The sequence below is a fragment of the Anser cygnoides genome, chromosome 24 (assembly GCF_040182565.1).
Source record: "Anser cygnoides isolate HZ-2024a breed goose chromosome 24, Taihu_goose_T2T_genome, whole genome shotgun sequence".
Classification (NCBI taxonomy): Eukaryota; Metazoa; Chordata; class Aves; order Anseriformes; family Anatidae; genus Anser; species Anser cygnoides.
Genome location: NC_089896.1, coordinates 3,276,302 through 3,389,879, shown reverse-complemented (window position 1 = coordinate 3,389,879; position 113,578 = coordinate 3,276,302). Strand labels below are relative to the sequence as shown.

Genomic DNA, 113,578 nt, shown 5'->3' with positions numbered 1-113,578 from the left:
TCTGGGGGGGTGTTTTTATATTAAACGCCTGGCAGCATCGCTAGCCCCGGGGTTGCAGCCCTGGGGTGCCCGGGCGCAACTCAGCCTCTGGTCCCTCATGTCCCGAGCTTGCTGGGGGGCACAGAGGGGTTCCAGATGCAGCCCCCCGCCGTGCTGCAGGGCAAGGGGTGGATTTCAGCTCTGGGCTGATGTGCTCGGAGCAAACCAGAGCTCGTGGCCTCAGGTGGCCCCCGCTGGGCACCCGGCAGCGTCTTGGCGCTGTCCTCTCCAGCCGCAGGAGCGGGTGGTGGAGCTGGACTGGGTGCTGGGGCTCACCCGGGGATCGTTTCCTTCTGCCCCCCTCGGCCCCCGAAATGGGGCAAACCTGCGGGGGCTGTGCTGTGCGTGTGTCCACCCGAAATGACACCGCCCTGCCTCGAAGACGCCCGTGGCCACCGGGGCTGCGCTCTTGGCTCCTGCGCTCCCACCTCGGGGCCGCACACGCACCCCCTCCCCAGCTGCCATCCTGCGGATTTGGGGCTGGTAACGGGGTGGGGGCTCTGCCATGGGGGTGACCCAGGCCAGGCTCCCAGCTGACACTCACGGGGCAGTTTTGGGGGAGAAGAGGGGCTTTGGGCTATTAGTGCCCTGCTTTCCCCCAAACACCCACGGCACCAGGTGCTCATTACCAGGGTGGGGAGCGGGAGCACCCCAGGTTACATCCGGCCCCTCTGAGCCCCTGAGTGCTCGGCTCCGTGCTAATTACTGCCACGTCCCGATGCCCAGCTGCTCGGCAAGCTGTTGCTGCCGCTCCCAGCAGAGAGCTGAGCCGGGGCAGAATTCGGCCCCTGACCTCCAGCCCTGCCGCTGGGGTGGACGAACCCCAGGTGGACCTCCCTGTGAGCAGCGGGGGTAAATCGGGAACCGGTGGCTCCCCTGGGTGGATGATGAGGATTTGGGGAGCCGGGGGTTGCCCCTCCGTGGCCCTGCAGCATCCCCAGCACCCTGTGCCCCAAAAAGTGCTGCGGTTCCCCCCCGGCTGGTGGGGCAGGCTCCCCTCTGTAGCCATTTAGAGCTGGGTGAGGGGGGCTGAAATGGCAACACCGGGCCCTGGGAGGGGATTGTGGGGCCGGGTTCCACCCAGAGCAGGCACAGCCTGGGTGTTGGCTCAGGGCTCAGATCAGGCACAATTAAAAACCCAAACCCTCTCCCAAATCCCAAATCACACCAGTGCGAACCCAGAGCCAGAAGCTTTGCCCAGGAGGGTGGGCAAGAAGGAGACGACGTCCTCACCCCGAACACCGCCCAGACCCCGCAGCCCTGCTGCAGAGCCGCGCTTGCAAAACACCCCTAAAAAACAGCCGGGGGTGTCTGCGGGGCCCCGTGCCCGGGGAAGGGAGCAGCCGAGAGCTTCAAACCTCGTCCTTCTTGGGGCTGGCACGGCAGCGAGCGTGCCGTGGTGAGCGGGCTGTGGCTGCGCCAGCGGCACCGTGCCGGCGAGGCTGCGGACACGGCGGCTTCACTGGCAGCGGCGCAGAACTGAGCCGGAGGAGGCTGTTGCCAGGCAAACCCCGAGTTGTTTGTGCAGGGACTGCTGTTTGCTGGACTTTGCCATGTGCGGGCTGTCAAGCAGCACCAGATTGTTATCAGCGCCGCTGTCTGGGGCTGCTGGTGCTCGGGTTGTGTTTGGCCTTTTTTTTTTTTTTTTTGGGCTTCTTTTCCCTTCTTTTCTTGCAAGGGTTTGGTGCTGGGGTGGATGGGAGCCGGCGCTCTGCTGGGACAGGAGGCCATGCCTCGCAGGGAAAGGGAGGAAAAAGCTGCTCCCGCAGCTCCTGTTGCGTCTCTGCACCCCGTTAAATCCACCTGCCCTGTGCAGGGGCAGGGGGACGGGAGGGGGGAACCCAGGGACTGCTGGTGGTGGCACCGAGCCACGGTGGGAGGGGGGCAGCAGCTTCGGACAAACACCACTGCCCATAAACATTTTATTTTATTTTATTTTATTTTATTTTACTCTGTTTTATTTTATTTTACTCTACTTTGTTTTATTTTATATTTTCTTTTCTTTATTTTATTCTGTTTATTTATTTTATTTTACTTTATTTTACATTTCCTCCCTGGCCCCAGCACACGCCGGCTCCCAGCGCCACCCCCTTTGAGCCCCGAACCCCTTTCCCGAGCCCCTCTCCGCTCACCCCCCCCGTTAACAAAAACTACACCCCCCAGCATCCCCCGCGCGCCTCCCCTCCCTAATTGGCTGGGCGGGCGGGCGGCGGCCACACCCCCGCGATCCCATTGGCGGAGGCGAGGGGCGGGGCGGGGCCGCTTCCCACGCTCCCGGCTTTATGAACGGAGCGCCCGGGGCGCGCCCGGCTCCCGCAGCCCCCGGGGCCCGATCCTGATCCCGCAGCCCCCCGGGGCCCGATCCTGCGCCCACCTCCACCCGGGGCCCGATCCCGCAGCCATGGCAGCCGCCTAGCCCCGTGCCCTGTGCCCCCATCCCGGTGCCATGCTGGTGGCCGGCTCGCAGCGCTGCCCCTCGGGGCTGGAGGAGCGTTTGGGGTGCGGGGCGCTGCGGGGCGAGGAGGTAAGAGCCGGGCTCGCTGCCCTCGGGGATGGGGCCGGCAGGGCGAGAACGCCGCTGGGCTGTGGGGCCGTGCTGCTGCCCCGCTGCCCGCCCTGTTCGTGCGGGTGGCTGCGCTGCGGGGTCCTGCAGGGGTGGGGGTCTGGGGCCCCCCGGGTGCTTGCGCGGCTCTCGGGGGTGTTTGTGGGGTTGCTTGGCCAGGGGGGAGGAGAGGGGGGTGTGGGGAGCACCTGTGAGTGGGGTGGCTCTGCCCTGGTAGGGGGTGTTGGGGTGGCTGCGCGGGGCGGTTTCGGGGTCTCCAGCACCCTCCAGGAGCGGGTGCGCAGGGGGGTGGGCGTCCTGCCCCCAGGCCTGGGGGGGAACCAAAGGGAAACTGAGGCAGGGTGTGTGTGTGTGTGGGGGGGGACGTGCCTGCGCCTCCTGGGTGGGCAGCTGTGGGTGTTGTGGGTCTGTCCCGTTGTTCTGCCCGTGCTGCCATTCCCTGGTGGCTCTGCAGGTCGGTCTCGTAGCGTTTCGGAGCTGAATTGGGAGTTCTTGGCCCCCTTTGGTCGCTGTGCCTGCCCGGCAGCCTGTCAGGAGGGGGGGGGCAATAAATAACCCCGGTGCCTGCGCTCAGCCAGGCAGCTCGTGGGGCTGCTCCTGCTGGAGTTTGGGGCAGGAGCGGGTCTTGGAGCAGGGCTGGGAAAGAGTTTGGGACCCAGCCTGCCCCGTGCTCCCTGGTGGGTTGCACCAGCACAAAGTGCTCGGTCCCTGCCCCAGGGGTCTGGGCCACCGTGTAGATGGGGACAGCCGCGAGCAGTCTGTAGGGCAGGGCACCAACGCACCGGGTCCTGCGTGGCTGGGGACCTCTCTGAGCTCCCCGTCCACCCGGAGGCCTGGGGAAGGTCTCGCACAGCTCCGGGGCTTTTGCACTGGGAGGCCAAAACGGGAGCCCTGGGATGTCTGTGGGGCTCTGCAGCACCCCCCCCGCTGCATCTGCCAACAAGTTTGGAGTTACCCTTATTAGTAGGGTTTGTTCTGGGGTTGCGGCAGGGGCCGGTGCCGGCGGGGCAGCCGTTGCCCTTGGTGCCCGGGGGTTGCACTCGTGTGTCGGCTCCGTGCGTCAACGGGGCCGGGACCCGGCGCTGTTCTCGCCCCCCGGTACAGCCTGGGATGGCCTCGGGGCCAAGCGACGGTTTTTGGAGGAGCGAACCCGCTCTGTGGGGCGTCTGCGCTGGTGTTTGTTTAACCTCTCCTTATCGGGAACGATTTTCCAACACCTGACTAAGCACTGGCACAAGCGCCAGGGCTCTGCTTGGCACCATGTCCTCCCGCTCCCGGGGCATTAACTCCTTCCCTGGCCGCTTGCTCGGGGCCAGAGACCCTGCGGCCACCCCGTGCCCACCACCGCCCGGCAGCGGGCTGTGGGACTGCCACGGGGTCGAGCATCGGAGCCGTGCCTCAGTTTCCCCAGCGGCAGAAGCGGGCGGTGAGCTGCTGTTTCGCGGCGGCGTGGCAAGGGTTAAGCACAGTGCCCCTAAAGGATTGCTTAATGCAGCAAAACATTACAAGCCTCCGCGCAGCAATGATTAAAATGCACCTTCAAAGGTCACCCTGGGCTGTCACCAAAACACAGCGGGACGGTTTGCGCTCTCCGGCTCCCTGCTGCTTTCAGCGTTTGAAGCCTTTGGGGTCCCGCGGCTTTGTTTGTGGGGTTTTTCCTTTGCTCCCCCGTCCCGGGCAGCCTCTCGGAGCACCGAAGCAGCTCTTTCCCCGAAGGTCTGACAGCCGTGAGTCAGAGCGGCCACCTCAGCACCCGCGGCAGCGATGGCACGAGCCTGGTCCCGCCGTCACCCCGCGGTGACTCAGGGCAGGGCCATCCCGTGCGCTCAGCACCGCGGGGACGCGGGTGCCGCTGGGGTGCCCGTGGGGCCGTGCTGGTCGCAGCCCCGGCCAGGTGCAGCCGTCGGAGCCCCCGGAGCCTCGCTGCCCATCACGTGGGGAGCGCGTGGCTGCGCTGACAGCTGCTGCCTGCCCACCTCGTGCCACCCCACGCCCCGTCCCCGCTCGGCTCGGGGTGCCCCGCGGCCGCCCACCGCCTCCCTAGTGCTGTGGGGGCAGCCGGCGGGAGCGGCGCTCGTGCCCGAGCCTCTCCGCTGGGGGAGCCAGGAGGCGGCCACGGGGCTCTTCCCTTTGCTGGGCACCTCCAAGAAGAGCCCGGGGAAGCTCCTGGCCACCCACTGAGGGTGGGACGTGCTGCCCTGCCGCCAGCATCCCCGCCTGTCCCAGCACCCTCGTCGTGCCGTGCCATGTCCCGTGTCCTGCAGGTGAATCCGCTCGCACGGGGCCGCGTGGAGCTGGCTGCTGAGCGCGGGGCCGGGGGCAGAGCTGCGCTTCGAGTTTCCCTCGTGTTGGTGGGCTGCAAGGAGCGTGCCTGCCTCCCTTGGAGGCTCCTTGGCTTTGGAGGACGGTGCTGAGTGATGCGCTCGCTTTTCTTGCGCTGGTGCTGCATGTTTCCTGCCTCTCGCCCAGCCGCGGCACTGCGTTGGCCGTGCCCTGCCCACCCCGGGGAGCCTTTGAATTATCCAGGGGTGGAGGGATGCGGGGTCGGGAAGGGAGAATGGGGCGGTTGGGATGGGGAGAGGATTCCTGTGTGGTTGCAGGAGAGAGGAATGCAACACAACAAGGGCCGTGCCTTCACCCCGTGCCCAGGAGCAGCAGCAGCCGTGCCGCTGGTCCCTGCTGCAGCTCCCGGCTCAGTGCTTTTGCCCCGCAGCCCGGGGCTGCCTTGTGAGCAGAGGCAGCTCCCCGCAGCCCCGGGGCGCCTGCTTCCCTCCCGAGGAGGGTGCTGACAGCGTCCCGCTCTCCCCCCGCTCTGCGAGCCGTTTATTTTGGGCAGTGGAGGCTGGCGGGCGGCCAGGCGTGCCTTGAGGCTTTGCTCGGGCTGGGGCTGCGTTTGCCCGCAGCAGCGGTGCCCAGAGGTGCCCCTGGGGCGGGGGCACCCAGCCCCGTGCCGTGACCCCCCCCCCCTTGCTGTCACCAAAACGGGACGCGGCTATTTTGAGCACGGTGCCGCACGGGGATGGACTCCGGAGCTCGCAGGCAGGGGATGCGTGGGGTTGGCAGGAGCTGGGCCTCGGTGGCCAAGCACCGCGTGCCGTTTGCCCGGGGTGGCTGGGATGCGACGGGCGAGGGCTGGGGGCTGAGGCACCGCGGTGCTGCCCCCGGCTTTGGGCAGCAGAGCTGGGCTCCTGCTCAGAGTCCCCAGGGGAGGTGACCGGGAGCAGCCCTGCGGCCAGGAGCAGGTCCCAGCACCTCGGTGCCACCCCGGGTCCCGCTGGCTGAGGGACCCAGGGGACCGCAGAGCTGGGGGATTTCTGCAGGGAAGGGGACGTTGGCGCTTCCCTGCTGGGGCAGCGGCTGTGCCCACACGTGGGTGCCGCCAGCGCCTGCATCCGCAGCATGTGTCGGGGGAAACGCTGCTGGTGCTGATCCGCTGAGCGCCCCTTTCTGCTCTGAGCTGCTGCTGCCCTGCCCGGCCCTAACCCAAGCCGGGGCCGTTCCCCTTCCCCGCGTTGGCAGGGCAGTGCCCCCTCCCCTGCTCAGCTCTCGTGGCGCAGCAAGCAGCAAAGTGCGCTCGGGTCCAGGTGCTGCCCACCCTGTGCCTGGCCCCGTATTTCACCTTGTTTCTTCCATCCCCCTTTCTCCCAGACCTGGCTGTGGGCTTTCTGTAGTTTTTTCTTTTTTTTTTTTTGGGGGGGGTGGGGGGGGTGCTATTTTAGCGTTCTTCAAGGGATCTGTTTGGAGGGAGTTGAAATCCTGAGCGGGGAATGGGTTGGTTTAGCTCTGTGGTTTTCCTCTGCAGCTTCCTTCCCGCAGGTCCCTGGGCACATCCCATAATTTCCCGTCCTCTTCCCAAACGCAGATCCTGCAGCAGGACGAGCCCGGGGCCAGGCGCTGTGGCCCCCCCCCCCCGGGTTGTGGTTAGCACCCGTGGGTGTTGCTGTGATTGCAAGGGGGGCCCGGGGGGCACAGCCCGGTGGTGTGGGGCTGGGATGGGGGGGTCAGGCTCAGCTCCATCCCCGTCTTCCAGCTCCGGGGGTTCCAGCAGGAGGGCTGGGGGGGTCCCGGTCCTGTTGTGCAGGTGGGGTGCAGCTGGATGTGTGCATCTCCCCCCCCACCCTGCACCTAGGGACGGGCAGAGCGGGGAAAATTGGGGTTTGGGGAAAATTGGGGTTTGGGGAAAATGCGGCATGGGTGAAACGTGCTGGGGGTGCAGCCTTAAACCAGGGGGCTTTAAAAAGGAGCTGAGCTCGGGAAAGCAGCCGAGCTGGTGGCTTGCTCCTGGTTTAATGGGGGGGGGGGTGAAGGCCGTGCAGATGTTTATTGGCATTTTGTGCTGGGGGTGGGAGCGGGAACCCCCCCCGGGGGCGCTGAATTCGCGCTGCTAATTGCAAACCCCAACACCCGAGACGCGGCACTGCCGCGCTGTGCCTGGGACCCGCCGCTGCCCTGGGGGCTCTGATTTGATTTTTATGATTTATTAACGCCGGGGCGGCAGACAGAGCCGCCGGGGCGCGCACATGGGGCAGCCACGCCGCCCGCGTCCCGGTGCCGTCGCCCCGTGTCACACCTCGGGCTCCGCAGCCGTGGGGGGGTGGCAGAGCAACACCCCGGCAGGATTTCATCAGGTACCGCCGGGGACTGATGCAACAGCCCAGGGGCGATGGCTACGGGGTGCCCGGCCGGCTCGCCGTGTCCCACGGGTCTGAGTCACCCTTCCGGGGCCACCCCCGCGTCCCGCGGGGCCACTCGGCGGCACGGCGCTGATGCCACCGTTTCTTCCTCCCTAGGACAGAGGGATCAAAGTCCCCCGGCAGCTGGGGAGGGGGCCCAGCGCCTTCATCCCCGTGGAGGAGGTAAGGGGGGGCGGGGGGAACGTTGGTCGCTTTTGGGGTGTGGGGTCCCTGAGCTGGGGGGGGGGAGCAGCTGGAGGGGACGTGGTGGCAGCCCAGTGGGTTTGGGGGGGGTTAACCGGTGGTTTGCGCCCCCGGGGGGCTGGCACCCAAGGGTGGGGTGCTGGGGAGGGATTTGGGGGGGTGTGGGGGGGGGAGTGTGATGGGGAAGGGTCACCCAGTTTGGGGGCGAGGCTCTTTAGGACTGGGGGAGCAGCTCTGTTGCCTCACCCCGGTGTCTTCCTGCCCGTGCCTCAGTTTCCCCACTTGTCCAAGCGCAGCCATGTCCCCCCCACCCCGTCCAAAGGGGGCTCCACCCTCCTCCCGCCCCCCACCCGTCGGGGGGCTGTGCCCCAAACCCCCCGCTCTCCCCGCAGCCCTATCTCAGCTCCTGGGGCCGCCGTCCCAGATGGTTCCTCCTCGGGCAGAGATAACGCCGGGGTTTCGTCACCTCGAGGCGGGGGGGGGGCCGAGCCCCATCTCCTCCCCACCAAATAAACAACCCGCCGCCGCCGCGCTGCGCGGGGCCGCCATGGGGACCCCCACTCGCCACCTGCCCCGTGGGGCCGGGGGGACGGCTGTAGGGTCTGGGGGCACCCAAGGGTGCCCGTACCGGGCGGCGGGCAGGCGGCTGGGCGCAGCCGGAGGGGTGAGTGTATGTTCCTCCCCCCCCCAGGGGGCTGGGTGCTCCTCGGTGCGTGGGCACCGCCGCTGGGTGCTGCCCCGCAGGGGGTGTCGGACGTTTTGGGGTGGTGGCGGAGGGGGTCCTGTCCTCACCCCGTGCCCCCGCAGATCCTGCAGGAGGGTGTGGAGAGCAGCCGGCGGCAGCTGCTGATCGAAGCCTTCGTCTCGGCGGGGCGGGTGGACAACATCACCATGGTCATGGGGCTGCACCCCCAGTACCTCAGCAGCTTCTGGAAGACCCAGTACCTCCTGCTGCGCATGGACGGGCCCCTGCCCTACCACAAGCGCCACTACATCGCCATCATGGTGAGCACGGGGGCGGGCACGGCCTGGGGGGGGGTCCCATGGGGTCCCGGGGGTCCCAGCAGCTCTGCTGGGGTCCTGCTTGGAGGTAGGGGTGTGTGGGACCCCACGGGTGGGCACCGCTCTGGGCGGTGGTCCCAAAGGCTCGAAAGCCCCTCTTAGGGTTGGTGCTGGGGTGCACATCAAAGGGTGCCAGCACCCGTTGTCCCCAGGGCAGCTGGGGGTTGGTTTGGGGGGGGGCAGGGCCCCCTGTCCAGTCCTCATCCCCAGAGAAGCCCCCTGTGGGTGATGGTGGGGGGGGTGGGTGGCTTCTCCAAGGGCTTGTGGCGGGGTTGGGGGGGCCCTGGGCTGTACTGGGGGGGTTTGACTGCTTGGATCTCCCCGCAGGCAGCAGCCCGGCACCAGTGCTCCTACCTGGTGGGTCTGCACATGGGGGAGTTCCTGCAGGTGGGGGGCAACCCGGCGTGGCTGCAGGGGCTGCACTGCGCCCCCCAGAAGCTCAGGAACCTCAACGAGATCAACAAGCTGCTGGCGCACCGGCCCTGGCTCATCACCAAGGAGCACATCGAGGTGAGAGCGGGTGCCGAGGGCTCAACGCCCCCAAAACGCGTGGCATTTGGGGCCACGTCCCAGGGTACGGCCCTTTCAGGGCTGGGGGGGAGGGGTCCATAAGCTGGAGGGCAGGGTCTGTGCCGCGCTGGGTGGATGGGGAAGGGGTGGCTTGTCCCACCTGGCTGGGGGCTGTCCTCCTGCTGAGATCCCCTGGTTTTTGGGGGGGGCGCATCCCAAACGCCCTCCCGCCCCCCTGCTTATCCTGGCTGTGGGGTGTTGGGGGGGACCGAGCCCGACCCCGTTTGCATCCCCTCCCTGCAGGCTCTGCTGAAGACGGGGGAGCACAGCTGGTCGCTGGCGGAGTTGGTGCAAGCCCTGGTGCTCCTCACCCACTACCACTCGCTCGCCTCCTTCGTGTTCGGCTGCGGCATCAACCCCGAGGCGGAGCAGGACGGGGGGCACGGCGGCAGGCCCCCCTCGCCCCACGGCGACAGCAGCCCTGCCTCTGAGGACAGCATGGGGTGCTCGGGGGTAAGGGGGGGGGGCTTCCCTGCGTGGAGAGGGAAGGGGACAGCGTGGGGGGGGGGGCTGGAGCATGTCCCCTGCAGGGCGGTGGATGTCCCCTGGTGCCGTCACCGGAGCAGCTCCGTCTGCCCTGCGCTGTGGGGCCAGCCCTTTGCCAAGGGGGGGGGGGGGGGGGACACTGTGCTTGCAACCCCCCTGCAACCTCTCTGGGCTTCAGGCAGCATTCATTCTGCTCTTGCCCGCCCCAGGGCAAGGACGCCCTGCAGGAGGTGGAGGCGCTGATGGAGCGGATGAAGCTGCTGCAGGAGAGCCAGCAGGAGGAGGAGGGCGTCACGCAGGAGGAGATGGCCACGCGCTTCGAGCTGGAGAAGACAGAGAGCTTGCTGGTGGCTCCCTCGGGTGAGGAGGTGCAAGGGGCGTGCAGCTGGCCGGGAGCGGGGTCCCTGCGGGCTGGGGAGCTGGGGGGGAGCAGGTGCTGGGGTCCCCACGGTGGGTGCAGGATGCTGGGGGCTGGCTCCGTCCGGGTGCGCCCCGCGGCTCACGGCCGTGCCTTGCAGACCTCGCCGACCACTCGCTGCAGTCCAGCGTCCTGTGCTTCGTGGAGGACCCCGAGTTCGGCTACAAGGACTTCACGCGGCGGGGCGAGCAGGCGCCCCCCACTTTCCGTGCGCAGGTGGGTGGGCGCGGGGTGGCGGCTCCTGCTCGTCCCGTGGGGCTGCGGCGGGGTCCTGGCACCGCCGGTGCACGGGGCTGGGACCGGGCTGGAGCCACCTCAGCTCTGCAACCAGCTGCTAAGATCTGGGGGGACCCCGACAAACCGGGAGGGGATTGTGACCTGACTTTATCCCCCACGGAGCACCTCGCCCAGCATCCTTTCTCCGGCAGGATTACACCTGGGAGGACCACGGCTACTCGCTCATCAACCGCCTGTACCCCGACGTGGGGCAGCTCCTGGACGAGAAGTTCCAGGTGGTTTACAACCTCACCTACAACACCATCGCCATGCACTGCGGCGTGGACACCTCCATGCTGCGCCGGGCCATCTGGAACTACGTCCACTGCGTCTTCGGCATCCGGTAGGTCCCCGAGGAGCCCCCGGCGTGCGCTGGGCTGGGCCCCGCACCTCTCCCACCCCGTGCAGGACGAGGCTACCGAAACGCCGTGCCGGTAGGGGACGGGGGTCCGGGGAAGGTCCTGGGTGCGCAGACGGGTGGGGGCTGGGGTGACGTGCCCTCCTCTGTGTCCCCCCCCAAGCTACGATGACTACGACTACGGGGAGGTGAACCAGCTCCTGGAGCGCAGCCTCAAGATCTACATCAAGACGGTGGCCTGCTACCCGGAGAAGACGACCAAGCGGATGTACGCGCAGTTCTGGAGGCACTTCAAACACTCAGAGAAGGTGCTGCCCCGTCCCCTTCCCCTCCCGCGGGGCTGGGGGGGTGCTGAGCCCCCCCGCCCTGACCCCGCTGTCCCCGTGTCCCCCCCCCCAGGTTCACATCAACCTGCTGCTGCTGGAGGCTCGCATGCAGGCGGCTCTGCTCTACGCCCTGCGCGCCGTCACCCGCTACATGACCTGACGGCCCCCCGCTCCCTCCTCTTCCTCCTCCTGCCCCCACCGCTGGGGGGGGGACGGGGGGGAGCCGGGGCCTTAAAGACTTTGCTGCCGCATCGCCTCCTGCCTTACGGGGCGTGGAGCTGGGGAAGGAAAAAGGGGGGGACGTCCCCTTCCCCTGCCCCTTATCCCAGGACTGGGGGGGACCCCCACGAAGCTGCCGGTGCTGGGAAGAGCCCGGCCGTGCCTGTGTGCCCCCTCCCGGGGCTTGGTGGAGGTGTTTGGGGGGGTGCTCGACCACTCCGTGCCTTGCTTGGGGCGAACCCCGATGAAGCCAAACCCCGATGAAGCTGAACCGTGCTCCCTGGGGGGCTGCCTTCACCCCCCGCCCCGCCGGGCGTAGGGCCGTGCTGCTGCCGTGGGCGCTGTCCCCCTGCCAAAAGCCACCGGGGCGCACCCGGAGCAGGAAGCCCCCGGTGTTTCCCCCCTGCCTTTGGCACCCTGGGGACGTCCCCTTGGTGCCTGGGGGGGGCTCCTTCCAGGGCCCTGCCCGTGGCCCCCGAAATTTGGGGCTGGAAGTGCCTCTGAAACGTGGCCCCGTGCACGGAGCAAGGCGAGGGGTAGCAGAGCCCACGGTGCCTTTACCCCGTCCTCGTGCCCTTCTGGCACCTCTCTGCCCGCTTTGGGGTGGGGTGGGGGCTGCTGCTGGGGCTGCCCCCCCCCTGCTGCAGCAGCGTTGGGAAACTGTGAAGAAACCTCGAATGCCTCCCGTTCCCCTCCTGCTCCCTCTCTCTGCTTGCTGCCAGGGCGGAGCTGGGGCCTCGCTCCCCCTGCCCTGCGTCTCCATGCCCCCAGCACCCCCATCGCTGCGGGTCCTGTCCCTGTGTGACCCCCCCGCGCTGAGCTTTTTGGCAGGAGGCGAGCTGCATCCCCCCCCGTGACCTTGTCCTGCTCGGGGGTGAGTTGTTGGGTGTCACCCTGGGGGGTGCAAAATCCACCCTGCTGCTGCAAGGGGGGGCCGTGTCCTGCTCCCCCCCCCCCCCGGCTCGTGCACGGGGTGCCCCCAACCCCTGCTTGCTTTGGGGGGCTGCTCCCGGTGCGTGGGGCTCGCTGCCTGCGTTCCCAGCGCTGTTTCAAGGCAATAATTCCCTCTTTGGTGGAGGTGGGGGGGGGAAGCTGCTGCCACCCCCGGGTCCCTTTTGGGCAGCCTGGCTCAGAGCCACGTGTGCCCCCCCCCCCAAGGCAAGGGGCAGTGCCTGCCTGTCACTCCTGCACAGGGCATAAATCTGGGGGGGCTTTTGGGAAGAGGGAAGGGCGAGTGGGGCTGAGCTTGGGGGGGGGGGGGGAAGGTTTTGTAAAGGGTCAGGGCTGGAACACCCACCCCCCCCCATCCCCCCCATGTCCTGCAGCTCCCCCACACCCCTCTTCTTCCTCCCTCCTCCTCCAGCAGGGACCCCCAAATCCCCCCTCTCCCCTCCTGCACTTTATTGCACAGCCCCTTCCTCCGGGGGGGGGGGTTCCCTGGGGAAGGGGCTCATGCAGCTGGGGGGGGACGGTGCCTTCACCCAGATGTGCCGGGGCATTTCCCAGGGGCGCGGGTCGCCCGGGGGGTGCCGGGGGGGGGGGGGGGGGAGAGCCCCCTGCTCCCCCGTCTGCTCTCAGCATCGCCTCTTGGCTTGTCCCTGCTCCACCGTAGCTCCAGTTAAGTTATTTCTTTTTTTTTTTTTGGGTGTATTTACTCCTGACCGGGCACGGAAGTGCCACCGTGACTTTGCTACAGATCTCGTTTGAAAAATAAAATTGTTCTTTTTTTTTGTTGTTGTTTCGTGTTTTCCAACTGCCTCCGAGGGATGCTCTTGCCCTGGGGGGGTTGGGTTTAGGACCGTGCAGAGAACCAAAACGGGGAGCTGCGTTTTCCCTTTCCCCTTGCTCAGCTCCCTGGGCTGATGTGGTACGGGGTGGGGGGCTCGGAGCAGCCCTGGTTGACAAGTGGGGGGGGGGAGGAGCACCCCCTGTGCTCCAAGGGCACCCTCCTTGCACCCAAAATCCAGGCCTCGGGGTGCTGATGCTCACCCCCGTGTGGGTGTCCCGGGGTGGGGGGGCAGCACCCGGAGCACCCCAGCACGGAGCCCGGTGCTTATCAGGGTGCGGGCAGCAGCCCCTGGCAGCCACCGATAACAGCCCCGAGGGGGGGGGGGTGAATCCTGCACCTACCCCATGCCTGCAGGTCCGGGGGGCATCCTGCAGAGGGGCCTCATCCTGCCCCGGTGCTGCCCCAATGGACACGGGGGGGGCTCGGAGGGAGCCGCATCCAGCTTGGGGGAAAGGGGCGCGGGCAGAGCCCGGAGAGCAGCAGGGGAGGCACTGGGGGGGATTGGGGCCAAGGGGGGGCCACGGGGCCGTGTTTGTGCATGGAGCCAGCTGGGGCTGAGCCGTGCGGCGCTGACTCACCGCCTCCAAATTCCTCCCAGAGTTTTTCCAGCCCTGGCCGGGGCTGCGCTGGGAGGCCGAGCTGCTGACAGCTGCCCCTGGGCTGGGGACAGGAACGCAAATCCACCCCCCCAGGTGCTGTGTTTCCATCAGGGCCCCCCCCCCCCGGGATGACACGGAGCACCCTGGGGTGCTGGGACCCGTGGGGCTTGGCACCAAGTGGGGGGACCACGGCCACGTCCCCGGGGTCCCCAAGGTCCCCCTGTTGCTCTGGTTGTGGCCAGCCCAGCCTCAGCTGGGGGGGGGTGGGGGGCAGCATTTCAGCTGCAAAGAATTGGGTTTGCTCGTCGGTTTTTGAACAGAAATGAGAAAAAAAAAAATCTCTTTTCGGGAGCTGGAGCAGCTCAGGAAATCAATGGCAACCATCAGGAAAAGGTCACGCTGGGGGGGGATTCGGAGCGGGGAGCGCTCCTCCGCTCTTTGAGGGAGCCGAAGCGCTTTGTTCAAAGGGGAGAAAATCCTCCGAAAGCGCCGCTTCTGATCACGAAGGGGCCGAGCCTTTAGAGAAAGAAAAAGATAAAATTAAACCTCCTTTGCTCCAGCTTCTGGCAGAGCCAGCCGGGTGCTGCTGCCAGCGCTATCGGGTGTCCGGGACGGGAGCGAGCCCCGCGGGGCCCCGGCAGCGACGTGCCCGGCGCCGGACAGCCGAGCCGGAGCCCTGCGAGCTGAGCCCGGGCGAATTTCGGAGCCCCGGTGATATCTCAGCTATGGCAAACCCGCGGCGGCTGTAAACACGCGGCCGGTGTGCAGCCGGTGCCTATCGAGGCCGGGTGAGCAGAGGTGGCGAGCTTGGGTCGGCTCTTAAAAACACATCCTGTGCTTAATAATATGCATTATATAAAAAAAAATCTGTGTTATACATGAAGTATCTATACGCACAGGCGTATTTGGGGTGGCTGGCAGCAGCCTGAGCGCCAGCACCCCTCCGCACCACCCGGCAGCACCGAGGATTTCTCCCCGGGAGATGTTTGCAGCCTGATCCCCACGGCAAACTCCCTTGCCCATCCCACGGCAAGGAAAGGGAAAAAAACCCCTTTTGGGATGCTTTCCGTAATTTCTGCCGGTCCCTGGTGGTGCCTGCAAGCTGCTGGCTCTGGCAGAGGGACCCAGAAGGGCTGGATCGTGGTGCTGTGCCCCTCGGGCACCCCCAGTTCGCTGCCAGGCCCCGCTGCGTGGCCGGGTGTAATCAATCCCTTTTGTTCCCCCAAATCCTGCAAAACTCGGTCTCAGCACCAAGTCCTCGTTCGGGCTCTGAATCCTCCCCCCTGTTTATTTTAAACCCAGCGAGGATTTACCACAGGCTTCGCTGGCACCCAGCATTTCCCCTCCTTCTCCCCAGGGACGGCCCCGAGGGCACCTAGGAAGGATCCGGCCCCTTCCTTTATTCTTTTCCACTTTCCACCTTCAGCACCAACGAAGCCAGGGGCGAGCAGGTGCCGCGGGCATCCTTTAACTCATCGCCGGGCTCCTTGTATCGCTTTAACCACTTCCTTTATTTTTTTTTTCAGATGCTCACGATTATAAACTAATAAATTCCTCACCCGGCGCCTAACGGAGGCCTGCAATTTGTGTGCGTGCGTGCAATTTATTGGCAGCTCTCATTGTCTGCCTCGCAGGGCAGAAGGCGTGTTAATGACCTCCCTACCTGTGGCTGGCGGTCGGGATCTGAATGCGGCGCCGAAATTGCGTACGATTGCCCTCAATTTAAAGCCGCGGCATGTTAATGGTGTTTAAAACGCAGCAATGCGACGGGAAAATAATAATAATAATCGCGGGCTGTGCTGAATGAGGGGTTTCAGGCTGATGGAGCCTGAAGTGCTCTGCAAAACGCGCGTTACCGGGGGCGAGCCGTGCGCTGAGCTGCCCTCGGCACAGTCCTCCTCGTTGCTGAGCACGGCACCCGGGGGGGATCCTGAGCGGATCCCGAGCGTCCCGAGGGATTCCCCAGGCTGGGAGTGAGCCAGGAGAGGGATTCGTCCTGTGCGGGGCCGTGGGGGTGAGTGGGAACGCCTGCAGCCCTCGCGCCGTCCTGGTGAGCAGCCACCCGAAGGCGCTCCGTGGGTCGAGGTGATGAATTTGGGGCAGAAGCAAAGCGGCCGCGTGGCGGAGAGGGGGGGGAGGCAGAGCTTTGGTTTGAGCACACGGTTGGATTTTGTGGGGGGCTGGGGGCACGGCGAGGGGCAGGGGGATAGGGACTGGCCCTGGTGCTGCTTTAGCTCACGGGAACTGAACGTGTCCTGCCCCTGCGGCCCCAAATATCCCCGTGGCACCTCCCGTGCCTCGTGCCAGCCCTGCATGTCCTGCGTCATCACCTGGCCGTGCCGGCGCTGCGTGCGTCCACGAGGCCAGGCCACTGCCTTGGGACAGGGTGCGGGCATCAGGGCGCATGCGGGGCATCACTTTTCCAGCACGCTGAGCACCGCTTTTGCAGGTGGGTTTTACCCAGGAAAGCAGCTTCGTACCCAGCCTGTGCGCCAGGGGCAGCTTGGGGGGGGCACCTTTGTGCCCCCTGAGCAGCAGGAGCCGTCCCGATGGTGGGTGGGGGTCAGGGCCCCTCTGCAAGGGGGAGCAGCGGCTCCGAAACCAGCTCCACCCTTGCAGGCACGGAGGGGAAGCTTTGCAGGGTCACTCAGCGCTCAGCCCTCTGCATTTGGCAGCAGGCAACGAGCTGCTTGCCTTGGGTTTGGGGGGGTGACAAGCTGGCTGTCACCGGGAAGCCGAGGCGCTGCCCTCGCTGGGGACAAACTGGGCTAATCCCGGGGGGAACAGCGTGCTCCGGGCACCGGGAGCTGTAAATCCCGGAGAGCTGCTGGAGCATTTCAGGCGCTGACAAGCAGCCAGGGAGGATCGATGCCATGGCAGCGTGCGAGCCATCTGGGGGGCGGGGGGGGCTGTGATTGATGCGGTCTCACCGGGCTGCTGTGACCCCCACATTTCGGGTGCCCCCCACGTCCCCCAGCTCCACGCCAGCCAGGGGCGAGGCAACCCGGTGGGTGCCAGACCGTCCCCATCGCGTCCAAAGCAAACAAACAGCAGCAGGCTGGGATTTTGGCTTCAGAGGGGCTGCTGCAATCTGCGTTTCTTTGCCTGCCGTCGTGTTCGAGGCTCGAAGCACCGCCTGGCACCGCTGCTGTTGCATCAGCCGGTGCTTGGGGGTGGTGGGGGGGTGGTGGTGGGGGGGGTGTTGCTGAGCACCCCCGGGAGCTGGGGCTGCGCTGCCCGGCTGCAGCTCCCCGGCGGCTCGGGGCTTTGCTGGGTCGGCAGCGCCACTCGCTGGAGAGCTGCGGCGGGGCTGCGGGAGCGCTGCAAAGCTGCCCTGCTGCGGAGCCGGCTTCCTCGTGTCCCTGCTGCAAGGCTGCCCCGTGTCCCTGCTGCCCTGTGTCCCTGCTGCAAAGCTGCCCCGTGTCCCTGCTGCCCTGTGTCCCTGCTGCAAAGCTGCCCCGTGTCCCTGCTGCCCTGTGTCCCTGCTGCGGAGCTGTCCTGCGGTCCTGCTGCAAAGCTGCCCTGCTGTGGAGCTGTCTTGTATCCCTGCTGCAAAGCTTCCCTGTGTCCCTGCTGCAGAGCTGCCCTGCTGCAAAGCTGCCCCGTGTCCCTGCTGCCCCATGTCCCTGCTGCAAAGCTGCCCCGTGTCCCTGCTGCCCCGTGTCCCTGCTGCAAGGCTGCAAAACTGCCCCGTGTCCCTGCTGCAAAGCTGCCCCGTGTCCCTGCTGCCCCGTGTCCCTGCTGCAAAGCTGCCCCGTGTCCCTGCTGCCCTGTGTCCCTGCTGCAAAGCTCCCCTGTGTCCCTGCTGCGGAGCTGTCCTGCGGTCCTGCTGCAAAGCTGCCCTGCTGTGGAGCTGTCTTGTATCCCTGCTGCAAAGCTTCCCTGTGTCCCTGCTGCAGAGCTGCCCTGCTGCAAAGCTGCCCCGTGTCCCTGCTGCCCCATGTCCCTGCTGCAAAGCTGCCCCGTGTCCCTGCTGCCCCGTGTCCCTGCTGCCCTCTGTCCCTGCTGCAAGGCTGCAAAACTGCCCCGTGTCCCTGCTGCAAAGCTGCCCCATGTCCCTGCTGCCCCATGTCCCTGCTGCCCCGTGTCCCTGCTGCCCCGTGTCCCTGTTGCCCCGTGTCCCCGCTACAAACCCGCCCCGCACCCCCCCTGCAGACCTGCCCCGGGTTCCTGCTGCCCACCGGCCCTGCAGCAAGCTACCCCCGCACCCCCGCCACAAATCACCCCCCCGCGTCCCCGCTGCAAACCTTCCTGACCGCCAGCCTGCCTTCCTCCCTGCTGCAAGCCGGCCCCACGTCCCCGCTCCGAACTTCTCCCGCGGCCTCGCTGCCGGCCTGCCCTGGTCCCGGCTGCAGGCCTTCCCCCAGCCCCGCTGCCACCTCCGCGCCCCCGACCCGCCAGGAAAGCCCCAGGCACCCAAGCCCCCCCCCAGGACTCCCAGGTGCTGCCTGCTGCCCTCTCCCCCTCCCCGGGGTTTGGAGCCTCCCCTGGCACAAGCGGCAGGAGCTGCCCGCCCGCCTGCGGTGTGGGGGCAGTTTTTTGGGGGGGGTCCCACCCCATCCCCAGCACCGCCCCGGAGCAAAGCCGGGGTGGGCACCCGAGGCTGCTCCGAGCACGGGGGCACAAGCAAAATGTCCCATCCTGCTGGGCGCGGGGCCGGGGTGCTGCGCGGGGACACGGAGGGGCCCCGAGCCTGCGGGGGGAGCCCCCCCGCTGCAGCCCCCGCGCTCTCCGCAGCCCCTTTCCCCCCTTATTCTCTTTCCTGACACCGCAGAGAGATAGAGATGTCCGGGTGTGGGGGCTTTGGGGACAGGGTTTTTGGGGACAGGGGGCTGTGTCCAGATCGGGGCCGAGCGGCCGCACTGTCGCGGGCTCTTTTTTTTGGGGGGGGGGCAGGCTGCACCTCGCTGAAGCCACGACCCCAAATTTCAGCTCCGGATTCATGCCCGCATTTTGGGGGGGGGGGCAGCTGCAGCCCCAGGGGACCCCCTGCGGGCACCCCGAGGTGCCAGAAGGACCCAGCAGGGTCCGCAGCACCACGGGGAGCTGCCGCAGCACAGCTCCCCCCCCCCAGAAACCCCCCCCCGGAGCCTCCCAGGATTTATCTGCCGGGCGGCTCGAGGGCAGCGATTAATGGGGTCAGACGGAGGAGCCAGGGGATGCCAGTGGGGTTCGCACCTCTGAAAACTGCATTTTCCCAAAGGAAAAGCCTCACCGGTGCCCCGTGCCCCGTCCCTCCCGTGGGCAAAGCCCGACCTTCGCGTGGGGAGCGGGATGTGGTGGCGGCCGGAGCAGAAACCCCGCAGGGATTGGGGTTGGGGGGGCTCGGACATGGCAAACGGGGGCACCCACCCCCGGGCAGCAGCAGCGTCGCAGCTCAAAAGCCTCACCCCAAGCCCCCCCCCCACCCCCTGACCCCATTCCCCACCCCAACTCTCTCAGCCCCCCTTACGCACCACCCCAGCCCCCCGACCCCATCCTCCACCCCAACCCCATAGCTCCCTCAGCCCCCAACCCAGCCCCCAGCCCCCTCCAACCCAATCCGCCCCCAAGCACACAGACCCCCTCATCTACCCTCCCAGGCCCCCAAACCTCATGGACCCTTCTTACACCCCCTAGCACCCCCCAAACCCCACTGCACCCCTCATTAACCACCCCAAACCCCACAGCCCCCTCAACCCCCGGCACCTCCTGACCCAATCCCCCCAAACTCCACAGCCCCCTGATGACCCACCCCAAGCCCCCCACACCCCCCAAAACCCATCAGCCCCCCATCACCCTTTCCAAATTCCTTTAGCCCCCCAGCACCAACCCCAAACCCCCATCACCCCAAAAACCCCCATCACCCCCAAACCCCATTGCCCCCATCACCCACCCCAAACCCTCAGCACCCCAAAAACCCCCAGCACCCCAAAAACCCCACTGCCCCCCATCACCCACCCCAAACCACCAGCACCCCAAAAGCCCCCAGCACCACCCAAACCCCATTGCCCCCTTCATCACTCACTCCAAAAACCCCCATCACCCCCAAACCCCATTGCCCCATCACCCACCCCAAACCCCCAGCACCCCAAAAACCCCCGGCACCCCCCAAACCCCATTGCCATCACCCACCCCAAACCCCCAGCACCCCAAAAACCCCCAGTACCCCCCAAACCCCTTTAGCCCACCATCACCCACCCCAAACCCCCAGCACCCCACAAACACCCAGCACCCCCAAACCCCTTTAGCCCCCATCACCCACCCCAAACCCTCAGCACCCCAAAAACCCCCAGCACCCCAAAAACCCCACTGCCCCCATCACCCACCCCAAACCCCCAGCACCCCAAAAACCCCCAGCACCCCCAAACCCCTTTAGCCCCCCATCACCCACCCCAAACCCCCAGCACCCCAAAAACCCCCAGAACCCCCAAACCCCTTTAGCCCCCTATCACCCACCCCAAACCCCCAGCACCCCAAAAACCCCCAGCACCCCAAAAACCCCTTTAGCTCCCCATCACCCCCAAACCCCTTTAGCCTCCCATCACCCACCCCAAGCCCCCCCCCAGCACCCCAACCCCCCCCCCAGCACCCAAAACCCTCTATACCCCCACCTTTACCCCCCAGTCCCCTCCCACTGCCCCTCCCCCGCGGGCCGTGCCCCGTGCGGCGGGGCGGACTACAACTCCCGGCATGCTCCGCGCTCCCCCCCTTCCCCTCCCCTCCCGGCTTCCGGCGGGGCCGGCCCGGGGGAGCGGCGGCGGGCGGCAGGTGAGGGCGGGCGGGCGGCCGGGGCAAGGGGGGGGGGCGGCTGCTGCGAGCGGGGCCCTCGGGGGGGCTGTGAGGGGGGCTGTGAGGGGCTGGGGGGGTTGTGAGGGGCTGGGGGGGTGTTAGGAGCTGGGGGGGTGTTAGGAGGGGGGTTATGTAGTGGTGGGGGGAGTTATGAGGCGCTGGGGGGGTTGTGAGGGGGTTTAGGAGGGGCTGGGGGGGCTGTGAGGGGGGAGTTAGGAGAGGCTGGGGGGGATTAGGAGTGGGGTTCTGTAGGGGTGGGGGGGTTGCGAGGGTGTGAGGGGGAGTTAGAAGGGGCTGGGGGGAGTTAGGAGGGGCTGGGGGGGGGTGTGAGGGGGGTTAGGAGAGCCTGGGGGGTTTATTAGGGGGTTTCGAAGGGGGGTGAGGGGATTTAGGAGGGGCTGGGGGGGTTAGGAAGGGGGTTGTGAGGGGATGAGGGGGTTAGGAGGGAGTGGGGGTTGTGGGGGGATTATGGAGGAGTGGGGGGCTTATGAAGGGGTGAGGGGGTTTAGGAGGGGATTGACGAGGGTTAGGAGGGGCTGGGGGGGTTAGGAGGGGGGTTAGGAGGGGATGAGGGGGGTTTAGGAAGGACAACCCCTTCCCTAACCTAGGAGGGGCTGGGGGGGGGTTGTGAGGGGAGCCAGGTAGGGGTGCGGGGGTTATGACGGGGGCGAGGGGGTTTAGGAGGGGCTGGGGAGTTGTGAGGGAGGTTAGGAGGGGGTGAGGCTGGGTTATGAGGGGCTTGGGGGGGTTATGTGGGTCTGGGGGGGGTATTTTGGGGTTGAGGTGGGGGTCCTGCTCCTCCTGCGCCAGTGCTGGGCCCAATCCTGGGGTCCGTGCCCCATTGTGTGCCCGGGGGCTGTTACATCCCTGGGTCTCCTCCAGCTGGGGCCGTTCGGTGCCAAGCCCCCGGCTGTGCCGTCCCGGCGTGCTCGCAGCTTGCGCCTCGACTTCTGCCCTCTGCGGCAGCCCCGGTGCCGTTTCTTTGTTTGCTCCGTCCCGTCCCAATGGTGCGTGGAACTTGAAACGCCCCCGCTGCGCTCGTTTCATTCTTTCCTCTTGACTTATTCCCCTCTCCGTCCCGCGCCCGGCTGTGTTTGTCCAGGTGGGGGTAGGTGAGGTCTCGGTGCCCCCCCGGGCTGGCAGCAGGGCCAGGAGGTGTTAGGGCTGCAGGAGCTGCGTGCCAGGCCAAATTCAAAGCCCTCCTCCACCCTAAGTGTCGTTCCCGCAAACTAGGAGGAGAAACATGAACGCCTGCGATTGCTCCTCTGCTCCAGTGTGTAAAGAAACCTTGACTTGGGTAGGAACGACTGAGTCGTAAACTTGAAAGTTGCCTTTGGAAAACATCGGCGAGTCCCGGGCAGAGTCTCGTTGCAGGGGGAATCCTGAGGTTTTGTGCGGTGCTGCCTTGGCAGGTAACAGGATCGGTTCAGCTGAGTTAGCCTGACGTGCTAGCGCTGTAGAAGTTGCACACAAGTGTAATTAAAGTCCTCTGCCTGCTGTGATTTCAGTGTGAACGCCTGTTGCTCTTCAAACGCACTATTTAAATTAATCCAAATTACCCTTAAGAGTAGACAAGACCTAAAACTGTAATCTCACATAGCTTAAATTCCTTCTTAAATGAGAGTGGGGGGAATAAAGCCAAAAGAAGGCCAGTTATGATGGAATCTTGTTGGCACGCGGTTATGCCAATTTCAATTAATACCTTGGATGGTGACAGTAACAAATCCTTTTTCTTGTTCAGAGTTGGTTTAAACTTGTCCTTCCCGACAGCACCCCAAGTGACTGATCTGGCCTAAATTAACGTGGTTTTGAGCGTGTCTGCTTGTGCTTTCGCAGGGCTTGCTCTGCTCTCAGGTGATGCCTCGGAGGGTGCTTTCATAAGGGAATTTTCCCTCCTGGACTACCAGGAAACAGCTGGATGGCCCTAAAAGGCCCTAAAATATGGGGAGGGTCAGTCCTGCTGGGGTACGGGGCAGAGAGGCTGCCACCAACAAGGGGGATGCGATTGCTTCCTTGTTTTCGTGCCACTGGATCGGTAATCTGTGATTATACAGCCTTCTACTTCATTCAGTCGCTGGCTAATTTGATTTCCAGTTTAATTTGATGACAGTTTTGAGAGCCGAATCGCTTGTATTTAAACAAATGGCTTCTATTTTGATCAAATTTCATTGTGTTTGGCATGCGTTGGGATATCACGTGTGTCAAAAATCGCTGACACCGCAGCTCCTGTAGGTCTGTTAGCCGGTGATGAATATTCAGTTACGAGCTGTGCAAAACCTGGGTCTGGCAGGGAGCTGGGGGGGGCGGCGGGGCTTCGAGCTGTGCCACGGTAGAAGTCGCACCAATAATATATTATTTTTGTTGCTGGGCATGAAGCAAATTGGCAGATATCCCCGTGGTCACCTCGACGTGTTCATTTTTCAATTTTTTTCGGGGGGGCTGCAGGGAGCGCAAGGACGCGGTGCGGCTGGTGGGGCGATGCCGGCATCTCGCTGCTGCCGTGGGTGACGGGGGGAGTACGGCGAGCGTAGGGAGGGGATGCTCCACGTCACGGTCACTCCGATTCAGTTCTTGTTTAGGTGGGATGTCCCACGTACATGTGCTGTGTGGTTTGTTTTTTTTTTTCTTGCAAATGTGGGAAAGCTCTGCTGCCCGTGGGATGGGAGCCCGTGCAAAGCTGACGGATGCTTTGTGTCGAGGGGGGGAAAAAAAAAAGAAGTCCTTTCAGAGCTCTATTTTTGTCATTTAATTAGTGGCTCTTGCTGACTTGTCGGTGCCGTGGCGAGAGCCGTTTCCAGCTCTCCTCTGCGCGCGGGGTCACGCGTCCGTCAGCCGGCAGTCACACCTGCGGCCGGGGGGGCCCTGGGCGCCCCCCGAAGCGTGCCCCCAAAGCAAAGGGCGCATTCCTGGCGTGCCTCCCAGGTGAGGCAGCGCCACGGAGGTGGGACAGCTGGGGCACACAGCTCTTTGAGGGTCTCAGAGGGCTTTTTGTGGGCTTTCAGCATCCTTAACTTTTCTGTGCCCCGGAGGAGTTTTGTGTCTGTAAGGGGATGGGTGTGATCCACTGATGGCTGCGGGACGGGTTTGGGATCAGTGTAAAAGGCTGCAGGTTTCCTCCCGTCCCGATTTCTCGTGGTCGGAGGGTGACCACGCAAAACCTCCCAGGGTGACTCATTATCCGTTGGTGCTTCTGCTCCTCGCAAACAGGGAACCGTCTCGGCGATGCTTAAGCGATGGAGGAGGACGTCAGTCGGAAGGCGCCGCGGCGTGCGCCGCTCGGTGTGCGGCTCGTTCCGGTGCTCGCGGTGTCGGCTGGGTTCTGGTTATCAGCGGTGCTGAGATAGGGAGGTGAGAGGCAGCCTTCCTACCCAGCTCCAGCCCGGCTGGCACGCTGCTTGAATTTCTTTGTTTACCGAGGACTGTGTGCTCTTTCCACGTCGCACTAGGGCCGGGGTGGGGGAGGGAGGACTAATTATCTCCAGAGAGAGGCTTTTAATGCTATTAGCCGAAGGAACGGGCTTCGGCTCGTAGCTGAATGAATTGATTGTGTGAAGTAACATCAAGCACCAGCGGCGAAGATATGAAAATTGAGAGCGGTCCAAACGAGCGTTCTCTGCTGAACCCTGGAAATAGATTTATTTCCCGCCCCCCCCCACCAATCCGTTGGCTAGCAGCAGCCGTCGGAGGAGGAGGGAGTGGGTAAACAGATTGTTAACTTTATTCTTTTGTGTTTGTGCTTTCGGCATGCTGATTGCAAAACAGTTAGGGATGGCTCACCTGCCGGCTGCGGACCTGAGCTCCAAAGTGGAGCCGGGCGATGCATCGTCACCAAGTAATTAACCGTGTCTGCTGGATGTCACGGGGCAGGGGAGGTGCGTGCCCGACGAGGTCGGTTTGTGCAAGCCTGGCACTTCCCTACCCCCTGCGCCGAGCTCCGAGCCTGCCTGCTCCAGCTGCCTGCCTTTTGAAGCAGGTTTGGGGAAGATCGTTGGACTTTGGTGAAGCCGAACGGGATGTGAGCTAGGGGGGTCTGAACCTTCTCACCTTGCGGGCTCCAGGAGGCTGCTGCTGACAGTGTGGACCCCCTGGCAGATACGCCGGGCGCTGACAGGTTTCCCTTTAGCTAACTAATCCACGAAAGTGGCCCCCCTTCGAGATGTGCTGCCACGGACTTGTCTAAAATCGATCGAGATTAATCCCCGCCATCGATTTTAAGCTGGAAGCAGCCTCCTAAGAGGTCCGGGAGGGCTTCCTTCATTGACTGCCTGTCTGCGGGAGGGGTGCATCCTTGTGGAGGTGTCTGCTTTTCTGCCCTGCAGACAGTAAGCTTGCAAGGGCGTAAGCAAGAAAAAAAATTGGCCCAAATCCTGCCGAGAAGCCTCGATTTGTAAACTTGGCTCACGGTTTGAGAGGCATTGTCTTGTTCCGTACCGGCACAGCGTTTAGCACCAGGGTTTGCTCAGGGCTCCGCTGCCACAAACCCCATGTTGTGGGGGGGTCCCAGTGGAAAAGGAAAAAGGTTCTGGCTCTCCGCGACCCTAGGAGGTGAGGATTGCAAGCCAGCGCTCTCTGCCACTTGCTCTGCTGCCTGTGGCTTCACAGAGGCTGCTCGTGGACGTGAAGCTTCCAGAGGTGCTTATGGATGGGGGAAAAGCCGAAGGTCGTCGCCTTCGGGGAATGAGCTTTGACCAAAGCGTGCAGCTGTGTCTGAGCCAATTTTAAGGGGACTTTGGCATCTGCTGTACTCACATGCCTTTGCGACGGTTGTTCTCCTGTCTAATTCTCCCTCTCCTACTCACAAAGTCAAATCGGGAATTTTTGTGTTGCCAAGTAAAAGTCACTGATAACAGGCTGGGGGTAATCGTCTGTTGGAGCAGCGCCTGATGGAAGCCTCATTTCTATCGGTATTATTTCTGTCTCGGCAAGACCACCCTGCAGATACACAGCGGGGCTGCCGGTGGGATGTTACTGATTACTCCGATCTCCAAAGCTGCTCAAAAGTTTTTGCTGCTTTGGCGCGTTGTCAGGATCTGCGGGAGGCGGGTTTGCAGGTATCGCCAGTGAGCCTGCGCGTCCTGGCGCGGGAAACTTCAGCGGGTCTCCACGGGGACAGAGAATTTGGATTGGGCTCTGGCTGAGCTGGCTGCCTCGGGTTCTCTGGGAACCCGTTTCCAAGCTGCTCCACCGCAACGTGGGCAGCAGCAGTTGTGGGACTCGCAGAACTTCGGTTGCTGACCCGTGCACAGGAGCACCCTGGGGTGTCTTCGTCAGCTGGGACCTAGGAGAGGGTACCAAGGGGCAGGCGGGGCTATGCCAACTGATTCGTGCTGCCAGCGTTGGTCTTGTTGGGGGTGTTACGTGTAGCCTGTCTGGTGCAAACCAGGCGTAATTTACTGTTGGGTAGGAAATGGCAGAAGTGGGAAAAGTCCACTGGGGTTCGTTCCCTTGTAAAGGGCGTTTGGTGCCAAAAGAGAACAAATAATTAGAAGCAAACTCTTTCTCCCTTAGATCTTTGATTAGCAGCAGGAGAGAAAGGGGCATGTTCCCTGTAGGGTCACCGAGGCTTCATCTACCTTGTGCTGAGAGGTAAATTAGTGCTCATATCCTGCTTTAACTTGACCTGGATCCTGTTCCTCCTGGCTGTGGATCAGGCCCACAGGTGAGCAGGGTCACAGAATTTTTCATCTTGTGCTTCCAAATCAGCTTTTAACGTACAGTCCCGTAATTATTGACTAAAAAAAGCCAACGGTGAGATTGCAGGCATGTTTAAACATGATTTCTCTTGGCTCAGCTGCGCCTTTTTAGAGCAATATCAACCTTTGGGGTGGAATTGTCAAATGAGTGCTGTCGGGCTGTCTTGGCTTGTGCTGTTTTACAGCAGTTTTGAAATTAGCCGTGGCTTTAGGCCATCTGGCTTTTCTGCTGCCTGCTTGGTGCAAAGTGAAGATAGTTAAGAGGACCAGCACTGATGGAGTGGAGAAACTTGAGCAGAATTCATACCCGATTACTCAGCCTGGCACCTGATGTTAGAAGGCGTGAGTTTTGCTGCTGTTATTGTTCTGTTTCATTTGTCTCATAAATACTGGTGTGGTTGTTGGTTTTTTTTTTCTGGATTTGCAGATAAATAGGGTTTGCAGGAAGGGAAGTGCCCAGGCTGGAAAACTCTGCTCACGCGTGGGCTGCTCAGCTGCTCTGCCTGACGCCGGGATTCAGGCTGGCTCCTTCTGCACCTCGTCTCGGAATGCACCCGAGCGACAGCCTCGCCGTGTCTGCTGGGGGCGTTGGTGGAGAGAAGGTGGGAAACGTTCGAGGTGAATTCACCAAGCAGGCTTTTTGGGCTGTCTTGGCCGTGCTGCAGTGCGTTCGGAAGCCGTCCGTGAGGCAGGGAGGTCGCTGTGTGAACGCGTCAGGTTTGGAAAGCAGAGCGAGGGAGCGCTGCGAGGCTGCTGCACCTCCAGAATCAGTTTGGCACTGGTGATTACGTTAATCAGTAGTTCTCATCTGCTGTTAGCTTCAGAACGAAGCCTTCAATCTGAATCCTAATGGCTGGGTTCTGTACCCGTCAACTAGTCTCTGAGCACGGGGAAAATAAGGATGTTTGGGTGGACAGGAGGCCTCATTTAGCTCCCAGCTGTGCCGCTGCCTTGCTGTTTGATGTCAGGCAAGCCACACTTTCCTGTACCTGTTTCATCCTCCGCAAGATTAAAAGTGCTTAGCAAGGGCGTAGTCATATTCTTGTTCGTAGCTAGAGGGAAATATTAATTGCATCTCAGCCTTGAGGGCCATAATTAGCAGCCAGGTTATACTGGTCTGGGTCCCATCTCTTACGTGTTGCGCAGTGTGTAGATGCGGCCTTTAGGAAGGAGAACGTGAGTAACAGGAGGAAGCCTTTATCTGAGCGTTGCACGTCCGTGTTGGGTAAGTCCGGCAACGTGGATGGGTAACTGCTGCTGTGGTTTGGCTGAATCAGCGGCGTTCGAGCAGTTGCTTCTTCGTCTGCACCGCGTCCAAACGCGTGTTGGCCATTGGGAACGTGCTTCTAAAGGTTGAGCTCTGTGCTTTTTTTTTTTCTTTATTTGAACGCTTTGCCAGGTTTCACACTGGACTTATCTGCCCGTGGGTATTGTTTTCTGTGTTGTTTCTTTACGGGGGAGGATTTTTCTGAGCTTTGCTAGTGTAATAGGAGCGAGTTTGCCTTGATTATTCTGTAAATTATTGCTACTCGCAGAAAGTGGTATTTATAAAACTGTTGTGCTGTGTTTCAGTGTGGAAAGGGAGGTGGCGGGAGAAACTACAAGACATCTGTTTTCCTTTCCTATAAATGGTGTAGGTGATGCTCATGCATGGAGAGAGCAGCAGTCCTTGAATAAACACTGGATATGTTAACATTTCTAACTAGCAAATTTATGGGTAATCTTTTCTTTTGGAGGCTTTGTTCTGATTTGAGAGCAGCGGTCTCTGGGGAAAATGAAACCTCTCTTTAAATCCACTTCGTTCAGCACTTAGACTGGGACCTGCTGGTAAGCCAGGCCATCTTCCCCCAGCCTTCCTGTGGCCCTTAAACCAAGCAGCCCAGGAGGCGAGGAGAGTTAAAGGTTTGTGGGACCTCAGTAAAGCTGCAGGTCCACAGCTGCTGCGGTTTTGGCCCACGGTGCTGGGGGTCCCGTGGGCTGCCCCCAGCGCCTGCAACGCCGGTCTGCACCCCGCTGCTGGGCGCTTCCGTGTCGGCCGAGGCGTACCTTTGTTTCAGGTAGCTGATTCATGGCCCTGTGTGTTTAATCACGGTTTCTATAGCAGTGAAATCTTTAACGAGAGGGTGGAGTTCGCTTGCAGTTCATTGCGGGTTTTGGGTGAATATTGTGGCTGATTCGTGGAAGGTTTCTGCTGATCAGTGATTGTTATAGGACTAATGGTGTAGGATGTTCTGTGTTCGTGGTGCGTTAAGCACGAGCATTTCTTCGGTTTTCGTACTGCGCTGCCTTGCTAAGGAAATGCAGGAGGAGGATTCCTTCTGTTGGTGTGAGAAGTTTGGCTTCCCACCTTCTGATTATCAGTCAAGGTAGCAGAACCGCTGGATCACACGTGGGTGGATGGTGCCGCGTCCTTCCAGCACTCCCCACAAATTGTTCCTTCGGGCTTTGGCATTATGCAGTCCCTTCTGTTGGCTCATGCGCTGTCAGGGCACTCTTTACAACTGCTGTTTAACCCCACCTTCCTGAAAACCTCAAACTCCTAGGTGTTCCCAAGGTGACTTTGCTGCGGAGGCAATTCGAGCCTTCATTCTTAGTGCCAGGAGCAAGGATTTTGGTTTGCATAATCAAGATAACATGGAGGATAGGGTTTCTTTGTATATTTAAAACCGTGCGTCGTCTTGCTCTCGTGTCCTGGCAAAATATGGTGCGTCGTGGAGCTTATATTGCAGTGTTGGTCCGTGAGAAGTGCTTTAGCCAAATGTGTCCTCAGGAGCTGGCTGGCCGTGCTAGCAGCGAGTCGGGCTTCAACAAAAAATTGCTAATTTAAAACTTCTATGAATTCTATGAAAACCTCGTCTTGAAGCTGGCATTAGCAGTCGCTCTGGAGGAAGCCTGACAGCTTGTGCTGTTGTTTGCCTGCACCACTGTCCACTCTGTGCATCCTCGCTTCCCTTGTGAGCTTGGGTGCTGTAGAAGCAAACAAGCGGAGCCTTCTGGTCCCAGCTTCAGGTTCTGAAGTGGCATGGGACTTGCCTCTGACAGCGAGGGCAGCTGAAATGGGCATGTGTTGGGAGAGGATTTGTGTCTGCGTGAATCAGAACCGGTGGATTGTCAAGAGTCTTCTGCCAGAGACGCTGGTTAAAAATCCTGGTGCTCAACCGCGTGCAAGGTTCACCGGCGGCAGGCTGACTTTTGCCCGTGTCCCATGGGTGTATTGGGTTAAATGGCCGTTTGTAAGCGCCGGCAAAGCAGTCGGGGTATTTGGCACACGGGGAGGTGCGTGCCAGCAGGCTGCTCAGTGCTTCCCTTTGTGGAGTGGCTGTGGGCAGCCTTCCGTGCCTGTTCCTTGCGGTTTCAGGTGCAGAGAGGCTTTGCCCGCTGCTCGGAGGCGTTGCAGGTAACGCGGAGGTCCCGGTTTATTTGCCTGTTCGGATCGTGTTGAAGGGAGAAACTCACTTTGAGTTCTGCTCGTAGTAGTTGGGGCATGAGATCTTCTAAAACTGCATTTGTGGAGCTTTCTCACAGTGCAGGCTTGAATCTTAAATTCAGCATCCCCACAAGCTCTGTCTTCAAGAATAATTACTTGCTGGGAAGCCTCTAATAGGGCTGCCATGTGTAGCAATGGCCATTTGCCTGCGTTTAAAGTAGCCGGCGCGGGGTGCAATGTTTGCTGTCATTTAGGGAGCTTGGCAAACAGTTTCATTTCAATGTTCTTCTGGCTTTTAAGCAGATCGGGTAGATTTTGTGAGCCTGGGGTCGTTCAGTCAGGCGAGACACTGCTGTTTGGACGGGATGAAGTAGTAGCGATGTGTGTGATTCGTAAGAGCGAGTCTACCCTGAAGAGCACGTAGGGGGCCACAAGCAGAATGAGGAAGATTTCCCAGCCTCTGGTGCTTATTGTACTCAGTGTTTGTGGCAAAGCACACCAGGAATCTCCTCCTGCGATGACTTTTCCCCTCAGCAAAGCCAGCAGGCCCTGCCGTGAATCCCTGCAGGCCGTGGGGCCTGCGCTGGTGGCCGTGAGGGAGGCGGGAGGCCGGCCCCCACTTCAGCGTTTTATTGCCCATTCTCAGGGCTATCGCTTCCTTTGCGAAGGGGTTATTTCCTTCCTGTGCTGTGGTGTTGGATGGGAGGAGGGCACACAAAGTGACGGCCTGTGGGGGTGTTGGGGGCAGGTCGCACCTCAGCCCGACCCGGACCTGCTCCATCAGCCACAGGCCCCACACTCAGAGGGGTGTTAGGGGATGGGAGTTTAATTGCCCTGAGTGTTCGAACTGTTTTGGGGCTGGAGCACTGCTGATGTACGTCGTGGTCCCTTATCAACGTGGTTTTGTTAGGCAGGCTCTGCCGTGAGGCTGTGTGTCCCAGGCCCCTGCGGGACAAAGGCTGTGCTGGAAGCGGAGCGGGGCTCCTGCATGGTGCTGCCGGCCAGCTGGAATCTGGAAATGCCTTTAATTGTGAGGGTAGCAGGTGGCTTTTCCACCGCCATTTATTCCAGCGTAGAGTGGGGTTTTGTTGCTGGCTGCTCCGAGGAAATGGGAGCAATGAGGGGCAGAAGGAACTGGTTGAACTGGAATCCCAGTCCTGCCGGCCTTGGGCTGGGAGCTTGCTCAGGGAAGCGTTTCAAAACCTGGGGCTGGCATCGGTCGGCACCACAGGGTTTTGCTCCGCAGCACATTAGGAGGGTTTAATGGTATAGCTTTGTAGCAGGGACCTCAAATCATCTTATAAACGTGAGCAAACAAATCCTGTTTTGTCAAAATCGTGGATGCTCGGGGGTATCCAGCTTCGACAGGCATGGCTTGGTCTGAGTGGCGCAAACGGCTCGGAAAGGTAGGGCTGGCACCTTGATGCGGAAAGGGTGAATGGAGGAGCAGGCAGGATCCGATGGTTCACAGCAGGTTTTTTCGAGCCTGTTTGTGGTGCTGGGAGCCTTGCTGCCCTCCTGCCTTGGTCTTATCCCTTCTCTGGGACCGCAAGTGGCGTGCTTCAGTGCCAGACCTCTGTTTTGGGCTGCAGCTGTGTAAACACCTAAAACTGCTCCACGTAGAGAAGAAGAGGCCCTGTGTATTCACTCCTTTCCCTTATACTGGAACAAGTGTTTGTGGGCCATGTGACAAACAAATTGAGGAACTGAATTGGATTAAAACCAGCTGTTTCTTCAGCAGGCTGGTTTCGGCTGGGGTCAGCTGCTCCGTGAGCTTCCTGATGCCAGCGGAGAGGAGGGCGGGCAGAGCTGCTCCCTGCAGCCGAGTCTGACACCACGGCTCCTTCTGCATGAGGCGTTGGGGGGGGTTCAGGTGTGGTTTCTCTGGCCTGTTTTTGGCTGTGCCTGGTTGTCCTCACCTGGTGCTTGCATATTGACTCGTGCTGCTCCCTCGAAGAAGCTTTTGTGTTCAGTTGTTTCTCCAGCTTTGTTTTGAGCTCAAGCTGACCGGCAGTCCGTGATGCTGCAGGCATGGAGGAGCTGAGCTGAACTCTGTAGGGTTCAGGTGGTTGGCTATGGGGGCTCCTCGGGGCTGGTAGTTCTTGTGGGAAGCCTGTTCTTTGCTTTGGGTCACGCAGGTGAGTGCTTCCTCCTGTCAAAAAGCTTATTTTGTCCCAAATTCAGTAGTATGTTACATTATCAGAACATCAGAGAAGTTAGGGTGCTTTGGCTTTTGCTGTGGTGAGCTTTTTGCTGCAGATACAGGAATGGGACAGAAAGACCTCCTTAGTTTGTGCTGTGGCAAAAGCTGCCTGCAGCTTGACTCTGCAGCAAGATGGTTAATATCCAGAGCTAACCTGAGACCAAAGGGGAACCAACTGAAGAAACTGGCCACTCGATTCCCTTCGGTTGTTAAAATGAGGATGGAGCTGGGGAGGTGTCGCAGTCGAGCAGCCTGAGCTCATCCCTGCGGCTCCATCACCCATCCCAGGGACTGGCGAGGCCATACAGGAGCGGTTCCAGGCCCCAGCAAACGGCCCTACATCGCCCGCAGAGCGTGTGCCTGGCACCTGTCCCCACAGACCTGCGTGCTGCCCGCTGGGATGTGCAAGTGCACGCGTGTTCGCTTGGGTCGCAATGAAAGCCACGGTAGGTTTGTGTTCCTTTGGGTGTGGGTGTTTTACAGCTCACCTGATTCCGGAGTGGCTGCGCGGTGCTGTTACCCAGCTGCTGGCTGTAAGCTGTGTGTCCAAACACTGCTGTTTGTAGACACCTCTTTAAGAACCGGAGTGTTCCCCGCACGGAGCCATTTAGGAAGTGTCCATGTATAGGCAAACCCCGGAGCTGGCTGACAAGCACCCTCTGGCCTCAAGTGAATTGCATCATCTGTCCGGCTGATGTCAGAGGAAGGATACCGACCGGTCCTGAAGGCTGCTGTGAGCGTCAGTAATTGACGGAGGAGGCCTGCGAAGGAGGCTCAGGATGGATCAAGCCGCAGTTCCTTTTTACAGCGAGATAGCCAGTCCTCGATGACCTGTTCTTACTGCAGACTGAGCTTCCCTTTAACAAACCTGTAGCCGTAGGTTGGTGTAATCTGTGCAAATGCAACCGTTTCTTTGTCCGTGTCCTTTCAGCACAGCTTGGCTCTGTGTTTGGAAGCTCGGAGCGATGCGCTGGGTGTTGAAGGCAGCAAGGCTGGTGAGCTGGGAGGGCTGGGACCGAGCCGCTTATCTCACATAGCAGAGCTATGCGGCAAGGCTGCTGAATGCGTGCCCTGGTGCGTGTGCCAGGGCCGGTGTACGTGTGGGAGAGGGCTGCCGGCAGCCGGGCGCTGGGATCTGTTCCTTAGAAGGGCACGGGGCCGGGGTAGGGATGGAGAGGTGCTGAGCCCCACGTACGTCCGGCGGTGCTGCACGCGAGCAGGACACGCTGTGCTACCTCCCCGGAGCTAAGAGCATCGCCTCGGAAGCATGGGCCGTGCTGAAACATCTTTCTTCTTTTTCAAATGGGAAACTTCACCACCTGCTGCCTTCTGCTAGAACTGACCCCGAGAGGTGTGTTTTGCAGGAGTAATGTCAGCTTTCGATTAAAATGGAGCCGTTCCCCAGCTGTAGGTAAGGACGCAATCCTAACTTGATTTCAGCATCTTTTTACGTTTCTAGAAACGCTCTCAGTTTATACGTGTGACTTCCAGATATGCATGCAGCCTTCTACCTCCTGGAGCTCGCTCAGAGCTGCCTTTGAAGTCTTGAAAGCAGAGTAAAGTGGGTTTAGTTTCTCTAGTTTTATGGGTCAGCATGGATTTAGGTCCCACTAGGGTTAACATCTCTTACAAAATGCAGTATGGAAGAGGCATATTGAGTGGCCACATCCTTCGATTTCACTCCTTTTTTTACAATTTCACTCCTTTTTTACATACTGGATTGCACTGATAGACCGAGTCTCTTCCCTTCTTGATACTCGTCGGGAGCGCTGCTGGAGGCGGAGGGCTTGGGGTACTTGTGCAACCATTCCTCGTGCTGGCACCTATCAAGAGGCCGTGTTTGTTGAGCAAACCAGCAGTTTCTGGGCTGGCTGATAGCTGTGCTGGGGAGTGTGGGGGGGGTCAGCGTGTTAACGAACCTGCTCCGATGTCCAAGGACGCAGCATTCGAACAGAACAAAAAGGCTGAACCCGGCGTTTGAGAGAGGTCACCAGAAAGGCACAGCTTCCAGCTCATTTTTAAGGATTTTTCCCCGTATAGATCTGGATTTTAACTCTCGTGTGAAGCTCCTGACATGCAGTCACCGACGTTGCCTCGTGCCCACCATGAGAGGCGTACGTAATTCTCGCTCAGCTCTTGGATCTCGCCGAGGTGAGGTGAGCCAGCCGGGTGTGCGGGGCAGTCCTGTGCCTCCACCGGGCTCCTGCCTGCAGGCACCGCCTGGGATCGGCGTGGGTTTGTAGCCCTTGTTACGGTGGAAGGTCCTTTTGTGGCCAAGAAGAAGCAGTGGTTAGTTTGCTTGAGCTTTTACCACAGCTAAATGGCTGGAAATTGTCCTTTCTGAGCTGGGGTGGGTGAAGTGGCAGCAGGAGGAAGCGTTCCAGTTCACGGGGGGGTTTCAGGAGGGTGTCGCTGCTTCTGTGCATCAATTCTGCAACTGTCCCGAGCCTTGGTGAACGTATCAGGCCAAAACCTGCAGCAGGTCTGGAAGGAGAATGGCCGAGTGTGAATTAGCGGCGGGGTTGATCCCTTTCCGAGGCTGCTTGGAGGAGCGCTACAAAAGGCACCGCTCCTCCCCACGATCAGAATCAGCTCAGGGCATGTAATTAGCACAGTCCTCATGTAAATGTCATTAGTGCTTCGTAAACTTTGTGCACGGTGGTGAGAATGGCAAATGATTTTTTTTTTTTTTTAAAGGGAATGTTCCTGCTCAGAAACTTTATGGGCTTATTTTCACGATGGGATGCCTTCCTGCCCGTACTGGTGTTTTAAAGGGTTTGGCAGATGAGTAATGGGAATTCGTCTGTTTTCCCTGTTATGGTTGGGGCACCTTTTATTGGAGCTGGAGCTGAGGAACACAAGCAGAATAAATTATGTGGGGTGGGCTTCTGTAAGGAAATGTCGTCTCTTAATCAGAAATAATTAAATTCTATAATCAGATAATTAAATCAGAAACAATTGAATTGTTGTATTGAGATTGGGAAGGAAAAAGAAGGCTGCAGCTGAACTACAAACTCCACCTGAACTGTTTAAAACGCTGAACCAAAAAATGTGATTTAAGGTTGCTGCGGACGTGGTGGTGATGTGATTGCAGAGTGCCCGTGCGGAGAGCAGGGGTTCAGTCCCAAGCAGCTGAGCTGTGTCCAGGTCAGGAGCGCTGACTCGATGTTCAAATCAGTGAAGATACCGACACGGCGCAGGTTTTGGGTGCATTTTTTTTTTTTCAAGAAGTGCAAACGTTGTTGTCTTTCAGTGGGGAATTTGTTCAGAGGTGCCTCTCTTGTGTTCTTGATTGCTCACCGGTAGGAGCTCAGGGTTTCACCAGCACCCCGTGGGTTGCTTTTCCTGGAATGCAGTCGGGTGTGCGGTGGTGGTGAGGGTGCTTGCAGTGCCTCGGGGGGGATTTGGCATCAGCAAATGCCCAGCAGCAGCTCCTGACTCGAATGCTGATTTTTTTTGAAGCTCAGGTGAGCTGCTCGGGATAGGGGAGATGCTCCTCAGTGTTTAGTCTTTCTTTTCAGGTCCCAGCACTGCTCCTTCCCTGATACGATGCAGGACGCCGGCAGGGAGCATCAGGCTTCAGCTTTGGGGCTGCGTCTCTGCTTGCTGACGTTTATGTGAGAGCTTGGCAGTGGCTAAACTAATTCCAGTTGCTTCTCGGGCAAAAAGAAACACTTCGCAAGCTAGCCTTGCGATGGCTGAGCCGAAGAACAGCCTCATTTCGGGGAGGAAATGGTGGTTGCAAATGAAATCTCCTACCCAGTCATAATTACGGGGGCATTACCACAGCATTAGCTTGTGCTCAGCTATTTTGTTTTCACTGAGAGCTTGACGAAAATGGAAACCACAGAACTAAGGCAAAGGTGATTTATGTTGTATCCCAGAAGCCAGAGGTAAGTAACCCTTCATTACGTGCCTTTTGGGCGCGTGTCCTAGTGGTGTGCATGACGAGGGCAGGCCCTTGGCTGCATGCCGTGACGGGAGGCTTGCCTTGCTCCGACATCCCAACGGGCTCACTCCCGTGCTCCGTGGCCAGCAACTGCAAGCAGGGAGCTGGATTCGTGCTCTTGGTAGCGTTTGTCAGTTTAAAATGGGCTTTGTTGACTGGGTTCTTTGAGGAGGCCCTGCTGGGCTGTAAGAGCAGCTCTTGCTGCTTGGAGAGCTGCAGGCTTCCTTGGGAACAGGGAAACCTTTTTGCTGAATCCGTGCTGCATGCGGCGCCGAGCCCGAGTGGACGTGACGGGTATCGCTGCTTTGTCTTCTGCAGCAGGGGGTGAGGTTCTTCGTTGGTCCCTGTGCAGATTCAAAAAGCCAAGTGGGAGATGTTAAAAACAGGGGAAAATGGGACTTCACATACGGTTCATTCGTTAGGAGTTGGACTTGATGATCCTTGTGGGTCCCTTCCAACTCAGGGTATTCTATAATACGTTTGGGCGGCAGGTACGTTTATTTCTATCACAAAGTCGCTGTCACAAGCCTGCTTTGTGGTATTGGGTCTAGCTCCCCGTGGGCTGTCCCGGGCTTGTGGGCTGTGCAGGTTCCTCACCTCGCAGGCAGGACTCCTGTCGCTTCCAGTTGCATTTGCACTTCTCTAAGGATAACGTAGATCCGTGCTTTTTGGAGTAAATCGGCGTTCCCTGCGAGGCGAGGTACGAGAAGGAGGTGCAGCGTGAGCAGGTATGCACTGATCACGAAGGCATTTTAATTTGTTGGGCCCTGCTGTGCCGGGACGGGTTGTGGGACACAGTGGGAAGGTTCCAGCTGCGGAGCTGAACCCAGCTGCAGGACGAGCAGGGGCTGGAGCCCTCCTCCAGCCACGTCTGCACCACGTCTGCTCCCCCGAAAAGCCGGGTTGGTGGTTTGGGGAATGCAACAAGCTGGGAAAGATCTGGGAGAAAAGGAAGGCTTGTGTTGGTGGGCAGTGTTTAGGGTGGTTTAGGGCGGTCGGGCTGAAGCCTGCCTTTTGGGTGTGAAACCGAAATGCTCAACGTTTATGCTGCATGTTGGCTTATACATTTTCGGGGGGGGAAAATTCAAGACTTGGTTCTGAATATCCACAGGCCTGAGGCATAGGGACCGTGCTCCTGAATGCCTTCCCTTTACGCTGGTGTAGCCCCCTCCGAAAGATGAATGGGATGCCGGGCATTTCCCGGTCTCCCATGTGCTTCCTATTACTGCACTAATTAAATTTATACAGGCCTTGCTCTGCTGCAGAAACCGAGGCTGGTATTTTTGGAGCTATTGAGGCATGCTATGCTAGCTCAAGCAGTGATGTTATTGCTCCTGATATGGGACTGCTGTACTTGAGAATTCAGTGTGTCATCTTGCGTGTTTTGAAAAGCCGAAAGAAATAGTATGTATGGCCTAGGTTTGGGGCAAATCAGCTGTATTTGAAATATTTATTGGCTTTTGCCTGCAGCATGCTGAGGCAGGTGCTGGTGAGCGGGTTCGTTTCCTTCAGCCCCACTGCAAAAGTGAGTCGGGCAGCTGGAGAACCGGGGTCCGCTGTGGGAGCTGCTCTGAACGCCTCGGCTCTTCTCCTCCTCTCCTTTCGGGGTGCCCGGATTTGTCAGGGTGCGAGCAGAACGTGAGAATTGCCATCTTCACCGTCCAAATTTATTAACACACGTTTTGCTAATTTGTGTGTGTTGGTAGATTTTTAAGTCCTGGGTGATGGTGTTGTGGATGACCAGAACGTCTTCGATATCCTGCTTTTAATTACATCAAGCTCGGTCCCCTGGCTTTTTTCTTATAAATTTCTGCTCCGGGTTGCCTTTAGTTCCCATCTCAGGTCTCTGCAAATGGGTCATCTTGTTCGGTCTGCCATGATTGTGTGTACGTCTTCCTCTAATGTATGGAAGAGGTTTTTGCAGCAGGACTGTTCGGCGGCCGTGGGGCAGTTTCTGAGCGACGTGGTCAAGTGCTAGGTGTGCCCGCCAGCCAGAACCTTGTCTTTTAGGAAAATTCTCCAAGCTGTATTGCTAAACGTTGGACAGACAGAGGGGATGGGGCACTAAATACCAGCTGCACACAGACGTGTGGTGACCTGCAGGTGATGAGCACATCCGTCAAGGCTTCTAGGCAGACTTCCACCTCTACTCAACAGCAGAGGTAAAGCTGAAGTTTTACGGCTCGGCTGTCAGCCAGGAATCCAGAGGGGACACTCTCTTGCTCTCGGTGGCTTAGGGCTTGCGTTTTTGGGGAGGTCGATCAAGGAATAACCATGCCTTGCTGCCTCCCTTTGGATGCTCTCATTCCTCTCTCGGCTTCCCCAGTACGTATGGGCGCTCGTGCAGGAATGAGAGCATCTTCCCTCTGCGCTAATCAGCCGTTCTGCTTTAATTTTACACTGCCTTTGTCAGGGAGATAATTTTGGTCGAGGCGAGCCCTTCAGCTGCTTCAAGGACAGCGCGCGGGGAAGCTGCTCTGCTCTGTTCCTGCTGCAGGCTTTTTCCCCGAGCGCATCCACACCTCCAGGGCTGCTGATCGGCTGCCAGGAGGTCTGGAGGCGAATCGGTGTTTGCTGTTCTGCTAGCTAAATAGAAATAGCGTTTGTCACTGGGAGCTGGCTCGGAAGTAACACCGCGTTCGACTTGGTGCCATGCGTTCTTACAGGCTCCTGGCTTTTTGTTTCAGGCTTGGTAAACATGGCTTGCTCGGTGAACTGAGACGCCTGGGAGAGGCTGGAGGGGGCTTTTTTGAGAGTTTGTGAGCTGTTTCGAGTAGAACAATGGAAAAACTCGGCTGTTTGGCACGTTAGCTGAGTAGGCTGGCCAGGTGGGAGTCCTGTTTGGGAGTTTTCTTTTCTTTTTGACGTGCTTTATGATGGAAATTATGCTGTTTTGAAGAAGGGGAAACTGAGGCACAGGCAGACAAACGCCTTGTCTGAGGCCAAGCGCTGTTCTGCAGCAGAGCTGCAAGTGCTCAGTGCTCTGCACAGCGTGCCGATGAGCGTGAGGGTTCACAAAGTGAGCCGTAAAAGTGATGAAAGAGGTGAAAAAAGCCCTTGGCCGAGCACACCTTGCAGCCACAGAGGACTCAGCTCCCTTCCCTTCCAAAATCCACGCTGGTAACATTATATTACTGTGCCACCCACAGGCAGCTGCCACGCTGCGGAAAAATATTTGCTGTTTAGGTGGGGAACCCGTTATTAAATGCAGTATCTGCGATGGAAAGCTGCTGGTTTCATTTGCTGTGTCGCCTGCTCTATTTAGATTTCACAAAACTAGTTATTCGAGTATTCTATTTAAATTACATTTACAGCTGTTATACCTCCGAATTTTCCCTCTCTTCCCGTTATGCTTGTCGCTTCTTCTACAAAATCTTTTTCCTTCTGCTCAGCAGCCGCCGTGTTTCGCTTTTCAGCAAGCGGAGAGATGCACGCCGTGCTCCAGGTCGCAGGGCTGGGACCCCTGTGAAGACAGGGAAGCTGCAGGACCGCTAATTATTGGAGCAATGAACCGTGCTCGTTGACGCGTTGCCAGCTCGGGCTGTGAGAACAACTTGGCTTAATCTGTGTCACTTTATTGAGTGGGAATATTCTGATTTACCTCCGGGATGCAGGGGAGTTGACCTCCCCTCCGCTCTGTCTGTGATTTGCATGGAACAAACTGGGTCAGCGGAGGCTGCTCGGAGGATTTTGAAAGCAGCGTTTTGTAGCAAATGGTGTTGAAACGATGATAATTGAAGGACATGAGCAAAGCAGGAGGTTTTGTAGGTGGAGATAATTTGTTACTAGACGAAGTCAGAAAAATAGACGAGCGTTTTGGCTTCTCCTGACCTGCAGAAGGGCTCGTGCATCTCCTCCTGTCTGTCCTGCTTGGTCCAACAAGAGGTTGGAGCTCCCCTCACACCTTGGCTTTAATTTATAGTAGTGCACTTGGTGTGCTTGATCTGTTCTTTTTTTTTTTTTTTGCTGGCATGCAGAAACTGTGTGCCAGAAGAATTTCCCTTGTGATATTTAAACTCTTCTGCACCCGTGCTATAAGCCGCCCCTTGGGAGAGCCGCTCTGTGCAGCTGAGTTATTTTGCTTTGTAGAAAAGAATTTTAATATTGTTTACCATGCTCTTAATCTTACGGCTGGCGGATAAATTGAGTCACGTTAGCCCTTCCTCTGAGGACTTCATGGGGCTTCACGGGCAGCATACCCGTAGTATTAGGTGGAGTTATCTCAGCTTTGCAAAAATCCTCTCATCTCTCTTCCCGGAATGAGTAATTGATGGATGAGAGAATAAAATGTTGTTTCGTTCAGTGCATTTATAAAAAATGATGGGCAACCAGATCTGGTGGTGCAGTCGGTAAGGTTTTGATGTGAGCCCAGCCACAGACATTTCTGAAAGGCCGGGCTCGATGCCCTGAAAAAAGTCCTTCTGGGGGCTTGGTTTGAGTAACATTTGGTGAGCCAGGGTCTGAGGCTCAGGACCTGCCCCGACTGATGAGCAGGCTGCTCGCTGCCAGCCTCAGTCTGCCGGCCAGCGCTGTGCTTGGTGTCCCCGTGTCTGTCTGTCTGTCTGTCCGTCGGCTCCTGCGAGTCCCCTGCGGGTCTCGGCTGTCCTCGGGTCCAGGGGGGACCCGCTCTGCGGTGCGCATTTCACAGACACGGCCGCGAAGCAGGGACGGAGCTGGCGTTCTGAGTCCGGCTCGTGTTTCGTTTATTGCCTGCCTTTTTCCAGCGGCACACGGGGTCACAAGAAAGCGTCTTCTGGGAGGTCGGCGAGCGAGCTTGGGTTCACTTCGTGGGCGCTAGCTAATGGGCTGTGCTAACGCCAGACCCTGGTCCTCAGGCTAGTCGGTGCTTATTAACGCCTCCCTTTCCCTCTCCTCTGCTAATGGGGACAGCTCAGGACCGTTAGGAGAGCATCCTGTCCCTCCCCCACACCCTTTTTCTTTTTTTTTTTTCCAGGCAGCCTCCGGTTTTGTCTCATTACAGTCAGAGCCCTGTGGTAGCTGCCCAGCTGCTGTCTGGGGCTGAGGACTGGTGATTTAGAGCTGAGCCAGCACGGGAACTGGCTTCGCACGCCCAAGGCGAGCCTGCAGGGAGGCGCCGCGGAGAGGCAGCGTGCCACTTCGCGTTGGAGGAGCTGTCAGTTCTGTACTTTAGCCGGGGGGGGGGAAAGCAGCCCACGCTGGCTTGGTTTTAGACTTTTTGAAACATCCCGTCGTCGTCCGAAAGAAGGCATTTGGTGTTAGTGGAGGAGACGGGCAGCGCTAGATCAGAAAGGCCTGGGAGGGGAGCGGTGCAGCTAATGAGCTTCGCTGCGAAGGCATCCGAAAGCGCGCAGCGGCCGAGGGCTCTGGGCAAGGCTTGCTGCAAATGAGAACACAAAGTGGGTGAGCTGTGATCAGCAAAGCCGCCCTGCCTGGCTCGCCCCAGGCTGGAAAAACGCGGTGCCGCGGCGTGCAGCTTGGCAGCGACTCGGGGTCCGGAGCCGGGGCTGTCAGGGTCCGGCCCCAGCCCGTGGTGTGCTCCTGCGGGCGGTTTGGTTTGCACCCGGGGCGGCTCTGCCTGTGTGCAGGGCAGCTGGAGCAAGGAGCAGCGACGTGCACGGAGATCCGGACCCCGCACTGCTGCGGGACTGCACGCGGTGGAGCTGAGCCCAGGGGCAGAGCTGGGGCCAGCCCCGTTCCCTGCTTTTCCAAGAAGAAATGGGGCAGAGAGCGGCTCAGAAAGCGCCGCAGCACTGCTGCGAAGCCGTCCTCCTCTATTGTGTGGGGATTAGCTGCTGAGCTGGAAAAAAGCCATCACCTTGCTGTCGCGAGTTCAGAGATGGGTCAATGGAACAAGAATATGTTCTTAGGTTGGTACAAAGAGCTAAAAAAAAAAAAAAAAGGCAATGTGTTTGAACTAGCAAGCCAGACGAAGGCTGTGCTCCTGCTGGCCGGGGTGCCGAGGGGCAGGCGAAGCAGCGCGGGCATCGACAGCAGTGGTAGGAGCTGTGCTGGGAGCACATGGCTCGCTGGGGCAGGGGAGCCTCACGCAGCTGCCGAGGGAACAGCTGAGCGCTTGAGAACACGAATAATCGGTGGACCTGTACCACGGGTGGTGCTCAAAGAACTGCAAAATCCAGGTTTTCTCCTGCTTACGTACCCACTGGCTTCGGGGAGGAGGGGAACGCCTGACAGTAGGGGCTAGCAGTGGTTTTGTGTTCTGCAGGCGGGGTGTTTCAGATGCCTGTTGCAGAGCAGTTCCCAAATTGGCCTCTGCAGGTTAGCGTTGGCATCAGGGCGTGCGCTGCTCGCGCCGGGGCTCGGGTGGGCAAGCGCCCGTTCCCTGGCGAGGCAGAGCCGCGTGTCCCTGCTTTAGCAGCCTCGTGGAAACGCTGGGAGCCCTGCCGCCGCTCGCTCTAGCCTCGCACTTTGACTCTGCTGTGCCTTTTAAGCTGGTTCTGTTAACAAGCAGCTGAGTGGCCGCAGCGCTGTGCTGAGAGCATCCCTCCCGGTACGGGCGGAGGTGCTTGCAGCCGCGCCGGCAGGCGATGACGGATGTCCTTGGTGCGTACAGCCGGTGTCCGGCGGCGAGCGGGCTGCCAGCGTTAGTATTCCAGGCACAAACGTGCCCCTTGTAATATGCAAAGCTCAGCGCAGCCTGTGCAGGAATGCCCTTGAAAGGCAAATTAAAGCGATCTCCCTGGTGGCTTCGGGGCAGTAGGAGGGCTGCTGTCATCTGCGCTGAGGTTAACGTAGGCTTTGAGGTGTCTGCTTTTGTTTCTCTCCTGCTTTCCCTTCCTGACGGGGCAGGGAGGGAGACCTGGCCTGCAAACACCCCGTGCAGTGGAGCTGCTCTAAGGGGGAGGTTTGGTCTATGTGCAGGTGCCGGTTTGATATCTGCAAAAACCTTTGTGCTCTTCTGCCTTCGGTGGGGAGCCTTCGGTCTGGTTTTTGCACGTGGTGCCCTTGTTGATGCAGGCTTTGGGATAGGTTTTATCCATAACACGTGAGTTAGCCCTATTTTAATGGTGTTAATGGGTTAAGCTTTAGGGATATTCAGGGTGTTTCCCGAGGAACTTCAGCACAACCCACCTCTGAAGCGACCACATGATGCTCTTGGGTGCCCGACTCGCTGCCCCTCTCCGCACAGACAGCGCTTCTCCTTGCAAAGCCGTTCAAAAGCTGTGCTTGCCAGCGACGTTTTGAGCATTAATTAATCGATATCGAGGCGCTCTCCCCGTCGCAGAATGCTGTTCCGGCTGCAGCAGAGAAGTAGCCCGGAGCGCGGCTGCCTGATCAAAAGAAGCCTCTCGCCCACGCAGCTCAGCAGAGCGAAGCCCCAAAGCCCTGCTGGCGCCGGCTTGTTCAGAGGCACCTCCAGCAGGGCCGTGCTGGGGTTGTCTCTCCTCTGCCACCGCCGCCGTGGGAGCCAGCACGTGCTGGGAGCTCGGCTGGTTATCGGCTGGAGGTGACTCCGGCCCGTTAGCTCCAGCAGCGGGGCCGCGCCAAGGTGCTGAGCCCTCCTGGGCTTCGTGGTGAAGGGCTGGGCTGAAAGAGGCAACGGACAGAGCTCTTTCCCAAGCCCCCCGTGCTGCGCCTGCTGACGTTTCTTGGTTTTGTTGTCTTAATTTGAGCGTCAGGCTCCCCAGGACAGGAGCTCCCTCGTTCTGAAATGCTGAATGTGTTTTTATGGTGCTGCACACGTATATCAGAATCGAGATGTCTCCTGATTTCCCCAAAATTAGTTCCTCTTGCACCTCATTTCAGAAGTTTCTCCAAAGAAAAGCTGGGTTTGCTACTAACCCTGGTTCCTCCTTCTTATCCTCTTTCCGCAGTACATTCAGATCTGTCTTGACATTACATGAGCTCTGCAATACTTCCGCGCACGTGCTGTTCTGTTTTTGCTAGATAAGCATTAGCTGTTCCCTTTTACGGGAAGCACACATCCTTTCGAGGAGGCAGACGTGATTTTTTTTCCCTGGGAGGGAAGGTTTGATGCTTTGCAGATGTCACACCTTGCCTTTGTTTCACTTTTCTTTCCCATTCACTACATGCATGCTCAGAGGCTGCTGACATCTTCAGAGAGGGGTGCAGGCACCACGCTCTTGTTCCTAGTTTGCTGGGGCAGGATTTCTGCTCTGGGTTCTCTGCCTGTCAGTTACGTGTGGGCTGAGCAGAGCTGGTAGGGAAGTGAAATGAAACCCAGGCTTTGGTCACGCTTGGAAATTAAATTTGTCTCAATTTTGTTTCCTGTTTTTGCAGGAATTGCTCAGAAAGCTAGTGTGCAAGAGGAATGGAAGAGAACACCGGTGAGTACTTAGGTGTCTTACCGACAGGTCTTGTCGACCTGTTCTTTCTTCGTTTGCTAAGTACTGTAATGAACCTTGTTATTTTAAACTTCATGGCTTTAATTCAAATGTAGACGATGATTAGAAAATGAGATCGTTTGGCAGATGCATCAGTTGCAACTCTACCGCAGTAGTGGTGCGGATCAGAACCGATCAAAGCTGCGTACTGTACATCTGGAAGATCTTTTTTGAAATCTCCCATCTGTGAAAGCTGGAATACAAGTTTCTTGAATATCCCGAGCTCTTGAAAACAAATAACATCCCCTTTCTGAATAGGTAGGAGGCTAGAAGTTCTGAGTTGGCATGTGATTTGAACGAGGCACGTGGCAAGCCAGAAAGAAGGCTCAGCTCACGGTAGTTCCTGATTTCTTTCTGAATTTATTTCCCTAGGCTGCTCTGTCTTGCAGAAGATGTGAGATTTTTTAAATTAAAATTTGGCTTTAAAGCTCTTGCTTTAGGCACTGCCTACTACTTGACCTGAGGCAAGCAAACTCCTTGCTGTGAGGTTTAACTGAGGCAAGCAAGCATTTAGCTGCAACTAAAACTGGTGGAGTTTTGGCTTAAAGAATGCTTCAGTGACTTTTCCGACTGTTTGCCTAACGTGGTGGTGGAAGGCACTGGTTGTACAGCCGTTTTTTCCTCTACCATTGAAGTGGGATTTGCATGAAAGCTCTTGCCTGCCCCGTGGGAAGCCGGTCTCCATGAAGCGTGTTAACCTCGCATCTTGCGGACCGCGTTGGGGCAGTTGGTGAAACCTACCTGACTTGTGAGGAAGTGCAGCTGCGTGACCACAACTATTATTTCTAGATTACTCCTCTGCAGTCAGGTGATGCCATCCTTAAAACGTGAGAGTTGACGTACTCGTCAGCAGCGTGGGGTGCTCGGCGTGGCGGGTCTACCAGCCTGTCCGCTGAAGGCTCGGTTTTGACTCGCACAACAGCTCCGAGCCAAGCGCATGTGCATAAAAACACGTCAGGCTTATAATCCTGGTGGCAGGAATTGCTGCTGTGGCCTCTAATTGTTAGCCTGGAAGGTGCACATTCAATTTGTGGTGGTTGCTTTTCCCTTACGGTTTGCTTGTGGCAAACTGAGCCCAGCTGCTGCCTTACTGGGGGAGGCGGGTGAAGGGAGCACGGTGCTGGCAGCCGAAGCAGCGGCTGCGGAGATGACAGCTCCCCGCTCAACCCCAGGACGTGGGGTTGGAGCCTCTCGAGGTTCCTGGGAGCTCTGACTCCTGATTTGAGCAGCGCTGGTGGCCTGGGATGGGAAAGGCCTCGTGTCCTGTTCGCATCGTGCCAGCTGAAGTAGAGCTGCCTCCCCTCTCCCTCTGAATTCAGCTGTGAGGGTTGAGGATGGAGCATCTGTGCTTGGTCTTTGCATGCACAGACACCTCGCACAGCTGGCTGTGGAGCTTGGTGGTGTTAGTGCTGGGAGCTAAGAGCCCCACGTTAAAGGCAGTATAAACAGATGGGTCTCTTATTACTATTTTTTTTTAAATTACTTTGCTTTTAAGGATGCTCATTCTCCAAGTGCTGCTAAGCTCAGGACTCCTGGCTTGTTCCGGGCACTGAGGCTGGAGATGAGGTAAGGCGGAGCTGCGTGCAGGAGCTGCGCTCAAGTCCATGCCCTTTGTTCCTTCAAAGCCTGGTGCTTTTTGATGTATTGCTGTCCTTAACTGGTTGTATATTAACTGCACTCACAATGCTGCATGGCTGGCTTTTGTTTTAACTGCATTGGCGCGTGTTCAGAGCTGGTGTGCTTCGAATGGCCACTGGGACTGCACAGTCGAGCATAAATCCTTTTTAGCTGTCAGGCTTCACTAGCCATGGGTGGGTGGGGGAGCTCCTCCTTGGCTGGCTGCCCTGGCTAATTAAAAATGAAATTTGCTGTTGTCTTCAGATTTTAATTCACGCTCATCCCTGAAGACCAGTAGGAGCATGGTCTCCAGGCAGCTGCAGTGAAGTTTCGGAGCTTGTTTACACACAGTTATTTTAGAACAGGCATGCAACTTAAAAATTTGCTCTCAACCCAGCCACGGGTTACTTCTCCAAGTAGAGAGAAGAGCGTACAGAAGCTTCTTGCAAGCCTTGGGCCGTGGCCCCGAGCAGCTGCCTACAGTTTGTTACCACGTCGGTGATGTGGATGTGCATGTGTCGTGCAGCCAGGGCAGCGTCAGGTGGCTGAGTTTGTCTCTTGTGCTGGGCTAAGCAAAACGAAATTACTTCGCTGTCGGCTGCGCCTGTGTGACCGGCACCGGCTAAGCGGATGCATGAACTACGTAGGTGATCGGCCTGAGCCTCCGGCTACTGAGCAGTGCCGTGAGACCCGCTGGAGGCAGAGGAAGTGTTGGAGTGGTAGGAGCGGGGAGGTGGTGGCGGGGGGCTCGGTGGCAGCATGAAGTCGGGGCACAGCGGGGCAGCGTGCTGCCCCCAGCCCCGTGGGCGGCGGGAGGACGGAGGTCGGCGAGAGGAATAAATGAGTTGTAAATAGACGCCACATGTCGGCCGTTTCTCCTCTTTCTGAGGTCCCACCTACGCAACTGATCTGCTGAAGGGAAATATCCCTGGAACATTGCACCCCGTTCAGATCCTTCCTGTCGGAGTGGTGAGGGTGAAGGATCGTGCTCTATTTTCGGAGCGCGTTTCTGCTGCTGCACTCGCTGCCCACACTGCCCAGACCCCTCCTGGAGACTGCTCTGCTCTTAGGCCGCCCTGAACTAAGCTTCAGCCTTTTTCTTAGTGGAGGGATCATCTTCAGAGGCAGCATCCCATCTGCCTGTAGGTCGTGAGACCTTAAAAAGCAAATATATGAAGTGGAAACTTCGTGCCTGGCGGGACAAGCCTCACCTTATGCCCGTGGTTCCTCGAAAGCAGAGGTGTTGGAGCGACCTGACGAAGAAAGGGGCCTGCAGCTCACTCGTGGTGTCTGAGCTGAGCATTCCTGAGCTGCCATCGGGGAGCGCGGCGCTGCCTTTTTCCATAGCAAGCTTTTGCTCTTGGGTCCCTTTAGCTCCTGTGCTTCAGTGCTCCCTTTACAATTTCTGCTCGTGGCTGCTGACTTCATCTGCGGGTACTGGGATAAACCTTGTGGTGGGTTCCCTAAAAGGTCTGAGATCTGTGTGGGACAACTGTGAAGAGTCCTGGGAGCCAGCAGAGCAGCCTTCTGCACCCACAGGCTCCTGCCCAAAGCTGCTTCTATTATAGAACAACACTTGAGATATTAAATTTATGGATGCCTTAAGAGTCTTCTGCAGTTATTTCTTTATTCAAGGTTGACTTTCATCACCTTATCTCCTGCTGTGCTACTTTTTCCCAATTCTTTCCCTACTAAAAATAGGAAATACTCTTCAAGTCCTTAACCTCTGTGCAAACAAAGAAGTAATTTGTTTTAGCGTCTAAGCTGACTTCTGGGCTACGTGCCTCATAAGGAAACCAGTGTGACACGAATCTGCTACTTTTGGACACTCAGACTCCAAATATAGCCTGAGGAAAGGAAGGGGGGCTCGAAATGTGAATATTTCTATTGCGCTAGCTGTGCTGCTTGGTCCTGACAGAACGCGTGGCTGGCTTCCCAATTCCCATTTTTATCCCTAAAAACGAGAGCAGTGCCATGGGATACTCTGAGGTTCAAAGCCCTGGTGGAAACGAGTGCGTGATCATTGCACGTGCATAGGTAACAGGTTTTTAGATCGCTTCTGATCCAAAGCACGCCTGTGGAAGCGGTGCTTTGTAGTAGGGTACATCCATTGCTGCCAACTTTTAGCAACCCAGCTCTATCAGAAGCAGCTTGAGATCAAAACCAAGCGTCAAGCTATCCCGGGGCTGCATCGCCCGAGCGGGTTCTGGCACTGCTGCCTTCGATGCTCAGAAGGGGTGGATGCTTTGGTAAAGGCTTGCTGCTGGGAGCCTGTCCCAAGGCGCTTTAAGCACCGGCTTCCAGCAGCCTGCTGCACTGGGATCCGAAACAACCCTTCGCTTTCATACCTGGGACGTGTGGGTTCCCTCCTGCCCCGTCCCCCTGCTGCTGCTCGTCCCTGGCCCGAGGAGCTGGGCATCTCCTCCCAGTGGGGACCTGGGAGTAAGCAGAAGGCTTCGGCCTGGCAAAGTCTGCTAGGGGAAAACAACCTGCTTGGGAAAACAAAACCTGCTCGGGAAAACCAGTTTTCTGCTTCCGCGCCGAAGGTGTCCGCCAAGCGGCGTTCTCCTCGCCGTTCCTTTGTTTATGGAGCCTTTTGTTTTTAGCAGCACGGCCGAGGGAGTGGCTGCTGGGATGGAAAATGTTTTCCTTGTGGGCTCAGCTTGAATCCAGGGAGAGAGATCGTGAGCGTGAGTCCCCACCTGGCGACTCCGGCGCGGATCAGCGGCTGGCGGCGGAGGCGAGGACTTTGCCAGCTGCAGGTGGAGCTGCCTGCATGGGATGGGCCCTAAACCCGCAGCCCTGAGCGGGGCCGGGCCCTAAACCCGCAGCCCTGAGCGGGGCCGGGCCCTAAACCCGCAGCCCTGAGCGGGGTCGGCTGCCGTGGGGCTGGGGCTGAGGGAAGTGCCTGCTGCCGTCGGTGCCTTCTGTGCTGCAAGGCTTCAGAGCTCCAGGGCGCCCACTCCGGTCCCTTGGGCGCCTTTCCAGAAGGGAACAGTCCACGCGGGGGCAGGCAGGGCACTCGGTGTCCTTTGCAGCCTCTGAAGGACTCGGAGCAGGGCTGGGGAGCGGCTGGGTGGGAATCCTCTCGTGGTGGCGAAGCCTCAGCTGGAGCCGAGCTGCTTCGAGGCTGCCGCCAGGACAGGCGTTTAACTAGCTGCTTGGTAGCATTTAGGGAAAAATTTGTCAAATGTACGCTTTTGTGTTGAACTAAAGTGGTTTGGTGACGTGGTTCCTAGTTTAAACGAGGCTGCTGGAGGCAGCGTTTGGTTTTTTTCTGGTTTCGATCTGCAGAGTCGAGCACAGAGCGTTGCAGTGTTAGTGCTTCCCTGTCAGAGCTCTGAGGGCTGCCAGAGAAAACCAGTTAATGCTGACTAGCCAGTGGAAATGTCTTTGTAACGTCTGTTTCACAGCAAAAGAGCAGATTATCTTCCAGGAAGACGCATGAGCTACGATTCCCCCATGAGATCCTACAAATTATATATACGGCGACGTAACTGTCTTGTGCAGCACAGTAGAAGAGACAGCGATCAGAGCGGCTGAGATGAAACAAGATTAAACATCGAACTGCAACGGAAGGAGGCTGTGCTGCAAGCAGGGCCAGAAAGGCAGAGTCCTGCTGGTCTTTAGCCAGATTTACTGGAGGGCTGCACTGGTCTCGCTGGAGACCCCTGGACTTCTAAGCAAGGTGCAGTACAGAACACTCTCTAACCTACCCGAGAGCGTTATCCTAAGTAAGGAGGGCACTTGACACGTTAGGAAAGTCCTTTGGGACACAATCTTGACAGTCTTTTGTTCTTGAATTTGCAATGGACATTCAGGTTCTTAGTGCAAATCAGGTGCTGAGTGCTGTCAGGGTGCCTGGGGCAATTCGTGCCGTGCTGGTGCTGTTCTGCCTCCTGCGTTTGCAAGGGATTCAGATCAGCTGTCCATCTCCTGGTTGGCTTGGCACTTAAAAATTATTATTAATAATAATAATAAAAAAATATGCCCAGGAATTCCCCCTCTGAACAATCAGAGGATCCCAAACTCTTGCCTCATCTCTCTGCGACTCCAAGCCAAGAGTTTCACAGATTTTTTGCTGACCGTCCGGAGACCTGGTAACTCTGGCACCCCATTTCGAGTGGCTTCTGAAGCTGTTGTAGTAAACGGGCACGTGGCTTCTGCAGATAGCTCTGCCTGGAGGAAAGCAGCATTAATTTTGGTGGTTTTGTGGTTTGGGTCCCAAGCTGCGGATGTGCTGGGAGGGAGATCCTTTGGCTTGAGGGCTGGCTGGAGCGAGATAGGGGCGGAGGCTGGTGCTGGGTGAGAAATGCTGGACCCGCTGGAGCGCTCTGCGATGGAGCTGAGCAGTCTTACTCCTGGTATTAAGAGATAAGACCTTGTAGGGCGTGTAATCAATCCTCCGGATGATTCAGGCCGACTCGCTGTGAAATAGTGAATGTGGAGGTATTGTGGTTCAGTAAGTAGGGCACCGAGCAGAAGTGTTAGATTGCGAGAGTTTCTAGTTTTCATTTTCAGCCTGGACCTTAAATTCACCTTGCCCTCTGGAACATTGTTTTCTGTGAGTCCTCGGGGGAGACCTCAGTAGCGGGTTTTATTGGGGCTGGGGATAGGAGAAGCCTGCCTGGAACCAGAGGGAAGTGGGTTTAGTTTAAATGAAGTGATTTTTATTATGACTGTTTCTCTTGGGTCGCACAGCAGCAATGTGTCCGTGCTGAATGGCAAAGCTGGCTTGGAAAAAAACCCCAAACACCAGTGCTCAGTGGTGTCGCTGCCCTTGCGAGCTGTAAAGGGTGTTAGCTGAGCCAGGGGCTGGTCGGGTTGAACAGTCGCACGTCGTCACCGCTGCCTTATCGCTGCTTTTACCCCAGCTCTCATTTCTGAAGGTGCCTTTTGTCTCCCGAAACACTCGAATGCAACAAAAACCCCGATACCTGGCGCGGCTTCCCTGCAGGCGTGGGACCGAGCCGGCTGTGGTGCGACCAGTGACGAGCACGGCGTGGCCAGCTTGAGGAGCAATTAAGGAAAACGGTGCTTCAGCCCAGCCTGGCTTTGCCCTGCTTCAACAAGCACAGGTTTTAGGGTTTCTAAAGGCCCTAAGCAGCGGGGTTACCATGGATTTGCACTCCTGCACATTAAAAACAATATAAAAGTTACTAATTCCCCTCGAACCGTTCAGCCTGCGCTGGAACCAGAAGCAAAGTGCCCTAAGGGCCTGTAAGGAGGCCGGGACCGGTGCCCAGAGCCGGGCACAGCCCCCCCCCCGGCGCCCCCCGGCGCCCCCCGAAGCCCCCCGGCTGCTGCTGCCGGCGCCGAGCTTGGGGCGCTGCGGGGCGCGGCCGCCAGGGGGCGATCGTGACCGGGGCCGCGGAGCTCCGAGCTTTTGGGGGGGGGGGCGGCTTGGGGGGCACCCCAGGGCCCCGTGGGGCCCTCTGCTGGGGGTTTTGGGGGGCACGCCGGGGCCCCGTGGGGCTCCGAGCTAGGGGGTTGTCTTGGGGGGCATCCTGAGACTGTGGAGCTCCGCATTGGGGGGATTTGGGGAGCCCCAGGGCCCTGTGGAGCTCTGTGCTGGGGGGGGGGGGGGTTTGGGGGTGACCTGGAGCCCCGTGGAGCTCTGTGTTGGGGGTGGGGGTCCTGGGGGGCGCCCTGAAGGCTGCAGAGCTCTGTGCTGGGGGGGTTTGGGGGATGCCCCGGACCCCTCAGAGCTCTGTGCTGGGGGGGTTTGGGGGATGCCCCAGGACCCCTCAGAGCTCTGTGCTGGGGGGTTTGGGGGATGCCCCAGGACCCCTCAGAGCTCTGTGCTGGGGGGTTTGGGGGATGCCCCAGGGCCCCTCCGAGCTCTGTGCTGGGGGGAAGCAGCGGGGAGAAGCAGGCACCCGGCGGCCGTAGGGCTGGGTTCTGCTGGCGGCGAGCTGCAGGGAGCCCTGGGCGGCTCGGTGGCACGCTGAGCACTTCGGGAGAGGGACGGAAGGATAAAGGGAGGCTTAACGGGAGCAGCGTGTTGAAGTGAGCCACCCCTGTGCTGGGGAAAGGTGGGATTTCGGGGTTTTGTGCTCCACGTCCTGTAGAAAACCAAGGCCTCTCTCCCGTGGGCTAGGAGCTGCTCTGCGTGCCGTTTGCTTTGTGTTTCCCTGGGCTCCTAGGGCACGGCGTGCCTCGGACAGCTCGGCGAGGAATGCATGTCCTGCAGGCCAGGCGGTGATCCCTTTCGGGGAAGGCATCGTTCGGGGTCAGCCTCGGTGCCTGCCTGAGAGCTGGGGCACTGCAGCCAGCCCCCCCAGGGACTTGCACTGGGGTTCAGCTGCCGTGTTGGGAAAGCTGCCCCCAGCCCTCTGATTTTAGCATTAAATCTCAGAGGCCTGGGTGGTGATCAGCAAGGTAAACGCTGCTCCTTCCCATAAGAAGGCAGAATTTTGTTCTGCCCGGGCACTGTGTACTGCAGGGGTTAAGTTACGGTTGGCTTTGGGGAGGAAAGGAAAATCTCTCGAAGTAATTAACTTAAGACGCTGACGCTAATGAACGGCCTTTCAAAGCTGGGGCTGTTGGGGAGGGTTGATGGGAATCCCCTGTTGAATCAATGACATTAGGGCCTTAGGAGTGATTCTGCAATTATTAGGCTGAAATGATGTTGAACATGAAGCTAATCCTGTTATCTTGCAAATATTGAGGAAACTGCTTGCTCTGGATAACTCTGTAATGGGATTATTCTAGTGAGTCTGGCACCCTTGACATTCCCTGTCTGCTCGGGTGTTTTTTCTTATTTTCCTGCTCAGGGTACGGTATCGATCAGTCTCCCCACAGGTAGTTTTGGGGGAGATGTCTGGGGCACTGTTTTCTGGTCCTGATGGATTTTTTTTATAAAATTAGTTTGATAAAGAGCACCCCGTTGCCTTATGAAGCGATTCCTTCCTCCACGGCAAAGATCCCTCGAGTTCATCCCTAAATAAAAGTCTAGGAAAAGAGCTGAAGGGCAAGGACGAGTGTGAACTGAGCCTTCCTTCGTCACGCCGTCCTGGCATCGAGCGTCTGCAGGTCAGTGAGCTCCTGTTCTGGAGACTGTTCCCGAGCCACCGTATGCACCGAGTGCCATCAGCTCTGCTTTGAGAGCATCATCCTGCATCCCCGGTAGCCTGTAGCAATTGTTCTAGGCAAAAGTAGCCGGTGGCATCTTTCAAATGATTGTCTTGAGGGTGTTCTTCCAGCCATCGGTCTGAGAAGTTGCTGCCCAACCGATGTCAGGAGCGAGACAAGAACCGAGATGATCCGGCAGGGGGGAGAGGAGAAAAGCCCTACCGCACACCCAGTGGCTCGCTGAGGTTCATTACAGACGTGATGCTTTCCCGACAGCCCCACGGACCTCCACGTCTGGGTGGCCTGAGTTTTAGGCAGGGTTTGTTACCAGCTGGAGCAACGGGGCGGTCGCTGTCAGGTCAAGTCCGTGACTGCAGCAGGGCAAAACGCGGTGGCCTGTGGCTCTGCCTCAGTTACGGACAGGACTCGGAGTGCCGCGTGCCCTACGGGAGGTAAAGATGTGCACCCCAGCGAGGTTTAGCTCTGAGTTGAGTTTCAAAGCCAGGAAAACGTTTTTCTCTACTGTGTAGCCAGAAGCTCAATTAACAACGAAGCGAGCCTCTTTCTTTCAGCATCGCTAGAGTCGAGACGTGTTTTTGACAATACCCACTAAATGAGCAGATGTTTTTGTGCCAAACCAGGAATTTCCATAAATGTGGGAAAGTTCCATTAGTAAGGGTCAGTCACCTTTTAGTTTCCCGGGTTGATTTATTCTTGTATTTTTGTTAAAGCCGATCCGAATCTCAGTCAGAACCACAGTTTTTTTTGGAGGCCTTTTTTGTCCTCCCTTGAAAAAGGTGAGGATTTGTTCTGAGGATTGCTCTGGAAGGAGGGGTGAAAGGGCACGGAGAAAGGGTTTGATGTTCACGTTTGCACACCCAACATTTTGTGTACCCATTCAAATGTCTTCTCTAATGCGTCCTGGCTTTAAGTACTGTTTGAGCAGTGTGTTTTGTACTGGAGCCGTGGTTTGCAGCCTCATTTGCGCGCCTTTGAAGAGCTTTTGATGGGAAGTACGGATCCTCAGGATTAGTTAATTGAAACGTGCCTGCTCTCCTCGGTGGCTTCTTTTGGACCCCTTAAAGGTGATTCTCAGCGACTCTCCCCGCGAGCTGAAGCCCCTGAACCTTGCGTCTTGGTGCTGCTGGTCTCGTGCTGGGCATCTCCAGGAGGGAGCTCTTCGACGGATGCTGTGCTGGGGATTTCGTGCCGATGCTCACCCGTGGGGTCTTCCCCCCAGCCCGCAGTGCCTGCAGGGCTGCATTCTTCGATCCCAGCCCCTGTCTCGAGGTGTCTGACATAGGCGTGAGGCTTGCCAAGGGCAGGAGCCAGGTGGGCCGGCTGCGCTGCCTAGCCCGCTGACTTTTGGGGGCTGAAGGTGTGAGTACGGCTCGTGTAAGCCTGCCAGGGTTGGCTGTAGGCTTGTTGGCTTACGTACCTGAAATATTAGCCTGCTGTAGCTCTTATGCTGCAAAATTTGAGGAGGTGAGCAAATATCGGAGCAGCTGGCCCTCGCAGAGCTCGCGGGTGCTGGTGGTCCCAAAGCCAGTCCTGAAAGGCTGCGGTGGTCATGCCAGGCTGTGGTCACGGCTCTGTTACGGTTTCCATTTCGCCGTGTGTCCTTTGGGCCCTGCCTGCAGCAGTGCTCGGAGGCTGTCTGCAGCCCCACGTGCACCGTGCCAAGCATGAGCAGGCAGGAGTGCCGTCTGGTAGGCTCGGAAGGGATTTAGGGTGGCGGCTCTTTTTGGGGATGCCAGGCAGGGTCACCGTGGTGCTCTGCAAACTCAGCAAGTGGGCAGCCGGCGGGGCGAGGGATTTGGGTGAATTTCCGTGAAAGGAGGCTCCTGGCAATGAGCAAGGGGTCGTGTCTGCAACGGGGGAAACGGCCTCTGGGAGAGCCAGCTTCTTGCGAGGCTACCATGAGCTGCGCCTCCCGACCTGTCGGCGTTATCTCATCTTCTGACATTTCCTTTAATTATACGAAACGTCCTTGACACGGTAAACAATCGCCGTGGCATTGTCTGTGCTGCTCGTGAGTCAGGCGCGGCGCACAGGCGGCGTTTGGTGTGGGGATGGGTCTGGGGGCAGCGAGTGCCGTGAGCTGCCTGCTGGCCGTGGTCGCCTCTGCTCCTCGCGCCCTGCTCGGCTCCTGCCGTGGGCACCTGCCCCGTTTTGCTTTCACGGGACCTTTTTTGGGTTGGCAGAAGGGCTCTGTATGAGGGCAGGGGATGAGGTTTTGGGAGGAGAGAGCTCACATTGGGCTCCTGCTCCTCGGAGCCTTTTCACAGTTCTCTCCCAACCAAAAACGGGCTCAAAAAGGGTAAGGAAGGGGACGGTCCCCATCCCAACCCCAAGCTTTGCTTTGACCATGCCAGCAGCCATCTCTCGCTCTGCCCGTGTCAATCTCTCGCCCTGCTGCTGCCCGGGGACACCTCGGAGGTTGAGCAACAGCAAATATCAGGGGAGCAGAGGCTGCTGCTGGCTGGGTGGGACCCGTGGGCTGGACGTGCCGCTGCCCGGGGTGGTCCCCGGTGGCTCCACGAAACGTATTTGGCTAGACGAACTTCCTAAGCGTTATCTGGTTCCTTAAATAGAGAATAAAGCTTGTATCAACATGAATCACAAAGTTGATAAACTGGAATGGTTCCTCTTGGAGCTGTCTGCTCGTATTGAGCAAATATTTATTCGCATTGTTTCAAAAGGCATATTTGTGCAAGACGGAGGTCAAACCTGTAATTACCTGCTGGATTCGCGCTGCTCGAAGTGGTGCTGGAAACACTCTGCGCTTGAAGGAAGCTTTTAAACCCCGGTGTTTGTGTGCGATTCTGAAGCTGTGGTTAAAAACTGCAAACTTTCCACCAGTTCTGAAGCGCACGGGTGCAAGAAGCATTTCGTGGTGAAATTTAAGGGGCTGGAGCCAAAGCTGCCTGCCGCTCCTTTTAAACGCTGCGCCGTGGCAGGGAGCTTGGGTTTCTTTTACAACCGTATCTGCTCGAGATGATCAGGAGCTGAGATTGTGTGCCAAGCTCGCCTTGCATGTTAATGAGGAGCTTCCAGCCTAGTCAATAATTAAAGCAGAGCAGGTGCGGTGGAAGTTGGGTGTTCCCCAAAAAGCTAAACCAAGGCGCTTTTGTACGTCTCCCTGGCCAGAGCCAAGCGAGGGAGGGATGGTAGGATGCCCTGGCACTGGCCGGCTTTGTGCAGGAATTCGGAAAAAATGTAACTGGGGACTGAGGCGCTCTAGGTGTCGAAGGGCGATTCGGCTTCTCGGTGCGCTGTGCCTGCAATGGGCCCTTTGAGGTGGCGGAGGAAACACTGAAATGTGCTGCTGCGGTTTCGGGTTTTGGAATGAGGAGCACGTGCGCTCGCCGAGATTTTCGCGAAACGTTAAAAAGAGGCAACTACTTTTATAGAGCTCATGCTGCCCTTCGTCCCGGCGAGCACGTGGGCAGGGAGGCTTTCAGCTCTGGAGAGTCTGCAGTCTTGGAGGATTAGAGATAGGAAGAGAGATGTGGGACCGTGAGCTGGATGAATCAGAGCAGGGGTTGTTCTTGCTGTGAATTTGCAGCCTCCGACGCGGTGCTTTACAGAGCTGCTCCCACCATTTTACAGGTGGCACGGAAGGACAGACCTCCCTGCTAAAGGGCTCGGTTATTTCAGTCATGTCCGTGTAAAACTGCAAGGTCTTTAGGAGCAGGGCACCCAAAGGAAGGGCACCGAGTGCTTGTGCTGTGCCGGTCCTAAACCAGTGCCTGCTCGGGGCTGGAGAGGAGAGGGACGTTTGGTTGCCTTGTGCTGGGGCTCTGCTCGTCTCCTCGTTCTTTATCTCCAACATTTTGCAACCTTGGGTTACAGGTTCTCCTCTGAGTACCCCAGTTCTGTTGCTTGGGGGAGAGGGCAGTTGTAAATAGGTGAAAGCAGAGCGAAGCTAAATGTCGTGTTTGTCTCTTCCCCAAACAATGGAATAATTAATGTAATTTTCTCCGTGCTTTTTGCTTAATGTTTTCCTAATAACGGAGCTGGAAGTGACAGATGGGCATCCTGCCTCTGAGTGCCTCACTGTCGGGAATATGCTGTCGCTTTGCTGCTGCCTGATGCTCTGCTGGAATGCGGCCTGTATCTGTGCTTCCTTTGGCTTCTGACCAGCGCTGCTTTAACGCCGCTCCAAGGTGCTCCAGCAAGCAGCTTGTCGGCGCTGGAGGTTCCCTTGCCTGAAGACGGCACAGCCGTGAGTCACCGCAGCCACCGACCTAGCCAAGATGTGACCGAATCTTTAATTTTCAGGATTGCATTCCTTCGCGTTCCCTCACCTGTAAACAGGAAAATCTCCCTCCTGTGCGGCGAAGGATGACAGCAAAGGGCGAGGAGGCGCTGCAGGTGATGTGGTTTCAGCGCTGGCTGAAATGACTCCCAATGAAAGCTGCGTTTCCTCCACTGGGAAACAAAGCTGTGGGGTACCGTGGCCTCAAACCTGGCCCCAAGACCCTCTGCACGGCCTCCTTTCGCTTGGTTCTCCAATTAAGCAACCCCTTTCCTCCTGGCCACCCTCTTTGCCCATAACACTTCCCAATGGCATGTGCTCTGCTTTGCTTTTCCTTCCTTGGTGCAAGGCAGGCTGCAGAGGTTGAGCCTCATGCTCATCCTCCAGCCATGCTCGGCCCCACTCGGCACTGCGATGTCATGGCGGCCGCCGCCACCGCCTGGCTGGGCGGACTGGTGGGGACTGGAATGCTCTGGGAAATGGGAGTTTCCCGCTTGGAAATGTCACGGGAAGCACCGAGGAAATCACGCGGTTCGGGAGCGCTTACCTCACTGCGCTCTCATCCAAACCAGCGCGCTTTCATCAAAGCGCACCCGACCTAAACAATGCGGTGCCAGCTGCCTTATAAATAAACCGCTTTCCGTTTCCACGCCGGGTTTCGGGCTGGCTCGTAATACCGCGCCGGGGGAAGGAAGAGCGTCACGGTGTGTTGGCTCGCGACCTCCCAGATGGACTGCCCGGCTTCCTTGTGCTGGGCTGCTGCCGTCATGAATAACTTCCACGTGCTCCTTCCGAGCCCACAAACGGGCAGTTTTGTAGGCAGCCAGAGCTGCTGTAGGGCTTTTTTACGCTCTCCCTATTCTGTTGAAGCTGCTGAGGACTGCTGGCGAAGGAATTGTGATGGAGTCTGTCCGGATTAGTGCTGTTACCGCCTTTTTTCTCATTTCAGCCCTGGTAAAATGGTACCGTGGGCTGGTGTGTGTGTGTCAAGGGAGTGCATTTTTGTCGAGGACGGAGCCCTGGACTCCCTGGGCAGGAGAACGCCCAGTATCGCCGCTTGGGCGCAGCCCGCTCTGCGGGGAGGGGATAGCGCAGGAGTCCTGTCTCATGTCCCCGCGGCTGAATCACGGAGCACAAACGTCTGAGTCACCGCGGATGAATGCGGTGTTTCACGTCGGTGTGAGCCGAGATGCCAACAACAGTGGCTTTATTAGCGCGGCTCATGCTCATTATGGGGTTCATTAGGTTCTGAAGTGAAACAGTCCAGGAGGGCTTCCTTTTACAGTGTGTGCAAGCAGGCAGTGCCACTTGAACGCCGGGTTTTTAATGGGATGCCGGCCTGGATGGAGAGGAAATGAAACTTCAGAGGCGAGCTTTGGTGTGCGACGTGCCCCGCTGCTTGCTGCGGGCATCTGCTGCCCGTAACCGCTCCTCTCACCTCGTGTCACCCGCTGGCTCTCCCGAAACCCCAGAACATTTTCCTGCCAGTGGCGTTTCTTGGTTACTAAATTTTCAGAAGGAAACGTCAAAGGGACTATCAGCCGGTGACCCCTTTTGCTTTCCTGAAGAAAGCTATTTGCTATTTCGAGCTCTTCCTTCTCGTGGAGGCCTTTGCCTGTCCCCGAGGAGTAACGGCAGTACTCCGGTTTCTCCCGCGCGGCAATGTTAGATGGCCCTCCTGCGCTGCGCTGGGGATTTTGGGCATTTGCTGCTTGTCCTTGCTTGAAACGTGGATTTTCCTTTAGCCTAGATGTGCAGTTGGCTGGGGGCTGAGGTTTTGCCCCCTGGCTGCTGTTCGTGGAGCTGGAGCCGCCTTGGCCAGCTGCGTGCTGAGCCCCGAGCATCGGGGTGCTGTGCTCCTCGTATGCTGCTGGCCAAATGGCTTGGGTCCGTGTCTTTTTCCCATATTTCTCTCCAGCTGTGAAACAGGAGGCACTGCGGATGGAAAAGGGTCACTTTGCAGCACGGTGAGGGGCTGTCCTCGGGCTGGAGCCGAGGCAGGGACGTGCTTCGCGTTGGGTTCGCTGGTGCAGAACTTGTGCCTTTTTCTTTTTTTTTGTTGCCCCTAGAGATGGAGGTGGGATGGGCTGGCGGGTTTTTCCTCCACCTTGAAGGTAATGTCGGTGTTAATTTGGGTCTGGATTTCTGCTGTTCTCTGTGTTTTGTCGTTCCCCCTCTGGAGGGGTGTTCGTTCTCCCCCCCCCCCCCCAGCAAGAAGAGCTGCTGCTGATATTCCTAAAGAGCGCCTGAAATCCAAGCCCGGCAGCGGTGTGACGTGCAGATCCGCGGTTCTTTGCTCCTCGAGCAGCTCAGCCCGGCGTTTCGTACGCTTCTACACATTTTAACATGAGCGCCTTTGTCAAGTAGTCTTGTAGATTCCCTTCAGGAAGGTTCGTTAGCCCTAATCGGTGGTACAGAAACGTGGAAGCGCTTCATTGCAGCTTGTGATTTCGCAGCCCGGTGTGTTGCTGTGCGGCACCGGAGCCTGAGAAGCTGTCGCTGTGCATCCTTGGGGGGTGCAGCTGCTGCAAGGTGCAATGCATCGGTTTAAACCTCTCTCACTGAAACTCAGACTAATGGTTCCTCTTCCGCTAATGAAGCAATAGAGGGTCAGGCACAGGGTTGCGCCGCTGCGCTTTAACAACCTGCCATGCGTCTTCTGTCCCGCAGCACCGCTTTGTGTGCTCTTAATTCACAGCAAATGCGACGTAAATTGCAACGGCTTCAGTCTCCTGGGAAGTCAGGTAGGTACGGAGCAAGCGTGCAGCGCTCCGCAGCCCTCGGATGGTTTTTCCAGACCTCCTTCCAAGCTGGACAGCTGATGCACAGGCTTAGATAGAGGCTGGAAGTCATCTCTCCGAAGTTTGTGGGTGTCTGCCAGATGGCCGCCTATTTGAATGGCTTTAAAATGGCTTTTTCTTTTGTTTCGAAGCAAAGAGCCTGAAATGAGGTGGGGCATGCCTGTAGTCAGCGCGTTAATTGCCCACGAGGAAAATGGAAAGTGCTTCCAAGACTGCGGACTGCGGCTGAGCAGGGACCGGTGGTGGGAGGGTGAGAAGAGCAGCGCTTCCAGGGCAGCGCGTGTGTCCTGCGCGAGGGAGGAGAGCGGCATTTGCTCGTCCACCCCCTCGTGTCTGCTGATCCATGCTCCTCCACCTGCTCCTGCCGTCCGTCCGTCCGTCCGTCCCGCTGGCCGCGCCGCGCAGAGGCAGACCCGCTGCCCCCTGTGTTTTTGCAGCTGTGCTTCGGAGGCGAGGGGAGAATTTTGTGAGCTGTTTGCTGGATGTTTGGTGTGTCAGTGGAGGGACCGAGGGCATCGACACCTTCCAGGTGTCTTTGTGACTTCGGTGGAGTTTTTTTAGGCTTCACAACGGCCCCTGCCCTCTTCGGTGTGGCTGCAGAGCTGGCTCCTGCCCCCGCGTGCGGCGCTGCGTGGCGGTCTCGTTTCGGTGCCGTTCCACCGATGCGCAGCGTGCATTGCTCCCAGCTGGACCAGCCCCAGTTGATAATCTTGGATTTTGTTGTTTCCCAGAATAGAAGCTTTTTTTTTTTTTGTCTGTGTGTTTCGCTACTGGGACCGCTGCAGCAGCGAGCTCGTCTTGAGCTCGTCCTGGCTGATGTTCAGACACTGAAGCAGCGCGGCTGCTGGCCTGGCAGAAGCAGGGACCTCGAGGGCTGCAGCAAACCCTGGTGTTTGAAACCGTTTCCAGGAGAAACCTGGATGTGTCAGATGGGTTCGGATTTCAGATTAGTCACTTCTGCGAATTCCTGTGTGTTTTTGAAAATGTTCTGTTTCCTCTGGGCTAAGATGAAGCTGCTGAAGGCTTCAGCATTGCCCCATCCCGCTGCGGTTCGCTCTGTAGGACACCGAAGCCCTAACGCAAACTTTGGTGGAAAAGAACAGAATCCAAGTGGGAGTATTTAAATTCTGTTGTGATGCAAATGCTGAGAGGGACGTTTGTAACCACAGCCATCGAGATGAGATGCGTGTATCAAAAATAAACTTTGATTTCCCTTATCGAAGCCCCTTTGTTTAATTTAAAGGGGAAGACACTCTCCCTGCCCCTCCTATCCTCCCGGTAACTTTAGCGGAGGGGGGAATTGTTGTTAAATTGTACTTCTGTCGTGCACCTGGCCCGGTGCACAGCAGCCGGGGCGCTCTTTGCGATTCCCTTTAACCTCGGGGCCGCGTTGCAGCACGGGGCTTCCTCACCCCCATCGGTGCCGTGGCTCAGGTAGGCTCTCACCGCCCCTCCGCTCTCCCTCCTGGCTCCCAGCTTTTTCTGGGCTGGGTGCGAGGCAGGACCGAGGGGTGTTGATGATTTTGGGTTGTGCAGCTCAGTGGCTGGAGCGTTGGCTGTCTCCTCCCCTTCCTGAGCTTCAGCCCCAGCCAGCGCGGCTCTGGAATGACAGGCATTCCTGCGCCAGGGGAGCTGGCATGGGCGCCTATTTATGAGAATCAAGTGCCTGGGCTCCGGGGGACAGGACCCGCACCGCGCACCCTGCCACCGCCTCGCCTCCCGCAGCCACCGCGCTCGCCCGGCGCTGGAGCCTTGCCCGGCCGCGGGCGTGGATTTACCATTTCCGAGGGCTCCGGAGCTCTCCCGGGGTCCCGGCTGGTTTTTCTCTCCCTTCCCGCTGCCTCCCGGAGAGCCGCTCGGGAAGGAGTCTGATGGGGCAGCCGCACTTCTCCAGACCGGTCAGTCCGGCTGCTTTCGGTGAGTAATGGAGGGCAAGGGAGAGACGGCCGGGGGAGATGGCGGGGCAGGACCGCAGGTGAAACGGAGGAGTCGGGAGGGGAGGAATGCAACGCGGGGCTTGTGTAACCTGCGCCCGGCACGGAGCCGGGAGGAGAAACCGGAGGAATAACTCCATTTCCTTCCTTTTCTCCTACGTCCCGCGCGGTGCCGCGTTCTGCTGGTCCGCGGGCGGGCTCCGAGCCGAGGTTTTTAGGGGTGGCTGTAGGGGCACGAGCTTCAGAAATAAAACCGCCCTGCCTGGGCTGGGAGTCAGCCCCGCGGGCTGCCCGGAGCTGCCGCCTTGTGTGCACAGCACCCCGCTTCTGGGGCTTGGCAGTCGCCTGTCTGCTTGTTTTCTCTCTCCCCTGCCAGGTAGCTCTAGGTCTGAGTTTTAGCTGATGGGATTTGGTGGACAGGGAGAGCCGATCCTCCCTTGTTTGAGGCTCTGGGGGCAGTGCTGCTTCCCAAACGCCGCTCGGTGCCGTGCCCGGGACTGGGATGCACTGGAAACAAGGAGGCTTCGCGCGTGCCCCGCTTCTGCTATCGCGTCCCGACGGCTGGCAGACGCCTGGCTCAAGCTGCCCGCTCCGTGCACCAAATTAGCTGATTTTTACAGAAACACTTGACACCGCGCACAGCAAGCTCCCCGAGGGACAGATGATTTTCTCATTCTTTTTCGCTTTTATGACTTTGAACCCACCGAGCGTTTTTAGGGCTCAGCTTAAACCAGTGACTTTGCTCCCCACCCCCAGTTCGCTCTGGCTGGTCTTGTTCAAGAGCTGCTAAAAATAAGTGGTATTGAGAGAGGGTGGAAGGAAGAAGAAAACTTCGTCCTTCCTCGCGCTGTCAGTAGCGATGGGCAGCATCTCCTTGGGTCTAGGGGCTGGTAGAAGACGGATCCGTCCCGTCTCAGCCTCATCTCTCACCGGGCACCAGAGATGTGGGCAACTTCGAGAGGAGTGGGGTCACCGGCACGATGATGCTGCGCCGTGCCCGAGGCTGGAGGCCAGCAGCCCGGGGGTTCCTGCGGCTGGTCTCGGGTCTTTGCTCGTGGTACTGCTTACGTAGCTCCTCCTGAACAAATTGGGACTTTGGAGGGGTGGCTCGTGCGTTAATTTTGGCAGGATGCTGCTGGAAAGGAAGGTCTGGAGAAGGTTATGGTGATCAACAATGTACAAAAGCTGGGGGCTGGGACTCTTTGAGGCTGCTTTGTGATCGCAGCCTTCTCTTGCTTTAAGGTCAGGATTTGTGTCTTCCCTGGACCGTTCAGGAAGCGTGCGTGAAGTTTCTGAAGCTGCTATAGGAAGCTAGAAACATTTACTTACAGCGCTTTTCTGATGCTCTAACCTGAACAGCATTTCCATCAAAAGGGTCTTTGTTTGCTTGTTGGGTCGTAGCTGTTTGCTTGAAAGCTTTTTGCATTCTGAGCTGCTCAGCCTGGCACAACGAAGCCGAGTTATTCTGCAGCCCGTGCACCGGCGCTGTTTTGGCAACGGGAGCGTTTGTTGCAGTGCCACGGCGTGAGCGCACGGGCTGGGCTTTGCAAGGCGCTCTCGCTGTCGCCTTAGGTCCAGGGTCTTCTGCAAAACGCGCTCCCGAGGTGCGGTAACGTCGGGGTTATAATGAGCAGCCGCGCTCAGCAAAAAGCTCCCGATGCACCTGCAGGCCTGGGGACGGCACAACTGCCGGCGTGCTCGGGAAACGGAGGTGATCGAGGTGCTGGGAGCTGCTGCTGTGGTGTCGAGTGCCTCATTTGTCCCGGTGACATCTGGCTTTCGGCGAAGTGCTCACGCCGTAGCACGGCCTCGTGCACTGACGGACCTACGGCAGCGAGCCTGGAGGACACGGCTGAGGCTGAAGTGCCCGGTGAGCTCCTCGTGAACAGAAATCCTGGAACTCGTGCTAATTACCGGTTACCACTCCTGTGCTACCAGTCACTGCCGCAGTAGGAGATGGGTTCTGGGTGGAATGTGGTTTGTCGACGGTAGCAATCTGGCTCCGGAGCTCACGATTTACACACAGTGAGTCCTCTACAGAAGGAAATGAGAAAGCATCAGCGTGTTCTTTGTGAGGCTCTCTGTCCATAAGGATGGAATTAAAGAGCTCTCCCACCTCCGGACGGGGACAGAGAGCCTGCTGTACCGCGGGGGAGATGTGTCTGCTGGGGCTCAGGGCGGCTCTGCCAGCCCTCGGGTGTCTGCAGAGAGATCTGGGGGAGAAAAGCAGCAAGTTCTCGTCTTTTCCTAACAGCTTTTGTCCCGTCCTGGGGCTCGCTGACCCCTTCCTCCTTAAAGGAGGGTTGTGCCACTCTGTTCATGAGCACTGGAAATTAGTAGTTTCCCTCCCAGGCATTTAGGAATAGAATATGAATTGTCAGCATCTGGGAGCCGCTGCTTTGATTTCTTCACATCCTTCTTGCTTTGTTAGGGTCCCTAACTTGGGCCTTGAAGTGATTTTCAGTTTATGTAATGGTGTGTCAGTCCCAAACAAAATAAACTTCTCCATAGCCCTGCTGGCTTTTGATGGTGTGTGGCCTGAGTTTAAATGGTTTCAAAGTTCACCAGGACCAATTCTGCAGTGACCTGCACTCGATGCAGCTTGGCTCTGATTTTAATTCTTGAATACTTTGCCCCAGAGGTGCAGCTGTCTCATGTTCGGTTGCAGGTATCTGCCCTAGGAGAGATGGCCCGTAATGAAGTAAAGGATTTTTGTTCGTGTTGGTGCCTGAAACCTCTGCGGTGCCTTTTCCTTGGCTGGTAACGCACTGCACAGAAGGATTTTTGGGGGGTTGAAGGGTGAGGATCGACTGTATTTGCTCTCGTGACAGCTTCTCCTGCCTAGGACCGCAGTGGGGCCATTAGACCAATATATTTATGCGCTGGACGTTCCTGCAGGCCGGCTAGATAGCTGCTTGCTGTTGCGTCCCATGAGAACAAGCGTGGCGTTCCTCTGCCCCCGCAGATCCCGGCTCTGCCGGTCTGACCCTGGAGAGCCGAGGGGAGCAGTGAGAGCTCTGCCACCTTTAACAGGAACGGCTGCCCCGGGCCTGGCGGAAGCTTTGGGAGCAGATGACACATGCCGTGCCGCAGCCACTTGCTGAGGGTGACGAGTTTGGGAACCAACTGCGCGTCTCCAGCCTCTCCCACCTTCTCTGGGATAACATCGCGGCAGCGGCCGCACGCCCCCCGTGCCCTTGCTTACAGGGTGCAGTGGGAGAAGAGCTTTGTTTCTGCCTAGATTTCAGTGGTGAGATGGGAGCGTAAACGCGTAGCAGCCTGCAGAAGGAGGGTTTGGAAGACCAGCTGGCCGGGCGGCTCTTGGACTCGCTGCGTGCCGACGGAGAGCTGCGTCCCTCACTGCTGGCACCGCCCCAGCTTTCTGCCTCCTCGCGTCTCCAGGCTGTGCCAATTGTGTGACGCTTCCCGAGACTGCTGCAGCCTAAACATTTTGGGTTAACGCGGATCTGCTGCTTAAACAGCTCAAATTCACCTCCTTGTTTTGGTGGAGCGGGATCAGGGCACGCGTTGAGCGTTTCGGAGAGATCTGCGGCAGCTTCGGGTAGGGAAGCCGGGAGGCAGCAGCCAGGGTACGGCTCCGTCCCCAGATCCACGGGGTCTGTCCGAGGCATGGCAGCAATGCACTGAAGTCTCAGCAGGTGTTTTATCACGGAGTTTTCCTCGACCAGGGCTCTGCAGCGGGGCTGGGTGAGGGCTGTGGGTGTCGGGGTGCGCTCTGACATCTCCCCCTGCTCCAGGGCCACTTGGCTGCGACGGGCGCTTCGCGTGGCTTTGGTGGAAGGGCTGAGCAGCTCGTTCTCTGGCACGGGGACACACTGAGACCTGCTTACTGGAAAGCTCTTGACCTTCTCATGACTCCCCTGGCTTCACCCAGGCCCGCGCGACCTCGTTCAACCTTTCCCCATAAATTTAAAATGTGTTTTCCAGCCCGGGACCGCAGCGCGGGTGAGGCTGGCTCCCTGGGCGCAGACTTGCCACGCAGGTCAGCAGCCTGGGTGCTGAGCAGGGTGAGGGCATCAGCTCCCGATGCTTCTCGCCCTTCCCTCCGGGTCTGGTTCCTCTCTCGGCCCCGCTGCCTTCCCCGAGCATCCCCGGTGCTTCCTCTGCAGCTGCCCCGGGTGCGAGCCCCAGCCTCGGACCCTCCTGCACCTCGTAGAGCACAGCAAGGAGAGGCACGGAGAAATTTGCCTTGCCAGGGCTCCTTTCAGAGTGAGGTGCCCTCTCTGAGCCTTACTTTGTGGAAATTCGAGGTGGAAACGGGCTGTGGTCGGAGGAAAGTTCCTTTTCCAGGGGTGCGTGAGCACCATCCAACGTGAGCAGTCACCGCACAAGGAGGGTGTTGGAGGTACAGCTCCCTAAGAGCACACCTACAGATGCCGAGCCGCCTGCTAATTAGCAGTAAAGGCAATTCGTAATTGCATCAGAGCAGGCTATTTTAAATGTCTGTGTCCACGCGGTAATTACGGGGTGGAAAGGGGAAGAGTGTCACGGCAGGGATCGGGGCACCCCGGGCCCTCCTGCGAGCAGCCTGCCCTGCGGAGCTGGAGCCCCTGGGTGTGCGGGGTGGGGAACTGCTCTCGTGGCATCAACACGTGGGTTTTGTTCTGCCGGGAGCATGGGGTGGTGAAAACGACTTGGATTGGGGCTGGGTGCTAGGGGAGGGTGCGTAGTGTGCCTGCCCCCCCACTTGCACGGCTGTTTTTGGACAGAACTGATTACAAAACACCAAAACCGGGCGTTTAAAACACCAAAACCGGGCGTTTAAAACACCAAAACCAACAGTTTTCATGTTGGTCCAGACCTGGTTCACGGCACAAGGCTACGAGCAGCTGCTAGCACCGCTGCTGGGGCGGCGTGGCAGAGGAGCCGTCACCGAGTTATTAGATATCGATGGCGAATGTCATGACGAAACCAAGCTTTTGTATTAACCTGCCTGCTTGCAGGTAAGGGCAGCCAGGCACCTGGTGCGAAACTCCACCCCGAGATGGTATTCGGTTCGACAGCCAGACCCGGGCTGCAGGAGCTGGTGGAACAGATCCTTCCCCGTGGGATAAAGCTCGCACGTGGGCTTTCCCCCACCCTGCTGCTTCCAGCTGCGCCTGGTGTGGGGACGTCGCGTGTCCCCGACGGTCCCGGCTCGTCCTTCCGTGTCCGTCCCTTCTCCCCGGCTGCTCGGAGGTGGCCGGCGGGGGAGTGCTCGTCCTTCTCCCTCTAATTGGAAACGGAGACACCGCAGCTCGCCGAGGTCTCCCTTCATTAATCCGCGGACCTGACCGTTGAGTTTTCTTTTAATAACTCGTTCTGCTTAGCGCAGCACTCCCGACAGCTCGGGTGGCAGGCGGCACATAGGTTACATTCCTAAGAGCAATTCAAAGAAGGGACGCACACATATATGTGAAAGAAGCTCGGTACGGCCGTCTTCGGTGCTGATGCTGCTCTTCGGAGAGGCGAGGGGCACCGAACGTAGGCTCAGAAGTGCCGTGCGTGGCCCTTGGGATCCAAATTCAGCACACAGCTTGTGCCTGGCGAGCAGTGTCGCCTGCCTGGCAAGCTTTGGGAACGCTCTGCTGAGCAAAGTGAATGCTGCTTTTTCAAATTGCGTGTACGACTCGGGGGCTAATGTGCCGCTCTCTGAAGAAAGTGCCTCTGAGCATCCAGACAACTCAGCTCGGGTTTCTGGGAGCTCAAAATGCCATTTTTGTGTGTCCCTGCTTCCTCCCACCCTCCCTCCCAGCAGAAAATCACAGAATAGAGCCGCAGAAGATCACGGGTCGGTGCTGACATCTCGGATGCTGCGTTCCACCCAGATGCTCTCCTGTTACGAAGCCAGCTTTTTAAAGAAGCAGCTCAGACGCTGAATTATCATCCTTTTTTTCAAATAAACGTGGACTGGCATCAGTTTTTCACTGGCTCTGAGTGAGCTTTCTGTTAGGGGAGCTGATTTTATGTTAAAAAAAATAAAAAATACATCCACTCCGATCCTCTCAGCCATCACTGCATGAAATCTGGAGACCAGTGAGCGGGAGGAGAGAAACCTGTGCAGCACTGGAAGGATCGTGCGTTTTAGGGGAAGTCTGAAATGGCCATAATCAGCTCTGCAAATAGGTTTTTTCCCTGCTAGCTAGCACAGCAGCAGGTCACTTCCCTGCCACTCCAACCCCTTGCAAACCTGTGTGCTGGGCTGGTTTTCCTCTTGCTCCATCGCTGCTTAAAGACCACACTTCTCCAACGGGATCTGGATCCTCTTCCTGGAATATTCTCCATTTTTCCTTGTGCTGTGAGCGCTCTTCTCTTTCCTGCTGTGCACTGGTCTTCGTTTTGCTTGTGCTGAGAGCAAGAAGCTGGGATCCTGCTGTGCCGTGACCCCTGGTGCTCACCCAGCTTCCCCAAGCCTCCCGGGGCTCCGACATCCCACACCAGGCAGCACTGCACGTAGAGCTCCACCAAAAGTCAGCAGCTGGGGTTTTCTTGGTTTATTTCCCATCCTCTGCTCTTGCCCACGTTGACAGGAGTCCGCTTTTATGCGTCTGAGTCTGCTAACTTCGGTGGGTGTTTGTGTGATCTAACAGGTATGTTGTTAGCTCTTTGTCCTATGTGCAAAATGGCTTTCCCCTAAAATTCCTTTCCCAATCTCTTCCCCCCAGGAGATTGGCTGAACTCACCGCCTGGCCCAGGGGGTATTGTCTTTTCTGCAGGCGCGTCATACAGGCTTGCCTGACTAAAAGGCCTCTTGGGATCCCAGGAGGCTTGCAGACTCCACAACACTTGACTTAAAGGCTCAAAAATGAGGTGCACAAGTGCGATGTGTAAGGCAGCCCGGCACGTGGTGTTGGGCAGGACCTTTGTAGGACCGGAGGAAGTCTCTAGGCTGTTGCCCATGGTTTGTGTTCTCATGGGGCTGGGGTGCTCCCGTCTTACCCCGTGCCAAAGCCAAGGATTCGCAGCCTGCAGGCGAAGACCACGAACAGCCCCCCAGCTGCCTTCACTTAGGTTGTGCGCACTCGGATTTTTTTTTCCTGCATGCTCTGCTGGATTCTGCTGACTGTAAGTGTTCCCTTATAAGCGTTCCCTTATGTTTCTTGTGTTTCCTCCCATACCCAGGAACCGGCAACGCCAGGCAGGCCAGAACTGAAAGTCACCAGCGTAGGGTTTTGTGCTCTGGTTGTGCTTCCCAAGTTGTTCCTTTATGAACTTTGTTGCGCTAAGTCTGGCTCTTTTTTTTTTGCGCGTCCCTTCCCGCCTCCGTGTCCTTCTTGTGTTGTTCTCCAGAGACCTGGCGTGCAGTAGGTGGAGCGCGGGCCCGTATTGTGTTGCTTTCCTGTGTGGTTGTTGCTCTTGGCTGGCGATGCCGGCCTTATTTATAGAGGAAAAATCAGCGAGACTGAGCTCTAGCACGGGTCTGGTAATTGTGCCGTGTGTAGACGGTCATGAAAAGGGGCTCTGCAGGCTGGGAGGGCTGCGTGTCCGTGTCGGTACGTGGGTCTGGCACCAGTCGCTTCCAGCTGCGGATGAGCAAACTGCAGCGGTGATTCGTGTTCCTTGGGTGAAGCTGTGGCCCTGCAAACTCCAACTAATCCTCGGTTCATCAGGAAGCCTCTTAGCGGTTACCCTTTGCACTGTTAACTTTGGAACCCCCCTCCCCTCGTCTCTCCGAGCGAAATGCCGGCGGGTTACGTGAAGGCGTGGAGTCTTGCTGCCTCCTTTGCATGAGCGTGTGCCGCCGTTTCGCAGGGTGCGAGGGGCTGGCTGGCGGGAGATGGCAGCTGTCCTCTGCAGCACGAAAGTAAAACTCCCTCTGTGTTCTTTCCCGTGCAGCTGAAGAGGTGGATCACCCCCCGAGCGATGCCGGCATGGGGGTAGATGTCCTGGAATCGGGCGACACCACGCCTCCCACCAAGAGAAAAAGCAAGTTCTCAAGCTTCGGCAAGATCTTCAAGCCCTGGAAGTGGAGGAAAAAGAAAAGCAGTGACAAATTTAAGGAGACTTCGGAAGGTAAGGGGGGCAGGGTGGGAATCCCTCCCTCCAGCTGGGAAAGCTGCGCTGAGCCCGCTGGCTGGTGAGGGCGGCTCGCGGCCACGAGCCCAAGCGCCGGCACGCGTGAGAGCCAAAGCGTGACTTGGGCGAAGGGCTGGCACCTGCGAGCTCTCCAGAAACACCTTGCCGTGGAGCAGTGCTCACAGACAAGCAAATTCCTTCTTGGAAGGAAGCTCCCGGGGCAGCCGCGGGGAGGGAGGGTTTGCTCCGCGATCACCAATCTAGCGTGAGGCGCATGCCTGGGCGTGCAGCCCCCCCGCCCTCTTATTAATCCATGCAATGCAGTGAAATTCGAAGCCCTTTTACTTCTTCCAGGGGACTTTAAAAAAAACCAAAAGTATCGTCTTGAACTTCTAGCTTACCCTGTTTTCTGAGTGCTTTTTTTTTTTTTTTCAATTTAATTATCAGTTTTAGAACGAAAGATTTCTATGCGAAAGCCAAGAGAGGAGCTGGTAAAAAGAGGGGTTCTGTTGGAAGACCCTGAGCAGGGTGAGTCCGCACCTGAGCTTCTCCTCCGCCTGTCTGTGTTCTGTGTAGCCGACCTTCCTCATGCAACACCCCCCCTTGCAGCCGTTCTCCTCGGGGAGGCAAATTTAAGGGCTCTTACTTGCTGATGCGGTTCTTGTCTGTTTGTCTTGCCCTCCTCGCTGTGCTCTCCTGCCTGACTTTCGCACCTGGCAGGGAAGGCAGCCCGCCCGCGCGGTTAGGAAGATGTCCCAAAGAAAGAGCAGCGCCTGGCTTGGACATCTTCCTGCCTGCTGCCAGCGGGCATCCTGCGTGTCACCCCCCACCCTGTCCCTCGTGTGCGTGTCCTGGTCCAGCCACCCTGTCTTGTCCTGTCAAGCTCCTCTGGCACGCTTCGGCTCAGCACCTCTGGTTTGTTCCCATCGCGCTCTGACCATCGCGGGAGAGGCGCTGACCTTGGAGTTCAGGTTTGAAGGCTTTAGGCGTGGAAAAAGGAGACAAGTGACGACTTTGAGCTGCCCTGGGGTAGGGGGATTTCCTCGAGGAGTTAGAGATGGGTTGCCTCATGTTATGGCATTATATTTGGCCATATTGTGGCTTATTGAAGCTTTTTTTTGGGGTGGCCCTTTGGGGACCCAGGAGTTGCACTCAGTGATCTTTGTGGGTTGCTTCCAACTCGGATATTCCGTGATTCTCCTACTTTGTCATCCCTGCTGTCTGAGTTGGGGTCAACCTGCCAAAATAACCCTTTGGCCAGCTCAGTTCACCCTTGGATGTAAAAGGGAGAGGGCAGGAGCGGCGGCAGAGCAGCCCACCCGCTTGGGCGGCAGCTAAAGCTTAGCTTTGGCTAAGCCCACGCTGGTTCTTCTGAGGGTGGGTGGTTCTTCTTAGGGTTCTTCTAAGAAAGGTACCAAGTGGAAAAGTGGAGGTAAAAAAATAAAAAATAAAGTGGTTTTCAGAGCCAACCACTGAAAGCTAAGCTGCGAAGTAAAAGCTAACAGGGTTGTTTGCAGCTGCCCTGTAATAAAAGCCGCTTACAACCACCTGAGGGGGTGAGTGCTGGGCTGGAGGAAGAATTCGCCGTGGTACACAAGTGTAGGAGGTCACAGGATGAAACTGTGGAGGAGATCAAAGGCTTCATGTAGCAAACTTCCCCCTGGAGATGACAGAGGAGAGAGGTCTTCCAAACGGTAAGGCTGGACCAGAAGCGTGGCTGAGAGGTGGAATTATTTTCTGCTTTAAGTCATCTGATCTGGCTTAAGGAGCAGGAGATGGTTATAACCTGGGCAAAGTGCAAGCTCAAGGGACGAGGGAGCAATCGGTATTGTCAGGAGGGATAGATTGGAAAGCACATTATCTAAATCCCTTGCTTCTCTGATTTTTAAGGCACTGGAAGGGTCATGAGATGGTGGTGGTAGGTTTCTGTATTTCCTTGCATTTTTAAGACCTGCTCTTACAGGGTCAGCTAATTTTCTTAGGCAAGTCCGTAGCAAAAAAAAATAAATGAATAAATCTGGAAACCCCTGAGCGAGCAAGGAGGTAGGGAAGAGGAATAGCAGAGGCTTTTTGAACCCCATGCAGCTGGCAGGGGACGAGGCCCTGCTGCTCCCTGGGGAGGCCGGGTGGTCGTGCTGCTGGCCTTGACCTTGGAGGAGGCCGCGGGAGCTGGAGGTCGGAGCAGCAAGGAACCGGCAGCAGTGTGCTGCAGCTCCCTGCCAGAGAAGGGCACGCCAGGTGTGAATGACTAAGGAAAAGCAAGATCGTACTGTTCCTGCCTCCCTGGCTGAAAACTCCAGCTAGCCAGAGGCGATTGCTGCTATAAAAAGCTCCCAGCTCATCTCTTGAGTTTCAGCCCTGGCTGGGGAGGAAACTCCCTCTTGCTGCTGTCTGCACTTCCTGCATTTCAGGGAAGGGCAGAGCTGTTTTCCATCTCCCTGCAGGAACCAAGGCTGATTTTATTTTGCAGAAAAGAAAGCCTGGGGAGATTTCAGCTTGGCACCTTTGCTTTCAGCTTCTGCGTGACACCAGGGCACTTCTGCATAAGGCTGTGTTCCCCTAGGGGAGGGGAGAGAGCATCTCGGGGTGGGGAGAAGAGGGCAGTGGGTTAAGTCACCAAACATTGGAGCAGCAGAACGTGCTAGAACGCCTGGCAGGCTCGTGATGCTGTACATGAATTGCCTGAGAGATGCTAGGCTGAAGATGGTGAGGACTGTGAATAAAAGGGGTGATGTACATGCTCAAGTTTTCTTGAGATGGAAAGCAGTCAGAACAGGCACTGCCCCTTAAAAGGGATGTGAAGCCTGAATCTGGGAATAATAATATTGAGAGGTTGTCCTGTCAAGGCAGTTCAGGAGGCAGAGAATGGTTGAGGATTTCAGCCATTGGTAGAGCTTTAAGGGCTCTCAAAAGCACCAGGATCAAGCAGGGCTGAAAAGATTTAATTTATTTATTTACCCCAGAAGAGGTCTTGCTTCTCACATTTGGGAGGCTCCATGCTGGCATCTACAAAAGCAGAGATTGTCAGGCTGATGAAGATGCATTGTTACCTCTGATTAACACAAAGGTGAAAAGTGAGAAAAGCTGCACTGCGGGCACAGCAGTCATCTTTCTGCCCAATTCAGGGTAGAAACACAAGGAAAACAGAGGTGCTCCAGCTCATTTTAAGGAGTTATCAAAATATATCATTTCATGTCCAGTAGAAGACTTGGCTAGTGCTGGATTTTGTGTTGCAGCAGAAAATGTGATTACTCTGTAGTGATGAGGGGATGTGGAAGCTGCTGGAGGCTAACTGACCGCAGCTTCGTTGGGCACGCCAGTCTTACGTTTTTAAACGTGGCAGCATTCTTTCTAAATAAGGTGGTAGATCAAGAGGCTGCTGAAGAAGAAAAACACTTGATGGGATCCAGTGCTGTAGTATTTGCTTGTTGATAATGAAATCGAGAGCTCTCAGCCCGAGCTAGAGTTGGTTTTGCTGTGCTCTCCTCTGCAGGAGGGAGGCAGAAGATCAGCTCCTTTGGAAGCCAGAGAGAAATCGGTGCAGATCGATGGCAGCTCAGCCACGTCTCTTCTCTCTCGTGCTTTCTGAGTGTTTTCTGTTGTTTCTCTCCTCCCATCCCCGTGCAGATGGTGAGGAACCAGAGAAGCTGAACCCGCCGGCACTGAAGAATGGCCACACGGTCCCCATCGGTGGTCCCGGGGCCGGTAACCCGGCCAGCCAGGAGGAAGAGGCCCCAAAGTCATCCAGCCTTAGGAAGCCTGTTCCAGCTGAGGAACCAAAGAAAAGACAAGGTAAGAAACCAGAGTGTGCAGAATTGGTTGCTTCAGATTCTGATGGGAGTAGCTTTGAATTCTCATCTGATTCTTCCTCCCCCCTCTGGGCCTTCCAGCCTCTTAAACGGAGCTGTCTCACCTTGCAGGCTCGTCCAGCAGCCAACCTGGTCCCGAATCGGAGCCACCGCAGGAGCCCCACGTTCCCAGGCAGCCTCTTCTTCCTCCAAAAAGACCTCCCTCCACGTCCCAGGAGGCAAACGAGGTGCAAGCAAAGGATCCTGCACCTGCCAGCAGCGCTGCAAAACCCGCACCCACCACCCCAGCCCCTGTCGCAGCAAAGACAGCCAGCTCCACAGCTGCCCCCTCCCCAGCCCCCAGGACTCTGCCCCCTGCTCTTGCCAGTGCCAACACTACTGCTCCCGTGAGCACGACCAGCACAGCTCCTGCCAAGCAGCCTCCCGTCCCGCCGCCCAAGCCTGTCAACAGAAACAGCAACTCGGTGATAGGTGAGTGCCTCTGCAAGCTGCCTTGGTGGGTGTCCTGGAGCCCTCGCTCTGCTATTCCCTTACAAAGGAGAGAGGATGTGTTTTAGTATGATTTAGAGAATATTGTGTCGCAAACGTTTGACAGTTTTTGCTGAAAACAGCCCAGTTTGGGCTTAAAGGATCTGCCGGTGTTTAGCCAGGGCATCCGTGTAATTCCTGGGGTGCTCTGCCCTAAGTCACCCCCTCTGTCGGACGGGCACGTTTCCTGCCTGCTTCTGGCAGGGGTGGGAGTGGTGCAGGGAGAGGGGAAGGCAGTTCTGTGTCAGCTGCATGGCTGTCTGAATGTCGATGCTTCGCCGGGAGCTGGGATTCAGCCACGGACACCTGGGATCGTGGATGGTGGATGAGACTTGGTTATACCCGGGCACCTTCTCCAAGGTCTGAGGCCAGGATGTTGCTGTGTTAGTCTTGTGTCCGTATGTCTTGTCCCGTGGACGAGTACTCTGGTGTAATTTGAGCTGAATCTTCACACTTAGGGAAAGAATTAAGTGTCTTAGCTCTGTTTCTAAGCAGATGATCTGGGAAAAGAGTTTCTTAAAGCTGAGATCCCGCCCTGTTCAGGACTTTTAGAAGCAGTGCTGGGGAAAATGAGACCACTTCAGTCCCTCGCCTGTTCGTATTTCTCAGGTCACCTGCTAATCTTTGCACTGGGCCGGCAGAGGCTGGTACAGGTCAGGAGGGAGGTTCCTGGGAAGATTGATGGGACAGGTCTGTGTTGGTATCTCAACGCGGAGGCGTTGCGCAGGTGTGGTTTGGGAGGCAGCGGTAGAAGCCGAGATTGTGTGCAAGTTACCATCTGAACTAGCCCGGGCCACTGCTTTCAGTGCAGGCTGCATCCCTCTGCTCGGTTTGGGGCTTCTCCTTGCCCTAGCAGGTTTTGCAAGTGACCTTGAGATGGTATTAAACACTCCTGTATGCCAGACCAGCTTGATTAGTCCGACCATGCCTGAGCACCCGATGAAATACTTTCTTGTTTTCTTTAAGCTGCTTGCACACGTCGCAGATGGTATTTGAAATGCCCCAACACTAATTGCAGGAGGTACTTGTGGAACAAAAAATGGGGCTGAAGACAGTCTGTCCAACGTGTGTTTGGACCCAGCCTCCCCAAAATCCGGGGCTGGGTGCACCTGTGGCTGCGGGGGTGTGGAGGAGAAGGGAGGAGAGCTGCCAGCCCCTCGTTTTCTGGAGGAGAGAGCAGAGGCACGACGGAGCTGTGCGCGCCGTCACTGCTGCGCGAGCCTCGTTTTGCTGCTGTGGATAAACAGCAGCAGTGGAACTGGCTTCATGAGGTCTCTGGTGCGTGCTCTGACTCGGGGCATGTTTTAGCTGTTGTGCTGCTGCTGTCGTAACGCAGGCAGGGAGAGCTGTCAGCGTGCAGACCGCCCGTTTGTTCCCTCGTGAAGCCGGTCATTGTGCTCGTTCTGCGAGCAGTCCCGCCATCTGAGGCAGCAGCTGAAAATAAGGCTGAGGAAATGCTTGCTCTTGGGGGCAGAGATTTTAATCAGCATCAGCTTGGAAAAGAAAGCAGGGCACGCGGTGCCCTCCGGATGGCTGGGAGCTCGGCGCGGCCCCGGTGCATGGTGCTGGGGGGGTTCAGGAGCAGCAGCTGAGATCTGGTCGGGGCTGGAGCAGTGGATCCGGCCGCGGTGGCACTCGCTGGCTTCCCTCCTTATCGCGCTGAAGTGCTGGCTGGCTCAGGAGGATGCTTTAAGTGGTGCCCAGCCCTCTTCTGTCTCCTCTTTCTCCTGCCAACTACTCGGTCCCTTTCAAAATCCGTCTGCTGTTACCCAAAGGTGACCCGAGCCTGGTCCCGCCAGGCTTCGAGCGCCGCTGAGGGGACACTGCAACCCCTCCAGGCCGGCGCTGATGGGAGCTGAGGGCACTCGGTGTTTTCCACAATCTGGCTCTTAATCTACGAGGGGAAAGTCTAAAAATGCTAAACATCCCAGAAATGTGCCCACCTCTCTGCAGTTATGCGCCCTTATCTCGGCGGGGCGCTCCCTGCTCGCAGCACCCTCTTGTGGTGCGCGACTCCTCCAGCTCCCTGGTGGGGCCCAGCTGCGTGACCGTCTTCTGCTCCGCTTCCAGCAGGTGGGCGAAACCTCTCCAAGCCCCACAAGTCGTCAGAGTATGGATGCTGAAGGTTACAGGCTCCTACAGCAAGAGCAGAGCGGTCTTCACGGGTGCAACTTCTTCCCTAGGGCCTACAGGGTGTTCTAGGAACCTAAAGAGATTTCCTCCTGCAGCTGTTCTCCTTAATGCGATGTGATTCCAGTTTCTTCCCGTCTCCTCCATCACCCAGACACATCCGATGAAGATTCAAGGCTATTAGGAAGTTTTGGAAGCGTTAGTAGGTTTTTTGGAGCAGAGCAAAAGCTCGTCCTCAGGCAGGAGCTGCCAGCAGCAAGGTGTCCTTGGGCCGGGCTGCCAGGGGAAGGGGAAGGCACGCTGCTGCCTGCAGCTCTGCTGCCTTTTGCCTCCAAATGAGACTACCCCCAATTTATTTCTTTTTTTAACGTGCAAGGGAACCGTCAACGCAACCGGAGTCTGGGGTGCCCTGCATGTCTCGGATTCCTTTGCGAAGGGATGCTGTAAATACAGCCGTGAAGTGCCCTACATCCCTGCCTTCCTTGGCTGCGTGCTGGCTCTGGGTGAGCTCCATCTGCTGCCATCTGAGGGCCGGGGCTGTGTCCCCCCGCAGCAGCAGGGCGCGCAGACCTCTCCCAGCCCGCGTGCGTCTGGCTGCGCTCCCAGCTCCTACCTTTGCTGCAGGAAGGGCGCACTGGAGGCTTGCAAGCTGCTTTTTGCTGGCACCTCGTAGCAGAAGAGCAGTTGAGGCGGTTTGGGCCGAGGTTCTGAGTCCTTCGCTGCCTATTCCACGCTGGTGAAGGGCACCCGGCAAACGCCCCGTTAACTCTTGTGTTCCTTTGGTTTCCAGCTGAACTTTCTCAAGCGATGAACAGTGGAACGGGCTTGTCCAAGCCTTCCCCTCCTCTCCCGCCGAAGAGAGGCCTCCTGCCTAGCGCCACGTCAGAGGCAGCTCTCGCTTCCAAGCCCCCGAGCGACAGGACGGTGACGGCAAGCCGCCCCGTGCTGATACCCATGCACATGGCCCCCGCGTACCCGCCGCCCTCGCCATCGCCGCCGCTGCCCACGCACGTACCGCCGGAGCCTCCCCGCGTGCCCTTGCCCACCTCCACCCCCGTCCCAGACCCTCCGCGCTCCCTGGACCTTCCCAAAGAGCCCCCCCCTCCTCCTGAGGACTTCAGGCCCCCCGAGGCGGCAAAGAGGACGGCGGAGCAAGGCTTCGGCGAGCCTCACGCGCTGCCGCGGCTGCCCCAGGTCCCGCTGCACATCCGGATCCAGCAGGCGCTGGCCAGCCCCCTGCCCGTCACGCCGCCTGCCGACGGCTCGCACAGAGCCCACTCGCTGCTCTTTGAGAACGACGCCTTCGGGGAGGACAGCGGCACGCTGGGCAGGACGAGGTCCCTGCCGGTCACCATCGAGATGCTGAAAGTGTGAGTACCTCCCCCATCACCTCCGGTAACGCTTCCCCGGCGCGCTGGAGTTGCACGCCCTGCTTCTCGCAGCCAGGCTCTGACGGCAAAGAAAGCAGCCCTGGTTTCTTTGCTCTTTACAACACTCCAGAAACTGTTTTGCCCGTTGGCTGAATCTTTCAGCCTCTTAGGGGCCCGGTGCGTCTTCCCCGTGAAGTTAACCCCGGTCCTGCGAATTTATCACTCCAAGGGAAATGTGTTCTGGAGTACAAATGCAGGCTGGTGCCAGGAATCTGGCCTGTCTTTAATTGCACTAGGATGAAACGAGGTTCTGGATTTCATCCAGTCGTGGCCTGCTTAACCTTGCCTTTTGCAAAGGGAAGTGGGAAAGGGGCTGTCTCGTGTGGTACCAGAGCTGAACCTGAAAGCCCCAGCGCAGGGTGGCAAGAGGATCGCTTGTTTCTGCAGTGAACCTGTCTCTGGCATTTCCCCCCAGAGCTCCCTGTGTTTTGGGGAGAGGGGACGGAGCAGGGTCACGGGGCTCTTCTGTCTCTGGTTACGGGGCCCCCACAGACCTGCCTTCCGTGGGCCGAGCACAGCTAACAGGGCTTCATGTCCGGGGTATTCCCCAGCCCCCATGGGATGTGCTGAGATGTAATAGTGTGCTTCTCGTTAGTCCAGACGATGAGGAAGAGGAAGAGGAAGACCAGGAAGAAGAGCAGCCTCCGGGCCCCCGTGTGTATATTGGAGATGTGCCGTCTGTAACAGTCATCCCAAAGCTGGTACCCCAGGTCCTGCCAGAGGAGCAGGAGGGAGACGAAGGGATGAGCGACTCTGACTCGGAGGGGCCCATCCTCTACAAAGATGACGAGGACGAGGAGGAAGATGAAAGCCATAACAGTAAGGCTTTGACATTGCAGCTCTCCCTCTTTGCCCCTGCTGAACTCAGTCCTGGCTGTGTTGAGATCTGTATCAAAGAGCTGGTTCACGCAGTGCTGCAAAGCTGCTGGCTCTTGGTTTCACGCTGTACCACGTCCTCTCCCCTGCCTTTTCAAAGCCTGCAGCAGCCAAACCTGCATGTTCATCTGGTGAGATGCTCTCCCTCCAGCTGCAGGTGGTTAATGCAGTAGCCTGTGCTGTCCCACCCCTTCAGGTGGGGTGGCATCAGCTGAGCTGCTGGCGTCGCGCAGGGATGCTGGCTGCTGCTGTGGTGACCAGCTCTGGCTCGGCTGGGAGCTGTAGTGCTGCGCTGGGAAAGCAAACCCCGGGGGAGAGCGCAACTGCCAGGGGCTGTGCTCAGGCACCACCGTCCTCAGCCACATCCCGTCGCTCTCCCCGCAGGCACGCTGGCTAACAAAGTGAAGAGGAAAGACACGCTAGCCATGAAGCTGGGGAACACAACCGCGGTGCAGGAAGAAAAGTTTGTCTTTCCTCGGAAGAGCAAGGAGGAGTGGAACCAAATTCGGAGCCAGATCGGGTCGACGCTGACCAGGTACCACAAGCAGAGGAGGGTTGCGTGTGAACCGTCGGCACGGCCTGAGGGGTGGGACTGGACAAAGCTGGTGTCTTCCCTAAGCAGCCTCTGCTGGAACACCACGGTTGGTTGGGGCAGTGCTGCCGGATCAGGGCTGGGAGGCCAAGTGTTGCTTTCCCCCCTGCGTTATAAAGGCTGGAATTTTCTCCTGGCATTGAGCAATATCTCCTAACAGGCCCCTGATTCCAGATGTTAAATGGTTTGGGAGGGGAAAATCTCAAGGAGTACAGAAGCGTTACTGCCGTAAAATACACATGGCCTATAAAGATGAGGACAGATGCAGGCGGAGTGCTGATGGTGGTGGGTGAAGCTGGGGCTGCTGCTATTCCAGTTTCTGCTCATCTGCCCTAAAAAATTTCCCCTGAGCTTTTGGGGGGCACAGCACTTCCCTAACCTGGCCCTGGGGCTGAGCTGCTTGCTTGAGTGGAGGGGAGGAGAGCCCCAGACAGGGCAGCAGTGATCTCCACTGGTGACTGAGCAGTGCTGAGGAGGTTTGAGAGCACTCAGACCACAAAAGCAGTGGTGTTCTTCATCCCCCGCTGATGGATGACCAGATGACAAGCGCCTAATGTGTTCTGCTTTTCTTTAGGCGACTGAGTCAGAGACCGACAGCAGAAGAACTGGAGCAGAGGAACATACTTCAACGTGAGTAATGCTCCTCTGGTGGTCCTAAGTAATAAAAGCTGCCGTGTTTCCCATCTCACATTTTACTACATGGATACGCGGAGTCTGCCTGAAATGTGCAGATGGAGATGCTTTGGTTACATCACTGCAGGAAAGCAGTTCTGCTGACTTTTCCCAGAACGTTGTTTCCATTAGAACCTGGATAAAATCAGGCCTTCAGTAGTGGCACCAAGCAATGTAGTTCAAAGCGTCATATTGTGGAAGCACTACCAGTCCCCTGCCTGAAACCCCAGGGCAAAATATGTGAGCTGGTTAAGACTCTGCTCTGAAGTTACACAGCAAGGACTGTTACAGGTTTTTGTTTGGGCTGGACTTTTATTTGTGGTCCAGACATCCCAGCATCGTACTGTACAGTCCAGAAAGCAGCAGCTCGTTGTTCAGTGAGCGGTGTTTCTCTTGGCCATACCTTGTTCCGCAACAGTTTTAAACATCTTGGGGAAATGTCAGTTCAGGAAGTTTCCATTTGAAATATTTATCTGCGCTGCTGTTCTCTTTAAACTATTAGTATAATAGCTTTGGGGAAGAGCGATCTGCAAAGAGGCTTGGATGTATTTTGACAGCATGGCCATTAATCTTTAACATACATGCAGCTGGAGAGAATGACTCACGCGTGCCATGTTAAGGCCCACGTTACCACTGTCACTCAGTGGAGTGCTCGGTGAGTAAGGGGATGGAGTTGGGCTGCTCTCTCTGCCTGTAGTGAGTGCAGGTAACGTAGTCAGTCTGATAAAGCTCAACATTCTTCTCCGCTCAAGTCCAGAAGGCGCTTTTCAAAACCTTTGATGCTTACAGGGAAAAAAATTGCTTTTTTTTTTCCCTTGGCAGCGAAAAATGAAGCTGACCGTCAAGCCGAGAAGCGAGAGATCAAACGCAGGCTCACCAGAAAGGTACTGCTGGCCGTCGTGCTGCGACTGCCATCTGGCAGAGCTGTCGGGGACGGTGGTGGCTCTGAGCACGTCGTAGGCGCCTTGCCGCGGGTGAAGTCACGGGGCTGTTGTGTAATTGTCCCCGGTGCCCTCTGACTGCGGGGACTGCAGAATGTGGTCTGTCAGCCACGGCCGGCCCTTGGCACCGCAGCCGGTTTTGACGCTGACAGATCTGAGCTGGCATCAGGTATAACAAGCTGGGTGAGATCTGTTTGGCACCTGGCACTTGTAAGTTTTGCCCGTGCTGGCCTGTTACAGCAGTACTTCAGTGGCCACGGCATTCACACCATGCTCCCCAAAATTCATTTCCCAAGGAACAGCTCGGGAGAAGCTGAGCAGAGCTGCTTTTAGCTGTGATGCCCAGGTTACTCGCTGTTACACATTGCTGGGGAAAATATCTTCCCAAGGGCCCGCAGATACGAAATGTGAGTTCTGCTGTAGCTGAAGCAGAAAATGGGCTTGGTTCAGGGGTGTCATGTGGGGCCACCCTGCAGTGGCTGTTCCCAAGCCCCTCGTTCTCTCTTCCTGGGATTGTGGCCTCGGTTCTGCCCTTGTGGCCTCGTGGTCCAAACAAGACCCCTTAGAGGTAAATCGTCTGTGAGAGCATTTGCCTGGTCCCTTGCAGCCTGCATCGTGAGCAGGACCTTGGTGTCCCAGCGAGGGAGCTGGTCTCAGTTTCTCCTGGGATGGCAGCTCCTGAGCAGCTCTGGGGACAAGGCACACACTGACTTTTTGTTCTTGCATTCAGCTTAGCCAAAGGCCTACGGTGGCAGAGCTGCAGGCCAGGAAGATCCTGAGGTTTAACGAATATGTGGAAGTGACAGACGCTCAAGACTACGACCGGCGAGCAGATAAGCCGTGGACAAAGCTTACACCGGCTGACAAGGTAACAGGGAGCGTCCTGTTCCCAGGCGGGGCAGGGAGCTAGGTCAGGGTGTCCCAAGCAAAAGGCTGAGAGCCAAGAATTGCTCTTTCTTCTGTTTTTTTAACCTCTGCATCTTTCCCTCTGCCACCCCACCAAGCACCACCAGTGTGCTTCACCCACGTGTGCTGTACCCAGCCCTGTTCCTGCCCCCTCCGCAGTGACACGGAGCCCACACGGGCACTGCCTGCACTGCAGCGTGACCTGTCTCGGCTTCTGGGTGGTATAAAAGGGTGCAAGGCACAGGGCGGTGGTTGGGGGAGTGCGGTTTTTCACAGGCTGAGGCAGGCTTAGGCAAGCTGGCGGGGAAGACGCCTGTTCTCATCTTCCCTGGCCACTTGGGGGGACTGCCCGGCCTTGGTGTGGAGGAGGTGGGGCGGATTAAATTCTGCCTGGTGCGAAGGATCTGTGAAAGCTGGGGTGGCTGCTGCAATCTGAGCTCCTTCCTCTGCCAAAAGGAGCTGCGGGATTCAGGCTTATGTTTAAAAACTGCTCTTACTCTTCGCTTCACCACTGAAAGGTGATAGAAATCAGCCCCGAGCAGGAGTGTTGGAGCCACAACACCTTCTTGCCGTGTCTGAGCTCACTTAAAATGGGGGATAGAGGGTCATACGCCCCAGCAGGAGATAAAGATCTCTCCCTTTTCACGCAGGCTGCCATCCGGAAGGAGCTAAACGAGTTTAAGAGCTGTGAAATGGAAGTCCACGAGGAGAGCAAACAGTTCACACGGTGAGACCGCAGCGCTCGCATAGTCTGTGCTGTCGGGAGAGCTGTGTTGCAGGGGTGCTGCTGGGAGGCAGAGTATTAAATCCTTAGGAGAAACGACCTGTGCAGCACTTGCAGATTTAACATCCCTTTCCACCTTGGTGTTGTTGGGTGACAGGAGGGGTACCTGACACGAAGAGGTGTTCTTCCCTAAACTGGGGCTTAGATCCTGGAAACTCAAAATGGCCAGTGGCTGGTTTAGGGTGTTTCTGAAACCTGTGTGAGGCTGCAGCCAGTGAGCTTTTCTGGGGCTAGAGACACGCGACAGAAGCCACAGCCACAAAGCACACTGGTAGTTAGCTCTGACGTGACCCATGCAGTAACCTGTGCATCGTGGCGCGAGTGATTCTTCCCCCCGCCCCCAAGCTGTGTGGCTGAGTGTTTGCAGAGCACAAATGCTTTCTAAGGCAGAGGTGAAACTGTTAACAGCTTCACTGAGGGCTGAGAATTCAGAAATGATTCAGTTCAGTAGCTGTTTAACCCAAGTTCCAAGGATGACACTTTGTTGGGTTTTTTTTTTTTTTCACTTGGCTTTTAGGTACCATCGACCATAATCTTCCAAGAAGGAGCAAGAGACCCAAGAGGACTGGAAGTTCTCTGCGTCCCTCTCCTGGGCAATACAGCAAGGGTAGAACCTCGCCTCTTCCAAGATTTGCCTTCAAAACATATCCAGAAAAGGGCTTTTGGCCGGGGAAGGGGGAATCCTGTCTGAATGTAGCATTTCACTGGAACAAACACGTCTCGAGTGCCGTCAGGCTGGAACTGAACACTATACCTCGCGCAGCTCAGCAATACGCCTCTCCTCCGCCGCCAGCATCCCTGCCAGGAGTCCACGCACGTGTGAACGAGCAGTTCGTTCCCCAGCTCCCTTTCTGTCGTGACGGGCCCGGTTCTCAGCTGTACGTACTCCTTTTGGGTGCAAACCCTTCGTTTCCTCCTCCTTACCTAGAGGAGGAAAAAAACTTGGCAGCTCTGGTGTTGGAGAGCTGAGGAATGGAGAGTGGATGTGCTAGGAAGCACGCGTGTATATTAGCTGTGTACAGCGAACCCTGTGCAGGTGCTGACCTGGCAGACAACTGACATGTGACTCGTAATTTTTTGCATTTGCTCGCGTCTGTCGTATCTTTAATGTCCTGAATCACTACTGACCAACGGTTTGTTGTCCTGGAAGGGAATTGTATAGATATTAACATATGCTGCATCTTTTTTGTAAAAAAAAAATCAAAACAAAAGAACTTAAAAACAGAAAAAAAGGCAAAACACAAATGTATAAAGCATTCCCTCCCTGCTCTCTCACACTTGCGGTGATGTTAATGGATCTTGTCTTGAGAATATCTAGGCTTGTTTAACAAATTACAGAACCAGGAAATGACTGTTGCCTTTTTAAAACTTTTTAATTTGGGGAAGCTGTGGTAGTAGTAAATTCTTTTTATCGTCGCTTCCTCTCAGATGTTTTTTTTTACTCTCCCAAATCAGGGTGAAACTTGCCTTTTCTCATTTTTTACAGCAAAACCTACTGGAAACTTGATAATTTCACTGTGTGGGTGGAAGGTGCGGGGAGGAGAAGAGGTTTAAAAAAGTGACCTTAAAATAGATACTCTTGCTCTTCTGAGAATCTCAAGTTGGTTCTTCCGGAACTTTGGGTTTAAAATCTGGTATGGGCGCACTGCTGTATCATGCACAGAACTAACCCACGTGTGAGATGCCACTAGCCATGAAGGGAGTATCACAGGCCTGCAGGTTGTGGGAATGAAGAGGAGGGCTCGCCTTGTTCGCAGACCTGCCGGCGTGGTGCTCGGGCTCTTTTGGGAGCCCCGTGGCAGGCCGGGCCTCGCTGCGCTGCCTCCGCGCCATGCCAAGGCTCGGGCCCTGCGCCCGACGCTGCCTTCGCCCGCGGGGGGTGCGCGTCCCTCACAGCTTCCCCGTGTACAGTACGGCTGTAGACTAAATCATTGCATTGTATATCTGTCTCCTCATCAACAGATTTTAATTATTGAATAAAAGTATTTTAGGATTTTTTTTTTAAACGGCTGCTCTGGTTGTGTTTTAAATGGCTCCTGTTGGAGGAGGTTGGGGGTTCAAAGGTCTCTGCTCCCCAGAAGCAGAGAACATCGTGAGGTGTAAGGGACCCACAGGGATCACAGGTCCAACTCCTGGCTCCACACAGCACCACCCCAAAACCAGACCATGTGTCTGAGAGCATTGTCCAAATACTCCTTGAGCTCCGGCAGGCCCAGAGCCATGACCACATCCCTGGGGAGCCTGCCCCAGTGCCCGACCACCTCTGGGTGCAGAACCTTTCCCTCACACCCAGCCTGACCCTCCCCTGTCCCAGCTCCATGCCGTTCCCTCGGGTCCTGTCGCTGTCCCCAGAGAGCAGAGCTCAGCGCCTGCCCCTCCGCTCCCCTCGTGAGGGAGCTGTAGGCCGCCATGAGGCCTCCCCTCAGCCTCCTCTGCTCTGGGCTGAACTGTTACCTTAAAAGTCAGTCAAATAAACTCTCTAAGGCTCAATTTGGGTTTTAGAAAGCAGGCATTCTTTAATTGTGGTGCCAGACACACGGGATCATTCCACCCAGTGTGTGCGCCCAGTTATCTGGGCTACAGCGGTTACATGCAATCAAAACATGCATATCCATTAGGTTTCCAAGAAATAACCAACACATTCATACAGTTTCCCGTAACTCATTAAAATATGTAAATGTCCCTGATGCTGGCACAATTGTTCCCACTGGTGGTTTTTGGGGGGAATCTGGTGGCCGTTGGTAGTCTTCCTCACTGTGTTTGCTGCTTAAACCCAGGTCTTGTGCATGCTCAGGCCATCTCGTTCTTTATCTCATTTCAGGTTAGGCGTGCATACTAAATTAAGTGATTTACACGTGAGGACACGTGCACACCAGGACTTTCTCACCTATTCTTTACAGTTACACCCCCCAGGCCTAGGTCATCTTGCCCCCCTCCCCCGTCCTGTTTTGGGGACACAACTGGGACCCCATCCTGCGTGGCCTTACAGACAAGGCTCACTGATTAGTGCGTTCAGGCTGGAAATGAGGAGACATTTCTCCTCAGAAAGAGCGGTCAGGCGTTGGGACGGGTTGCCCAGGGAGGTGGTGGAGTCACCGTCCCTGGGGGTGTTCAAGGGGAGGTTGGACGTGGTGCTTGGGGACAAGGTCAGTGGGTGATGGGGGTGGCAGGGGGCGGTTACACCAGACGATCCCTGAGGGCTTTTCCAACCCCAACGATTCCAGGATTCAAATCTCCCCCCTCAGCCCCCTTCCCGCCTTCCCACTGCGCATGCTCCCCCCCCGCTGCGCCCGGCCCCTTTCCCGCCAAAGCGCCCCTTTTGCACACGAGCCGCCCGGCCCTCCCTCTTGTTCTCCGCGCATGAGCGCCCAGGCCCCGCCCCCCGGCGCTCTATAAATACCGCCGCGCGCAGCCTCTCGTCCTCTTTCCCCGGCGGCGGGCGGCGAGCGTGGAAGGTGAGCGTGGCCTACCCTCTTTCTTTCTTCTTTCACTCTTTTTTCCTATTTTCGTTTTTTCCCCTTTTCCCATTTCTTGTTTTTTTCCCATTCTCCTCGCTGCGGCGGATAGAGCCGGTGACCTTTATATGAGGGCTGCGAAGGGCGGTGCTGCTCGCAGCCAGCCCCCGGCCCACCGCGGCCTACCTGCGCTGAGGGGGCGGCCGCGCCCCGAGTGGGGGGGGGTCGCTCTGGGCGGCGCCGCCCCTCAGCGCCTCCTCTCCCTTCCCTCAGGTTCGTTCCTGGTGCTCGGTCCGGCCTCGGCCTGCCTGCTCCCCGAGTAAATGTCCGCCTGCGGAGCGGGAGGGGGGACCGGGGGGTGTAACGGGGTGAGGGGAGGCTTGGGGGGGGGGGGGGGGGGGGGGGGGGGGGGGGGGGGGGTGTGTAAGGGGGTTGGGGGGGGCAGGCCCCAACGTGGACACCCGGAGAAGTAGCTCTCTCATGGCTCTGTCCGTGTGGCGCGCGGGAGCGTAGGCCCTCGGGCCTGTGACGTACAGTCCCCTTCCACAACGTTGGAGAACGAGCCGGGCCTCGAGTCTGCAGCCTGCATATTCCTACTGCTTCTCTGAGCCCCCGGGCCGTTACAGAGGAGATAAACCATGCAGGAAACAAATTACGCAGGGGGGCTTCGTTTCGGGACATGGGGGAGACGCGGGGGGGGGGGTGCAGGTCGGACAGTCTGAGGGCAGTTACTTAACGCCTTTTCTTTGTTCGCAGTTTCTAACTTGAAAAATTTGATGTGGGCGGAGCGCTGCTTCGGAAGGTGAGTGATTGTGCACAAATGTTGTGTAGTTACCTTGCCATCTCGATAGCTTCCCCTTTAAATAAGTTTCAGGTATTTGCTTTAACTGGCTTACGCAAACTGAAATGGATCAGGGATTTGAAATAATGAAATACCAATACTGGTGTTTAACAGCAAAAGCTTAGCTTGCGCGTTCCTTAGGTTCTGAGCTTTTGTTGGACTGATACGAGAGGCCTGCTCCTGAATATTAGAAAAAAGCGGAAAAACTTAAAGTGAAGGTGAATGATGCTTAATTGGCTTTTGAAGGCTGTATTGTTATGTGAATTTGGGAAAGAGCAGAACCGAATTTGTGCAAAGTCATGGAGGCCCTGGCTTAGACCCTTGCCCTTGTGAAACCTGACCCAGCTCAGCCATTTTGTTGTCTCAGCCTCATCTGAACAAGAACAGCCCATGTGCGCTCACCCAGACTTCCATGTTAATCAGTCCCAAAGCAAAGCAGACTTTTTTTTTTACCCTGGGAAAAATGTGTTGGTAATGTGGGTGCAGAAGCACTGGGGTCTTAACTGGGGAGAAGGGGAATGGAAAGCACGTGGTTTGCTTAATGAGGGCTGGGAGCACGTGGCTGTACTGCCCCTGGCCGTGTATGTGATGGACTAGCGAAATGAATTGTGCTTCCTGCCAGATTATAAGTAGGAAAATCCACTTGGAACACAAGTAATAAGCTTTCTTGATTATTTTTTTTTGTTTTTTGTTGCAGACACTGGTGAAAGCTTGTGATTGAGTGCTACCAACAGCAGTCTGCGTACCCAGTGAGGGTGAGTATGCCCTGAGCACAGCTCCAGCCCAAATGCTGAGCAGAGGTGGTGGCCAAGGTTTGGTTCCTGCAGGGTGTACAGTCTGAGCCTCTGCAGAGTTCAGAGCGGGCTGGAAATGGGAGAAGGTGCCTACATGTGGTGACCTCGGAGCACGTGCTTCGTGCTGGGGGCCTGCAGTTCTCTGCCCAAAGCGACCTCCAGAGCAGTTCTCTGCTGTACCAGAGCACCCAGAGGCTGCGGGGGGTTGTGTAGCTGCTGTGTGAGGTGGCACATGAAATGAAGCGGGGGCTGAACCCCTGTGGGTGGGCTGCACCCTGAGGAGCTGGGGGCTCTGGTGGGTTTCCATGCCTCATCTACACCGGCTTGGGAGAGCACGTGTCTGAGCACCACCTCCTGGTCCTGCACCTGAAAAGGAGCCCAAGAAGCGGAGTGAAGTGAGGCGTTGGGAACTGTTGTGGCTGTGAGGGGAGGCTGCCTGGTGCTGGGGGAGAGGGGGAGTATGGTGTGGAAGTCGTGTACAGCTGGTGGTCGGTGTCCATCTGGGAGGTTTCGCAGCTTCTGTGAATGTTCTGGGACCTGTGATGCTGTGCCTGATGAATAAAGAACTTTGAAATGGTGTTGTGTGGCTGTTTTCTCTGGCGTGACTGCTAGCCATTGGTTTGTTCTCTGAACGGAGCTCAGGAAACCCCAAGTAAACACTTTGTGTAGTTGGGTTCTACCCCCCTTGGATGGCATTCAGCCTGCCCTCATTTCCAGTAGCCTCAGCTCCTGGGACTGGGAGGTTGTAGCTCAATGTGACCACTACTGGGTATTACTGGTGCGGGTACCACTAAGGGAAGTCTTGTAACCCTTAGAGCCACCAGAAGTTCTGGGGTGGGCAGCAGGGGGTTGTACCTCTGGCTTTAGGGTTGTTACGAGGTGGGTAACCATACTTAGGCGTCTTTCCCCTCTGTTAAGTGAAGGACTTAGAGCTGCTTTTATTCCTGGTGGACCTCTATGAACACTTGGGGATCTTTAACCCTGACTGTAAGTAGTCTGTAGTGCCGTCCCCAGGGCTGGGGGCGTTGTGAGCAGAAGAGGGGCGGCTTGCCCGTGCTGGGTGAGGGCTTGGGCTGGCGAAGGAAGGGGTGAGGGAGAAGGAAAGGGGGGGCCTGGGCCTGGCGGGCTGGGCAGGGAATTCCCTGCAGGAAAAATAAAGGGGGGGGGGGGGGGCACTGAGCTTCAGGGGGCATCCCTCGTGAGGCTGAGCGAGTTGTGCCGCTCGGTTTGGGGAAAGAATTTGCTAAAAGGGGGCTGAAAATTGTTCTGGGGGCTGGGGCAGGCGGCTTTGGTTTTTTTGGGGGGGGGGGGGGGGGGGGAGCAGCTGAGGCTGCCGGGCTCCCGGCCGCGTTCCCCATCGTTCACGGGGCAAAGAATGGCGGCGGAGGGGCTTGCGGGGAGCCCCCCGTTTGTGTGCAGTGTCGGGGGGGATCCCCCCGCTCTGGGGCTCGTCCCCCCCCAAAAAGACCCCATGGGGGGGGGGCTCCAGGTCCCTTCCGGCCGCTTCACCCCCCCCCGCACTGCCCCAGCCTCTCCGGGGGGGGGGTGCAGCTGCCCCGGGGGGCTCCCCCCGTGCCCGGTGCGCCGGGGCCAGGCCCGGCCCCTCCCGCAGCCGCCACCAGAGGGCGCCGGTCCCCCCCCGGTCCCCGCTGTCCCCCCCCCGGGGCCGTCCCCGCGCATGCTCGGGGCCGGGAGCGCGGCGGCGGCGGCGCGGCGGAGGTGGGAGCGCGGCCCCGGGGCCGGGGGCACCGGGCGGGGCCGGGGGGGGGGGGGAGGGAAAGGGACGGGGATGGGCACCGGGGGGGGGGCCGGGGCCTAGTGCTCCGCACGGGGGCCGTAGCTTTGCCCCCCCCCCCAGCTCCGTGTTGGGCTGGGGAAGGCCGGGGAGCGGCGGAACCGGAGGGGGGTGGCGGGGAAGGGAGGGCGGACGGACGGACGGACGGGCGGGAGATTCAAACGGGGATCCGCGGGGAAGGGGCTGGGGGGGGCCCTCGGGGTCCCCGCCTTCCCCTTGGGACGGTCGCGGGGTGTTTGGAAGCGGAGGGTTGGGGGGGGGGGGCAGAGTTGCAGGAGGCTCGGCAGCGGGAGCACGCGGCGGGCGAAACGCGCAGGGAAACCGAAAATGCGGGGTTTTCAAAGTGGGGCGGGGGTCGGTGCCCGAATCCTAACTCGGTGCCCGAATCCTGACTCGGTGCCCGAATCCTAACTCTTCTGCCCTCAGACCCTTAGGAGACGGGGGCTGCAGCGACCCGAGGGGAGGCCCGGGGATCGTCTTCGGAGAAAAATCCTGACAGCTGCGCTGCGGCTCCCCGGCGAGCTCCCGGCTGGGCGAGCCCCTCACAGCGCCTTTGTTTGTTTAGGTCTAAACCACCATGCCAGGAAAACGCACCGCAAAGAAAAGCCCTGTGCCAGAAGACGAGTCTCCTGCCAGGAAGAAGCTTAAAGGTAAGAAGACTCCCCTGGGAGCCCCCGAATTCCCTGCGCAGCCGTACCGGAAGGGTTTCCCCCCCCCCCTTCCCCAACCCCGGCAGCACACCCCATGCCTCCTTTCTGCCCCGCGACGCAGTCAGCCACCCGTCCCACCGGACGCAGCCCGGCCTGGTGCTTTCGCTGGGGCAGGGGGACGTCGGCCAGCTGGGCCTGGGCGAGGGCGTGATGGAGAGGAAGAAGCCAGCCTTGGTGCAGCTGCCGGAGATGATCGTGCAGGCGGAGGCGGGAGGGATGCACACCGTGTGCCTCAGCGAGACGGGCAAGGTGAGAGCGGCGGTTCAGGCTGGGGTGGAGGGGGGCAGCGTGGGGACGCGGGGGAGGCTGAGCTGCGACCCCCCCTGCAAGCTCGGGGAGGTCCTCGTATCCTGGAGCGGGGTCAGGATCGGACCCCGCTCCGCCCCCGTGTAGCTGCGGGGTGGCAACTTGCGGGTGTCCCTTGCTCCAGCTCCTGGATGGCGTCTGTGCCACAGACCTCAAAGTTTTTGGGGTGCAGAGGGACGAGTCGGCCTGGTGGGGCTCCGTCCCCTGGCTTCACGCACGTCCTGCTGACTTCTGTGTCCCTTCCCGACCGGCTTGCTCTGTCTGCAGATCTACACCTTTGGCTGCAACGACGAAGGCGCCCTCGGGCGCGACACCTCGGCAGAAGGGTCTGAGACCACGCCGGGGCTGGTGGAGCTGCAGGAGAAGGTGGTGCAGGTCTCGGCGGGGGACAGCCACACAGCGGCGCTGACGGATGACGGCAGGGTTTTTGTCTGGGGCTCTTTCCGGGTACGTCGATTTCTTAAAAAATCGCTGGAAGCTCTGCCGGGGGTTGCTGGGCTGCTTCAGTGACTCACTTGGGCGTGTGTCTCCTCACCCAGGATAACAACGGGGTGATAGGCCTGCTGGAGCCTATGAAGACGAGCTCTGTCCCTGTGCTCCTCCAGCTCAGCTCACCTGTCATTAAAATTGTCTCAGGTGAGCCAGATCCTGGGTGTGCGTGGGTCAGGCTGCTGGATGAGGCTGTTTCAGCCTTGGCTGGGGGGTGAGGGTCCAGAGGGTCCGTGCCCTTTTTCCTGGGTACAAGGGTCTGCTTGCTCCCTTCTGGCTCCTGAGAGCGCAGACCTCGTGTCTCTGCTAGCCCCAGTGTTGTTTTTAAATCAGGTTGGGTGAAATATTAACATGTTTTACAGTTTAGCTGTACAGTTAGTTTACGGTTGGTCTGAAATGCTTTACAGTTAGTGCCCTAACTGTCGCCCCGTGGGGCTGAGGCACTCACCCTCTCTGGATTTTCCCTGGCAGAGCAGCCAGGGAATTCATCCAGGGCCCAGCTGAGGCTGGGGGGCACCCGTGCCTGTAAACCGTCCCAGTGGAAGTTCTGTGGAGCTTCAAATGGGGAAATGGGATCAGGAAGAGAGATCTTGGTGTTTCAAGTGTTCCAGAAAGCAGCAAACCCCACCGAATTCTAGAAAGCTTGGACAGCTGGCGTTTTGCTGTGACCCCTGAGTCTTGCTGGGGTCCTCGAGGGTCTGGACGGCGGCTGCCGCTCGCTCACCTCCCACGTCTCCTCGCAGGGAACGACCACTTGGTGATGCTGACGATGGACGGCGACCTGTTCACGTGCGGCTGCGGCGAGCAGGGCCAGCTGGGGAGAGTGCCGGAGCTCTTCGCCAACCGAGGAGGGCGGAAAGGGCTGCGTGAGTGGCTTTGGTGCTCGGGGACGCTCGTGGCTGCGGCGAGCGGGCCGCGTGCTTGGGCTCCAGCGCTGAGCCTGTCCCTTCCCCAGCAGCTCAGGGGGCTTGTTTGTAAATCAGTTGCTTCGGTGATCACCAATTCGGTGATCCAAGGGGAGATGCAAAGGGTGTAAAGCGTTAGTTCTCATACCGCGCCTTGTTTCTTGTCCCCAGAGCGCCTGCTGGTCCCGCAGCGTGTCCCTGTCAGAGGCAGAGGCAACAAAGGCAAGATGCGCTTCCAGGACGCCTTCTGTGGGGCTTACTTCACTTTTGCCGTCACGCAGGAAGGACACATCTACGGGTTCGGCCTCTCCAACTACCACCAGCTGGGTGAGTTTACTTGGGCCCTCCAGATCTCCTGCCTTCTCGGTGGCTTTGGTGGGGATCCGGAACACCTTGAACCCACTGCGCGCTCCCAGTGCCCGGTGTAGGACAGACTGGAGCTGGAAATGAGCGGGGGGATCACCCTGCAGAGCTCTGGGTGTAGGTCCCAGCCCTCACAGCCCGTGGATTTGAGCAGAAATGCGATACCCTTCAGCGCTGGGACTGGGGGAGCTGGGCCGTTAGTGGGGTGAGCCCCAGGCGGATGGCTCAGTGCCGGCGCCTGGCCTGGGCTGTCCATGCCTGTGTTCCTGACGTGCCGGGGTTTGTGCGTCCCGCCCCGCAGGGACCCAGGGCACCGAGCCCTGCTTCTCCCCGCAGAACCTGACGTCCTTCAAGAACTCCACCAAGTCCTGGCTCGGGTTCTCCGGCGGGCAGCACCACACCGTCTGCGTGGACTCGGAGGGTGAGCCCCCGTGGGACGGGGGGGCCGGGAGCTGTGCCGAGCACCGCAGGGCTCCCGTGGGTCTCGCCCCAGCTGGGGAGGTGTTGGGGTGCGGGGGAAACGCTGAATCCCGCTGAGTCCCTGGTGTTCAGGGCAGCGTGGCTGCAGCGTCTGCGTGGGTGAGCCGGGAAGGGGCTGTTTGGCTCTTCCACGCCACTTTTTCAACCGGGCTGTGCTTCTGGATTTGAAGCAAAGACCGGGGTGATAACAGCAACCCACGTAGGGTCCTGTCCCCCACTGTGCAGCTGGGGGGCCCCGCGTTGGGACCTGGGGCGTGCTGCGGGACGTGGCAGGGAGGAGCAGTGCTCCCAGCTCCTCTGGGATCAGCCCTGGGGGAGGAAAGGTCTGCCTGCAGCGGCCTTCCCTCCACTTTGAGTCACCTCCTGCGCGTCTCTCGTGCCCCAGGTAAAGCCTACAGCCTGGGCCGGGCCGAGTACGGCCGGTTAGGCCTCGGGGAAGGGGCAGAAGAGAAGAGCACACCCACCGTCATCCCCGACCTCCCCAGCATCTCTTCCGTGGCATGCGGCGCGTCGGTCGGCTACGCTGTCAGCAGTGACGGTGAGTGGCAGGCACTCCCTGCCCACGGAGCGCTGCCCGCCCCTCGTCTGTCCCTCCTGGGGTGCTGCCCAGCCAACCCAACCCCCCCGGGGCTTCATCACGTGCTGCTGGGGCAGGATTCGAGCTGGGTCCCGGTGCTCGCGGCCCCTGCCAAGCACCCAGCCCGCGGGAGCCGAGCGGCAGCTGCTGAAATATTTTTGTGGGCGCTTGGCGGCGAGGTTTGGGGAAGAGTGTTGACCCGGGAGGGGGTCGCTGACCTGCTGGTCCCTTCTCCGAGCTGTGAACTCGGCTGCTGCGAGAGCTCTGTGTGCTCCGGCGCTGCGTTGGCTTGCCTGGAACACGTGCAGCCCGCAGCTGTGGGAAGCATTTGCCATCACGTGAGAACAGGCAGCGTGTTGATGGATGGGGGGGGGTCAGGAAACCTGGCTTGGGAGCAGGCTGCGTGCTGAAAAACTGCCTTGAGGGAGGCCAAAACAGCTCCCTTCTCTCACCCCTGCCTGCTTCTCCGGCACCCTTCAGTTGCCCCTTGCTTGGGGATCTCAGAACTTCACCCAGAACCCAAACTCGTCTCGCCTCTCTTGCAGGACGAGCGTTTGCCTGGGGCATGGGCACCAACTACCAGCTGGGCACCGGGGAGGAGGATGACGTCTGGAGCCCCGTGCAGATGACGGGCAAGCAGCTGGAAAACCGCGTGGTCCTGGCCGTGTCCAGCGGAGGCCAACACACTGTCTTGCTGGTCAAGGACAAGGAGCAGAGTTGATGAAGCGGCTGGAGCACAGCGGGATCGCGGGGCCCGCGCACACACCCACCTTCTGCCCTTGGTCTCTTTTTGGGAGGCTGGTTCCCAGCTCCGCTCTCTCGCAGACCACGTCAGGGAAGGCAGGAGGGCCCCCGGAGCCGGGCCCCGAGGGGTCCTGGCGGTGTCTGCGTGGCTGGAGCAGGGATCTGCAGGGATGCTCGTGTTTTCTGTCTGCAAGTGTCTGTCTTCCCGTGGTGCCAGGTGCTCTGTCAGCTCCTCCAGTTCAGCTTGGTCCTAAACTGGTCTCAGTGCTGTGGCTAGATGGGTTTTCCACCTTTTTTTTTTTTTTTTTTTTTTAATATTTTCTGGCCCAGCAAAGCTGAGTGCCTTGTGCTTCACTACACGGAAGGGTTTGGGCATCAGGCTTCCTGAGGTTCCCTGGTTCCGAAGTCTCCAGGTGCTGCCCCCATCCCCTTCACCTGAACATCTTTCATCTCTGTGCCCAGGTCTCTCCTCTTACCGATTTGTCTGCTGCCACTCACCGAAGCCCCCTGGGCTTGGTCGGGTGACGTCTCAGTCCAGCAGAAACATTCCCGTGCGGCGGGGACGTGGGGAGGGAGCTCTCATTCTGTTTCCCTCTCACACCCACCTCGCAGTGGCGCAGAGGTGCTGAGGGTTGGCCCGGATGGATTCGTGTGCCCCACGGTGGGTGTTGCAGCCTGGGGAGGGGGACTGCAGCTGGATGCTGCCCGTTGCACGCGGAGCAGGTGCTGCGAGTGGGACTCTTGCTGCTGGAGGAGGTGGGCTCCTCCCTCCCACCCTTCACTTCTGAGTCTGAGCCAAAATCCCGCAAGAAGCGAGGCCAGGAGCAGGATCAAACGTTCCCCAACCTCCCTCCCTCCATCTCTTTTCTACAATCTCTTCCACTCTTGCTCTTTGCTCCCGTCACCTTGGGAAACCCAGCAAAACCAGTGCCACGGAGGGGACTCGGTTCTTCTAATTTTCTCTGTTTGATTTTCTCCTCCGTCTGGTGAGGAAGGAGCCTCATTCGCTCTCAAGGCCTCGCTGAGAAGACAGAAACCAAACCCAGCTATGCACCTAGGCCCTCCAACCAGCGGGACTCTCCCCGTCGCCTCCGGTTCTTGCTCCAGCTGGTCCCGCTCCCTGTGCCCCGGCCTGCCCCGGTTTTTCTTTCCGTGCTGCCTTCCAGGTACCTGGACTGAGAGGGGGGGCTCCGAGGACAGATTTTACGCGTTAAGTTGTAGCGACAGGGGGAAGCGGTGGGTGTGTGTGCGGGGCAGGGGGGTGGGGGGGCTGGGGGTCGTACAACGGCTTAGGTCAAATTTTTTTAAAGAAAATGTAAAGTATTTTGGTTGATTGAGGAAGAGAGGAAAAAAAAAAAGTAATCTTTTAATGTTTGGAATAAACTGAGTTTTGGTAAACCCTGGGCTTTCCCCTCGGTTTTGGGGGGGGGGGGGGGGGCAGCACCTCCATGGGCACGGCGCTCGCGCCAGGCTCGCGTCTCTCAACCCCGGCGGTGCTGCGGGGGCCGAGGTTTGGTGTCTGTGCTGGGTGCGGGTGGCAGGACGCTTTCCCCGGGTGCAGGGACACCCTTGGGTGCTGCCCGTGCCCGTAGCCTGTGCACACGTGCAGTGTGGGGACGCGGCCGCAGGATGGCAGCAGGAGGAGGCGCTGGGGGCGGCAGGGTGCAGGGGAGCGGGGCGAGGAGGGGATGGTTCCTCGGGGGTCCCGCTCGCCCCGTCGCCCTCCCTGCAGCGGGGGCCAGCTGTGGGGTGGGGGCCAGCCCCGTCCTGCCCCCGGCACCCCCAGGGAGCTCGGGCTCGCCGACGGGAGCACGTTTCCACCGCAGCTGGAGCGTCGAGGCACAGCGATCGCATCCTGGAGCCGCCGGTGTCTGTTCCTCGTTAACTAGTTCGGGAGCGGGTTCCTTAATGAGCCTCCAGCTGGGGATTTGGGCTCGGGCGCGCGGTTAGTTGGGGTACAAGGAGCTGGGCTGTGGACGGCCTCAGCTCCACGGCTCCTGCGTGTTTTGGGCTCGGCCGGGACAAGCTCTGAGATGCATTCGGGGATGATCTAAGCATGCAGCTGGAGGGGGGTGCTGAGCAGGAGGGGGAAAAAAAAAGAAAAAAAGGGGAAAAAAAAAAGAGAGAAAATCTCCACTAAAGAGCTGTGTTTGGTGGCCGCAGTGCTGGGCTCCCAAACAGCTCCTTTATTTTCCGTGTAAGCGTGACGTTGGGATGTGGACCTGGGGAGCATCTTTCGCTGCCCGTTCCCTGTAATTCACCGTCAGCGTGGGCTGAGCCTCGGGCAAGTGCCCACCACAACCTGATGCTGCTCCCTGGGACCCTCGCCCCCACTCCAACTCCTCCACACCCAAGAGGGAAATTGCTCGGGGGCCTGATTCCTGGGGACGAGCTCAGCGTTAATGCCTGTTTCTCCAAAACCAGCGTGGTTATTTTTATACCCCTTCCAGGGAAAACAAACCAGCTCCCCCCCACCACCTTTTGCTTTGCAGCCCTTTTCAGCGCCCACCAACGGCGCCGTGACGCAGGGCTCTGAACTTGGGCGGCTCCGCTGCGGTGCGCGCCCGCACGCGCCTCGCTCCGACCTATTTAGAGCTAATAAGTGCGGAGAGCCTTAATCCTGGGAGACGTGGGGATCCTCTGGCGGCGTGTGGACGGGGTGATGCTGACAAGCTGCCTGGGCCGCGGGGGCTGCAGGAGCGGCTGCTCGCTCCGCCGCATCCCCAGCCCTGGTGGGGTTGGGGCTGGCTTGGATGCGGAGGGATTAAATGGCCAGCGGGGCTGGGTTTGGGGTCTGGGTTTGAGGTTGGGGGGGTTTGGGGCAGTTCTTGGGTGGTGTGAGTGCCTCCTGAAGAGGGTAGGGCCTCTGTAAAGGTGATGGCTCGTTCAAAACTCCGTGGAAAACATCTCTAGGAAGAACAAAAGGTAAGGGCTTGAGCTCAGCCCGTTGCTGAGCCCTGACCCCCCATTTCGGGCCAGTTTTTGCAGCATGGCACCATCCCACACATCTCCCCCAGCCTCATCCCCAGCCCGGAGCTGGTGCAGCTGGTTGGGAACACAACCCCAGCACCCCAGCACCCACCTGCCCCGCTTCTGGGAGCAGAAACCATCCCCTTGCGGGTGAGGAGCCTGCTGGAGCTCTGCAGAGCGAGGCGGCTTTTCAAGAAAGAGGGGAAAACGTGGCTGGGGAGATCAATCACACAAACAATGGAGATTAAAATTATCTGCCTTGATGAATCAGCTCGCGTTGTCTTGGGAGCCGGAGTGATGCTTCAGGGGGAAGTTGCTCCAAATTTGGGGAAGGATGGAGCCCCTGAGGACAGGGGTGGGAAGGAAAACAACCGAGGAAAGGGAAACGTCTCATTAACGTGGCTCGGCACCGGCAGGTCGGTGGGGGGGAGGCGGGGGCATTTTGGGGATAAAGAGGAGGAATTTGGGCCCTGCGGTGGGGCGTGGGGGGGACAAGCCCTGCCCCATCCCCACAACAGCTGTGGGGTGCAGGGCTTAGTGCACGGCTGGGGCTTTCTGCACTGCTGAGGGGTGGCTCTTGTCACCTTCCCTGTGGCTCAGCGTGGCAAACGGCTCTGGATGGCCGAACGGCTGCGGTCAGCGCTCCTGGCACTGCTCGGGAGCTGGGGCCAGAAGGAGCTCGGTGCTGCCTTCGCCAGGCACCAACCCCCCCAGAGCCCCCAGGCCCCCCTGCCTGATCCTCACCACCACCGGCTTGCACAAATCCCCTGCTCCCGGTCCTCGTGCGCTACGGTTCGGAGTGTGCAAGAAGTGTTTGGTTTACAGGAAAAATACTATCGCAGCGTGGATCTGGGGCTTTTAGCACCTGCGGAGGATGAGCGTTGTGAGGCTCTGTGGTCTCGCTGCGCTCGCTGAGCGATTGTTGTTCTGTTGTTGTTCTGGCTGCGTTCTCGGCTGCAGAGCAGCTACCTGTGCAGCGCTCCCCAGGGACCCCCGGCAGGGAGGCGCGTCTGTCTTCAAGGCGGCCTGGGGGCTGCTGAGTTGATTTCTTGGCCTCCTTTTCCTGCCTTGAAAAGGAAATGAGCTTTAATTATTGCAAAGTTTCCTGCTGGCGTCCTTTTGGGAGACCTGAGCGTCCTTTGGCAGCCTTTACGCAGCCCCACGCACACCGGGGCTCTGCGCTTTCTCCCTCTCCAAACCCTAACCCTAATTATGACCCCCCCACCCAACACCTATGTCGCCAAATCCTCCCATCAAATAGCGCTCACAATGGAAGCCTTTTTTCCCTGGGCTCTGGGAGCTTGCTAATTAAACTGCCCTGTGGAACATCGTCAGACCTAAAGGATGAGTCTGCAGCCGAATGAGAGGGCTGGGCATCCGCCCCGCCTGGTCCCACCGCACTCGGTCAGGGCAGCGCTGAGCAGGAGTGTGGGCAGTACATCCCAGTATAACGGGGCTGGGCACTGGAGTGCATTGGGTCTGTGCTGCTCACACAGGGCTCAGCTGCTTTTAGCTTTGGCACGAAGGCACGAGTGGAGCAGGGTTCGTAACTGAGAGGAGGGGAGGGAGGGGGAAAAAAAAAAAAGCCCTGGTAATTATTCATGGCGGGTTGTTTTTTGCTTTTTAAATGATAAATCACAAGTCAAGAAGCATCTCTTCAGGCCCGAGAGCCTCAACACGTCCCAGGCTCCTCTGCAGAAAGGGTGGTGGAAGATATCTCCGTGTCCTCGCCACGACAGGCAGACTTAGTCATTTCCTTATGCATAATAATGCAATTATGAAGTCAGGCTAGACCCGTGGTGCAGACAAAGAAACAGGCGGCTGCGTAATTAATCACACGTGTAAGAATCAAGCGCGTTACATTAGGGTTCATTATTTTGTGGACTGATTAAAAAAAGAGGAATGTTCTCTGCAGCAGCAAATGTCTTCTAGGATTGCAAATGTGTTCCCTGAAACTCTCCGTGAGGTGCACGTGAGCAGGGGCCGCGTGGAAGCGCGGCTGGCACCGCCGCCTCTCCTCTGGGCTGTGAAATTGCTGGAGCCGGGGATGGGGCTCATTTTCCAAGGGTCCTGGATGCAGGGGACCGGGCTCCCCCTCCCGCCTGCCCTCTGGTTCCTCGCATGAGCATTTTGACCCTCACGAGCTTCCCCTTCCCTGGCCAAGGTCCCACGGATGCTCTGCTCCAGCCCCGCGCGCTCCCGTCCCAGCGCTTCCCGAGGTGCCGTGCCAGAAGCGATGAACACCCCAAAACCCAAAGCCTCATTAAGCGGCATGAGAGTTACAGGCTCCAGCGCCCCTTTCTGTTGCATTTGCACTAAATCCTCATTTGCATTTAAATTACAAATGTCATTTGGGCCAGGCTTTGAGCGGCTGGGCTATTAATTGGAACTGTATCTTGATGACCTGCGGCGGCCGCAGAGAGCCGCCTCGAGCGCCGCCGGTTCAGTGCAGAGCAGGGCTGCGTTTTCCCAGCATGGGAGAGTTTTTCAGACCTTGGAGGTGGAACTGCAGCGATGGTTCAGAGCAGGACAGAGGATGCTGCTCACTCTGCACGGGACTTTCCTTTGGGATTGTGGCATTGGCCCTGCGCTCCCTGAAAAGAGAGAAATCCTGCTTTATTTGAGCTTGGCAGCCTGGCTGGGAGATGCAGGATGTGGATTCATCTCTGGGAAGCTGTTGTATGAGCTCCCTTCAAGCGTTGTCTCATTTACACTTGCTTTCCACTACTGGAAATGAAATAATTGGGGTGAGCACCCCGCTCTGCCCCCCTGCTGCTGGTTTTCCTCCCCACAAGGGTGCCATGGGGAGCACAGCCCCTCCCCGACCATCAACCCCCCCCCAAAACACATCCCCACTCATTTTCAGCATCCAAGAATTAAAGGAGAGCTGGAACCTCTTTTTCTCTCTTTTTTTTTTTTTTTATTATTTAGAAAGCACGGATCCTATACAGCAATGCCAGCAAATCACGAGGACTGGGGGCGGTGGCTCAAGCAGGTCGAGGTCTGGGCAGGGGGGATGGGGCTTGGGGGGCGCGGAGCCGCTTCAGCTCCGTGCACCTATAGACACAGAGAGGTGTACAGGTACATAGGTATGTATAAGTATACAGAGTGCCCTCTGAGCGCCCGGGGGGGCAGGATTGGGCCCCACTTTCCCGGGCTGTTTTTTGGGCAGGCGTCACTGCGGGGAGAAGCAGGATCAGCCCTCGGGTGAGAAGTGCAGCTGGTTGGTGCTCCAGGTCCGTGTCACTCCCAGGTCTCACGTGCAGCATTTGCTATCAGTGGTCCCTTTTTCCCACAGATGTCCTTATTTATTCAGCAAAACCTAAACTGAGAAAAGCCACGACCCCCCCCCCCCGCAACTGTCTGACTGCGGGAGCTGGGGCATTACGGGGAGCCTTCACTAATCCGCGACAAAACCTTGGCACACATCAAGCTATCAGCAAATTCACACCAACAACCTCTGCCTTTCCCTGTAAGCATCTTGGGTTTTCAGTTCCCAGCTCCTGGGGTGGAAACGGGGTTAAGATTTTCCTCCGCTTTCCATTTCTCCTCGTGCTCCTGCACCGCCCTGCTCTCGCTGCGTCCTGGCTCCGGCTCTGCCAGAGCGTGGGTGAGTTTAAAAAGTAATGACCACGAGCCTTTTAACTTGCTTTAAGGCCACCGCAGAATGTTTTCCAGCAGGCTGAGTTTGGCAGGGCTCCCCAGATGGGAGGAAAGCCCCATGGGGGTGGGAAATGGTTCCCCAGCACGGTCACCTCCCCGTGCCGCAGCACCCAGTGTCTCATCACTGGGCAGCCACTGCTGTGCTGGGAACTCTGCTCTTGGCATTGGCATCTCCAGGGGACACTGAGGCACTGGCTAAGGTGATATGGGCTCATCTGATTTTTTGGGAGTATCCCCAAACTGAGCTCTCAAGTTGGATTTTAGCCTTATCCTGGAGTTTACGCTGAGATGCCCGTTCTGCAGGACATCCCCCCCCCCCGCAGGAAATCTCCCCCCTGCAGGGACCTCAGCACAAAGCAGCTCCACACCAGGAGCCTTTTTCACCAGATGGGGCTGAGGCTTCTTCCCCCAAGGGGGGAGGAGGTGGAGAGCTGAAGCTGGCAATCTGCAACCGCTTCTGGACTGCTCAGCATCTCCTCTCGTGGAGCTGAGGCTCACCCTTGTGGGAGGTGTGAGAGCCTTTTCCTCAGGCAGGGAGGGATGCATTGCAGAGGAGACGGATTGCTTGCGTGCCCCAGAGAGCCTTGATCTGAGATCCAAATGGGCAATTTTGCCCCATTTGGTCCTTTGAAAAACAAATTTGCTTCGGCTGCCTCGTCGGCTCTGCCTTCCAAACGGGGAGGCTGCAATTTGCACCAGCTCTGCAGCAAGGTAAGGCTGGTGCGGGGAGGTAATGGCCTTTATTAGGCTAAATTGATGCAACTGGAAAAAACAGAGACACAGGCCAGCCTCTCCTTCCAGCCCATGAGCCCCAGGTGCAGCCGGGTGCTCGCCTGCTTCCTCCAGCAGCATCAATTTGCCCAATAAAAGCTATTACCGCTCCTCATGGGCCCCGTCCTTTGTGGGCCGTTTGACCTCATGGGCACAGATGTGGCTGTGGGAAGGTGAGAGGAAGGAAGGGCTGTAGCTCCCAGGGACCCATCTGTAAGCATTTAGCAGTGGAAATGCAGTCCAGAGCCCCCGGGCCAGCGCCGCCGCAGGATGTGCGCCCTTCGAGCTGCTGCAGGCTGCCGGGAAAGCGGGACGGAGATCCGGGCGAGTGCCGAGCACGAGATGGCAAAATCTTTGCTTCTGGTCTGCCCCAGGGTTATTTTTCAGCACAGCGAAGGCAGGTGGCAAATCCTAAACTCTGCCTTGTGTATCTGTGGGTTTACAAACTGCCGGGGAGTTTATAAGGGCTGGGGAGGATGAGGGGCTGGATGCTGCGCGCTCCCCAGCTGCGCGCCAGCACCGCTCATCCATCCTAATCGCGTTAGTGCTGTGAGGAACTCCCATGAATTGCTCCTGTAATGAAATCTTTCTTGGGCTTAATGTCTTTGGAGGCAGACAGATGAGGAGCAGTACCCCATCACCCTGCTGGATGCGGGGCTGGGGAATTTGGCACTGGTGATGGTGGCAGGGAGCGTGTTCCGCTCTGGCCCCTGGTGGTGTCGGCATCTCGTCCGTGTGCAGGGCTGCCCTGGCCGCTCTTGGAAATCTCAGAATAATACAGCAATAATATTAACAGTCAACAGTCATCCTCCATGGCCAGTCCTGGTTTGGAGGACTCCAGTAAACCACTGCTCACCAGTGGGTTTTCCTTTGGCCATTCCCACCGGCTGGTGATGGCAGAAGGAAATCCCAAACGCTTCCACGCACGCGGCGGATGGCTCCTTGCTGCTCAGTGAGTCCCCATTCCCCCATCTTGGGTTAAAAATAATTCTTTGCAGCGAATTGCTTTCAGTCTCAGCAGCATCGAGCAACGCCGGGGCCGCCACGCTGCTACAGCTCCGTGGTGGTCACCTGGGTCACTTCGGAGCGCAGGTCGTCCCCCCTGCCGCCCCGCCACTGGCTGCCCACGGCTAGTCATGCCGGCTTGGTGCGGGCCTCGGAGGGGGTGCAGGTGGAGACCTGCTCCCGCACGGTGTTTCGGGCTCGGGAGAAGCTGTTCTGCTCCACGCGGGCTCGGAAGGGCAGGCAAAACTCTCGGAAACACCTCTTGAAGTTTTCATCCAGGAAAGCGTAAAGGACGGGGTTGAGGCTGCTGTTGGTGTAGCCCAGGGCGATGCAGAAATGCAGGCTGGCCACCACGTAGGGGTTCTTCTTGTCTATGTCCACCAGCGTCCAGACGATGACGAAGATGTGGATGGGCGTCCAGCAGATGATGAAGGCTGCCACGACCACCAGCACCATGCGCGTGATGCGCCGCAGGTTGCGGTCCTTCTCCTTGGAGCCCGAGAGGAGGCGGACGCTCTTCAGGCGCAGGATCATCAGCCCGTAGCAGATGGTGATGACCAGGATGGGGACCATGAAGGCAAAGATGAAGACGCAGATCTTGGTCACGGTGTCCCAGTAGATGGGAGGATCGGGAAACTGCAGCGTGCACAGCACCATCCCGTCTGCGGGAGAGAGGACGATGTCAAAGAGGGGTTAAAAAAGAGAGCAAAGAGTGTCTGCTGTGTATAGTCTGCTCTCAGCTGTCGTGGCTGAGCATCTCCATCCTTGGTGAAACACTAGGGGATGCGTGCCCACCTGCCAGCTCGTCACAGAGGTTCCCCGGGAGCTGTGCCACCAGCCCTTGGGGTGCCCAAGGGATGCAGAAAGTACCAGGGACCCATTCCCTGCAGGGCCTCCCGGGCCATCCCCACGCTGTCTCCTCCCAACCACTGCACTGGACATGTCCCCGTGCCACCTACTGAAACCTCCCCCCCTTCCTCAAGCTGCTCAGAGCTTTCCTAGCAGCCAGGGTCTGGCCCCACCGAACAGGAGCTGCCGAGCGTGGTGTGGGCCAGCCGGGGACTTTGCAATGAATCCTGAGCCCTGGGCATGGGCTTAGGCATCTGATTTGCACCCCAGAAGGAGGAGCTGGGGAGAGGCACTGGGGGGACTGGAGGTGGGGAAGGGGGAGGACAGTTTCTGGGGTTGTTTCCAACCTCTTTTCCCATTTCCCAGCCAAGCTGGGAAGTGATACCATGATGATTTTCCATGGCAGGGCATGCTCCTGGTCCCATGGAGGGGTGACCTCCACTGAGCCCAAACCGGGGACGGGACCAGGCGGCCTGGGTTTGCCAGGACAGACGGCACAGGAGGGGACCTTTCCCCCGAAGCCACTTGCCTTTCGACTTGGTGACCGCCATGACCATGATGGGCACCCCGATGACGGAGGAGAGGACCCAGATGCAGACGTTGATGACCTTGGCCTTGGCTGGCGTGCGGAAATCCAAGGCCTTGACCGGGTGGCACACGGCGACGTAGCGGTCCACGCTCATCATGGTGAGGGTGAAGATGCTGGTGAACATGTTGTAGTAGTCAATGGAGAGCACCACCTTGCAGAGCAGCTCCCCGAAGGGCCACGTCTCCATCAGGTACTTGGCGCTCTGGAAGGGCAGTGTGCTGGTGGCCAGCGCATCCGCCAGGGCCAGGTTGAAGATGTAGATGTTGGTGGCCGTCTTCATCTTGGTGTACCTGCGGTGGCAGACGGGAGCTTACAGGGGGTTGGGGCTGGCTCGCAAGGCTTGGGTGTGCACCCAATGCTCTTAAGGATGAGATGTTGCCAGCTGCCCATCCCAAAAGCTTCAGAAACCACAAATACTTTCTGTCCCTTCCAAATTCAATAGGAAGCGAAAACAAAAAGTATCGCTGAGCAAATGTGCCCATTTTGGGAAGGGTGAGGGACTCGCTGCCGCGTTGGGTGAAGCCAAGGGGAGCCCTTCCTATGCAAGCCATTACCTGGCCAGGGAGGTGACAGGAGTTCAAAAAAAAATCCGGATAGCTTTTCAGAGAAGTCTCTTTTCCAATTAAATCAATTTACTCCATTTCCCTGAATCAGTTGCACAATGCCCTTTACCTCCCGAAACCTCTTTTATCTGATTTTCCACCCAGTAAATCGTGATTATCTAGCTTGTTTCCCTGTTGAGTTTACTTGCAGAAATTGGATCGATTACCCCCGGAAAACAGGCCATCTGGAAGCAGCGCCGTGGGCCCGGCTGGAGCTGCTCGGCGGGAGCTTTTTGGGGGAGGCCTGGCTGCGTCGGGCCGTGCCCGGCCGGGCGACGCGGGGCCATTCGCTGCCTGCGCCCTTTGCTGGGCGCCAGCCCCGGTCCTCGTCACACCATGGTAGGAGAAACACCCGGTGCTGGGTGCCAAGACCTGAAGGTCCCCAAAATCTGAAGTTTCACCAGGGGTCAGCACGCTGGGGCTGGGTCGGGGCAGCTCATCGGGAGCCCCCCCGGTTGTTTGTGGGGTGCAGGGGTCAGTGCTGTGCCAGCGGCTCCAGCCCTTCCCGCGTGCTCCCTTGCAGCAAGCCCCATGGCTCGGAGCATCCTCCGCTGCCCCCGGCTCATTTAGATGCAGCCTAATTAATTAACAAAAGTGTTGGCCTGGATGCCAGCATCTCTGTGCATGGGTGACCTGCCTGCAGCGGGCACGGGGGGGTGGTCTGAGAGCAAGGGGGGGCTGCGGCACTGCAGAGACCCCGGAGCTAATTCGGGTCTGGTGCGCAAGGGGAAGATGGTGCTGGGTGTGTGTCAGGCTCAGCTTGTAGAATGGCCCCACCGTGCGTTTTGGGGTACATGGAGCGAATTTGGGGGGTGAGGGGGGGTTGAAGGGCTTCATCTCCTTCGGATGCTGCTCGGCTGGAGAGCAGCACACCGGCTTGCTGCGTGGAGGATCAGCAGGGCTTTGGTTTGCTCTGCTGCGGGGGGCTCTGTCCCCTCCGTAACATCCCGACCCGGGGCTCTCCCCCATGCTCCATCCCAGCAGCTCAGCGGGGTGAGGGAGCCCACCGGGGGGGCTGCGGCCCCCCCAGTTCTGCTGTCAGCAGAGCCAGGAGCTGCAGGAGTGGGTCTGGTGGAAAACAGCAGTGAGCACATGTGGCCGCTGGTCCCCCACCCAAGGGGGGGGAACATCTGATTTGAATTTGTTTTTTTAAACACAACATGCATTTGAAATTTCCTTGAAAAGTCCTTTTCACTGTTATTTCCTGGGGTCTTTTTGTGTGTGTGTGTGAATGCATCTTTTAGCAAAGTTTCGTTCCAGGTTAAACAAAAACCTGAGCATTTTTGTCGTTGTCAGGTGGGGTTTTTTTTTTGGCTCACCTAGGTTAAAAATAGCCGTTTCAGGTAGATTCACACTTCTTTGATCTCTGCTTTCTGCGTGAAGTGGAAAATCCGTTGTCGGTGCCGTGCTCTGCCAGGCGCACTCAGCAGCGCTGGGTCAGCGCTTCTGCAGCCCGCTGCCAGATGTGCCGGGGGGCCGGGGCCCAGGCCCCCTCCCCAGGCACATGGGGCTGTGCTGGTGAGGCAAAGCAGAAAACGGGGGACTCGAAAGGACCCCAGAGCTGGGGTTTGGGGACAGGATTCGGCTTGGGATCCCCCGGGGGTCCATCGTGGTGCCCCCTCCCTGGGCTGCCCATGACACGGGTGCTCCAGGCGGGAGCTCCGTCCCTGCGGCAGAGCGCGGTGCTGTGAAGCAGCCGCCTGTGCTGATGGAGCTCCCGGGGCTGCCAAACCCATCGCAATTAAGCGAGCGCCTTGATTGGGAAGTTAGGCACTTGAAAGAAGCAATCTGGAAGGGCTGGAGGGAGACAGGAGGCTTGTGTGAGGCGCGAGGGGCTGAAGCGAGCGCGACGCAGCATGGCAGCGGCCGTACCGCAGGAGCGAGCCGGAGTCTGCGCTCCCGGCTTTCCCCCCGAGCTCCCCAAACACCTAAGTAAAAGAAACCGCTTGTAAAACTGGCTGAAAAAGCCTGGTTTTAGGAAGCCTGTGCCCAGCAAAGGGATGCTCTGGCAGCAGGCAGGCTGCCGTCCCACTGCTCAGCTCCGGGCACTCGCACTGAGCGTGCAGCTGCAAAAGACGTCCAGGGGTATTTTTAAAAGCCCTGACAATGCGGTGCTAATTGCAATCCAGTCGAGCTGTCGGAAGGTGCCGGGTAGGCTTGGCGCTGGCTCTGAGCTCATTTTGGCTGCCCTGGGCAAGAAGCAGTCTGATTTTTTGGCCGGGCTGGGTTCTTGGGGTGTGCAGTGGGGTGGAGGGAAGGAGATGCTGCGCGTGCTGTTCTCTGGGTCCCCGGGTCCCCAAGCCCCACGGGATGCCCTCCAGCTGTGCCTGCAGGGGCTTGGGGAGGTGTCCCCAGGAGCACAAATCCTCTTAGCAGCGGGGTCTGATCCTGAGCCGTGCCTATGATCCTGTCTTATGGCCTGATCCTGCAGGACATCGGGTGGGCTTCAGCAGGGGAACACAGTCCCGGACAAACCCCCCAAGCAGGGCGCACCTCTGCTCGTGCAGCGAGCTGCTCCGTCCTTCCTCCGCTCTCTGCTGCACGCACACAAACGGCCAGGAGCTCTGAGACCTTTGATTTTGGGAGGCCGAGCGCCCGCCTCGGCTTTCAGAAAACGGGTCTCATGCAGACGAGCCCCTCAGAAACCCCACGAGGGCCCAGGCACGCGAGCAGCAGCCGAGGGGCTCGGAGGATGGCGATGGTTCATCCCCTCGGAGTCGCCCTGAACTGCAGCGTCAGCTGGAGGGCGGCGAGTGGGGGGGCCAGAAACCATGGAGATGGGGTCCCTACGTGAGTCAGGCTCCGTGAGCGTGTGCAGCAATCAGGTTACTTCGCGAGTTAAATGACAGAGGATGGTGTTTGCACATTAAAGGCTTCTCCATTTGCAGACGCCTTCCCTCCCCTCGCCGCGCTGAGCCGGCTGCAGGGGGTCTGATGGCACGCATCCTTCACCCGGACACTGTCGGTGCCCTGTGTCCCTGCAACAATTACCGTAATTTGCTTTTTCTGGCCAGGGCTGATTTTAGTGGATGAAAAATCCCTGCCGGGGCCAGGTCCCCAGCGCTCCGTCCTCCCTCCCCAGCTCGAGGTATGCGAAGAGGCAGCGGAGGCGCCCGAGGGGCGCGGAGCTGGGGGGAGCTGGCTTTGTTCCGCAGGTGAGGATGCTCCGCACCTCCTGCAGCTCCCCTGCGTGCTGAGCCTGCTCGCTGCCGTCCTTCCTCGCTCCCAGAGCCGTTGCCTTTAGTTTTGCACGGGGTTTGGAGCGTGGGTGCCTGCTGCACACCTGATTTTGGGGTGGAAACCTGCCCAGGAGCCAGGGGGGAGGGTACCGGCCGCTGACCCGGTGTAATGGTGGCTGTGCTGGGAGTGCTGGTGGGGGGAAATGGGGGAAAAACGGGGAATTTCACGCAAGCCCCGGTGGTCTCATGGTTCTCATTCCTTATAAACCGCAGCTGTGGCTGCATTAACCCCTGGTACCCAGGCAGGGTCAGTGCGGGGCTGCTCCCCAGCAGGGAGGGAAGGGGCGTGCGGGGCCCTTGGTACGCTCGTGGCTTTTCCCTGGGGTCCCTCCCCGCCAGCAGTGCCCCCCGAGGAGTTTGCTGATGGAGTAAGAGCATCTGGATCCGGCCCTGAGCAGCTCCTCTTGGACAAAGGGGCCGCTGGTGCGGGCAGGGGATTTGGCACCGGGGTGGGGCTGTGGTTGGGGTGGGGGCAGCGTCTGGGTGCGTCCCCCCAGACACCGGCTCCCACATCCCCCGTCCTGCTTTGTGCAGACGCCGTGGTTCTGCCTCTCGCACGGCATCGGGCACACGCACTGCTCCCCCTCACCCAGGCGCCCCACGCACGCGTGTGCGCTCACACGTGCTCCTCACGCACGTCACACACGTCCCTGCTGGGCACACCCAGCTCAGTGCTACCTGGGCAGGGGGGGGTAAGCCACGCAAACAGCACCTGGGGCACACCCACCCTCACTCCTGGTGTTCGCGCACACCCCTAGTGCGCACACACCCTCTGCACGCTCACCCCTGCTGCATGCTCACTCCCCGTGCACACTCGCTCCTGGTTCTCTCACACGTGGTGCACACCCAGCCCTGGTGCACACTTGCTCCTGTGGCCATCCCTTTCACCGTGCACGCTCACTCCTGGTGCACACTCGCTCCTGGCACATGCACACCCCCGGTGCACCCTCACTCCCCGTGCACACTCGCTCCTGCCGCTCTCACACGTGGTGCACACCCAGCCCTGGTGCACACTTGCTCCTGTGGCCATCCCTTTCACCGTGCACGCTCACTCCTGGTGCACGCTCACTCCTGGTGCATGCACACCCCCTGGTGCACGCTCACTCCTGGTGCATGCACACCCCTGGTCCATGCACACCCCCGGTGCACGCTGCCCCCCCGCCGCCCTTGCACGCCCCCCGCTCTCACCGGACGATGCCGTACATGACCAGGACGTTGCCCAGCAGCCCCACCACGCACACCACGGAGTACAGCGCCGTGATGACGATGGCGATGAGGATGGAGGTGGCGTCCTTGGCCCGCGGCTGCCCCGTGCCGTTGCCTCCGGGGCCGGGGAGGGGGACCCAGGAGGTGCCGTTGGCCCAGGCCGCGGGGAGCTCCGTGGGCAGCTCCGTGGGCAGCTCCATGGCCCACGGGCGACCGCGGCCCCGCCGTGCCCGCTGCGCGCATCCGAGCGCCGCGGGTTCGAGCCCCGCTCCCGGCGAGCGCCGCCGCCTCCCGCAGCCGCGCGGCGGCCGGGGGCTGCCTATAACCGGCCCCGAGCCACGTGGGGACGGGGGCGGGCAGGGCCGACCCCCCCCCCCGCACCTCCCTCCCCTGCACGGCTTCTGCCTGCATCCCGACCCCCCCCCCCCCCGACCCCGCCTCTGTCCTTGCTCCTTCCACCCCGGTCCTTGCTGCCCCCTGCCCCCCACCCCCGGTCCCTGTTACACCCCCCCCAGTTCTTGCTCCCCCCCCCCCGGTCCTTGATCTCCCCCCCAATCCTTGCTGCACCCCCCCCAATCCTTGCTGCACCCCTCCCCAATTCTTGCTGCCCCCGTTCCCCCCGGTCCTTGTTCCCCCCCCTCCAGTTCTTGCTGCCCCCCCCCCCGTCCTTGCTGCCCCCCCTCCCCGGTCCATATTACATCCCCCAGCTCTTGCTGCCCCCCTCCCTGTCCTTGCTGCCCCCCCCGGGTCCTTTACTACCCCACCGATCCATGCTCCCCTCCCACCCCACTCCTCGTTGCACCCCCCAGTTCTTGCTGCCCCCCCTCGGTCCTTGCGTTCACCCCCCGGTTTGCCCCCCCCCAGATCCCTGCCGCCCCCCGGGGCTGGGGGGCAGCGGGTGCTGTGCGACCTGCGGGGCTGCTTCAGTTTTCCTTTGTCTGGAAGAAGGAAAAGGAGGGGGGGGGGCAAACAGCCCCCTGCCCCATAGTGAAACTGGGGGCTCCCTGATCCCCCCCCATCTTCCCTCCCCCTGTTTTCTGAGATACGAGGGGTCTGGGGGAGGCTGCGTGGGGGTTTTCGGGGGGTGCAGAAGGGTTTGGAGGATGCTGCAGGGCGATTTGGGAGGGATGCAGCGGGGTGGGGGCTTGGGGGTGGCTGAGGGTGGGACTTGGAGGATGCTATGGGGCACATTTGGGGGGGGGGTGCTGGAAGGTGGGGGGCAAAGGTCTGCAAAGCGGGGGGCAGGAGCCCTGTGCTTCCTGGAGACCCAGCAGCTGCGGGGGCTGCAGGGTGCCTGGGGTGCCTCCGTTGTCTCCCTGCTTTGGGGCTGGGTTCATTCGGTGCCCAGGGAGGGAGCTGCTCGGGCAGGGAAGGCGGTGTGCTGCGGCTTGGGGTGGGTTTGGCTCGGGAGGGCTGGCACGGGGGATGAAGGACGTGGAGGGAAAGCCTGGTACCGCCGGCAGCTGCTCCAGCCCCGGGGGTGGGTTTTCATTCTGGGGAGCTCTCCGCGAGCACAAAGCTCCAGCGGTGCCAAAGCACCCAGCCACTTCAGCCAAAGCTTCCCAAAAACACCTGGGAGGGAATTAAACAGCTTCTCATTCACCCCATGGTTCGGACGGGAAATAAATGGCTCCTTGGGGCCACTGACCGGGGAGGCAGCCCCGTGTGGTGTGTCCCTGCCGCCGTGGCGGGGTGGCAGCGGTGCCACCTGCGCGCTGCTGCCACGGGCACGGGCGGAATTGGGTGCTCACGAGCAGCCTGGATGCAATCTTTGCTTCCTCGCCGGGTCCTGCGCTTCGCATCCCAGCAGTGAGGGTCGCAGGGATGCACCAACCCCTCGGGTGCTTCCATCCCTGGGAGGGTTTTGCCAGGGGGCACCGAAAGCCCAGGCAGGGCAGAGGGATACGTCCTGCCCGTGCAGCTCCCCTGGGGCACGGTGTTTGGGCGCCTTCCCGGAGCAAAAGCAGCCTCCTGGCCCCGGAGCAGCGTGGCAAGGCCCTGATGTGCACAGCTCTGATGTAGTTCAGCTCCCGATCTGTCCCAGCAAAAGAAAAACACCAGGTCAGGGAGGGCGAAACTGCTTTTAGCATGGCTTCAAGGGACTGAGAAGTGCTTCGGAAGAGGGCTCGTCCCTTTGCTTGGCTCCCTGCGTGGCTGGAGACCCAGTGCTGACCCTCTTCCAGGGGGTTCTCTGCAAGAGAATAATCATCCTGGCAGGTTCAAGCAAATGCGTCCTCCTGGCTCAGCTCGGGCATTTTTATTTTTCAGCTGGAATGTTAAAAATAAACCCAGCGGATACATAAAACAAATTGAAAATCTTTAAAGGGCTTTACTGCTCATCCGCCCGGCTTCGGCTGTTGCTGCTCCGCTGGCTGAGCACCACGCAGGCTGGGCACGTGCCGCAGCTGTGGTCTCCAAAAGTGGGGAAACTGAGGCAGCAAGGGCACGTTGGAGGGGACATCACAGCCTGGCTGTCACCACGCATGGAGCACGAGGACCGTGCATGTGAAGGGAATGAGTTCTGGTGTGAGTCCTGACCCCGCTGCTGGTGCTGCTCCGTCCCCGCAGACCCCACGCACCGCTGCTCTCCCCACTCTGAGTTGTAGGGGTGTCACTTTGTCCTGGGTCAAATCCTGCTCTCATACGGGGATTGCTCCTCTTAGGATGTTTTCCGTGGCGTCGCCTTAGCTCCTGTTTTCTCCCCTGGATAACACCGCGATGCTGCCTCTGTGTCCCCTCCAAACAGCCCCTGCTTTGGGGGCTGAAAATCAGAGTGAAAATCAAACTGGCATGGGGGGAGTGGTGCCTGGGGCTGCCAAGCAGCGGCTGAGGAAAATTCATGGTGCTCATCTGCTGGGCGAGCTGGGGTCCATCCGGGGGAATTTACAGCCACAACTGCTGGCGGCGGTGCTTTGATTTACTCCGAGGTTGCAATCTTGACAAAGCGTATTTCACCACGTGAAGACCCTCTTCCCCTCCGGAATTTATTGGTTTTCATTAAAAAGGCAATAAACAAAGCGTGTGGGGGCCGTGAATCTGCTCTGGCAGGGCTCCAGCCCAAAGCCGTGGGCATCGCTCAGCCTCAGTGCCGGCGGCAGGGCGCTGGGAGCAAAAAAGGTTTCTCTCCTCAAAGGTTTCCCAGCCTGGGGGTGCCCCGCTGCACCCCCAGCTCTCGCCATGCCCCTGCTGGAGCTCAGCCTCGCACAATGGCTTGGGCAGTGCCACGACGGCTGCGTCCTGCGCCGATGTCCCCATGTCACCAGAGCAGCACAGCCACTCGCATCCACATAACGACCTAAACCCCGGCGTGGCAGCCAGCTGCAGTCCTGCTTGTGACAATTTGTGGCTGTGACGCACAGGAAGCTCGCTCTCCTTTTCATCGCCTCGCCTCTTCGCTCTCCCCAGCACTCGACATCCCTCTTTGCTGGATTTCTGCCCCAAATTGTAAGTGCTGCTGGGGCAGCTGGACGCCGTGGCTTGCAGTCTGGCTGAGAGCTGCTTTTGGTGAGATGGCACCGCTCGATGCACAGCCTTTCCCTGGCTTTTCCTTCAGTTTGCGTGCTGCTGCCTCGCCTCCCGGTGTTGCACAGGCAGGTTTGTGTTTTGCTGCTAAGGCAAATGTCGCTCGGACCCGGGGCTCAGCATCCACGATCGATGCTGCGGGGACAGGGACCGACGGTGACACCGCTGCGGGTGCTGTGACCTGGCCCCACGGCTCGCCGTGATCCTTCCCAAAGCCCTGGCATGAGCCCGTGCTGGGTGGTACCCACAGGCAGGGGCACATCGGCATGCACAGGTACCCGATGGCCTTTTCCTTGAGCTTTTTCTTTCTTTGTCTGCTTTCCCACGTGCCCTGAGAGCATTTCGTGGTGCTCAGCAACGTGCTGGCTGATGGAGCGCGGCAGCCCCGGGTGCCTGAGCTCGAGAGGGGCAAACGCAGCCCCACGGCAGCAGCAAATGGCTCCAACCCTCAGCACACCCACAGCACCACAACTCCGAACGAGATGCTGTTTGGGAAGTTTCCCAAATGTTTCATCTGCACCCTGCCAAGAGAGGGACGTGGCTCTGGCGGCTCTGCTGCTCGCGGCAGGCGCAACCCCTCCTGCAGGGAAGGAGGCGAGCGCGGCACCGGCTCCTGTCGAGCCCACCAGCTCCTTCCCCTTCGGCTCAGCAAAGCTGTCTGCCCCCAAGGGCACGGGCACGTTGTGGGGTCTGTGGCAAGCCCTAAAAGTAGCAGGAAGCGTGGTGAGAGGAGACAAAGGAGCTGGGGAGCATCAGGCACAAGGCAGATGGGTTAGGCGAGCCACGGGTTTTGCAGGGCAAAGATGGGAGGCTGGAGCAGGACCTGGACGCTGACAAGGCTGGGAACCCGGAGGGTTTGGCCCCTTCAAGCAGGCTGTAGGATGTGCTCGGGGCTTCTCCGTTCCTCTCATTTCATAAGAAACCCAAGAGGTCAGTGGGATGGAGGCACTCAGATCCCTGCTGCTGGTGAAGCCCCTTTTGGGGGGCTCTGTTTGCCCCCAGCTTCACTCGTTAGAGGTCCGACCCGGGACAGGAGCAGGATCACACCTCGGGGAAGGGCAGCACTACAGCGGGATGGGCGGCACGTCGCCCTGCAGGTCTCAGCGGGGATTTGGGATTTACAAGAAAGGGGCTGACCGAGCCAGGTGCCCCACGAGCACAGATGAGCCCCGGTACCCAGCGCCACTCCCCAGGGCTCAGCCCTTCCCCTCCCCGTGCCGGCAGCAGCAGGTAAATGTGCCTCGGAGAGGAAAGCAGGCAGGTTGGTGTGCTTTGTATTCCCACGTCAACAGCGCCGAGTGTTTTCATACCTTGCGGGGCAGCTGCTGGGAAAGAACAAAGCCCGCCCGCCAGGGGAGTTAA

General features: G+C 58.4%; 4 protein-coding genes and 1 non-coding gene across 18 annotated transcripts; 4 read left to right on the top strand and 1 right to left on the bottom strand.

Moving 5' to 3' along the window:
- Positions 1–2,349: 2,349 nt before the first annotated feature.
- Positions 2,350–12,924, top strand: SESN2 (sestrin 2). Of its 3 annotated transcripts, none has more exons than XM_066982442.1 (10): positions 2,350–2,563; positions 7,393–7,458; positions 8,287–8,484; positions 8,869–9,051; positions 9,355–9,564; positions 9,807–9,957; positions 10,116–10,231; positions 10,444–10,634; positions 10,813–10,957; positions 11,049–12,924. In XM_066982442.1, the coding sequence occupies exons 1-10, from the start codon at positions 2,486–2,488 to the stop codon at positions 11,133–11,135; spliced, it is 1,425 nt and encodes a 474-aa protein (XP_066838543.1). In that variant the 5' UTR covers positions 2,350–2,485; the 3' UTR covers positions 11,136–12,924. The 3 variants fall into 3 exon arrangements, with proteins under 3 accessions (XP_066838543.1, XP_066838544.1, XP_066838542.1); XM_066982443.1 differs by lacking the exon at positions 2,350–2,563 and adding an exon at positions 4,115–4,866; XM_066982441.1 differs by lacking the exons at positions 2,350–2,563; positions 7,393–7,458 and adding an exon at positions 7,919–8,143.
- A 7,336-nt stretch (positions 12,925–20,260) lies between these two features.
- PHACTR4 (phosphatase and actin regulator 4) lies at positions 20,261–84,347 on the top strand. 5 transcript variants are annotated; one of them, XM_066982352.1, is made up of 15 exons: positions 20,281–20,332; positions 43,867–43,913; positions 45,466–45,536; positions 69,494–69,670; positions 70,121–70,201; positions 73,301–73,465; positions 73,594–73,953; positions 76,931–77,510; positions 78,166–78,389; positions 78,831–78,981; positions 79,613–79,668; positions 80,533–80,594; positions 81,382–81,519; positions 82,208–82,284; positions 82,859–84,347. In XM_066982352.1, exons 4-15 carry the CDS (start codon positions 69,529–69,531, stop codon positions 82,872–82,874), a joined length of 2,052 nt encoding a protein of 683 aa, XP_066838453.1. In that variant the 5' UTR covers positions 20,281–20,332; positions 43,867–43,913; positions 45,466–45,536; positions 69,494–69,528; the 3' UTR covers positions 82,875–84,347. The 5 variants fall into 5 exon arrangements, with proteins under 5 accessions (XP_066838452.1, XP_066838453.1, XP_047929126.2 ...); XM_066982351.1 differs by lacking the exon at positions 45,466–45,536 and having other exon boundaries at positions 20,261–20,332; XM_048073169.2 differs by lacking the exons at positions 20,281–20,332; positions 45,466–45,536 and adding an exon at positions 21,134–21,360.
- A 1,370-nt stretch (positions 84,348–85,717) lies between these two features.
- RCC1 (regulator of chromosome condensation 1) lies at positions 85,718–95,198 on the top strand. 8 transcript variants are annotated; one of them, XM_066982357.1, is made up of 13 exons: positions 85,718–85,796; positions 86,070–86,115; positions 86,553–86,598; positions 87,335–87,392; positions 89,792–89,876; positions 89,998–90,185; positions 90,510–90,689; positions 90,782–90,878; positions 91,475–91,597; positions 91,808–91,963; positions 92,301–92,420; positions 92,865–93,017; positions 93,602–95,198. In XM_066982357.1, the coding sequence occupies exons 5-13, from the start codon at positions 89,804–89,806 to the stop codon at positions 93,775–93,777; spliced, it is 1,266 nt and encodes a 421-aa protein (XP_066838458.1). In that variant the 5' UTR covers positions 85,718–85,796; positions 86,070–86,115; positions 86,553–86,598; positions 87,335–87,392; positions 89,792–89,803; the 3' UTR covers positions 93,778–95,198. The 8 variants fall into 8 exon arrangements, with proteins under 8 accessions (XP_066838458.1, XP_066838462.1, XP_066838461.1 ...); XM_066982361.1 differs by lacking the exon at positions 86,070–86,115 and adding an exon at positions 88,355–88,418 and having other exon boundaries at positions 85,757–85,796; XM_066982360.1 differs by lacking the exon at positions 86,070–86,115 and adding an exon at positions 88,350–88,418 and having other exon boundaries at positions 85,757–85,796.
- Positions 86,245–86,449, top strand: LOC125183915 (small nucleolar RNA SNORA73 family). The gene has a single exon (XR_007166716.1). It is a non-coding gene; the product is annotated as a small nucleolar RNA SNORA73 family (small nucleolar RNA).
- A 4,560-nt stretch (positions 95,199–99,758) lies between the features above and the next one.
- On the bottom strand, positions 99,759–109,029 carry OPRD1 (opioid receptor delta 1). The gene is made up of 3 exons (XM_066982581.1): positions 108,677–109,029; positions 103,588–103,937; positions 99,759–102,871 (listed from the first exon to the last, which is right to left on the bottom strand). Exons 1-3 carry the CDS (start codon positions 108,892–108,894, stop codon positions 102,339–102,341), a joined length of 1,101 nt encoding a protein of 366 aa, XP_066838682.1. The 5' UTR covers positions 108,895–109,029; the 3' UTR covers positions 99,759–102,338.
- Positions 109,030–113,578: the final 4,549 nt, after the last annotated feature.

Coding starts and splice junctions, on each gene's coding strand:
- SESN2 (XM_066982442.1), top strand. CDS start 2,486: ATGCTGGTGGCCGGCTCGCAGCGCTGCCCCTCGGGGCTGGAGGAGCGT. Junction 2,564..7,392: donor GGGCGCTGCGGGGCGAGGAG/GTAAGAGCCGGG, acceptor CTTCCTCCCTAG/GACAGAGGGATCAAAGTCCC. Junction 10,232..10,443: donor CCCCCACTTTCCGTGCGCAG/GTGGGTGGGCGC, acceptor TTTCTCCGGCAG/GATTACACCTGGGAGGACCA.
- PHACTR4 (XM_048073168.2), top strand. CDS start 61,595: ATGGGGCAGCCGCACTTCTCCAGACCGGTCAGTCCGGCTGCTTTCG. Junction 73,466..73,593: donor GGAACCAAAGAAAAGACAAG/GTAAGAAACCAG, acceptor CTCACCTTGCAG/GCTCGTCCAGCAGCCAACCT. Junction 78,390..78,830: donor GGAAGATGAAAGCCATAACA/GTAAGGCTTTGA, acceptor CTCTCCCCGCAG/GCACGCTGGCTAACAAAGTG.
- RCC1 (XM_066982357.1), top strand. CDS start 89,804: ATGCCAGGAAAACGCACCGCAAAGAAAAGCCCTGTGCCAGAAGACGAG. Junction 91,964..92,300: donor CTCCAACTACCACCAGCTGG/GTGAGTTTACTT, acceptor CCCGCCCCGCAG/GGACCCAGGGCACCGAGCCC. Junction 92,421..92,864: donor CGTCTGCGTGGACTCGGAGG/GTGAGCCCCCGT, acceptor CTCGTGCCCCAG/GTAAAGCCTACAGCCTGGGC.
- OPRD1 (XM_066982581.1), bottom strand. CDS start 108,894: ATGGAGCTGCCCACGGAGCTGCCCACGGAGCTCCCCGCGGCCTGGGCC. Junction 103,938..108,676: donor GTCATGTACGGCATCGTCCG/GTGAGAGCGGGG, acceptor CTGCCACCGCAG/GTACACCAAGATGAAGACGG. Junction 102,872..103,587: donor GGCGGTCACCAAGTCGAAAG/GCAAGTGGCTTC, acceptor TCTCTCCCGCAG/ACGGGATGGTGCTGTGCACG.